The sequence below is a fragment of the Pituophis catenifer genome, unplaced genomic scaffold, assembly GCF_029215685.1.
Source record: "Pituophis catenifer annectens isolate HBS135680 unplaced genomic scaffold, rPitCat1.0.hap2 SCAF_1, whole genome shotgun sequence".
In the NCBI taxonomy this organism is placed as follows: domain Eukaryota; kingdom Metazoa; phylum Chordata; class Lepidosauria; order Squamata; family Colubridae; genus Pituophis; species Pituophis catenifer.
The window spans coordinates 336,213,553-336,321,056 of NW_027256881.1; the positions used below are offsets into that span (position 1 = coordinate 336,213,553).

The 107,504-nt window shown below is 42.6% G+C and overlaps 2 protein-coding genes across 2 annotated transcripts; one reads left to right on the forward strand and one right to left on the reverse strand.

Moving 5' to 3' along the window:
- The first annotated feature begins 4,255 nt into the window (after nt 1-4,255).
- OAZ1 (ornithine decarboxylase antizyme 1) lies at nt 4,256-12,976 on the forward strand. The gene is given in 6 exon segments (XM_070943976.1): nt 4,256-4,531; nt 10,758-10,815; nt 10,817-10,903; nt 11,171-11,343; nt 12,277-12,362; nt 12,506-12,976. Coding segments are annotated over 6 exon segments (657 nt in total). The 5' UTR covers nt 4,256-4,409; the 3' UTR covers nt 12,637-12,976.
- A 4,812-nt stretch (nt 12,977-17,788) lies between these two features.
- On the reverse strand, nt 17,789-100,075 carry MYO1F (myosin IF). Its single transcript, XM_070931806.1, has 28 exons — nt 99,994-100,075; nt 69,630-69,767; nt 68,472-68,561; nt 67,584-67,678; nt 60,832-60,919; nt 57,049-57,138; nt 55,036-55,167; nt 53,354-53,488; nt 52,635-52,767; nt 51,537-51,733; nt 50,608-50,688; nt 49,425-49,511; nt 47,779-47,865; nt 46,619-46,786; nt 44,123-44,208; nt 41,823-41,904; nt 41,182-41,288; nt 40,039-40,137; nt 37,543-37,687; nt 35,587-35,701; nt 33,304-33,473; nt 31,649-31,794; nt 30,992-31,138; nt 27,903-28,051; nt 25,547-25,633; nt 22,605-22,818; nt 20,473-20,642; nt 17,789-18,194 (listed from the first exon to the last, which is right to left on the reverse strand). The coding sequence occupies exons 1-28, from the start codon at nt 99,994-99,996 to the stop codon at nt 18,118-18,120; spliced, it is 3,318 nt and encodes a 1,105-aa protein (XP_070787907.1). The 5' UTR covers nt 99,997-100,075; the 3' UTR covers nt 17,789-18,117.
- Nucleotides 100,076-107,504: the final 7,429 nt, after the last annotated feature.

Consider the following 107,504-nt stretch of genomic DNA (forward strand, 5'->3'; position numbering starts at 1 on the left):
ATAATGTTTTCAAATCTTGTGAAGGAACTTAACATTATATTACATAACATACATGCTTGATTGCTTATCCAGCAATCAAAGTTCTTTTTATACTGTATATTCCTTTGTATGTAAAGGTAAACATTCCCTTCAGTCAAGCGCAACAACTGTATGTCAATTTAATTGTGTTAACACAAGTATAGGAAGTCCCCGACTTACAACCATTCATTTAGTCATCATTCAAATTTACAATGACACTGGAAAAAGAGAAGATTGGTTTTGCACTTGCAACCATCATAACATCCCAATGGTCAAGAGGTCAACATTTGGGTGCTTGGCAACTAGCATATATTTTCATGGTTGCAGCATCCCAGGGTCATGTGATTGCTTTTTGCAAGTTTCCTAGCTGGTTTCCAACAAAGTCAATGGGGGAAGCTGGAATTATTTAATGATGTGATTCACTTAACAAGCATGGCAAAAAAAGGTCATAAAAACAAGCGTAACTTCTCATCAACCACCTTGCTTAACAAGGTTGCAATGGTGGTCATAAGTCGAGGACTACCTGCATGGAAGTGGTTTTCCATTGCCTTGTTCCAAAATCTTTTTTCAATTTTCACTCTGGTGATCTCTATCTTTATTATTTTGTTTGACAATTTGTACCGATGTTTAATACTCCTAGCCTTGGCTGTATTAAGATATGATTAAGATTATGAATATATCATTTTGAGATAGAAACACTAAACTAAATGATCTATTACTTGGATAAGTGATGAGGAAATAATTTGCCTTAGTAAATTTAACAATTAATAATATTGTGTACATATTCCCTCAATGTTTGCTGTTCTTTAAGAAGATAGAACTGAGTTTAAAGTAACTCAGATATAAATACTTAACACCGTTGGGATTTGTTTGTTTTGACAGCCTTTCCTGTTGAAACTGGAATTGCAATAATAGACTAGTATGATGCAATTCTTTCTCCCTAATGTAGATTAATATAACAAAGCTGAAATTATATGAGTATCATATTATGTTGTTAATATAACAAAAACAGAAATGAAATGAGCTTAATATTTATTTTTCCAGGCAAAAGGAATGCTTATCTTAATGTTCACACATGCCACATAACTGCAACCATTTCTATAGAATGGGAACAATTAAGCTTTAGGCACATCAGAACTGGATTAATAAAAGAGATAAATATGATGGAAGCATCCAGAAAAGAAAAAAGGACATTACACAAAACGTCCTTGCGAGAGCATCCTTCTACAGTCAGTGAAACATAATACATAAACTGAGATTTCAGCAGCAGACTTTATTAGATTACAAATAAGGGAAAATGTTTTGACCCAAAATGAAACATGAAAAAAAAAATCATCTATTTACTTTTCATCCCAGTTGTAGGAAGTTAGCACCGACCCCTTTCCTAGAGGAATGAAATATTTTTAGGAAATATTAAAAAAGGCAGAATATTATATTTCCCTGGATGAGAAATGGATAAACATGTTTTGAAGCAGCTCCTATCTTCCTGCCCCAACCCTTTGTCAATGGGCCATTAAGGCCTGGGCCAGTCTATTCTACATAACAAAAGATCTACCTCCTTCAGGCAGAGCCATAGTAGGAATTGCCAAAGATCCAACAAAGATAGGATTAGCCCTCTACATAATAGCAGCAGAAACTCACCACGTGACCTGGGAAGCATGTGACCTGGGAAGCACATGTGACCATCAGCCAGCTAGCTAAGACCCCCACCCCCTAGGAGTCTGACAACCAATCAGGATACTCTTTCTGGGCCCCAGGAAGTTCAAAGCCAGAGAGAGCATAAAAACCCGTGGACTCGCTGTATTCCGCCCTTTTCTGTTCAGGAACTCAAGCCATGTGATCCTGTCCACCATTAAACCATCTTTCCAAGCAGTCTCCATGTTTCCAGTGTCTTTTTCCCCACTTGGAGCAGAACCCAGAGGATATTTCTTCCAACACCAATGATGCTTTTTTTCAACATAAAATGGGATCAGAAGTTCTGTCAATCCACATTTTGTTACTGGACCTAATGAAGCATTACTATATCACCTATACAAAAAGGACTAAATAGAGTATATTTTTTATTATATATATTCTTATTTATAGGCCTACCGAATTCCTAAGGACTTTTGACAATGTACAGATAAGATACATACAATACAATCTACAATGAATAAAAAGTAAATTGTAAGACCTATTGAATAGTTGAAAATGTATAAACTTGAACTACACTTTCTGACACTATGGGATCCCTGTGGACTAGGAACAGAATCTCTTTAGCATCTCAAAAAGATCTTTTCCCCTTTATCGTGCGTGTTCTCTGAAACAATTTTAACTAGGGAATCAATGACTTGTAGGATGTTTTCTGCCACTAAGTCTACATTTTCCTTTTAGGGAACAAAGAATAAAACAATTAGCAAATTGCTTGAGGCTGTTTTAAAGTAGAGTTCTTTACATTTGATAAATTCATGTTTGGATGCTCTATTTCTGCTGATTATTGCATTTGTGCTTTTTACAGTTGCATCACATTGTTTGCTCACATTCAGCTTGTTATTGGCCAAGACTTCTAGATCTTTTTCATATATATTAGTAATGAGTATGGTTTACTCTCCACCCCATACTAATGCATTTGATATTTCTTATTCAGATACAGCCATTGGATGTTAAGCTTTTGGAAATTCATTTTGTTTGACAAAACATCTCTACCGGTATGGGAGCTTTGCAACAATTTCATTTATAAAAAATATAGCCTTTCCCTCTTTCTAAATTATTCATTAATATTAATACTGAATGGAACAGGGATGGCTGGATGGCTTTTTTTCTGATCCAGTTTATTTTCACATTAGAATTATGAATCAAAGGAGAATCTTTGGATTTTCAAAGAAAAACTATGATTTCTTTAAAAAAAATAACTTAAAATATCATTATGATTATCCATTTAGGCTACTGTCATATAATATAATCTACCTATATAATATAATGTATAATATAATGTAAGGAGCGTGCATAAGCGCACCAGCGTGCCTACCATCCCTGTCCTAATGTTTTCTTTTATTCGTATCCTTTTCATGTTATTTATAATTATGTTTACAGTTATATCTGTCATAAAACATATGCTTGACAAACTAAATAAATATAAAATATAAGGTCTTAAGAGAACTGTGTCCTGGGGCCGCTAAAGATTGGAAGGTTAGGGAATTTATACCTAAATTATTCCTTCAGGAGCACAAGGCAGTATCATAGCAGGCTATTGAATGGGTCGGAGGGGGCAAATTGAAGAAAGGGGAGTTTTTATTGCCTTCTGTACTGCAAATATTTTTTCGCTGCCTTTTCTGCCGTGGCGTCTGCTTCCCCTCCCTAAAGTGAGGTCAGCTCTATCTCTTATTTTCCGTAAGTCCCTCAAGGCCTGGCTTTGTCATCAGGCCTGGGAGACTCAGGGACCGGCGAGATGTTGAGGGGGCTCCGTTCATTGATTCTCGTGCGCGCTCTTTTAAAAAAATAATTTTAATATAACTTGTGTAAAACATGTTTATTGCTTTATTATTATTATTATTTTTGCTGTACGCCCTCCAGGGTCACTTTTTGTGAGGTGGACGGTCATATAGATTTGATAAATATTTTTTGCCACTTTTGGGAGAAGGGGCGGTTGATAAGAGAATAAACGGCCCCCTGGGGTTGCCCTATTTTCACTCTTCCGCCATTAAAGCCTTGACCGTGCGCAAGTTCCCTCAGCTATCGTCTGTCCCCGCTTGTCGTCGTTGTCGTCGTCGTCACCTTCCAGAAAGGCACCTTTCACAACCAATGGAATGCTGAAGCCAATGAAACTTTCCACTTGGACCCGCCTATTCTGCCTTAAACGAATCCTGTACTGCGGTGTGCGCACGCGCCACCTTAACCCAATGCTTTCCCCCACCCTTCGTCTCGGCCCGTCAGCCAATCAGAAACGCTTTCTTCCTCATTGGCACCGCCTCAAAGGCGAGGAGGTCGGAAGAGAAAAAATACTGTTTACCTCAGAGAAGAGACCCGCAAGACCGAGCGGTGGTGAAGAAGAAAAGGGAGGGAAGGGGGGGGGAAGGGGGCGTGGCCTTATTTTTTTCACGAAGCATTGGCGAGGGAGCAGATTCGAAGCGGGAGGGGGTGCCGCTCTAAGCCACCGGAAGTAGGCCGGGCTTTCGTTAAATGCAAGTGGGCGCCGCTTGCGCAATCCTACGCCACGGATGGGCGGGGCTATCTCCGCCCACTGCCATATAAAGGCAGTTGGCCGTCCTCCGCCGCCCGCCATTTTGTGCTGCCGAAGAGAGGAGAACGAAGGAAATCCTTGCCAAGAGGTAGCCGAGAAGGAGGGGGCTGGAAGGAGGAGGAGAAAAGGGCAAAGACCCGACCGGGGGTTCGGCGAACAGGGGGCGGCCCGGATGGTGAAATCCTCCCTGCAGCGGATCCTCAACAGTCATTGCTTTGCCCGCGAGAAGGAAGGAAATAAAAAGACCAGTACCGTCACCATGCCCACCCTGCCCACCAACGCCGCTTTGAGGAGGTGAGGAGAGGAGAGAGAGAGAGAGAGAGAAAAAAAACCCAAACGGCCAAAATAACGCCTCGCTTTGCCTCACGCTCCGCGGCCTAGTCCCGCGGCCTCGCCCTTCGAGCCCCGCCCAGGCACGAGGGGAGGGGGCGGAGCCGGCGGGGCCACGCCCCCTTTCTCCTAGCAACGTGTGGGGTGAGGGGGAAGAGCGAGCCTTCGGAAACCGAGGTCGCTCTCCTTTCGGGCCAGATTGTGGCTGCTTCACCAGGACTCGGGTTTTTCCCAAACCTTGCCTCGCGTGGAGGAGGGATGCGCGTCCCCTGCGGTCCTCCTTCCATCGCTTTCCCTTAAAGGGCGGCTATTGGGATTGGCGCCCGGTTGCCTGTGCTCCCTAAACCTTGCTGCCCTCCCCCTTACTCCTCGTTTTGAAGAGCTTCCAGAAACGGCTCGTGGGAACAGGACGGGCCCCGAAACCCCCCCTCCCTCTTTTGCAGCCGAAACTGGCATAAAAAAAGGGGAAGGAAAAAAAAAAGGAGAACTGAGAGTGCGCTTCTTAAAGGCTCTCTATTATATAGGAACTCCATACTTCCTGCTAGCTGTGCGCTTTTATTAGCTACCAAAACAACAGTAGTAAAAGAGAGAATCGATTTAAATAATAATAATAATAATAATAATAATAATAATAATAATACATCAACGGAAGGTGTTTTAACTCTTGTCCCCTAAATAGGGCCTAAACTGGTGGAGGCCTTATTGCTGGATGTGCGCGCCTTCCAGTCTAGTCCCCTGCTGGCAAACTGCCTGTTTCCTTGGCAAGGTTTTTCCAGAAGTGGTTTGCTTATTGCTTCCTTCCTAAGGCTGTGAGAGACTGGCCCAAGATCACCTCGCTGGTTTTGTACTTAAGGTGGGACTAAAACTCGAGTCTCAATTTCCAAACCTGGTTGCTGCTTTACCGGGAATAGTCGATCAAACTGGCTGGCTGCCTAATTACTATTTAGGTTTAAAGGAGAAAAGAAAATGAAACATTCCGATTAGTCCCTTATTGAAGAGAAAGAATTGCTCATTTTTACCCCATTAAAAAGTATGTGTAATTCCATCAATACAGCGAGGATGAAGCAAAATTGTATTGAAGCCATAAAGCCTAATTTTTTGGGGGGGGTCTGGCTTCCTTTTCTTCCAGTTGCATAAAGTAGAGTAATTTTAGTTATATATTTCAGGAGAGAGAATTGGAAGACAGCAGGCCTTTATTGATAAAATTAGTTGCTGTCTACTCCCTTAACAGAAAAGAAAACCTTGTCCTTTATTTCTCAGTTCCTGGGAAAGATCCTCTGTAACCTATTCATATATTATCCATCGCTTAGGAAAAAAAGGTCCTATTTGAGGTGATGTTTGTTATCTGTGTGATCATCCACTTTCCCTGTTGTACATGAAATAAATCTTCATAGAGGGGAAAAATCTTTCTTTTCTCCCAGCTAGTATGTAGCAACAAGATGACACGAAGGTATTCCTAAATATACATATAGACATACAACTCATTTTCATGTGGGTATTTCCTGCTTCGGATCTTGCCTTTCAAAAAATAAAGGTTTTATTAGAAAGGGAGTTATCTTGTTTTATTTCTATATGAAAAGCTGTGCCCTCCCCAAATGTCCTTCTATGCATACATCCAATCTGCCCCCTCCAGTGTAATAATGCCCTCCCCCCATTAGGTGAGTTATGGGCACTGTGATAGAACTGCTGAGAAGTAACAGCAGGATACAGTTGATCTATATTGTAAGACAGAAAACATTTTATTGCAGGCTCTTCTTACTTTCAGATTTTCACATAGCAAATTTATGCTGTTCAATAGAATAAGGACGGGAGAAGTGTATATGTTTTATTGTATGCTTTCCAAATCTGACAGTGCTTCCTTGGTAATAAGAATTGTACATAAACTCATTTAGAGTATCTGTGTAAGAGAAAAGCTTTTTCAATTTATAGCTAGAAGTATCCTGAAATGTTATAGGCAAGCAGTTTGTTTAAATTTGAATTTATCTTTAGCAGATGTGTCTGCTTGCAAAATGGATGGCATTAGGGCGATCAGCTTTGCAGTTAGAAATGGAAACTAACAGTGGCCCCTGAGAGTCATAATAATGCTTATAGGGAAAATGTTTTGGTTCCCCACCATTTTGAAGAAGGAAACAACAAAACTTTGCTGTGATATGGTCTATAGAGTTAAGAAAGAAATTTTTCACTCTCCAGAAAGAGTCAAAGTAATTTCCAGCCATCCCTGTATATATAATATGGCTGCACTTACTTTACAACATTCCCCTATGGAAAAATTATTTGTGTATGGCACAGAATTTTCTTCAGTAATTGATCTGCCTTAAAGTTACTATGAATTAATTCCCCCCAGTTCCAGTTGATATTTTTTTTTAACTTTTCTTAATTTGGATTCACATAGGCTAAGCAATCTTTAGCCACAACTAGAGGGCTTTATTCACTACACTACTGTGTCAAACCAAACTGCATATCATGGCTTGGTACCAGCAGAAGATCACAGTATTTCATTAGTGCTGTGCGGTCAGAAAAAAAGCTGCTTCAGGGAAAACCCAGCGATTTGGAAATGGGGATCCCCTAACCAAGACAAAGGTCGCTTGCAATGTTTCCTCAGCTGAACTAGACCAGCTCTGAGACTATAATTGTTGGTTGAGATAAGCTTAGGTTTTGCTTCACCACACACTTTCTTTTCCTGATATGAGAAGATCTTTATTGTAATAAGGAAGTTCCTTTGATGAGCCAAGGAAGTTTTGCATAAGGTATAAAAAGAGGCTGGCCTCTTGATACAATATCATTCACAGAGTTCCCCATCTTGGCCCCCAGATAATGAATTACGTATAATCCTTCAGCCCTCATGATCAATAATTGTGAATAATGGGATATATAGGCCAACATCCAGAGCTTCCTATGGTTGGGACATTGTTGCATTAAAATAGAGCCCCTTTCAATTTGATGCAGTCCATCTAAGAATTTCCTTTCTCTGTCATTCTCAGTTGTATATGATGGAATAAGGGAAACATTGTGAATGAAAGTTGTTTTCTTCTATGTGAGTTTATATGAGATGCATCTTCCTGACCCAACTTGGGACAACTCTAATGTGAATTGTCTTTAGCAGATAGTTGAATTATGTGCCGTGATAAAAGTAAATAATTGAATTAGCACTCCCAATAGCCAGGTCTGAATCCCCTTTTTAAATCTGATCAGATGCCATTTAGTGTAGTTTCTGCCTGTTAGATTTTCAGTAAATGAATGGTGCTGAGATTTCTCCCAAGAACTAGCTGGGCCTTTATTCTCCAGACCAGGCATTGGCAGTGTTGATTAATGCTACAGCACCTAAAATAATGGTGCCAACAGAACCTTAGACAGGGAGACTGAAATGAATGGCCACTATATTTTGAGATTTCAATGTATGAGATCTTAGGGATATGTTTAGCAAGTTTGGTTTTTTTAAAAAAATACGTGGTTTATGTGCTTCAGCAAAAACTGCCTGCCATTTCTCTACATTCCAGTCTTGGTTAGATTTAAACAAAGAAGGAAAGAACCATTTTAAAAAGTATGCAAAATAGACTGTTTTTACCCATAATCATTTCCCACATAATAGAGAATGGGGCTGGAATACTTCATACCTTAGTTGAATGGTGTTGATGAGCACTCCATTCAGCTTAGTTTTTGTGGAGAATAATGTTGATATCAGATTAAATACCTAACTAAAGCATAATGTATCCCATGAAAAGCTTTGATTCAGAGCTATTGAAATGGCCTCAGGATACACTACAGCTTTTGAGTATGGAAGATAATGATTAGAAAGTAGGGTTGGACTGAAACGATCTTGCATAAGATAGTTTACCTTACCAGAATTTTTTGGTTCACCCATTAGTGAATTCAGGATTTTTGAGAAATTAAGCCCTAATTTAACTGATATATAGCTGACATATTGAACAGAGCAAGGGCCAGCTAGTTCAGTAGTTTTTTAAGGACTCCATTAGCCAGCAGGTAATTGAAGCTACCCATATGACAGTAAAATGCCGTGTCATATTGCAGGAGTAGCAATGTTAAGCTTAATGCCTAATTTTTCTGAAGCTGCTATTCTGGGATTCATTGATTATTTAATTGCTAAATTATGTGCAGTATCCTTCAAAATAAAATCACAATTTAAAATTTAAAAGCAGTCATCAAATACATACAAAGCAGGAAACCTTAAATTATTATGAGTGAACCCTGAAACCGTGTTTTAACATTTACTCAACTGGTACAGGATTAAATTTGCTTCCTTGTGCCACACTATGCACGTTAATCAAGAAAGCTCAGTTGTGTGCAAGGTGCAGGAAAAGGGTTCTTGAATGGAAGGTGGACCTGTTTGAAGAACCAACGTAATAACATTTGTTTTGCATTTTCTTTTTCTTTGGGAAAAAAAGCCTGCCGTATATGGCAGAAAAATAAGTCTGTTAAAGCGTTTATTTTAGGAATGTTAATTTGATGCCTAGTGCTAAAAGATTTCAGGATTTTTAAAGGGTATTCAAAATGGTGGATTTTTCCCCCTTCTGTTTTGCAAATGGCTGCTGGCAGGATGGTTATGAGAATTTCCCCGAGGGGGACCTTGATCTGCTGCATCTGCTGTGGTGACGCAACCCCAGTGAGCTTGCAGAATGAAGGATGGTGCAGAGGGAGGGGCTAGCAGGAACAGCAGTCGCTGTGGTTGGAGTTAGGCAAAATAATTGCTTTCAGTTAAATTGGGTGCTGGTGACACAAAATCACCTCTGCAAACAAACGCTGTACTGTACGGGATTTGTTTCAAGCTGACAAAATGTTGCATAATTGAACTACTGTACAAAATTTTTACAGAATATAATTGGAGCAGACCCACACATTTTTAAAAATACCTTTATATATCCATTTAATTGAAAATGATGGGGGCATTTAATAGGTTTCCAACCTATCAAAGAATGGAAGTTTTGTGTACTATGGTAGCAATTAGGGTCCTAAAAGAAGCATCTGATTTTTCTAACTTCGGAACTTTTCTATAAATTCCTAAGAATGTTTTGCTTCCAAGTGGCAGCGCTTAACCTACAACCTAAGAACAGCAGGCAAAAACTACTAGACTGAAACAACTGGAGGGGCTGTTAATGTATAGTGGAACCATTCAGATGGGACTGTAAGTCTGGAATTATATGTTTGCAGGAAGGTGTTCTTTTTTAATTTGGCATAGTTGGATTGTGATCTGATTTTAATGCAAAATGTATTTACTAACAACTTATATATTGGCCAGCTCAGATCATTTCCGGTTATTTAAAATAATAAAATAGAAAACCAATCCAGCAAGAAAAACTACATAACATTAAAAACCAAAACATAGTCACCTGGTCACTGAGAAATCAGGACACCACCAACCATTTTCTAAAAAGCTTCATTAAATAACCCCTTGTGGCACTGATACTAGGGCATAATGGGACAGCCATAACGGGAGCTATCTTTGGGTTCATGCCCACTTGTTGCAAAATGGAACCCTAAACTCCTCCCTCTAAATGTACACTTAGGTTAGATAGATTCCACTTACATTAACTGGTCTGTGAAGCCACATGGAGTGTTACAGCTCAGACCCAGCACTTTGAATTAGATCCAGGCTTGTCAGCAATCAACTTGAGAATAAATGTTGCGTTGCAATACTATTCCTGCTTGCTAGCGTCCCGGTTGCTACATTTCTACCAGTTGTAGTTTCTACATCATTTTCAAAGGCAGACTATTAGAATGTGTTACTGTAATCTAAATGTAGGTTTACAGTTTTTGTTTTTTTTAACCAGAGTGTCTGAATACAACTGTAATGTAAAGGTTGCATTGCAACACATAAAGGTCCTGTGTTTGCTTATCAGATCTACCAAAACTAAGAAGAGATTTTGCACCAAAGTCTGCCCCACTTGGTATATATCCAGGTGTAATTCTGGGGGCAGCTGTTCAATTCCCAGAAGTTAGATGTTCCATGTAAGTACTAGAAACATAGAGGAGGAATGATAGTGAGTTAATTTCATCTCTCCATTTGCTGATAGGATTATCTAGGCATCTCCAACTTTAGGTTTTCTAAGTGTGCTGGTTTATAACTTCTTGCTGGCTGGGTGTAATGGGTTATTTTTCACCATATTTGATTAATTTAAAATTTTTAGTCTGCCCTTGAATATTGACCTCAATAATGTTTCCATCTTCCTCTCAGTTCCAGGGTGTCTTTCAGTTGCTGTAGTAACCTGGGTCCAGGGCCTCGGTGGTGCTCCTGATGTCCCTCACCCACCCCTGAAGATCCCAGGTGGGCGAGGGAATAGTCGGAGGGATCACAATCTTTCAGCTAACTTATTTTATTCTGTAAGTACGCCGCCTGTTTATAAATGGAGATTGATACAGTTTGAATTGTGAAGTGCTTGAGAAGTGTAAAGGAATTGGAAGCGGGTGGTTTCTGGATTAGCTATTAAGAGCAATTACACTGATTTGTACCTATCTGAATATTGGGCCTGGCAAGTAAGGCAGCACAGGAACGAATCTTGTGCTGTTGGAAAATTTGGAGTACATTGATCAATACGCTTATGGTTCAGGGGATCTACAAATAATCTAAATTCTGCCTTGCTTTCCTAGGATAATCGGCTGAATGTAACAGAGGAAATAACATCAAGTAACAGGACAAGAATCCTGAACATCCAATCCAGGCTGACGGATGCCAAACACATCAGTTGGAGAACTGTGTTGAATAACAGCAATTTGTATATCGAACTTCCCAATGGTTCTTTGCCGGAGGGGAGCAAAGACAGGTAGAGCAAAACAGCTGATTTTGAAATATTCAACATTATGAAATCGAGTTTACTGTTAGGTCAATAGCAAATTTCATAATCTCAAGTAATGTAGTTGTTGATCCACAGCTACAAAATGCTATGTTCTTGGTATTATGCTTGCAGCTACGTTCTTGCCCATGTCAAATGCTGCCTGTTTTCTTCAGTTCATACTTTTCCATGATCACATTTCATGTAGAAGACATTTGTGAAGGAGGTCAAACTCTAGATCTTTATAGATTTGAAAGTTAATTAGTGAAACTCACTGTCGGGTGATACTATTTGTCCTATTTAGCTGAAACAATACTGAGTAATTAGAGAAATATATGGTCAGTGCCCTGTGGTGTTCAGGCGCATGAGAGAATGATGCTTTTTAATTCTCAAAACTATTTTTCGCCAGCTATATTGAAAGTGTGTTTTGCTGTTGGTGTTTGAGCAGGGACTTTTTGGTTTGTAATCGTGTAAAGCTAAAAGCATGAAGCTTAAAATGGCCACAAGATTACAGAGCGAAAAACACATAAACTTACGCAACAACAGATAAGGCAGCCCTCAAAAATTTGAGCAAAATACAATGAAAAATGCATTACCACACAAATAAACTTACCCTCACATTTTAACTACTGTTACAACTATAACTAATAACTATATTATCATTTATACAACTAGCCAATATAAAGGCCATGATCTGAGCTCTGGTTCACAAATGAGCCAATTTTTTTCAGCTGCATTTTGGAGCTTAAAATTCTTGGCTTATCTGTGAGTATGTATGGTAAGTGGTAGATTTCCTAATTTACAGTGTTCTTTTTTTATCTTTCAACCTTTTTCCCTATCACAGATCTTCCACTAGATAAAAACCATAGTTTTGAAATAGCTCTGAGGGGGTGGGAAAGTGTCTCACTCTCTTCCTGTCTTTAGTTTTGCAGTTCTTCTTGAGTTTGCGGAAGAGCAGCTTCAAGTAGAGCATGTGTTCATTTGTTTCCACAAGAACAGAGATGACCGAGGTAAGGAATCTGGGGTGGTGCTAGGGTGAGCAGAGACTGCTTTTCTAAGGGGGTTGTGGAACGGGCGGTGCATTTGCTTGCCTGTTAGCCTTGTGTCCTATATCTCAAGGAATTGGTACTAAATCTCTTGTTTTTCCGTGTAGCTTCGCTGCTCCGTACCTTCAGCTTCTTGGGCTTTGAGATTGTGAGACCAGGTCATCCCCTTGTCCCCAAGAGACCTGACGCTTGCTTTATGGTGTACACCTTTGAACGAGATTCTTCTGAGGAAGATTAGATTGCAGTGTTTGCCTTTTAGAGCTTGTTCCTTGACAAAGATGAATCTGTAGGAATTTTGTCAACATCTTATGCATCAGCATACATGCACACACATAAAATGACTTGCTCTTTGTACGAATTATTGTGACAGCTGCTCTGGTGGTGGGAAAGATGTTGAAAATTTCCAACTTTTGTCATCTTTTCTCTTTTTTTCCCCTGGACTTGTCCGCATGTTGTAATTGTGCAAAAATAAATGCTCACTCCAAATTAGCAGTATATTTCTTGGAAGTTTAATATTGTGTGTTTGTGATACTGAAGTATTCGCTTTAATTCTAAATAAAAGTTTATATTTTACTTTACTGCTGGTTTTACTGTTTCAAAACCTTTTCGTTTTAGAAAGGAATTGGCACAAATTGCTACGTAGAGTTACCCTTGGATTGTTATCTTTCATTTATACTAAAATCTAGTTACTCCTAACTAGCCTGGTCCATAGCTACGCTTAAAATATTTCAGGAACCATAATACCTACATAACCAGCTTGGAGGATGATGCTGTAGAGACAGGAAAGTTAGATGCACAATTTTGGATGCAACAATCCTCCCTCAGTGGTTGAGTTCCTCCTCTGCACGGACTAGTTATTAGAATTACGTTACTATTTTAAAATACATTAAAACATTTATTAATCTACCATCTAAAAAATACAAGGCTTGTGGAAGTGAAAAGTGTATATTTTTTGAGTTCTGATCATAAGAGTTACTTAACCTGGAAGAATTGGACAAAGGGAAAATAATTTTATAAGGAAGTTACGATGGATTCAGAGCCCCTCCTCTCTATTCCTTTATGCTGTCAAGATCGCCCATCTTTCCCCTTTCCTCCCTTCCCATTTGAAAATACGATTGGGGCAATTTCAAATTTTGGCAGTAAATTTGTCACACCATCTGCCTTGATAAATTATCCTGAAACAATGAACAAGTTAATAAACCCTATAGCTACTTTTTTGAATTGCCTCTACCGCATTGCAGAAATAATGTTTCAAAGACTGGATCTTGCCAAGCATTGAATGGATGAGTTTATGAAGGTAACTAGATTTCCACTCATCAGTATTTCAAGCTGGGATGCACAAATAATCCTGTCTCCTTAAACTGGATCTGGTGTTTGGGAAGAAACAAATGAATTACCGGTACTTCCATCTATCTAACTAGACCAGGACTCCTAATGCCTTGTCTCTCCTCTGCTTACTGATTTCTTCATTCTCCATTAGGAAGGAGTGCAGTTATTTGCCTAAAATGTTAATAGAGTCATGTTCTAATAGGATAAATGTAATCAAACACGCACATAACTAAATTTCCAGTGCTTTTCATGAATTTCTCAGACTGTTCTTGACTTCTTACACAACTATACTACGATGACCTGTTTTCATAATCGGTCCATCCTTTGAAGTCAACCGCAGGTTCCATCTGTGGCATAAATTGCCAATATTAGTCTTGTTTAGGGTGGGATTATTGTGGCTCTTGTAGTTCAGGATTATGATCCGGAACTACAGTTCAATGCAGCTGACAACCAACATGGCCCATGGTGAGGGATGCTGGGAACTGCAATTTAACAGCTGAAGGGTGGTAGGACTTCTGCCCTTACCTTGAGGTAAAACAAGAAAGAAAAGATAACCTACAAGTCCATCTCTCTCATGTTTTGCTGATCTCTCCTGGGTTTCTTAACAGATGTGATGGTTCAGTATTGGGACTAAGAAGATTTAAGGCTCTTCAGATCAAAGTCCATAATCTAGAAATTCACAAGATTATTAGTACCAGGTTAGTCACTGTCCCTCAGCCCAAATTACTATACAGGATTAGGGAAAAATGTACATGGCTTTCCATATCTGAAGGAAAAGCAGGATGTAAATTAACCATAACTAATTTATTTTATTTATTTTTTTTATTTTATTTCAAATTTATATACCGCACCTTCTCCCGAGGGACTCAGGGCGGTGTACAGCCAGATAAAAACATACAATACAAACATTAAAAACAATTAAAAGAATATATATTAATTTGGCCCCAGTTTAAAATGACAAACCAATTAAAATATTTAAAAATGTTAAGCCAGCCCGGCTTGCTGGAAAAAGGAAGTTTTAAGGGCACGGCGGAAGGCACCGAGGTCTTGGATTCTCTGGGGGCAGCTGGTTCCAGAGGGTAGGTTCCCCCACAGAGAAGGCCCTCCCCCTGGGGGTCACCAGCCTACATTGTTTGGCTGATGGCACCCCGAGGAGGCCCTCTCTGTGGGAGCGCACGGGTCGATGGGAGCTTGACGGTAGCAGCAGGCGGTCTCGAAGATAACTAGGTCCTATGCCATGGAGCGCTTTAAAGGTGGTAACCAACACCTTGAAGCGCACTTGGAAGACCACTGGGAGCCAGTGCAGCTCGCGCAGGAGCGGTGTTATGTGGGAGCGCCAAGCAGCTCCCGTTATTACCCGCGCGGCCGCATTCTGGACCAGTTGGAGCCTCCGGGTGCTCTTCAAGGGGAGCCCCATGTAGAGAGCGTTGCAGTAGTCCAGGCGAGAGGTGACGAGGGCATGAGTGACTGTGCACATGGAATCCCGATCAAGAAAGGGTCGCAACTGGCGAATCAGGCAAACCGGACAAAAGGTCCCCCTGGCTACAGCTGTCAGATGTTCCTCCAAGGACAGCTGCGTATCCAGGAGGACTCCCAGATTGCGTGCCCTCTCCGAGGGGGCCAAAGACTTGCCCCCAATAGTCAGCGATGGAGTCAGTTGACTATATCGGGATGCCGGGAACCACAGCCACTCAGTCTTGGAAGGGTTGAGCTTGAGCCTGTTCCTCCCCATCCAGATCCGCACAGCCCCCAAGCACTGAGACATCACTTCAAGGGCATCGTTGGGGTGGCCTGGGGTGGAGATGTACAGCTGGGTGTCATCAGCGTACTGGTGGTACTTCACCCCAAAGCCACGGATGATCTCACCCAGCGGCTTCACATAAATGTTGAACAAAAGGGGCGAGAGGACCGACCCCTGAGGCACTCCACAAATGAGAGGCCTCGAGGTCGACCTCTGCCCCCCTACCAACACAAACTGCGACCGGTCAGAGAGAAAGGAGGAGAACCACCGTAACACGGTGCCCCCCATCCCCAACTCTTCCAACCGGTACAGCATGATACCATGGTCGATGGTATCAAAAGCCGCTGAGAGGTGTAACAGGACCAGAACAGAGGAGCAACCCCTGTCCCGAGCCCTCCAGAGATCATCTACCAACGCGACCAATGCCGTTTCCGTGCTGTGCCCAGGCCTGAAACCTGACTGGAACGGATCTAGATAAGTCGTTTCCTCCAGGAATTGTGGAAACTGTTGCGCGACCACACTCTCAACAACCTTCGCCATGAAGCGAAGGTTGGAGACAGGACAGTAGTTGGCCAATACTGCCGGGTCCAGGGAGGGCTTCTTGAGGAGAGGCCTCACCACCGCCTCTTTCAAGGCAGTGGGGAAGTGACCCTCACTCAACGAAGCGTTAATAATTCCCTGGAGCCAGCCTCGTGTAACCTCCCGGGAAGCCAGTACTAACCAGGAGGGACACGGGTCCAGTAAACATGTGGCCGCACTGAGTCTCCCCAAAATCCTGTCCACGTCATCCGGAGTCACAGAGTCAAACTCTTCCCAGATAACATTCTCAAGACTGTTCCTCGTCACCCTGCCCTAATCTACCCAGTCAGAGTCCAAATCCCCCTGGATCTGAGCGATTTTGTCATACAGGTATTGTCCGAAATCCTCAGCCCTGCCTTCCAGGGGGTCCTCCCGCACTCCCGGATGGAGCAGGGAGCGGGTCACCCTGAACCGGGCAGCCGGACGATTCTCTGATGATGCAATAAGAGCAGAAAAGTAATTAAACTTTGCCGCTTTTATCGCCACTAGGTTGGTCTTAATATGCGACTTTACCAGTGTTCGGTCAGATTCAGCGAGACTGACCCTCCAACCGCTCTCCAGGCGTCTTTTCCGGCGCTTCATCTCCCTCAGCTCTTCGGTAAACCAAGGAGCCACAAGGGATCGGCACCGGGTCAGAGGCCGCAGAGGCACGACTCGATCCAAGGCCCCACCAGCCGCCCGATCCCAGGCAGCCACCAGGTCCTCAGCCGAGTCATGTGCCAGATCCTCAAGAAGTGGCCCAAGCTCCATCTGGAACCTATCAGGATCCATCAGGCGCCTGGGGTGGACCCATCTTATTGGCTCCGCCTCCCTGCGGCGGGGTATAGCGGTTCGAAGGTCCAGGCGAAGGAGCGAGTGATCTGACCATGACAAGTGTTCCATGTCTATATCCCCTATAACAAGACCACTCAACCACTGGCCAGGGACAAAAATCAAGTCCAGAGTGTGACCCCCTCTGTGAGTGGGGCCATGAACTAGCTGGGTCAGGTCCGTGGCCGTCATGGAAGCCATGAACTCCCGAGCCATCTCAGACGTTTCACCAATGGACGGCAAGTTGAAATCACCAATGGATGGCAAGTTGAAATCAATTAAAAAGTTTTGATGCATCTCTGAAGTGGAATGAGGTATGACTGGCATTCATAGGGCTATTTTGTATTCCTTCCCAAGTTATTGATTTCAGTAAGTTTTTTTCTTTTTGCAAACAGGTTTCTTTCCTGAGTTAAGTATTGGTTGCCATTAAAATGGGGGTGGGGGGTGGGGGGGGGTGATACTTTTTACTTGGGCCTGGAAGACCTCAAATTCAATATTCTGGGACCGTCCATTCCTTTTAGCTCACTGTGGGACTAAGATTAGGTGAGATGCTTCTGCATGTCTGCCACTTTAAGAAATATGGGCTACAAATCCCTTACATAGCTATACATACCTATTGAATTTATTCTCCCAGGAGGCAACTTTTTTTGGGGGGGGCGGGGGAAAAGTAGGGTATTAAGCTTATGGGATGAAATAATGGAAACGAAGAAAGGCATTTAATAGAATTGCTTCAGTTTAATACCTCTCCTATCAGCAACAGTATGCCAAATTATTCAATTCATCTGGATGCCCCTTCATAAAGCTGACTTTATCAGCCATCGTAATAAGCAAAGCTCTAATGTTTAATAAGTGCCATATTGAGAAACCAAAGAAGACAGGTGGAATCCTTGTGTTTTAAAATTTGGTATTTTAATTATCTGTAATGCCCCCAACAAGATTGCATCAGCTGTCCAGACACAGCAAGCAGTACCTCCCACACGCGTTCCGTTCTCGGTTGGTTATTTAAAATGCTTCTACATCCTCAACGCTTTTCTTAAATAGCATCTGAGCACCTTAAAAGATCATACAAGTGAAGAAAAGTACTAGACCTTCTCTCTTCCCTGAGGTTCTTAAACAACAAGGTTGCTGTTTTGAAAAAAGCCATTGAGAAATAGCCAGGTAAGAGTTTCTTTGTGCTTAGCCAGACCTGCCTCCGTGAAATGGCTAATTTACCCATTCCTATCTTGCCTCTTACTTCCTGTTTCAAATTGTTATTTCTGTTCAGATCTTCTCTACGTAATTCCCAGGGAAAAGTCCTTCTCGGCCATGGAGACGACCCTTCCACCATCCAGAGCGATCTGTAAAATCGACAACAAAAAGCTACATTTAGAGTAGAAGAGCCACAATGGCACAGTGGTTAGAGTGCAGTACTGCAGGCTACTTCTGCTGACTGCTGGCTGCCTGCAGTTTGGCAATTCGAATCTCACCAGGCTCAAGGTTGACTCAGCCTTCCATCCTTCCGAGGTGGCTAAAATGAGGATCCAGATTGTTGGGGGCAAGAGGCTGACTCTGTAAACCGCTTAGAGAGGGCTGTAAAAGCACTGTGAAGCGGTATATAAGTCTATTGTTATTGCTATTTCTTGAAGTTGAGAAACTGTGGAAGACTTGCAATCTTGAAAAGAAATGTCCTGTTCTTTAAAAATCTCTCGAACTATGACTTTCAGAGTTTGGGAGGAAACTTTTATACAGGTAGCCCTCGACTTATAAACGTTCATTTAGTGACTGTTCAAAGTTACAATGGAACTGAAAAAAGTGACTTATATACACTTATACACACTCACAACTAATGGAACAATCCCCAGGGTCACATGCTCAAAATTTGGTGGCTTGGCAACCGGGCATGTTTAGCCGTCCTCGACCTATGACCACAATTGAGCCCAAAATTTATGTTGCCAAGTGAGAAATTTGTTAAGTGAGTTTTTGGCCCATTTTACGGCTTTTCTTGCCGCATTTGTTAAGTGAATCTCTGCAATTGTTAAAGATGGTTGTTAAGTGAATCTGGCTTCCCCACTGACTTTGCTTGTCAGAAGGTTGCAAAAGGGGATCACATGACCCCTGGGACACTGCGATCGTCATAAAATAAGAACCAGTTGTCAAGCATCTGAATGTAAATAATGTGACCATGGGGATGATGCAATGGTGATAAAGTGTGGAAAACGATCGTAAGTCCCTTTTTTCAGTGCTGTTGTTACTTCGAACAGTTACTAAATGAACTGTGGTTAAATCGGGGACTACCTGCATTTACAATAGTTGGAACAGCCTGAAATCATGTGATCACCATCTGCAACCTTCCCAACTTTGCAACAAGCAAAGTCAATGGGGGAAGTTGGATTCGCTTAGCAACTATGGGGTTCGCTTAATAATTGGAGTGATTTTTTTAATATCTGTGGCAATTTTTTTTCATAAAATGGACTACAACTCATTTAACATATATGTGTTGCTTAACAACATAAATTCTGGTCTCAATTGTGATTGTAAATCAAGAACTACCTGTAGTTAAAATGTTTCTATCAAATGTTTGCATGCTTGTGTACATGTGCAGGCAAATTACTGTACATAACCTAGACTCGTGATGGCGAACCTATGGCACGCTTGCCACAGGCGGCACGCAGAGCCATGTCACCTGGCACGCCAGTTCAGCTCCGGTGCGCATACGTCGGAGTCTCTGGAGGCTGGGGACAGCAAAAAACATAACTTCCTGTCCAACCAGAAGTTGGGAAACAGGCCATTTCAGGCCTCTGAGGGGGTGGGGAAGGCTGTTTTCGCCCTCCCCAGATGCATAGAAAGGATCTGGAGAAAGAAAAATGGGCCTACCGGGCCATCGTGTGCTAGGAGCGGGGGGGGGAGGGGGGTTGCATGCGTGGGGCGGGGTGCATAGAATTATGGGTGTGGGCACATGTGCATGCAAACCTCCGCCACCCGCCCCCCCTCTGGCATGCGATGGCAAAAAGGTTAGCCATCACTGACCTAGACAGATAAATCCCACAAAACAATGTGTGCCTCTGCACAATTTTTACCCCTCCACAAATCTATGCAGACATATTCACCCCACTAACTTTGCAAATAAAAAGATAAAAATTCCCCCTGTCCAATTGTGTCTGATTCTAGGGGGCGGTGTTCATCTCTGTTTCTAAGCCAAAGGAGAACCAGTGTTGTACGAAGAAACTTCCATGGTCATGTGGCCAGCATGGCTATAGGCCCATGCGCACAGAGCACTCTGCACTCAAGTGGTACCTATTTATCTACTTGCATTTGCATGCTTTTAAACTGCTAGGTTGGCAGGATCTGAGGCAAGTAATGGGAGCTCACCCCGTCTCGTGGTGCTTGGGTCTTGAACCCAGGCTGTCTGATTTCCAGCTGACAAATTGAGCATCTTTAACCGTTGAGCCATCGTGCCCCAATAACTTTGCAAATACTTGCACCTTAAACCATTCTCATTTTAAGCTTAAAAACATGTTTAGTCCTGGATTCCCACTTATGATATTTCCCAGCCGCAAGTGTGGGGATTTCCATTCCCCTGATCACAAAAAACGATTGGTGAGGTACGGCAACTGGACCAGAGCGAAGTCCCCTTACCTTCCATCAAGAGATCTATGACATCGCCCACATTGAAACTCAGTTCGTCCACATCCTGGCTAAGATACCGGTACAAAGCCCGACAACGTGGTCCCGAAATCTTGGGTTGTGGTTTGGGTCTTCCTGCAGCAGGAGGTGGCCTTTGGCTAATGCTTCTTTTCCTTTGTGTCCTGATACATTGGAGAGAAAAGTGAACAAGTTACCCAACATCTCATCCAAGCTTAGTTGGTGTATTGCTCTGTCTCAGACCAGCAAGGTTGGATCACAAATATTTTGGAGTTCAGATGCAACAACCACACCCGTGTGACTATTTTAAGGTTTTTGGGAGTCCTTGATGCTCTCTGAGCTTGGTTGTTTGCTTGCAAACGTTTCATCACCTGTCTAGCTAACATCATCAGTACACTGATCCTATCATCTAATTGGGTAATGAAACATCTGCAAGCAAATACCCAAGCACAGAGAGCACCAATTATTCCCTAGTTCAACCCTGAGCTACATTCTATTAGTATTTTAAGGGTTTTTTCCCCCAAGGTAGTCCTTGTCTTACAACAGTTCACTTAATGACCATTTGAAGTTACAACCGCACTGAAAAAAGTGACTTATGATAATTTTTCACACTTATGACCTTTAGAGCATCCACATGGTTACATGATTTACATTCGGATGCTTGTCAATTTATGACGGTTGCAGTGTCCCGGAGTCATGGGATCCCCTTTTTTTGACCTTCTGACAAGCAACGTCAATGGGGAAGCCAGATTCACTTAACAACCATGCTACTAATTTAAGAACTGCAGTGATTCACTTAACAAATGTGGTGAGAAAAATCCTAAAACGGGGCAAAACTCACTTAACAAATTTATGTCACAAAACAACATAAATTTTGGGGCTCAATTGTGGTCGTAAGTTGAGGACTACCTGTACGAGAAAACAACATAATAAAACAATGTAAGGCAGCAATATAAGCAGAGGTGGGTGTCACATACTGTAACAAGGAAAATTCTCAGGGACGACTCTCACCCTGGTCATCACTTCTTTACCCTACTACCGTCGGGAAGGAGATATAGAAGTATAGCCAGCCGCACAAACAGGCTGAAGAACAGTTTTTATCCGTGGGCTGTCAGACTGCTGAATGAGAAATAACATCATAACTATGTAGTATGATGGACTGCAGGGCCGGCGCAATGTGTAACATGTTCACACTGGTGCAATAGGACTGGGCGTTTTGTTAATATGATTTATTGGATTAGGGGTTTTCTGTCTTCACTGTGAGTTTTATTGTGTTGGGGGGGGGGTGCACTGAGGGAGCTCAACCAATCTCATTGTACATATATTGTGCACTGACAATAAAGATTTGAATTGAACCGGTTCGCCCAGAACCAAAAATGTGAGTGCGTGTGGCATTGAAAAAACGGTGATTATATAGGACGGGTTAGCGCCAGAACGGGTGGGCAGGCCCAGCCACTGGTTGGAACTAAGGGTTCGCCTGAACTGGTCCGAACTGGCAGCAGCCCACCTCTGAATATAAGGATATTCAAGAATACTGGTAGCACTTCGGTGGGAAGGTAACAGTGTTCTGTGTGTCCCAGCATACAGTCATGCTGGCCACATGACCACGGAAGCATCTTTGGACAATGCTGGCTCTTTTGGCTAGGAAACAGAGGTCTATGACAATTCGCTGCAACCAACTGAACCATGGCCATCTTACCATGGCCAACTTGCAACAGCCAATTTGCTGCAGGACAACTCACCATGGCCAACTCACCATGGCTAACTTGCCACGGCCAATTTGCTGCATGACAACTTGCCATGGCCAACTTGCCGCAGGACAACTCCCTGCGGGACAAGGATTACACTAATATCAAAGAAATAGTGGAATAGAATCATTAAAGAAAGAATGCAAGAGGAGGGGCAGAATGAAATGCGAATGGCAAAAATTAAAATATTTTTTAAAAATTTACTTTAAATAATTGAATACGATTGTTAAATTGTCTCGCAGCAAGCTGTCACACCGTGAGTTGGCCGTGGCGAGTTGTCCCATTCCGAGGAAACGGAGATGAGCAGCCGCCCTTTAGAGTCGGACACCACTGGACAGAGGAAATCTTTAGGTTTTAAAAAAATAAAGTAGTACATACCCAGCCATGCCCTGGTCGGGGACACTGAGGAACTCCATGTTTTGATCTTGGGGTACCCTGGCCTTTGGCCGCCGTACCATATTTTGTTTCGGAAGTGCCGTGGCGGGGGGACCTGATCCAGGCCTTTGGGGAGTGTAGTAGGTGTGCTCCTGTTGCCTGGTGTTGTAAGGAAGTTGAGCGGCTCCATTCCTGCAGATAATTGATTGATTTCCTCCTAGAAGTGGTACAGACAGGAGTCTTATTAAACCATCCACTTTTTACATACTAGTTATTCGGCAGATAAGCTCCCTTGCTCCTCATTTAGACTCTGTAGGAGATCTGGGATTTTTTTTGTGTGTGAAATGTGCTTTTATAGGGGAGTTAATTCTTAAAAGTTTTAGAGGTCTCTCAAATTCTGAGAGAGCCTGAGACCATGCAGGCTTAAAATTTTGAAAATATATAGTTCACCATATCTGGTGAATTTTAGCTGCTAAACTCTCTAAATCAGTGCTTCTCAAAAGTTGGCAACTTTAAGATACGGGGACTTCAATTTCTAGAATTCCCCAGCCAAGAAGAGAATTCTGGGAGTTGAAGTCCATATATCTTTAAAGGTGCTAATTTTAAAAACTGCAAGCTTCTCTGTGATACATATACCGGGGCCAAATCCACCTAGGGTTAGAGTTAGGTCTCCATGAATTTGGAGAGCAAAATGGACATTGCCAATGGATTTGTAGCACTTTATTATGGTTAGGAGGACGTTGACTTTTCGAGCCTGCCTTATCTATGTTTCTTAGTAAAATATATGAGAAAATCCCCTTGGGGAACAAATACACATAGGGATAGGGTTATCTTCAGGTGTGGGCTGCTGGGGGTTCGGGAGAACCTCTAGCTAAGATTCTGTGCAGTTCGGAGAACCCCCAAATCCCACTCCTGGCTGGCCCTGCCCACCCCGCCCCTCCCAGGAGTCCCCATGCGGCCCGTTTTGGATGCAGGTAAGTGCAGGGTGTGCGCGGAGGCTCGGGGAGGGTGAAAAACGGGCCTATCGGAAGTTTGGGAAGGCCTCCAGAGGGCCTCCGGAGCCTGGGGAGACAGTTTTTGCTCTCTCGGAGGCTCGAGGAAAGCCTCTGGAGCCCAGGGAAGGCAAAAACCAAGAGCCTTGGTACTACAGTGGTTTAAAGCACCCTGTTATTAACACAGCTGCCTGCAATTTACTGCTGGTTCGAATCTCTCCAAGGCTCAAGGTTGACTCAGCCTTCCATCCTTTCTAAGGTAGGTTAAATGAGGACCCAGTTTGTGGGGGCAATAAGCTGACTTTGTATAAATATAAAGTATGAAGGCTATTGCTTAACGCACTGTAAGCCGCCCTGAGTCTCCGGAGAAGGGCGGCATATAAATCAAATTAAAAAAAAAAAAAAAAAAAACCACCCCCCACACACACATTGTGGTGCAGGAGGCCTACTAGGCCATGCCCACCATGGCCACCCCCACCCAGCAACCGGGCAGAGAACCCCTTGCTAAAATTTTTGAAGCCCACTCCCGGTTATTTTTCAATGAATTTAGAGAGCAAAATTCGCCAACCAATTTGTAGTGTGTTGGTATGCTTAGAAGGGTGCTGATTTTTCAATCCCACCTTATCTATGTTTCCTGGTAAAACACATGGGAAAAAAAATCCCATTTGGCTGTAAATCCACTTAGAGTTAGCGTTAGGTCTTTATGAATTCAGAGAGAAAAATGGAAATCTCCCAACAGATTTTACCCTTTTTTGTGGTGCTTCTTAAGCAAATCACCATTATAGTGAATGGTTTAGTGAATCTGCAGTCATTAATTTTTTTTTTGCCAAAATGTGGAAGTAAATATGGGTTTTTGGTAAAAACATTGTAAATCACAGTAATATGATTTAATAACCACAGTAATATGATTTAATAATCACAGTAATATGATTTAATACTCACAGTAATATGATTTAATAATCACAGGGCAAACAGGCATAAATACAGGCCAGTGCTTGGCTGGCCAGTTGCCAAGTACCTGAAATGCAGTCATGTGATTGTGAGGGAAACTGTCAGAACATCAGCACCAGGTTGTAAGTATCTTTTGAGGGGGAGTCTATCATAACCTCGGTTGCCAAACAGCTGGTTGTAAATTGTAAATTGAAGACAACTGTATTATCTCTTGATGGTTCTGCTAACATATTTTGTATTCCTTCATCAATACTCTATGCATTCCTCTATGCCCAGCTCTTTGCTAAAGTTTAGGATAAAGGGTGAAACACCCCCTTCCCCAAATAAAGTAAATTCAATTGTGTGTATACCTCCACCACCTTTCCAGTTCTGAGTGGGGCTGAGAGCATAGCCATGACATCACAAGAAGACCAGGGCTGGATGTTTCAGCTTCTATTATTTGTTCTTGGCATAACCCAGTTTGCTTGGTGTGCTTGTTTTCCTACTTTAATAATAGCTGTAGGAGATGACCAGGCTGAGACCGAGGGAGGAGTCAAACATGTCATCGGTCATGAGTCCCTTCATGCCCACAAGAGATCTATAAATCCAGCCCATCTTGAATTCCTTCCACTCTTATCTCCCGCTAATTTCCCTTGGCCGTTAGTAGTTCAGATTCTTGTAGAGAGCTTAAGCTTGCAATAAATATACCCATTTGAACTGTCTGGATCTCCTGATTTTCCTGGCACTTGACAACAGCTTCAGACACCTATTTTTTATTTACTTTCAACAGCAACAAAAAGGAAGCCTACTACCCTAAGTCAGTGATTTGTTTCTGCATATTAGTGAGGTCACGTCGGGTACTCCAGGGGTCACTGCAAAGAGGCTTGTTTGGCTGCAGGTTTTCCATTCCTGGCTAGATCACATTTTCATTCATTCCTCAGCTAGGTTCTTAAATGTTCTCCTTACTTCTCTCCTTTGTAACTCTCTCACAATAGTCTTGGAAGCTGAGCACAGTTTTCCTACCTCTTGGAATTGGCGGAGCAGCTCGGGACATTGGTGGATGTTTGGTAGGACGCCCTCTGCCTTGCTGGATTCCTTTCTTGGTTGGCTCTACAGGATGAGAAAAAACATGAAGGAAGAAAGGGTTGAAGGTGGGCATTCTCTGATGGCATCTTTTACCTGCTGCTAACCTTTGAGTGCCCAAACAAATACCGCCTCTTCAGAAGCACAGCTTTCTCTATGGGCAACCAGTGATTTGAGGCCAACAGTTGAAAAAAAAGTTTTTCAGCTACTTTAGGTATACAGATAGTCCCCAACTTACAGCCACAACTGGCACCAGAATTTCTGTTGCTGAGCAAAGTGGTGGTTAAGTGAGTCACACTTAATTGTGTGATCTTTCCTGCCACAGTTGTTAAGGGAATCCCTGCAAAAGTGGTGGGTTGCTCCCGGTTCTGTAAAACCGGTGGGAGACCCTGCCCACTGCCACGACGTCATCATAGGAGATCTGCGCATGCGCAGAAGCTTCTATACATGCGCAGAAGCGCGGGCACTCCCTTTGAGAACTGGTAGTAAAGGTAAGTAGAACCCACCCCTGCCCTGCAATTGTTAAGTAAATCTGGCAATTCCCCATTGCCTTTGTTTGTTGGAAACTGGATGCCAGGATGGTCACAAGTGTTGATCACATGACCGCAGGGCGCTGCAACGGTAATCAAAACATGTTGTTAGCCAAGTGTACAAATTTTTGACCATGTGATCCTGGGTATGTTGCAGTTGTAAATACAAAAACTGATCATTAAGTCACTTTTTTTTGTAACTGTCACTTTTTTGTAGCTGTCGTAACTTCGAATGGTTGTTAAACGAGTGAACTACCTGTACCTCTAAAGACATACATGACCATAGGGCGCTAGACTATTTATGAGACCATCTATCTGCAATAATTTCTGCTCACAATAGAACTAACAAGGAGAACACACTCCCCTTCATTACACAATTTCAACCTTTCTGGGTTTAGTATACAATAGTTATCTGGATTGTTGGTTTAATTATATTGTTTGAATATTTGTACTCTTCCCCAGAAGCAACTTCCCTCTGAGGTGGGAGCACACCTTTGAAACCTCAGCCTCTCTCACCTCACCTTCTCCTAGGAGAGGGGTGTCAAACTCTCTTTCGTTGAGGGCCGCATCAGGGTTGTGTTTGACTTCGGAGGCCGGGGGGGGGCAGGCGTGGCTGGGTGTGTGTGGCCATGGTGGACGTGGCCATGGTGGGCATGACACGGGACTCATGTCAGGGGCACCTGTGGTGGCCAAGTGCTAAGGCAGGACTTCCCTGAGATCCTCCCTCCCTCTCATTATAATCTCCTTCCTTCCTTCCTTCCTTCCTTCCTTCCTTCCTTCCTTCCTTCCTTCCTTCCTTCCTTCCTTCCTTCCTTCCTTCCTTCCTTCCTTCCTTCCTTCCTTCCTTCTGTCAGGTTTCAGTGTCGTCTCAAAATAAATTGCATTTCCAAACAAATAGTCTTTGATTAAATCTTTCATTTATTAAGCACGACAATCTGTCCCCGATTATATCGTAGCCAACACTGACTTCCTGACCCCAAACCTTCCTTTCTGTTCCCCAATTCTCTGCGTCTCATTGGCCATCTTCCAAATCACTCTCCCCATATCTACTACTTCAGCTCCCAGGAATGTCCCCCCTCCCATCCCATCTCCTAGGGGATATTATCTTCAGGAAAAATAAGTAGGTGAAAAGTCAAGCGTCCTCTTGCCAGCTGCCCCCTCTTCTCCTCATGTCAGCACTGGAACGAATGTAGTTTGGAGTGCTGACACCTTCCTTCCTTCCTTCCTTCCTTCCTTCCTTCCTTCCTTCCTTCCTTCCTTCCTTCCCTCCTTCCTTCCCTTCCTCCCTCCCTCCCTCTTCATTCTCCTTCTTCCTTCCCCTCTTTCCTTCTTTTTCCTTCCTTGCTCTCTTCCCATTTTTCCTTTTTTTTCTTTGTCTTTCCTCTTTCCTTTCTCCTTTCCTGTCCCTTCTTGCATGCTCAAATGCAAAAGGGGAAACATTTCTCCTTTTGTTTTGTTTTGAGTTTGTTTTGCAAGCCTTCTGCCAGCGAAAACGGAGCTTGGGAGGGCTGTGCGCCCCACCCCCCTGCCCGCGGCACTGCAGGCTGGTCCTTTACTATTTCTAGGCTGGCCCTGTGGGCCAGATCTAAGCACCCCACGGGCCAGATCCGGCCCACGAGCCTTAAGTTTGACACCCCCGTCCTAGGAGAAGTCAAACCAAGGCATTATTGATGCTGGAAGAGTGTCAGAAAAGATTCAGCTGACCAGGTTCCTTCAACCTCTGAATTGGCCCCCTCTCAGACAAGACCCATATGTCTGACACTTACTGGAATTTTTAGGCAGCCCACTCCCAATGCTAACACAAAGATTTTTTCCGGATGATTTGAGAAAAGCCACACTGCCTGGACCATTCATAAAAGTCACTGTCCGGGTACCGCCTCCGCCCCAGCCTTCCTTCTTCACACGGAATTGTAGTCTGAAAGGAAGAAAGAAGAAGACAATCCAGATTACAACACTTAAGGTTTGCCGTGGTTTTAACATGGGTTGGGGCAACCTCTAGCCTCAAATTCTAGTTCTAATCCTATATTTGGGCGCTGACTCAGCTGCCTTTGGTGATTTCATCCAGGAGAGCCAAAATGGACCGGAGCACCATTTTGCCCATCGGCAGGATGAGCTTCGAGGACAGCAAAAAAGAATGACTTGATTATGCAAATCAGAATTGAGCCACTGTCACTGAAGATGGCGAGGGCCAAAAAAACAAGCTTTAAAAGGAGATTACACAAATTTATGCATGAGTTAGCCATAAAACCAACTATGGTGGCGCAGTGGTTAGAGTGCAGTACTGCAAGCTACTTTTGCTGTTCACCGGCTGCCAGCAGTTTGGCAGATCGAATCTCACCAGGCTCAAGGTTGACTCAGCCTTCCATCCTTCCGAGGTGGGTAAAATGAGGAGCCAGATTGTTGGGGATAAATATGCTGACTCTGTAAACTGCTTAGAGAGGGCTGTAAAGTGGGGGTGAAATGTAAAATTTATTACTACTGGTTCTGTGGGCATGGCTTGGTGGGGGGGTGTAATGTGACTGGGTGGGCGTGGCCAACTTTTTTTTTTTTCTTTTCAAAGCATTTTTTCTAATACTTTGAAAAGCCCCTTTCCTATCAGGCAACTCAACTGGGATCATCAGAGACTTTTCAAAGCATTTTTTTTACCACCTCTTCAGCCAAGAGGTTGCAGAAAAAAATGCTTTGAAAAGCCTCTGATGATCCCAGCTGAGCCAAATGATCATCAGAGACTTTTTTTTTACTTTTAAAAGTATTTTTTCAGCCAAAGAGGTTGTAGAAAAAATGCTTTAAAAAAAAAAAGCCTCTGATGATCGTGCGGCTCAGCTGGACATGGGGGGGCGCAGGGATTTTTGCTACCAGTTCTCCGAACCACCCACCGCCGTTGCTACCGGATCGGGCGAAATTTCTACTGTTTCAAAATTTCTACTGTTAAACAAGACAGTTGTTAAGTGTGTTTTGCCCCATTTTATGGGGCTGTTAAGTGAATCACTGCAGTTGTCAAATTAGTAACATGGTTGTTAAGTGAATCTGGCTCCCCCATTGACTTTGCTTGTCAGAAATGTCAGAGTATGAATATTCATAGGCTGGAATAGATCAGCCAATGAATAGGCATAGCAACTAAGTCAGCCAATGGGGACTTCGGATAGACATGGTAACAGGTCAGCCAATGGGGACTGTTTAGAAAGAGAAACTGAAGAAGTCTGGGCGTGGCTTAGCCCTGCAGCTTTAAGCTCTGAGCTCTGAAGCTGCAAACAAGTCTGAACTAGTCTAGTCTGCCTCTCTGAACTGATCTGAAACTGAAGAACCACTCTTGGTATTGTATATATTACTTCATGTGTTATTATGTATATAAAGAAGTTAATGAATCCTGCTGAATCAGTTTACCTGTGTGTGCTTTCTGGCTTTGATTTTTGCAACAAACTCTGACCAGAAAGTTGCAAGAGGGGATCCCATGACCCCAGGAGACTGCAACCCTCATAAATACATGCCAGTTGGCAACAATTGGAGGAAATGATATTTGAAATGATGGGGAAAGCAATAATATTGAGACCAGAAACTATATTACTGTTGATAATTAAGGAAATAGAACCAACAAAATATGAGAAAGAATTGATTAGAATTATGATTATAATGGGTAGAATTATAATAGCCAGATATTGGAAATTAGATGTGAATTTTAGAATAGAAGAATGGTATTGTGAAATGTGGAAATTAGCTTTAAACGATAAAATGACATGTAATATTAAAATTAGAAATGGTGACTATAAAGAAGATATTTTCTGGAAAATTTGGAAACCATTCGTGGACTATGCGCTGGGAAAATTGGATGCTTCGGTACCTGTACCCCGAGAACGTGGATTTTGGCGATTATGAGGATATATCCGAAGAACCAAATCTTCCTTTCTTATGTATAGCACAGGGTGAAGTATTGTATATGTTGTTTGTAATGTTAATAATTAAATAAATAAATAAATAAATACATGCCAGTTGCCAAGCCTTCAAATTTTGAATGTATGACCATGGGGTTGTTGCAACAGGCGTAAGTCTGGAAAATGGTCATATATGTCTTTTTTCAGTGCTGTTTCAACTTTGAGTGAACAAATGGTTGTAAATTGATGGTTACCTATCTGTGTGAGAGAAAGAAGGCGCAGACAGCTGCTTCCTAATAAGTCACAGAGTAAATTGTAGAGGCAGATTGTGGAGTCCGCCGTCTGGCAAGACTTTTTCTATAGGTATAAAAATAATAAAGAGCGCGGCTTGGAAGAATAACCACATGCCATTCTTGGTTTTGAGCCTGACACTTACGGGGCTTCTTACTTCCAATCTCAGTTGCTAAGATTATTATAGTTTTCAGCAGAACCTGAAGACCAATGAATCTGTAGCTAAGAGAATGGCAGAAAAAGCAGTGGTGAAATTCAAATTTTTTTACTACCGGTTCTGTGGGCGTGGCTTGGTGGGCGTGGCTTGGTGAGCGCGGCAGGGGAAGGATACTGCAAAATCTCCATTCCCATCCCACTCCAGGGGAAGGATACTGCAAAATCTCCATTCCCACCCCACTCTGGGGCCAGCCAGAGGTGGTATTTGCCGGTTCTCCGAACTACTCAAAATTTCCGCTACCGGTTTTCCAGAATCTGTCAGAACCTGCTGGATTTCCCCCCTTGAGAAAAAAAAAAAAAGGGGGGGGGAACTACCAAGCACACTTCCTGCTCACGGTTGCTGTGGGAAACGGCAATGACTGAGAAGCTGAGGGAGGTTTTAAATTCTTTCGCATTGTCGAGGCAGGGAGTTGCTTTTGCTCTGAGCGGCCCTTGGCTAATAAATGAGGTTTCCAAGCCAACCCTCTTGGTCTGCTCACGTGTCACTGAAATGGAGCTGGAGTTTTCCTCGGGTGGCTTCTTCGTAGCGTTTGCATAGCAGGCTAATGACTTCTGTCTTGAAGATGGATTCCAGGAGCGTATCTGCCTCGGCTTCGTGCAGGATGAAGAAATCATCCTGTTTCGTGCTGGGGAGAAAAGAGTCAGGAGGTGGGTGGTGGAAAAGGAAGGAATGTCAGTTCTCTGGAAAGAAGGACAGATGCCTCGGAGCCCCCGGGAATCCCAAATAACACTCGTGCCAAAGAGGGACATCAGCCAGGGTGGTTTGGCTTGCAAGGACCAGCTGTTATGGCCGGCCAGCAGAACTGATGGCAGTGATGAGGTTGGGGAGGAACATGGGCCAGTCCTGAAGTATGGGGAAGGCTCTGATGAGCGCTCTGCATTGGAGGCAGAGATGGGGCCAGGGCCGTCCGACAGTTATCAGCTGCCTTTGGAGTCGGATATCAGTGCAGCAGAAGAACAGCTGAAGCCTGTTCCCAGTGTGCGCATGCGGAGAGCTGCCAGGAGAAGGGAACAGCTCAGGAACAAGGGCCGACTCAGGAGTAAAAGCACAAGTGGACAGTGAATGGGGTTTCTCTAACAGAAGCCACATGATGTTGTGGCCTTGCTGCCTTTTACAGGATGGGAACGCAGCTCACCTGAGGGACACTCGGTTGACTCTTTGGACCTCCAGTTTCTTCTTCAGCACCTCCCGGATCTGGCCTTTCTCAGGCCCCTTTTTCACCTTCTCTCGGCCAATCAGATACAGGTGTTTGGGTGTTAAGATTAAGTCCCGCTTGATGGACTGTGCAGATGAAAAATGAGAGACAGAAGTCTTACAGCTGGTAATCTGCTCAAAAAAATTCCTTTGTTGGTTGTTTTTTTTCAGAAAAAATATAAAATACCAAATTTCAGAAAAAATATAAAATACAAAGAACCAGAAAAAATGGTTTCAAGGGAAAAAGAGGGAAAGCAAGGAAAAAGCAAAATTAGGAGGTATAGACAAGAAGGAAAAAGGCAAGTACAGGTAGTCCTTGACTTAAAACCATTTGTTTAGTGACACTTTGAAGTCCAGTGGCACTAAAAAAATTGACTTATGATGTCAATTCGCACTTGTGACGGTTGCAGTCATGATCAAAATTTTGGACATTTGGCAACTGGCATGTACTTATGACAGTTGCAGTTGTTCCCGGGGTCATATGATCACCATTTGTAACCTTCCCCTCTGGCTTCCGACAAGCAAAGTCAATGGGGGAAGCCAGGTTCATTTAATGGCTGCATGATTTGCTTAATAACTGTAGTGATTTACTTAACAACTGTGGCAAAAAAGGTCATCAAATGGGGCAGAACTCACTTAACAACTGCCTTGCTTAAATGGAAATTTGAGGCTCAATTGCGCTGATAAGCTGAGAACTACCAGTATAGAAAAAAACCCTTCAGTACTGATAGAATCATAAAATATTCTGTGTTTCCCCTAAAATAAGACCCTGTCTTATATTTTTTTGAACCCCGAATAAGCACTTGGCCTTATTTTCGGGGAGGTCTTATTATTTTGGGGCATGTAGAACAAGATGGGGCTCTTCTTACCATCTTACCTGATTTCCAGCTCTGTGTTTAAATATTTTTTGGGGGGGGGGCTTATTTTCAGGGGGAGGCTTATTTTCGCGCATGCGCTCAAAAGCCCGATTGGGCTTATTATCAGGGGATGTCTTATTTTCAGGGAAATAGGGTAATAACCATTTGAACTCGAGTAAACCATACTGTCAACCTGCCCGTCTTCCCTTCCCTTCAAGCTTGCTGCCAGCAGCCATGGAAACAGGAGGGGGGAACAATGCATATTTGGGAGGGGCAGGAGGTGTGAGATGAATTTCTGAGAAGCGATGGGTTATTTAACATCTTCAAGGCCAACCGTCCTGGGATAGGCATGCACAAAGGAGGATTGGTGCACCTGGACTGGAGATGTTCCCAAAACATCTTCCTGGTAGATGATTGGACTCTGGTTGCCTGGCTACTGGGAGGTGGGCTCTAGGGTTATTTTCAATTTGTCATTTTGCGTGTGTTTACTTCAGATCTTGCCTGGGCTTTTGCTGCGATCAGTTCTTTCCTAGTAAAAGTACTTTTTCTCTGACTCTATGGAGAAGTTTTCTTTCCTAGGGAATTGATCGGGGGCAGCCCTGACACTTACCCATAAAAAATGTTTGTGAAGCTGTTTCAACATTTTGAAACTCTTGACAAAGGCCAAGAATTCTTCCAGGTTTTGGAAAAAGATTTTTTTGGTTCTTCACCTCGTGGTGGAAGATCAACTCCATCTTACCTTAAACCGCCTGTCGTACTTGGTGACTGAATCGGCAAAATCGATTCTCTCTCTTCTGCCCAAAAACTGGCGCAGTTCTGGTTTATCTTCCATGCCCAGATAATCACCCACAAAATTCCGATTGATGCTGTTTCGTCGTCTCTCTTTGAAGTTGTACAGGATATCGGATGCTTCATGAAGAAGGGATAACAGGGGAAGAGCAAATAGTGAAGTGCAGTAGACATGGGTGTTTCTGTAGAGATGGGTACGACTGATAATAATGCTATTGATCATTAACACGAGGGAGATGTGCAATTCAAAGATGTGAAAAGTAAATAAATATTTGTTATACATCAATTTGAATCTCACTTGCAGTTACTACCCAACATAGAAGATAGAATCATAGGGCTAGAAGCAGTGGTGGGTTGCCCCTGGTTTGGACCGGTTCGCAAGAACCGGTAGTAAAACTGGCGGGAGGCTCCGCCCACTGGTCCGGATGTCATCATAAGTGATCTGCGCATGCGAACCGGTAGTAAAGGTAAGTAGAACCCTGGCTGGAAGGGACTTGGAGGTCTTCTAGTCCAGTGGCCCCCAACCTTTGGGGCCTCAGGGACCGGTTTTGTGGAGAGAGGTTTGTCCATGGTGGGGGCGTGGTTTTGTATGCTGCCTGCATCCCATGTTCGCACGGGCCTTGCTTGTTTGCACAGACCGGTTTTGGCTCAGTTTCTGGCATGCCATGGACTGGTATCGGTCCACAGGCTGGGAGTTGGGTACCTCTGTTCTAGTCCAACCCCTTGCTCAAGGCAGGAGACCTTATACCAAGGGTGTCAAACTGAAGCCCCTTGGGCTGCATCAGGCCCACGGGGTGCTTAGATCTGGCCCGTGTGGCCGCCCTGGAAACAGCAGAGGACCGGCCCAGGGTGCCCCTGCCAGTGAAAATGGAATTTAGGAGGGCCGCGTGTGGCCTTCCCGATCTCCATTTTCACTGGCAGAGGGTTGCAGGAGGCCGTCGCAGCCAAAAACGGAGATCGGGAGTCCATTTTTGCTGGCACAGCGCTTGCGCCGCCACAGGCACCCCCGACATGAGTGATGTCAAACTGGTCATGCCCCCCCCCGCCCCCCTGAGGTCAAACACAACTCTGATGCGGCCATCAATGAAATTGAGTTTGACACCCCTCTCTTATACCATCCTTGTCAAATGGGTGTCCAGTCTATTTTTGAAAATCTCCAATGATGGAACTGTCAGCACTCCAAACTACATTCGTTCCAGTGCTGACATAAGGAGGAGAAGAGGGGGCAGCTGGCAAGAGGACGCTTGACTTTTCACCTACTTATTTTCCCTGAAGATAATATCCCCTAGGAGATGGGATGGGAGGGGGGACATTCCTGGGAGCTGAAGTAGTAGATATGGGGAGAGTGATTTGGAAGATGGCCAATGAGATGCAGAGAATTGGGGAATGGAAAGGGAAGGTTTGGGGTCAGGAAGTCAGTGTTGGCTACGACATAATCGGGGACAGATTGTCGTGCTTAATAAATGAAAGATTTCATCAAAGATTATTCGTTTGGAAATGCAATTTATTTGAGACGACATCGAAACCTGACAGGAACACTGTTGAAAATCTCTCCTCACTTCTAGGTTGGATCTCTATTTTTCAAGCTTCCACTCACTTCTTCTTATCCTGCTCTCTGGTGCCTTAGAGAATAAGTCAAACCACTCTTCTCTGTGACAGCCCCTCAACTATTGGAAGACAGTTATCATGTCCCCCTAATCCAGGGGTCTCCAATCTTGGCAACTTTAAGACTTGTAGACTTCAACTCTGCAAAGCTGGCTGAGGAATTCTGGGAGTTGAAATCCACAAGTCTTAAGGTTGCCAAGATTGGAGACCCCTGCCCTAATCCTTCTCTTCCATAGGCTAGCTAGACGTACCTAGCTCCCTCAATTGTTCATCATACTATTTAGCCTCCAGTCCCCCTAATCATCTTTGTTGCTCTTCTCTGCCCCTGGATGGGTTCTACTTACCTTTACTACCAATTTGCAACGGGGCCATGCACATGCGTGCACTTCTATGCATGCGCAGAAGCTTCCTGATGATGTCGGGATCGGTGGGCAGAGCCTCCCGCCAGTTTTACTACCGGTTCTAGCGAACGGGTCCGAACCGGGGGCAAAGCACCACTGCTCTGCACCCTTTCTAGAGATTCAGCATCTTTTTTGTAATATGGTGATCAGAACTGAACGCAGTATTCCAGGTGTGGCCTCAACTAGTGGGGTACCATCATGTCCTGAGAACTAGGACCCCCTCCTACCTTCTTCTCGCATCTGCTCATACTTTCTGATGGCGATGTGACGGCGCCACGCTTTCTGGATGATCCGGGCGTACCCATCAAACTTTCGTTCCCGCATCTCCTCTAGGAGGAAGAGCTGGCAGCAAAAAGAGAGGGGGGAAAAAATCAAAGGAAGGCAGGAGGAAGAGAAGGGGGGAAAAAACTAGCATTTATGCTTTTTAAAAATTCCTATCAGTCCTATCAGGTAAGCTAGACCAAGAACACAACTCCACAGGAAGGCTAAAACTACTTTTATTGAAATAGCTATGATAACAGAATCTTGCAACCTGGATTGTGCTATCCTGTCCCTTCATATCTGAATTAGAGAGGTGACCCTTTCCAAATATTATTTGCCTGTTGTGGACTGAAAATATGAGGGGTCCTTGGTGCTCTCTGAGCTTGGTTGATATGAGCCACGGTGATGCAGTGGTTAGGGTGCAATACTGCAGGCTACTTGGTGGTGGTAGAGCCCTGGTGGCGCAACAGACTAAAGTGCTGTTAAGTAACACCAGCTGCCTGAAATTACTGCAAGTTCAAATCTCACCAGGCTCAAGGTTGACTCAGCCTTCCATCCTTTCGAGGTAGGTAAAATGAGGACCCGGATTGTGGGGGCAATAAGCTGACTTTGTATAAAAAAGAACACCGCTTAGGGGGGGCCGAAAGCCCTACTAAGAAGGTATATATAAAAGTATGAAGGCTATTGCTTAACGCATTGTAAGCCGCCCTGAGTCTCCAGAGAAGGGTGGCATATAAATTGAACCAATAAATAAATAAATAAAATACTTCTGTTGCCTGCCGGCTGCCTGCAAGAGCCTTGGTAGTACAGTGGTCTAAAGCACCCTGTTATTAACACCAGCTGCCTGCAATTACTGCAGGTTCAAATCTCACCAGACTCAAGGTTGACTCAGCCTTCCATCCTTTCTAAGGTAGGTAAATTGAGGACCCAGTTGTGGGGGCAGTAAGCTGACTTTGTATAAATATACAAAAGGATGAAGGCTATTGCTTAGCGCATTGTAAGCCGCCCTAAGTCTCTGGAGAAGGGCGGCATATAAATCAAATAAAAAAATAAAAATAAAAAAATTGGCAGTTCAAATCTCACCAGGCTGAAGGTTGACTCAGCCTTCCATCCTTCCGAGGTGGGTAAAATGAGGACCCACCACGCATATTGACCCCAATTGTTGGGGGCAATATGCTGACTCTGTAAACCACTTAAAGAGGGCTATAAAGCACTGTAAAGCGGTATATAAGTCTAAGTGCTATTGCTATTGTTCTCTTGCATACATTTTATTACCTAAACTAGGTAACATCATCCATGCTGAGCTACAGATGCAGATAGTCCTTGACTTAAAACAGTTCATTTAGTGTCCGTACGAAGTTACAACGTCACTGAAAAAACGACTTATGACCGTTTATCACACTTCTGACTGTTGCAGCATCTCCATGGTCACATGATCAAAATTTAAAATCCTTGGCAGCCGGTTCATATTTATGACGGTTGCAGTGTCCTGGGGTCATGTGACCCCCCCCTTTTGCGTTCTTCTGACAAGCAAAGTCAATGGGGAAGCCAGATTCTCTTAACAGCCGTGTTACTAACGTCATGACTCCAGTGATTCGCTTAACAACTGTGGCAAGAAAGGTCGTAAAATGGGGCAAAATTCATTTAACAACAGTCTCACTTAGCAACAGAAATTTTGGGCTCAATTGTGGTCGTAAGTTGAGGACTACCTGTATTCAACAACCCTGAATACAAATATTCTCCTTTTATCGGTACTTATGCTTTTCCCCTTGTCACTTTAGTAATGAACCTTGCATATCTCCATCAAGGTTTCCTTCCTTACCCTCAACCTTGTAATTCAGTTTATAGATTATATTTTTTACATGATATCAACAATAGAAAAGGACTCCGTTTTTCAAAAGAGCTAAGGTTGCCTCGCTTACCGACTCTGGATTCTTGACGAAAATCTTTGTGCGGCCCATCTGGTACTGATCCACATCCATGTTGACGGACCTCAACAAGTGCTGGACTCCTTGGCGTTCCTCTCCTCGCCACCTTGGCCAAGTTTCTGAGGTCAGGATGGCATACCTTAAGAAAGGAAGCACATGTATATCAGGGGTGAAATGCTCCCGGTTCAGACCGGATCACCCGATCCGGTAGCGATGGCGGCAGGTGGTTCGGAGAACCGGTAGGAAAAATCCCTGCGCCCCCCCCCCCCACCATGCCCAGCTGAGCCGCACGATCATCAGAGGCTTTTTTTTTTTTTTTACTTTTAAAAGCATTTTTTCTACAACCTCTTCCAATGAAAAAATGCTTTTAAAAGTAAAAAAAAAAAAAGCCTCTGATGATCGCGTGGCTCAGCTGGGATCGTCAGAGGCTTTTCAAAGCATTTTTTTCTACAACCTCTTGGCCGAAGAGGTGGTAAAAAAACCACTTTGAAAAGTCTCTGACGATCCCAGCTGAGTTGCATGATCGGCAGAGGCTTTTCAAAGCATTAGAAAAAATGCTTTGAAAAGTTTTTTTTTTTAAAAAAATTGGCCACGCCCACCCAGTCACATTAACCCCCCCCAAGCCATGCCCACAGAACCGGTAGTAACAAATTTTACATTTCACCCCGATGTATATGCTCAGATAATAACCTGAAAGTGATGCTAACATTCAAGGAGTCCATGACTATAAATGTAACCTGTTTTCTTCAGGGTCAGGAGGGTCCATTTAGTGTGTGGGATGAGTGCAGATATGATGCTGGAAAAATGCTGTTCCTTTCTCCCCCCATTCCACTTCCTCTCTTTCAGAAAATAATCTAGTTTTCTTCTCTTGTTTTCCCCCAACTCAAGGATTTAAGAATCTCAGAACTAGTGGAAACCTCAATTCCTGGCCATTGACAAGTCAATGCTCCATCATCCATTCTTGGCCATTGACCAAAGTCAAAGTTCCATAATCCATTCCTGCCATTCACAACAACCATTATCTGGAGGGAAGATGGGAATGGCTTAGTTAAGATCCTGGAGAGTTGAAGAATTTGAATTGATGAATTAGTCCCTTTTTCCTCCCATCTAAACCTGGCCAAAAGGTTTGACTATCCACACATTCTACCCTACAGGGATTAGCTCAATCATAGTAAGACTGAATAACTCTTGGTTTTAGGGCCTCCTGCAGGGGTGAAATCCAGCAGGTTCTAACAGGTTCTGGAGAACCGGTAGCGGAAATTTTGAGTAGTTCGGAGAACCAGCAAATACCACCTCTGGCTGGCCCTGAAGTGGGATGGGAATGGAGATTTTGCAATATCCTTCACCTGGAGTGGGGTGGGCATGCAGATTTTGCAGTATCCTTCCCCTGCCATGCCCACCAAGCCACATCACTCCCACCAAGCCACGCCCACAGAACCGGTAGTAAAAAAAAATTGAATTTCACCACTGGCCTCCTGCATCCAGTTATTTCCCCCCTTTAGTTCTGGATAGGGTTGTGCTATTCCAGACAAAACTGGTGCATAATTTAAGGGTCCTCCTAGACTCACAGCTCCTATTGAAGGAGCAGGTGGCAGCTGTGGGCAGGATCACTTCTGCCCAACTTCATCCTTCTTCATCCCAACTTCATCCTGTGTGCCAGTCACTTCTTAAAGCAGAAGGCACTAATCATGGTCACTCATACTTTGATCACCTCCTAAGTGGATTACTGCAATATGCTGCTTTGGAGAATAAGCTGACCCTGTCTTCTTTGTAGCAGCCCTTTAGTTATTGGAATCTCATCTCTAGCCTACTTAACCTGGCCTATCTATTCATCATATCATTTATTCTCCCTCTCTTTCTCTCCTCTCTTTCTCTCTCCTCTCTCTCTCTCTCTCTCTCTCTCTCTCATCTATCTATCTATTATCTATCTATCTATCTATCTATCTATCTATCTATCTATCATCTACCTACCTACCTACCTATCTATCATCTATCTATCTATCTATCTATCTATCTATCTATCTATCTATCTCTATCTATCTATCTATCTATCTATCTATCTATCTATCTATCTATCATCTATCATCTATCTATCATCTATCTATCTATCAATCATCTATCTATCTATCTAATCTATCATCTATCTATCACTATCTATTATCTATCTATATCTATCTATCTATCTATCTATCTATCTATCTATCTATCTATCTATCATCTACCTATCTATCTATCTATCATCTATCATTTATCATCTATCTATCTATCTATCTATCTATCTATCTATCTATCTATCTATCTATCTATTATCTATCTATCTATCTATCTATCTATCTATCTATCTATCTATCTATCAGTCTGTCTATCTATCTATCTATCATCTATCTATCTATCTATCTATCTATCTATCTATCTATCTATCATATGTCTGTCTGTCTGTCTGTCTGTCTGTCTGTCTGTCTGTCTGATAACAACAATCTAACGTCTTACCTTTGCAGGAATTTATGAAAGATTCTGCGATATGCAAATCCAGCTCGGCGGACTCGGATATTCTCCTTCAGTCCCAGGTATTCCACTTGGTGCTTCACCCTGCAAGATGTATGTGTAACATAGCAGGGGGATGTCAAGGACATTAATTTTATGAAAACTGCTAATGAGGGAAGACGTCTTAGAAATGGGAGAGGCCAGGACAATTAGCAAGTACAGGTAATCTTCAACTTACAACCATTTGTTTAGCAACTGTTCAAAGTTACAATAGCACTGAAAAAAACTGATGAACAATTGATCCTCACCCAGGGGTGAAATGCTCCCGGTTCGGACTGGATCGCCCGATCCGGTAGCGATGGTGGCAGGTGGTTTGGAGAACCGGTAGCAAAAATCCCTGCCCCCCTGCCATGCCCAGCTGAGCCGCGTGATCATCAGAGGCTTTTTTTTTACTTTTAAAAGCATTTTTTCTTCGGCCAAAAAAATGCTTTTAAAACGAAACAAAAGCCTCTGATGATCAGGCAACTCAGCTTGGATCGTCAGAGCCTTTTAAAAGCATTTTTTTTACAACCTCTTCGGCTGAAGAAGTTGTAGAAAAAATGGTTTTAAAAGTTAAAAAAAAAAAAAGTTGGCCACGCCCACTCAGTCACATTACCCTCCCACCAAGCCACGCCCACAGAACCGGTAGTAACAAATTTTACATTTCACCACTGCCCTCACCGTTATGACCATCGCAGTATCCCTATGGTCACGTGATCAAAATTTGGGTGCTGAGCAACGCTAATGAATTTACGAGTGCCGCATCCTGGGGTCATGTGACCGCCATTTGTGACCTGCCCATCTGGTTTCTGACGAGCAAAGTCAATGGGGGAAGACCGATTCGCTTAAGGAACGACTGCACGATTTACTTGACAACTGTAGTGTTTTGCTTAACACCTGTGGCAAAAAAAGTTGTGCAAAATCAGGTGTGGTTCACTTAACGATGTTTCTCAGCATCAGAAATGCTGGTCTCAGTTGTGGTCATAAGTCAAGGACTACCTGTCACGGGATCGATTAATATCTTAAATGCATTTTAAGATTAAGTTTTGCTTTTGGTTTGTGGTTTTGATATGGAGATTTGCGCACCATTAGTAACTCCTTCGCTCTTACCTACTCTCTTCCCAGTCTCGTGACCTCTTCGTCTCGTTGGGCTTAATGCAACGGATGTAATGAGGTGTACACTTCATCAGTGTTTTCACAAGATCATTGGCTTGTTTCTGGGGAGAGTCAAGATCTTTGGTGTTACCCAATCTGTTCCACCACATTTTGTTTCAGATCACCAAAAATAAAGTACTTTCCAAAGAACAAAGGGCCTTCCAGAATTCTCCTTGTCAAATCTTCTCACTGAAGTTTGAAATTTTCTTGAGAACTGCTATTGCCTTGAGATGTAATGGTTGTATTAGGATTCCTGTCTATTACTTTATTTATTTACATACTTGTTTTTATCCTGCCTTTTTGTTTTTATCAATTACCAAGGCAGCTAACATACTCCTAATTTCCCCACAACAACAACTCTGCAAAGTAGATTAAATTAAGGAGGAGTGATTGGCCCAAAGTCACCCAACTGGCTTTCATGTCTAAGGCAGGACTAGACCTCACAGTCTTCCAGTTCCTAGCCTAATGCTTTAACCACTAGACCTGTTCATTGACAAGCTACAGAGATTGCTTTTATTGCCCTTAATTGCTTCCTAGCATCAGTTGATGGGGAACAAGTTTTTTTAAAAAATAGCTCTAATCCAATGGAAATGTACCTTAATTTTGGATCCAGCTGTAGTGGGACGTCCTTTTTTGTCTGCATCAAGTTTTTCTGGGAAAAGCATCCGGATGAAAGCACTAAGAAAGGGGAAAGAAAGTAAGAAAGAACTAGAATTTTGGAAATAGACATGTAAAAATAAACCACTGATGCAGACTGTGATTGTATTTGAGGTGGTATTCCCCTGTATCTAAAGGGCACAAAGAGATAAATTCTTCCCTGCATTATATGCGGGACTGACTCTGAATAAGTTAGTCTACTATGGATAGAATGGAATGGAATGGAATGGAATGGAATGGAATGGAATAGAATAGAATAGAATAGAATAGAATAGAATACCGAATTTTTTATTGGCCAAGTGTGATTAGACACACAAGGAATTTGTTTCCAGTGCATAAGCTCTCAATGTACATACAACAATAGTGATAAGCAACAAAGTTACCATATTTTTCAGAGTATAAGACGCACCGGACTATAAGACGCACCTACCTTTTTTGGTGAGGAAAAGAAGAAAAAGAAATCTCCCTCTGTCTCTGCGCAATTTTGCCTCGTTGCAGCAAACAGCAAACAGCCTGCTTTACTTTCATTTTCGTTTTCAGCATAGCTTGATTAGCACAAGGAAAAAAAAATCTACTCCAGCAATTTATCTCTTTGCAGCAAGCAGCAGAGCCCTGCGCAAAATAGCTGAGAGCAAATCTGCTGAGAGTTGGGAGGCCAATCCAATCAACTTGTGCTGATTAGGTTGTGCTGAAGCTGAAAGGAGCTGTTTTTTCTTGCTATTTGCTTGCAAGGAGGTAACTGCTGCAAGGCAGAGGCCAAAGGGTGGGGGCCTGTGAGGGCTACATTTGGTGTATAAGACACACCTAAATTTTCACCCCCTTTTAGGGGGGGAAAAGGTGCGTCTTATACTCCGAAAAATACGGTATAATCATAAGAAGATAACAGGGAAGATGAGAATAATGATGGTAATACTGCCTTTTTAGATAGTTTGACAGCGTTGTGGAAATTAGTTGTTTAGCAAAGTGATGGCATGGGGGAAAAACTGTCCTTGTGTCTAGTTGTTCTGATGTGCAGTGCCCTATAGCGTATAAATATAGCCATATATTTATTGAAGGTCCTCTTAATAAGAGCAAGAGAGGTCTTGTTGCCTCTTGTTGCTTTCTGAGGGATGAAAGAACATTGTACCCCATCACTTTAGCGTTATAGGTGTGACTTTGCTTATGGTACATATTAGTACATGCACAGAAAAAGAGGCGGATATTGTAAGATTTATGCTTTTCAACGCTGGTTGTATTTTATTCTGTTTCCATTTGTTTTTGATTGTTAGCTGCCCAGGGTCATGTATATGAGATGGGCAGCCATATACATTTACTGAATAAATAAATAAATTGGGATACCCTAATAGACTGCTTTTGCCAATCTAACCAACACCTCCTCTTCCCAGAAATACTACTAGTTATGTGTATGTATGTATGTACTGTGTTTCCCCTAAAATAAGACCCTATCTTATATTTTTTTGAACCCCAAAATAAGTGCTTGGTCTTATTTTCAGGGATGTCTTATTATTTTGGGGCGCATGGAGCAAGATGGGGCTCCTCTTGCCATTTTACCTTATTTCCAGCTCTGCGTTTAAATATTTTCGGGGAGGGCTTATTTTCGGAGGGAGGCTTATTTTAGTGCATGCGCTCAAAAGCCCGATTGGGTTTATTATCAGGGGATGTCTTATTTTCAGGAAAACAGGGTATGTATGTATGTATGTATGTATGTATGTATGTATGTATGTATTTAGTCATGTTCATGTAGTATATATTGGAGATGGTGGCCCTTTGAGAGCTGCTATGCAACGAAATTTCATTTTAATGTATGCCAATTATTGTACATTCAAAGTGACAATAAAGTTATTCTAATTCTAAGTTAGTTGTTTATCTAGCCCAGATCTGGGGATTTTTTGCCTCTTTAAATCAGGATTCCCAATTTGATTTGTGTCAGAACTACAATTCCCAGAATTCCAAGGTAACATGTCCTATCCTGAGTTTCAACACATCTCATAGCACCAGTTGAAGCAAGTCTGTTTTGAAAGTTGTTGGAATAAAATTCCCATTCCTGACTCTTGGCCGTGTTGTCTGATGGGAGTTGTAGTCCAAGTACACTCTGAGCCTTTCTGTTTTCCTTCATTATGTGCTTTTGATTTGGGGGTAACACGACGATGCTTCCGAGAAGCGTATAACCAAGTATTTTAAAAAATGAAATATACAACCAAGTGAGGTTTGGGGAGGAAAGCACAGGAAACGGACTCACAATTCACTGCTCTGCATTAATTCTATCAGGTCGGTGAAAAGCACATCCCGATTTCGTTCACAAAAGCCGTTCACGTCATAGGAGACCTGTGGTTAGGTTAGGGCAACGGTTAGCATTTTTGCCATCTGTAAATCCTTTTAGGCATCTGTGCTCTCTCACTGCTTTCTCCAGATAAATCTATCCACTCCCAATCTAGCACCTTCTCCACCATACAGGTAGTCTTTGTCTTACAACCATTCATTCAGCGACCATTTGAAGTTACAACAGCACTTTAGAAAGTGACTTATGACTGGTTCTCATACATATGGAGCCGTGGTCAGAATGCAGTACTGCAGGCTACTTCTGCTGACTGCCGACTGACTGCAATTTGGCAGTTTGATTCTCACCAGGCTCAAGATTGACTCAGCCTTCCATCCTTCTGAGGTAAAATGAAGACTCAGATTGTTGGAGGCAATATGCTGACTCTGTAAACCACTTAGAGAGGGCTGTAAAAGCATTGTGAAGCGGTATATAAGTCTAAGTACTATTGCTATATGACCGTTGCAGCCACTCTGAGGTCATGTGATCAAAATTCGGTCTCATGGCAACCGGCATCTATTAAAAACAGTTGCAGTGTCACAAAGTCCTATGATCACCACAAGCAAAGTCAATGAGGGAAGCGGGATTCACTTCACCATTGCATGATTCGCTTAACAATCGCAGCGACTCACTGAAGAACTGTGGCAAAAAAAGGTCACAAAATCAGGTGTGACTCACTTAACAACCTCCTTGCTTAGCAATGGAAATTCTCGACCCAATTATGATCGTATGTCAAGGAGTTCTGCCTTTGTTCTTCTAGTGTGAGTCTGCATATACACACACAGATAACCCTCACTTAAAGACCACCCGTTCAATGACTGTTCAAAGTCACAATGACTCTGAAAGAGGAGAATTCTGACTGTTGGAACCATTGCAACATCCCATGGTCGTGTGATCACAATTTCGTTGCTTGGCAACTGGCTCATAATTTAAGTGATTGCAGCATCCCATAATCACGTGATCACTATTTGTGACTTTCACTGCCAGCTTCTGCCCTCCCTGCCATTTTTCCCTTTCTCTGCATCTGCCTCCCCTTAACCTGATTTCAGATTGGCTAGAGATTCATCCATCCGGAAGAGCGACTTTGCAAAATGTGCCTTCCTGCTTCGGACCATTAAAGCAGCTACCTCCTTAGGAAGTCTCAGCATGGCAGAACAAGTTCCTGTCTGTGTGTAGGTCTGTGCATTTGCATGTTCTGGCACATGCACTGCATTTGCTGGGACTCTCAACACACATTTAGGTCATTGAAATCAAGAGATTCCCAAGGATGTTGCTGCTTTAATGAGTCCAAGAAGCCATAGGTTCACCATCATGGCCCTATATCATTTCAGACAAGGGGTTGTCCAATCTCTTCTTAAAAACCTCCAATGAGGGAGCACCCACAACTTCTGGAGGCAAATTGTCCCATTGATTAATTGTTCTCACTTCACTTATTTCTAAATTGGTTCTCTCCTTGATTAGTTTCCATCCATTGCTTCTTGTTCTGCCTTCTAGTACTTTGGAGAATAGATTGAGATATCGGAACACTGCCATCACATTATTATTATTATTATTATTATTATTATTATTATTATTAATTTAATTTGTATACCGCCCTTCTCCCAAAAGGGACTCAGGGCGGTGAACAGCCAAAATTAAAATACATACAATACAAAAGTTAAGATAATTAAAAGAAATTAAATCAATTGGCCTCCCAATTTAAAACCCCAAGTCTATAAAATTTAAAAATCCCATTAAAAACCATTTAGGCTAGGCCGGCTTGCTGGAATAAATAAATCTTCAGGGCCTTACGGAAGGTCCGGAGGTCCAGGATCAGTCGTATCCCAGGAAGTAGCTCATTCCACAGGGTGGGTGCCCCCACAGAGAAAGCTCTCCCCCTGGGGGCCGCCAGCCGACATTGCTTGACCGACGGCACCCTGAGGAGGCCCTCTCTGTGAGAGCGTATTGGCCGGTAGGAAGATATCTCCCCTAGTCCTTCTTTTCGCTACACTAGATAACCCAATTCCTGCAACTGTTCTTCAAATGTTTTAGCCTCCAGTCCCCTAATCATCCTTGTTGCTCTTCTCTGCTCTTCTCTGCACTCTTTCTGGAGTCTTGACATCTTTTTTATATTGTGGCGACCAAAACTAGAGGCAATACAAGTATGTGCAACCCAGTAGTGAGTTTCAAATCCTGTTACTACTGGTTCGCTTGTGGGCACGCGACGCTTCTGCACAGAGACGTCTGGGTGGGTGGGCGGAGCCTCCCGCCACGGCCGCTACCAGTTTGCCTGATTCGGGGCAAACTGGTAGCAACCTACCACTGGTGCAACTCACAGCACAACAGAGTTGGCAATTTTCAGCCCAGAAACCAGAGAAGCCAAACTGAAAGGAATAAGGAAGGGGGGGACAAGAAAGGAAAGTGGGGAACTCGGGAGACCTTGCCAGCATAGTGGTGGATGATGAATCCTGAACTGGAGCCGTTGAAATGCTCGTGGGTCCCCACTCCAGACTGGAGCTTCTGCAACAGGGTCTGGTCGGCCCCCTCGCCCTTCGCATACACAGTAGCACAAACGTCATCTAAGATGCTCATAATTCCAGGAGGATTCTGGAAGAGGGAGACAAAGAGGGAGTGAAAATCTGGCCTCTCTGTCCCATTTTTTCAAGAAGCAATTGGGGCTTTCTTTGTTTTTCCTTGAAGACATTTCGCTTCTCATCCACAAAGCTTCTTCAGTTCTCTTCAGAAGTGAAGAAGCTTCTTGGATGAGAAGTGAAATGTCTTCAAGGAAAAACAAAGAAAGTTCAGTTGTCTCTTAAATAAAAAGCACTTATGGGACAACCATGACCTGAATGACTGAGAATCTCCATAGATATTGGGCCTCTCCATCTTGTTCAAGAGGGCAGGGTTGCTGAAGTCCATACATGGCAAATTCAAATTACTTTTAAATTGGTTGTAAAATGTATAATTAAGAAATGGGTGAAATGGGTTTTCTGTGTTATAACTCCACTTGTATGCATTTGTTGTTCATTTTCAGATAGAGATGGTTTTATTTTCCCCAGCTGGTAGGAAAAATCTTTAAAGACTTCTCTCAGCAATTGTAATTTATCTATCTTTTGTATCATTTAAAATAAATTCTGGCAGTCAAAGTCCAGACATCTTAAAGTTACTGAGGTTGAGAAACACTGTTCTAAAGCATTAAAAATGTGTTTATTTATAAAATTTATAGGCCGACCATTTTACCTCAAGGCTGAGGTAAGAAACAATAATCCCAGTCAGAAAACAAAGCTAAATTTATGCTAAGCCCACCCAGAGTCGCTTTGAATAGTGAGATGGGTGGCATATAAATTAAATAAATATATATAAATAAATGTGGGAGTCTCCAAGGTTTCTTTTTTAGAGAGTAATGGCTGCCATAGAATGCTCCAGAACAACATAGCAAAGTTTTAAATGAATTTTAGGGGAGAAAAAGGCATGGATGTTTCATTATTTTATGGAAAAAAACAAGGCCTTTTAAGAATTTAATTCAACTGGAATAAAATAATAACACCACCCCCAGCTCAACCCTCACACCACAATCTCCTCCTCAGTCCTCCCCTTACCACTTTGTTTTCAATGAGATCGCACACAACTTTGTTGTTGAAATATTCAATTGGGGTCCACTTGATGCCTTCCTGCACATACTCTTCCTAAGGCAAGAGGAGAGATTGCTTTTAAAGAAGCAATTAATGCACGTTTAAAGAATCGTAAGAAACGAGGATCTAGTCAAGAATACCATTCTGTACCTGTCTAGCTAAGAATACCTGTCTGATCTGATAATCTGCAGCTCACAGATCAGAATAGAATAGCAGAGTTGGAAAGCACCTTGGAAGTCTTCTAACTCAACCCCTTGCTCAAGCCTATGCCTGTGATGGTGAGCCTATGGTACCTGTGCCGGAAGTGGCATGCAAAGCCATCTCTCCGGGCACGCCAACCGTCGCCCATTGCTCTTCCGGGTTCTGGCGCACACATGAGTGTGACCAACTGGTCTTCACATACACATGTGCACCAGAAACTGGAATACCAGGTGACTGGCACGCATGCGCATGCCGGAAACCAGAAACTCAACTTCCTGGTGCACACATGTGCACTAGCAAGCTGCTCTTCCAGTTTCTATTGCTCCCATGCGCGTGGGCGCATGCTCCTGTTTCAGCACTCGGTGCCGAAAAGGTTCGCCAACATTGCCCTATGCCATTTCAGACAAATGGTTGCCCAATCGATTCTTAAAACCTCCAGTGATAGAGCACCCAAAACTTCTGGAAGCAAGTCGTCCCACTAAATAAATAAATAACTTTATTGTCATTGTATGTGTATACACAGTATAGCCATACAACAAAATTCAGCCAACAACCAGGTCCAACACACATAATAATCCCCAAACACACTCCCACCCACCATAATTCCCCACCCCTAAACCACCCAAACATCCACACAACAGACCAAGTAATACTGTCCAACAGCTCACTGATGGTGGCCCTTTAGTTCATTGTTGAGTGCAATTATAGCTCTGGGATAAAAACTATTCAGAAAACATGTGGTCCGAGTTTTAATTGTTCTGTATCTTCTGCCAGAAGGCAACAGTCCAAAAAGATTGTAAGCAGGATGGGAAGAGTCTCTGAGAATGTTATGCCACTTCCTCAAATAGCGAGATTCGAAGATGTCGTCCAGGGTTGGTAGCTGGAGCTCGATGATATTCTGGGCAGTTTTAATGATTCTCTGTAGAGCATTTTTGTCTGCTACAGAGCTGCTCCCATACCATGCAAGAATGCTGTATGTCAGGACACTCTCAATGGTGCTGCGATAGTAGGACAGAAGTAGATGCTGAGATAGATTTATCTTCCTGAGCATTCTCAGGAAGTACCGCCTCTTCTGGGTCTTCTTCACAAGCATGTTAGCATTCATAGTCCACTAATTGTTCTAACTACCAGGAAATTTCTCTCTAGTTCTAGGTTGCTTCTCTCCTTGGTAAATTTCCATCCATGACTTCTTATCCTGCCTTCAGGTTATTTGAAGAATTGGTCAACTCCCTCTTGTTTGTGGCGGCCCCTCAAATATTGTAACACTGCTATCATGTCACTCCTAGTCCTTCTCTTCTTTAGACAAGACGTACCCAATTCCTGCACTGTTCTTCATATGTTTTAGCCTCCAATTCCTAATCATCTCTGTTGCTCTTTTCTGCTCATTTGTACCTTCTCCCACACCAACTCACCTGCTCTGCTTTAAGTGTCAATTCGATGAAGATCTGTTGAAGTTTTTCATTCACAAAGTTAATGCAGAATTGTTCAAAGCCATTTCTCTGAAGATCAGGGGAATATGAGGCAAGGAAAAGAGAACAGGTTTGAAAAGGCGGAGGTTAGATGATATTCCATCAAGTTCCAGATTTGGATAAAAGAATATCCAGATAAAAGAAATGGGAAACTGTGTGGATCACAGATTCCAAATCAGGCTGACTCAAGCCAGCAAAAGTACAAGGGAAGCTTCCCATTGCTAAGAAATTATTCTTTAATGGTTTAGTGGTTAAGGCACCAGGCTAGCAAGCAGGAGACTGCGAGTTCAAGTCAAGCCTTAGCCATGAAAGCTAGCTGGGTCACTGGCCAGTTGTTTGGCCCAACCCACCTCACAATGTTGTTGTGGAGAAAATAGGAGGAAAAAGGTGTGTTGGATATGTTTGCCACCTTTGGTTGTTTCTAAAAACAATAAAGTTGGGATACAAATAAATAAGTAAAAAAATAAATGATCAACCATTAAGAATAACCGACAATTAAAATTAGAGTGGTCCCAACATTTTCAGAGCTTTTCTTTGTTTCTGCTTAAACATAACAAACAATTCATATTCTGTCAGCACCTCCTAATTGAGAGATGTGTAAAATATTATACTGATTAGGTGAAATTGAAATTTGATTGGGCCTGTGTCATGCTGAACAAAATGGGTCAAAATTTACCAATTCTGTCCTTGACAGAATTGCAACGGACAGGGAATGCTGCTTATTGTATGTACATGACTTGAGACTAATAATGCCACCCAAACCTTTTTACTTTACTAAAAAGTATTACTTGTAGTCCTCACTTAACAACCTTTCATTTAGTGACTGTTCAAAGTTATGACGGGGCTGGAAAAAGTGACTTATCACCGTCCTCGCACTTATGACTATCACAGCACTGTCTTGGTCACACGATTGTAATTCAGGCACTTGGAAGCTGACCCAATATCCTGCTGTCATTTATTTATGGCTCCTTAGATATTAAAATTAACAATGAATATTTTGTCTTTTAGTTTTGTTTACTAAACTAAGTTAAATAATATGGCCAACTGGACAATGGGGATCTTTGGAGTACAGAAACATTTTTGAGTTCAGACTTTTGTCACTGGTTTCTCAGTGATACAGACCTACCTTGAATATTTCAAAACCGTAAATGTCTAGGACACCAATGCTATATTCTTCTTTTGGTTTCTGTATGGCTCTGTTGATGGACTGGAAATGAAGAGAAAGCAATTACTAGCTGCAAAAAATATAGACTTTTATTACCAGAGGCCACATCACTTCAGTGTTGATATTGAGTGATAAAAAATACTACCATCTGGTAGAAAAGAACCCAAATTCCCATATAAGATATAGAGGTGAAATCCAGCAGGTTCTGACAGGTTCTGGAGAACCGGTAGAGGAAATTTTGAGTAGTTTGGAGAACCGGCAAATACCACCTCTGTCTGGCCCCAGAGTGGGGTGGGAATGGAGATCTTACAATATTCTTCCCCCAGGAGTGGGGAGGGAATGGGAATTTTGCAGCATCCTTCTCCTGCCACACCCACCAAGCCACACCACGCCCACCACGCCACGCCCACAGAACCGGTAGTAAAAAAAATTGGATTTCACCACTGATAAGAGACCTCTTTTTCAAACAAAACAAAGCAAAAAGGCATATTTCCCTCTATTTTTAGCATTCAAAGAAATTTGGGGTGTTGAACAGACCACTGTTTTTCTGATAAAATTTTAGTCCTCCTCCATCTGAGAACCTTAGTCCTTCTCATGTTGGGTACCATTGTAATATGCCCATCTTTCTGATTTGGTGTTCAAAAAAACCATAGAGTTGGAAGTGACAAACCGGACACCATTGTATTCAACATTTTCCAGTTCCGTCTTATGGCTGAAAACACTATAGAGTTGGAAGTGATAAACCGGACACCATTCTCGTTCAACCCACTGCAGAAAGTCCACCCTTCACAGTTGTTAAAGACAGAAATGGAATGAGCCCAACCAGTCATCAATTTGTTCCACACTCCATCCCAAAGGTCCTCCCCCCAGCACAGAACAAGGTTGCATACCTCAACGAGGAAGTCAAAGACCCGGGAATAAAGGCCTTTGGCCAGGGCATCACGCGTGTAGGATGCTTGTTCTACATTGAGGGTTACGTTAATGGACTCTGACCGGCCACCCCATTTGCTGTCCATTTTCCGACTGGTGAGCTTCTCATCGAGGCGATCCTTGTCAATTCCCAAAAGATAGGCAGGAAAAGCTAGCACTGGAGTGGGGAAATGGAAAAAGACTCCTTTGGCATCTCTGGAGAACAGGATATGCCATCATATATATAACATTTGCTCATGTTCCAATACCTTAAATTAGGGACATGTGTAGGGAGTAAAGAAAATGACCTTGATGGAGATATATAGGATCTATTGAAAGTCCAGAAGAGATAATATTTGGAAGTAGTTCAGAGAGGTGGCTCAGTGGCTAAGACACTGAGCTTGATCAGAAAGGTCGGCAGTTCGGTGGTTCAAATCCATAGTATAGGTCTCCTGCATGAGCAGGGGATTGGACTAGATGGCCTCCAAGATCCCTTCCATCTCTGTTACTGTTACAGTTACATTGTTACAGATTCCTCTCTAATTCACTGGAGTGCAGGTAGTCCTTGACTTATAACCATACACTTAGTTAAGGCACAGCCTTTGATTTTTCCCCCCTAACGTTTTCTTCATTTATTTATTTATTTATTTATTTATTTATTTATTTATTTATTTATTTATTTATTTATTGGTTTGATTTATATGCCGCCCTTCTCCGGAGACTCAGGGCGGCGTACAATGCGTTAAGCAATAGCCTTCATACTTTTGTATAAACCTGCTTAGTAGGGCTTTTGGCCCCCGCTAAGCGGTGTTCTTTTTTATACAAAGTCAGCTTATTGCCCCCACAATCCGGGTCCTCATTTTACCTACCTTGGAAGGATGGAAGGTTGAGTCAACCTTGAGCCTGGTGAGATTCGAACTTGCAGTAATTTTCCTGGTCTTAAAACATGTTTTTGTAACCATCAGCACATATTTTTTTTCCAAGCTCATCTTTACGGTTCTTCACATTACCATCGACCATGTCAGAATTAATATTCACAGATTAATGAATCTATCCCCATTAATGGATAGCTTACTCACAGTCTGAATTCTCCACTTGAGCGTAGTTCCCTTTCTCCTCAAAACTGATATTCCCTAGATGGAGAATACCAGCTACAATCTGTAGGACAAGTTGCTTGTCTTGGCCTTTGATGCCAATCACATCCATGGCATTCTGGAGAGAGAGAGAGAGGAGAGAAAGAGAGGGAGAGGGGGGAGAGAGAGAGGGGGTGGAAAGGGATGTAGAGAAGAAAGAGGAAAAAGAGGAAAAAGGGAAGGGGAAGGAAGGAAGCGAGGGAGGAAGGAAGGGAGGAAGGAAAAGAAAAGCAAGGGACAGAGGAAAGGGAAGAGAGAGGAAAAAAGAAAGGAAGGAAGGAAGGAGAGGGAGAGAGGGAGGGAAGGAGGAAGGAAGGAAAAGAAAAGCAAGGGACAGAGGAAAGGGAAGAGGAAAAAAGAAAGGAAGGAAGGAAGGAGAGGGAGGGAGGGAGGGAAGGAGGAAGGAAGGAAGGAAGGAAGGAAGGAAGGAACAAAGAAAAAGAAAGAAAGAAAGAGAGAAAGAAAGAAGAAAGAAAGAAAGAAAGAAAGAAAGAAAGAAAGAAAGAAAGAAAGAAAGAAAGAAAGAAAGAAAGAAAGATTATTTATGGGTTTCAGGTACAATGTTTAACACAGCTGAAAATATTAAATTTATTGGTTAATAGACTCTGGGCAGCATTCAATAAAAAAACCCTAATGATGAGTCTTGTAAAATAATGGTCCCTTACCATGGTTTCATGGAATTCACTCCGATCATCTGTGTCATCCACTTTGTAGGTTTCTGACTGGCTTAAATAATAATAATAATCCGGGCTCATAATGCCCAGGTTGTGTTTCTGATCTTGGGAAGCACCCTCAATAAGCTAGAGAAAGAAGTAGATAAAGACATGAGACTGAGAGATCACCATGTTAAATTCTTTAGGGTTGGGTCAGCAACATTTCTTAAAGACTGCAGTCTCTCCAAGGTCATTTCATGGGATCCAAATTGTAGAGAGGCAATTACTGGATTCAGAAACCAACATGAATGGGATCCTTATTCTACCTAGCCTGTCTTTTCCTTCCTTCCTTCCTTCCTTCCTTCCTTCCTTCCTTCCTTCCTTCCTTCCTTCCTTCCTTCCTTCCTCCCTCTCTCTCTCTCCATCCCTCTCTCCAGGAATGCACAAATACTTCTCATTGGAAGTTCAAACTCAACTCATGCAGAACATTTTGGAAACGGAGCAGAGGGTCATCTCAAACAATCTAAAAAAATTGCATAGTGTGTATTGACCCACAACCAGGGGTGGGATTCAGCCGGTTTGGACTGGTTCGGGTGAATCAGATGCTAATTTTACATCTGGTTTGCCGAACTGGTAGTTGCACGGACTGGCTGGCCCCGCCCCTCCCCTCCCACTCCGCCCCTCCCAGGAGTCTCTACGCGGCCCATTTTGGATGCCAGGTAAGTGCAGAGTCTGCACAGAGGCTCTGGGAGGGCGAAAAATGGGCCTCCCGGAAGTTCTGGAAGTCTGGAAACAGGCCCGTTTCTGACTTCTGGAGGGCCTCCGGAGCCCAGGGGAGGCTGTTTTCGCCTTCCCGGAGGCTCAAGGAAAGCCTCTGGAGCCTGGGGAGGGTGAAAACGCCCCCCTGCCGTGGTGCAGGAAGCCGAGTAGACCACACCCACCATGACCACGGGCAGAGAACCGGTTGGTAAAATTTTTGAATCCCACCCCTGCCCACAGCCCTGTTTCAGCAATTCAAGGGATGCTATTCAGGCCACCTTTTTAATCTCCTGGTAGACCTCAATTTACGACCAACCCTGGTTGTGTTTTTTCTCTGGAAGAAGGGCTAACACATCAGTCAGAAGCCCAACATCATTTTTTTCTCCAAAATTTTACTTTACAATTTATAAGGAAAAAAAAAAAAACCGGACAAAGCAATGAAATATGAAAATATACAGTATGGTATAAAGTATATGAAAATATACCACGAACAATCTTTAAAATAAATAAATAAACCATCCTCAAATTTACTGCTGGTTGTAAATCCGTAGTAGCAGCATAGATCACACCCCAATGTACAGGTGGGTTAGCACAAGCATTTCTTGCCAATGGCCATATTGCTCTGTGATTTTTCCAATTACCTCAGAGGTGGGTTTCAGCAGGTTCTGACCAGTTCTGGAGAACTGTTAGCGGAAATTTTTGAGTAGTTCGGAGAACCGGTAGTAAAAATTCTGACTGGCCCTGCCCCCATCTATTCTCTGCCTCCCGAGTCCCAGCTGATCGGGAGGAAATGGGGATTTTGCAGTATCCTTCCCCTGGAGTGGGTGGGAATGGAGATTTTACAGTAACCTTCCCCTGTCACACCCACCAAGCCACGCCCAAGCCACACCCACAGAATTGGTAGTAAAAAAAATTGAAACCCACCACTGAATTACCTGGTAATAGATGTGGAAATTCCTTTCGCTCTCGTTTTGGCTCACCACCCGGGATTTTTCCAGCAAGAAATTGGAGATCTTTCCTCCGTCGGGCTCACCCCCGCGACTGAACTGGATTTCAAAGTATTTCCCCTGGTATGAGACAGTAGAAGTTGCAAATCCAATGGTGCAGGTGCTTCAGCATCTCATGACCTACTGACCACAAGGGGGCAGCAGGATGTAGGTTCAAAGTTTAAGGTTTCCTTGCTTTACCTGCTCTTTGTCTAAAACAGTGTTTCTTAACCTTGGCAACATGCTGGCTGGGGAATTCTGGGAGTTGAAGTCCAGACATCTTAAAGTTGTCATGGCTGAAAAACACTGATCTAACAGATTGCAAATCTGAAACCATTTCCTTCTGCTTATCTTCCCCGGGCACAGAGCATATCAGGTTGCTACACTTGGCCTATCCATATTATGTATTTCCTGTAAATTAAAGGTCTACTAGAGCTTACTACTAGAGTTTTACAACTTGTTTCACTAATCTTTGCTTAGGTCCGATTCCCGTTCTCAAGAGTGCATATGTACACACAGAAAACATTTCAACCTCCAATGTAAGAGAAGGCATATTGGACAAATCTGAAATGGGAGGTTCTAGAAATAGACACTCCAAGATTTTTTTAACAGAATAACAAAGTTGGAAGGGACCTTGGAGGTCCTCTAGTCCAACCCCCTGCTCAGATAGGAAACCCTATATTTATATATTTGTGAATGAGATGGTGAGGTGACGTATTTCTAGTTCCCCATTGTTGTATCTAAAGTTTTATGATGAATAATATATTTTTACAATGACTATGATAATGATCTATCACTATTGTTGAATGTAATAACTCATGACAGTTATAAAGTGGGCCTAATGGAAGTTCAGGAAGGCCAGAACTCATTTCTGGCCTCCAGAGGGCCTCCGGAGCCTGGGGAGAGTGTTTTTGCCCTCCCAGAGGCTCGAGGAAAGCCTCCAGAGCCCGGGGAGGGCAAAAACGCCCCCCGCCCCATTGTGGTGCAGAAGGCTGACTAGGCCACACCCATCATGGCCACACCCACCCAGCAACCGGACAGAGAACCCCTTGCTAACATTTTTGAAGCCCACCCCTGGAAGTGTGGTCTGGTCATGTAACCATAGAGGGAGGTTGACCATCAAAATCTGAATCTGGGTTGTAAGTACTCCTGAGATAGGTCTGTCAAAACTTCAACAGTTGTAAGTTGAAGCCTACTTGTAGATGAGAGACAGATGCATCATTATCTTAAATGTTATCTTAAAGTTGCCAAGGTTGAGAAACACTGCTATAATTGTTCTGCCCCAGCTACGGACCCCAAAGAATGCAGCACACACAAACTCTATACAAAGCTTATTTTACTCAAATAATTCAGTCTTTATCAACCAAAGGCTGTTAATAAACTATCTTAACAGCCTACAAGAATTCTGAGATAAGGTAATCACAGCCTTACTAGAGTTGGCAGAAAGCCCAGAAGCAATTTTGCAGAGAATCCAGACATGAAGGAGTGTGAACTAAAGTTGTTCCCTACAGCTTGCTGCAAGCGGCGTTCCTCCTTAAATAGGCTAAGGGAGTGGCCAATTAGCCCCAAGCCTTACTCTCGAGGAGACCTCCTCCTGAGGAACCACTCCTGCCTTTTGGCAGTTCTGCGCGCCCGTGCATTGAGAAGAGGCTCCTCCACTTCGTCCTCTTCACTTAAAGGAGCTTCTGGAGATTCTGAAGGCCCTGGCTGAATCCCTGCCTCTGGCACCACATCTTCTCCAGCCTCCTCACTGTCCGACTCGAGTGCCAGCTGCACAGGCTGCTGGCGCAGCACCACACCAGCCTCCTCGCTGTCAGAATCAGCTACAATCCGCACAGGCCGCTGACGGGCCACAACAATAATGCATTTTTCCCCGCACCAGCAGCCCACATTTCTCCCCATACAACAACCAGCTGTTTCTTATATTGATAGTAGGAACGTCTCTTCTACCCAAAGACTTACGAATCGACTGGAATTATTATTTCTCACGGTCTTGGCATTGCCAAAGGCTTCAAGTAATGGATTGGACTGGAGAATGATGTCTTTGACATGCTAAAAAAAAAAAAAAAAGGAAAGAAAGGTTAGTAACAGTAACAGAGTTGGAAGGGACCTTGGAGGACATCTAGTCCAACCCCCTGCTCACGCAGGAGACCTATACTAGGGATTCGAACCGCCGAACTGCTGACCTTTCTGATCGACAAGCTCAGTGTCTTAGCCACTGAGCCACCACAGAGCCAGCTGGAATAGAATCATAGTTAGGTAAAAGGGTTTGGCCTCAGTGGTTGGTGCTACAATAGCGATAGCAATAGCATTTAGACTTATATACTGCTTCACAGTGCTTTACAGCCCTCTCTAAGCGGTATATAGTGTCAGCATATTGTCCCCAACAATCTGGGTCCTCATTTTACCAATTTAGAAGGATGGAAGGCTGAGTCAACCTTGTAACTGTAATGGTACAACTGAAACTCTGCCTGTTTTTTTATGTGTAACAATCAGGAGTGAAATGCTCCCGGTTCGGACCGGATCGCCCGATCCGGTAGCGGTAGAGGTGGGTGGTTCGGAGAACCGGTAGCAAAAATCCCTCCCCCTCCCCATTGCCCAGCTGAGCCGCGTAATCATCAGAGGCTTTGTTTTTATTTTTAAAAGCATTTTTTCTACAACCTCTTCAGCCGAAGAGGTTATAAAAAAAATGCTTTTAAAAGTTTTTTTAAAAAAAAGTTGGCCACGCCCACTCAGTCATATTACACCCCCCACACCAAGCCACGCCCATAGAACCGGTAGTAACAAAATTTACATTTCACCACTGGTAACAATCTATGCTTTGACTGCATTGTTATGGTTGCTGTCTTTTTAATGGTACAGCTGGTCCTCGACTTATATGACCACTTGCTTAATGACCATTCAAAATGACAACATATTCGAAAAAAGTAACTTACGATCTGTCCTTGAAGTTATGATTGCCACACCATCCCCCACTGCTAAATGTCTATGGAGATTCTCAGTCATCCAGCTCATGGTCGTGCCAAAGGTGCTTTTTCAGGAGGCAACTGGATTTTCTGGTTTTTCTTTGAAGATGTTTCGCTTCTCATCCTAGAAGCTTCTTCAGCTCTGACTGGATGGTGGGGAATGGAAGGAATGTCTGCAAGGAATATAAATCCTTCCATTCCCCAACATCCAACCAGAGCTGAAGAAGCTTCTAGGAGGAGAAGCAAAATGTCTTCAACCAAAAACAAGAAAGTCCAGTTGCCTCTTGAAAAAGAAAGCATCTTTGGGACATTGCTCCCCACCCCCCACCCCCCCCAGTTGTAGGATTGCATCTGGGGCATTTGGTAATTGGGGAGCATTTACGAACCATTGCAGCACCCTGTAGTCATGTGATCACGCTTTGCAAAAAAACCCACTATCGGATAAGTGTTGGATTTGGATTTATGGCAACATGATTTGCTTCACGATTGTTATAAAACAGTAATGAAATGGACTCCAGTCACATGATGACTTGAATTATGAGCAAAATTCCGGGTTCATATTGTGGTTATAAGTCAAGGACTACCTGTATTTTGTGGACAGCCCAGGCTGAAAAATACTACTGCAAAACTTTATGTATTAAAGAAATGTATACCCCGAATAATAATACTAATAAAAGAGCCAGTTTGGTGTAGTGGTTAAGATAATATGCTAGAAAGTGGGAGATCATGTGTTCAAGTCCTGATTTTAGCTATGAAAGCCGGCTGGGAGAATAGAATAGAATAGAATAGAATAGAATGGAATAGAATAGAATAGAATAGAATAGAATAGAATAGAATAGAATAGAATAGAATAGAATAGAATAGAATAGAATGGAATGGAATGGAATTAGAAAGGAATGGAATTGGAAAGGACCTTAGAGGTCTTCTAGTCCAACCCCTTGCTCAGGCAAAAAAGAGGAAATCCTATACCATTTCAGACAAATGTTTGTCCAATCTCAAGTTTTTAAGAAAACTTCCAGTCTCGAAGCACCCACAACTCCTGGAAGCAAATCATTTCACAGATTATCAGATTAACTGTCAGGAAATTTCTCCTTAGTTCTAATTACTTCTCTCCTTGATTAGTTTCCATCCATTGCTTCTTGTCCTGCCCTCAGGTGCTTTGGAGAATAGTTTGACTCCCTCTTCTTTGTGACAATCCCTGAGATATTGGAACACTGCTATCATGTCTCCCCTAGTCCTTCTTTTCATTAAACTAGACATACAAACTTTGTATGTCTAGTTTAATGACTTGTGACTTTGGACCAGTCATTCTCTCTCAGCCCAACCCACCTCATGGAGTTGATGTTGTGGGGAAAATAGGAGTAAGAAGGTATGCTGGATATGTTCGCCACCTTGGGTTGTTTGTAAAAATAATGAAGGGTGGATATAAATAAATACAATAAAATTTTTTAAAAATAAAACATTTTAAAACTAACATAAACTTGCAGGATTATAGGAAATTAATGTCTATCAACTGCACACTAGTATCTGAATCTACAAGAGGGTGGGCATGGCATCTGAAGGGACACAGTTTCAATTATGATACCACACCTCCATCTTGCAGATTTTCACCCTCCCCCCACCCCCACACAGGTGGTCCTGCAAAGATGGAGGGACTCATTATCTAAGATGTTTGTCCAGGTCACCCTTCAGTCTTCTAGTCTTTTTGTCTTCAATTCTCACATTTCTAGGATTAGAGTTATAAATATCCAATGGCCCTATATCAGCCTGATGTCTTTCCAATATGTTGGGATGATGACTGGCTAGACTAGGAATTCTGGGAATCACTGTTCCAACACACCTGAGAGGTAGGAACACAAGTAAGGTTCTACATTTAGGCAAGAAAAATAAAATGCACAGGTACAGTATATATGTGGTACCTTGCTCAATAGTAATAACTATGAGAGGGATCTTGGAGTCCTAGTGGACAACCATTTAAATATAAGACAGCAGTGTGCTGCAGCTGCCAAAAAAACCAATACAGTTCTAGGCTGCATAAACAGAGGGATAGAATCAAGATCACGTGAAGTGTTAATACCACTTTATAATGCCTTGGTAAGGCCACACTTGGAATACTGCATTCAGTTTTGGTCGCCATGATGTAAAAAAGATGTTGAGATTCTGGAAAGAGTGCAGAGAAGAGCAACAAAGATGATTAGGGGATTGGAGGCTAAAACATATGAAGAACGGTTGCAGGAACTGGGTATGTCTAGTTTAATGAAAAGAAGGACTAGGGGTGACATGATAACAGTCTTCCAATATCTCAAGGGTTGCCACAAAGAAGAGGGAGCCAAACTATTCTCCAAAGCCCCTGAGGGCAGGACAAGAAGCAATGGGTGGAAACTAATCAAGGAGAGAAGCAACTTAGAACTAAGAAGAAATTTCCTGACAGTTAGAACAATTAATCAGTGGAACAACTTGCCTCCAGAAGTTGTGAATGCTCCAACACTGGAAGTTTTTAAGAAGATGTTGGAAAACCATTTGTCTGAAGTGGTGTAGGGTTTCCTGCCTAAGCAGGGGGTTGGACTAGAAGACCTCCAAGGTCCCTTCCAACTCTGTTATTCTGTTCTATTAACTTGTAAAACCTGTTGTACATGCATGACTTCTGAAATAAAAGAATCGGATTTTGTTCTGCCTGCACAATGAAGTGAAAGAGAAAAGTAAAAAAACAAAACAAAACAAAACCAGAATTGGAAGAAGGAAGAGAAGAGAATGCAAGCCCATTGCTCTTCACACTTACCTGAACCTTTTCACCTCCTCCCGACACCTTGGAAATGTATCCCATGATGTATTTTGCAGCCACTGTTTTCCCAGCGCCACTTTCACCACTAAAAATACACAGACATGCTGTAAAATGGGCGAAATAGGATGAATTTAGAAAGCAGAGAGGACAGGAGTGTAAATGCTCCATTAGATCTGATAGAGAAGGCATGCTACGGGTCCCATCAGCTAGGGAGCTTCCTTTGGTGCGTTCCACGAGACCGTGCCTTCTCTGCTGTGGCTCCCATTTTATGGAACATCCTTCCCCCTCAAACTAGATTATCTCCACCCCTTTTAATATCCTGATAGTCCTCAAGACTCTGTTGCTCCCAAGAACCTCTTTAGATCTTGCTGCTAAATTCCAAATAGCTCCTGTGACCTTTCCCAGTTTTTTGAATTAAAAGAACCAGAACAAAGAATAAATAAATAAATAAATAAAAATAAAGAGACCTGGGAACTATCTTGTTGTATTTGAAAATGACAGTCTCTTAATGCAACTATTTAATGTAAAGAAGATATATATTTGTAGATACATTTTTGTGTCTTGACTGATTTTGCACCTTGTGTGTATTTCTGATCTTTTGGAGGTCTACATTTAGCTCCCTGCAATTAAGCTTGGTATAAGTTAGTATGATTTCTTTGGGCCAAGCAAAGTTGCATTTGCTTATTTCAGGTCTAGAATAGTTCCATGAACTTTGGATGGAACCTTGTAGGGTGCTTCTATTTTGCACTTGATAATTTAAATAAAGTGTAACCATTTGTTATTTTGTAATATTTTTTTGAAAAAGTATAATAAAGTGTATTTTCTTAAAAAAAAAAGAGCCAGGACAAAATATACAAAATATTTGTATACAAAATGAATGAAACACTCAAAATTGCATCATCAGGCATACCCCTGTGGCTTTGTAGACGGATGGAGAGAAGGAAGGAAGGGAGGGAGGGAGGGAGGGAGGGAGGGAGGGAGGGAGGGTGGATAGGCAGACAGGCAGGCTGCTTAACAGCAAGAAGAAATAATGTAGTACAGGTAGTCCTCACCTTCCGACTACTTGTTTAACAACAGTTCAAAGTTACAGCACTCCTGAAAAAAATGACTTACAACCAGTCCTCAAAGTTATGACCATTGCGCTCCCTGCTTAGTCACATGACCATGGTTTGGGCACTTGGCAGCTACCTTGTATTTGCAACAGTTGCCGTGTCCTGTGGTCACACATGATTGCGATTTGTGACCTTCCCAATTGTTTCGGCCAAGTCAAGTCAAAGGGAAAAACCAGATTCGCGTAATGATTGCGTCACTCATTTAATGATCACATGATTTGATTAACAACTGATCATAAAATCAGACCCGGTCACTTGACGACTTCCTTTACAACTGCATCATTTAATGACCAAAATTCCTGTCCCAATCATGGTCGTAAATCGAGGCCTACCTATATTCGGATAAATTTATTTAAGAAAATTTAAATAGTCTGTACAGATTCTCAGTCATCCAGGTCATGGTTGTCCCAAAGGTGCTTTTTCAGGAGGCAACTGGACTTTCTTGCTTTTATTCTGAAGATGTTTCGCTTCTCATCCCAGAAGCTTCTTCCAGGCGAAACATCTTCAAAGAAAAACCAGAAACTCCAGCTGCCTCCTGAAAAAGCACCTTTGGGAGAACGGTGATCTGGATGACTGAGAATCTCTACGGATGTTTAGCTATACAATTTGGATGAACACCCTTTGAATGGTGTGGGAGTAGGAATGGATTTCCAGAGGGAAAAAAAAATTGTAGACTACAGGAACCAGGAGTACCACTCAGGTGACCCTGAGGACACAGATAAACCTCCAAGGGCTTCAAGGACCCTCTAAAAGGATGCAAATGACCAGCTGTCTGTAAGGAATATAAATCCTTCCATTCCCCACTGTCCTGTCAGAGCTGAAGAAGCTTCTTGAATGAAAAGCGAAACGTCTTCAAAGAAAAACCAGAAAGTCGAGTTGCCTCCTGAAAAAGCAGCTTTGGGTTAAATTTAAACAGTTCCTGATGCCTTAAGCATTGATTCAGATTTATCAAGAAGCAGAACAAAACAGCTACTTTAGGCAATGGGCCAGAGGTGGGTTCTACTTTATTATTAGTTATATTTCTATGCCGCCCACTCTCTGAGGACTCTGGGCGGCTTACACCAAAGACAGTATACTAAATAGCATATTGCCCCCAACAATCTGGGTCCTCATTCTACCCACCTCGGAAGGATGGAAGGCTGAGTCAACCTTGAGCCGGTGAGATTTGATCTGCTGATCTGCTGAACTAGCAGTCAGCTGAAGTAGCTGCTGTACTGCACTCTAACCACTGTGCCACCTCGGCTCTAGTACTTACCTTTAGTACCAGTTTTCAACGGGACCGCCTGCACGCGCTTTGCTCACGCACACTTGCGCACTTCTGCACATGTGCAGAAGCTTCTGTGCATGCACAGAAACTTCCTGATGACGTCGGGGTCAGTGGGTGGAGCCTCCCGCCGGTTTTACTACGGGTTTTTGCGAACCGACCCGAACCAGGGGCAACCCACCACTGCAATGGACTCCCTGCAACCCTAACCCCACTGCTTGTCAAGTTTTCCTTGCTGACCATCTGGAATCCGTTTTACCCGGAGGGCACCAGGGGTGATGTATTGAAAAAGCAGTGGAGGCCAGCTGGTTGGCTAAATGGAAAGAGAAGGATGAGGCTGATGGATGTGTAGGAAGTTAGCACCCACCCCTCTCCTAGAAAATGAAATATTTTAGGAAATATTAAAAGGGAAATATTAAAATAATTAAAATATTAAATATTAAAATATATTTAAATATTAAATTTTAGGAAATATTTAAATATTTAAAATATTTAAAATATTAAAATATTAAAAGAATATTTCCCCTAAAAGGGAGGCACAAACTCAGCCCCCCCCCACCTTTGTCAATGGTCCATTAAGGTCAGTCTATTCTACATAACAAAGATCTACCTCCTTCAAGCAGAACCATTTAATTGCCCTTCGTTGCATCACCCAGCAAGATTCAACCAAGCTTAACCCACAGACAACCTAAAAAGCTAGCCATGATCTCTGACAGCAACCAATCAGGATACTCTTCCTGTGCCCCAGGAAGTTCAAAGCCAGAGAGGGTATAAAACCCAGGGACTCTCAGCATCTTTTCCCTTTTTTTTCCACCCAAGATCTCCAAGCCAAGTGATCCTGTTCATCAATAAACCTTCTTTCCAAGCAACTTCCATGAATCCAGTGTCTTTTTCCCCACTTGGAACTGAACCCAGAAGGATATTTCTTCCAACAGATGCAGATGGGTGCAGGAAAAGTTTGCATTGAAGATGCCAGTAGAGAGAATATACTTTGCTCTTGAATTTCAGAGAACTGCTTCCCTTTTGGCCTCTTACTAAAAACAATGTAGGGCTTATTTACAGAATTTTGCAGCCTGCACAGAGGGGAGAATTGCCTCATATCCTGCAATCCATCTTTTGAAATGATCGCATCATGATTGCAGTGGAGAAGATTAACTAAAAGAAGGAGACGAGAGTTTGCACCCAGTGCTAAGGACAGCTTTTCTTTCCCTGCCAAAGGTCCGAAGCTTTAGAAAGTTTATTTATTTAACCAGTTAATTAGATCATTTTTATTGGTGAAAAGGTTCAGTGTGTTCTCTTTTTGCATTTCATTTACATGAAAAAGGTCATTTCGCATGTAACGAAACTACAGAATTTTGAATAGAGGGGGGAAAACCCATATCAGTGACATTTATGCTACTTCCACTTGGTATTTTAATTTAATCTTTTAATAGTCACCATGGTTTTTTAATTATATATATTTATAACCGAGAGAAGTCTCACAAAATTACAAGATATCTCTGCAATATTCTTCATGAAAAAAGAAGGGAAAACGCTGCTTGCTTTCTACTGTATAAAGTAAGTTAATTTCACAAAAAGGCACAAATTCCTGCAGGATTTTATTTTTTTATTTTTTCCTATTCTGAAGGATGTTCTACTGATTTTTTTTTTCAATGTTGAGCACTTTTGCTGCTACTAATAAACTTCAGCTGGAGATCCTTGGGGCAGCAACTCTTGTAGACAGAGGATGGGGGAGCTGACTTGCAAGTAGAGCCTGGTGGTGCAGCAGACTAATAGCCTGTTATTAACATTCAGCTGCCTGAAATTACTGCAAGTTCGAATCTCGCCAAGGCTCAAGGTTGACTCAGCCTTCCATCCTTTCTAAGGTAGGTAAAATGAGGACCCAGTTTGTGGGGGAAATAAGCTGACTTTGTATAAATATACAAAAGGATGAAGGCTATTGCTTAACGCATTGTAAGCCGCCCTGAGTCTCCGGAGAAGGGCGGCATATAAATCAAATTAAAAAAAAAAAAAGTAGCAGAAAGCAAACACTGAATTCTGCTAGTTCTTGTCTGGAGATTCTCAGTCATCCAGGTCATGGTTGTCCCAAAGGTGCTTTTTCAAGAGGCGACTGGACTTTCTGGTTTTTCCTTGAAGATGTTTTGCTTCTCATCCAGGAAGCTTCTTCAGTTCTGACTGGATGGTGGGGAATGGAAGGATTTATACTCCTTGCAGACAGCTGGTCATTTGCATCCTTTTTAGAGAGTCGTTGAGGCCACCTGCAGGTTTATCTGTGTCTTCAGGGTCAGTTGAGCAGGGGTGGGTTCTAATTTTTTTTACTACCGGTTCTGTGGGCGTGGCTTATTTTGTGGGTGTGGCTTGGAGGTCATGTGACTAGGTGGGCGTGGCTAGCTGGTCAGAGTCATTTCTGGAAGGTCCTCGCACTTACGACCCGACTCATTTGTTTGCTTTTAACACTGATCAGCTGTAGGACGGCCCTTTGAAGCTCTGCAGCAAGAGTTTAAACAGTTTTTTCCCCTCTAGTCATCAGCTGGGACTCAGGAAGCAGCAATAGATTGGGGGTGGGGCCAAATAAAAGGTAAGAATAACGTGGGTGGGAGGGTGGGGGGGGGAGATCCAGTTCGGTGATGTCATATCGTCACCGCTACCGGCTCGGCCGAACCAGACCGAACCGGGAGGAACCCACCACTGCAGCTGAGTAGTGCAAATTGGGTGTGGAGCCTTCTTGGAACTGTTGAAAGGACTGTTTTGTAAACTGGAGATAGATGATGTGGTATCTCTCCCCCGCTATTGAGAGAGGGCTGTTCAATTGTGACACAGATGGCCTCTTTGTCAAAAGATGTCGAAGTTGAGCAGCCCTCTTTCAACAGAGGGGGAGGGATACCACATCATCTATCTCCAGCCTACAACACAGTCCTTTCGGCAGTTCCAAGAAGGCTCCACACCCATTTGCGCTACTCAGCTGACCCTGATGACACAGATAAACCTTCAGGTGACCTTAATGACCTGCAAATGACCAGCTGTCTGCAAGGAGTATAAATCCTTCCATTCCCCACCATCCGGTCAGAGCTGAAGAAGCTTCTTGGATGAGAAGCGAAACATCTTCAAAGAAAAACCAGAAAGTCCAGTTGCTTCTTGAAAAAGCACCTTTGGGACTCCTAGTTCTTTTTCCATTTTTATATGGTGAAATAAGATTGAGGGGGAAGGGTGGAAAGCTCAAAGATTTGATCTGTTTTTGATCAAAAAGCATTGCCAAACACTGTACTTACAACCACAATTAAAATTACTGCAGTTGTTCCTCCATTGACTGGTTGTTGGAAGCTGACTGGGAAGGTGTCAAATGGAGATCACATGATCCCAGGACAGTGCAACCATCATAAATACATGCCAGTTACCAAATGTCCAAATTCTGATCATGTGATCCTGGGGTAGCTGCGACGGTCATAAGTTCAAGGACTGCTCATAAGTGACTTTTTCAGTGCCGTTGTAACTTTGAACCGTTGCTAAACAAATAGTTGTAAGTTGAGGACTACCTATACTCCTCCCAGTGTCACTTCTGGTGAGATGGATAGTTGTATAAATTTAATAAATTAACAAAAAGGGGTTCCTTTGGCATCCTGAGCTGCTAGTCAAGCAGACTGAGGTTCTTGCTTATAGATTTACAAGGTTCAGCATCTTCCTACTTTTAAGTGCAAAGATGGGATAGTTCAGGAGCATCTGCAGAGTCGAGTTCAAAAAGAGCCACCATAGGGGCTTCAATTGCACAATTCTGACTGCCATCTTGACTTTTTTGATCCTTCTGCCACAGATGCACCTGTTCCCCAGTTCAGGTCTTCCTGGACACAGCATCCCTCATCCTAGTTACTGGTCCCTGCAATCTGAAGTTTGTCGGGACCTTGGTGCTCTCTGAGGAGTAGTAGAGATTGTTTATATCTCTATTTATAGAGATAAACACCATCTACCTACCACTCAAAAGAGACAATCCAAATGTCCAAAAGGAAACAAAGAGATCAAAACACCTCCTCACCCAGCAATCAACACCCACATGAGCAGAGGTTAACATCAAGATTAAGACGAGACCAACAATCAAGAAGAAACAATATCCCAATCAAGGAACTACCAGTGCAGATAAACAAACAGTAATTAACAATCTAATCAAGGAACCACCAAGAACACTCCCACCAACACTGACAGGACGAGCCACCAGTGTATAAAAATAAGAGCAAACCCTACTGCCTTCTAGCACTGATGATATTACCTAGTTTGGTAATGAAATGTCTGCAAGAAAACCATCAAGCTCAGAGAGCGCTAAAAACCCCACATGAGTTCAACTATGAGCTACAAATATTCTCTTCTATCAATACAAAATTTACCTGATGATGACACATTGGTTCTCTCCATCAATGAGCATATTGCGATACATGTTGTCTGTGAGCGCATAGATGTGAGGTGGATTCTCGTACTGAGCCTAGAATATAAATTGGAGGTCTACGGTCAGGATGTAACATTTGCATTTATGGTCTTAGTTTTACTTTCCTGCTTCTGATCTATATAAAGGGGGTTAGGATTAGGGTTAGGAATCCCTAACAGCGGAACAGTGTTTACAGTGGAATCCATGATTTTTAGTTTTTGACTCCTTCAAATCGTCTAATAACAAACAAGGGAGAAAATTCCCAGCAGTGGGTGGGTTGCCTCTGGTTCAGACCAGTTCGCAAGAACCGGTAGTAAAACCGGTGGGAGGCCCCGCCCACTGCCCCGGATGTCATCATCAGCGATCTGCGCATGTCATATGAACAAGGGATTTAATTAAACATATTACATTGTAATAAATAAACAGAATACATACATGGATTTGTACTGGTCTATGATTTCAATAAGCTGAAATGATTGATTGATTAATACATGAATTTATCTGAGCTCATGGATGTAAAGAGACATAAAATTGAAATAAAACTAGCATTTCTGGTGATCATATCAAAAAATCAATTGAATATATCATTTTAATTTGCTGGATACTGCCTGCAGCCTGATATAATGCAATAGTTGTTCTACATTTTTTGCTTCAGTTTGCAAAATTGTAGATCAAATCAATATTTTAACCAGCCTTCCTCAAAGGTTTTGGTAGAAAGAGTGATATCTTTATACAAACCATTTTACTGGGTGGATTAAAAATGTAACTGGATAACAAAATAGATTGTAAGAAATTCAAGGAATGGGATCGTTCAGATTTCAGATTCATTTTTCTCATTGAATTGACTCACCGCTCCTTGATAGAGTTCAATTTCTCGATCTGTAAAGTAGGGCATCTGCTTAAAGGGGTTGACAGATATAAGGACTGGTCCAATATAGGTCTGAGCATTCCTTATTAAGGTCCAGAAAGAGAAAACAAAAATGGCCTGTGATTTCTTTAATAATGTTTGGGCTCAAAAACCCAGAGATTTGCAACCACTGTGGCTGACATCTTGTAAACCAGACAATCTGAACTTAAAAAGTGGGAATCTTGAGATATCAAAGCTACATCTGCAAGATATCCACAGACTCTTTCCTAAGTGGAGATCCTTTGCATTCATGCCTGAATATAGACTTATATGTGTGGATATAGATATATGTATACATATAGCAATAGCATAGACTTATATAGTGCTTCACAGTGTTTTACAGCCCTCTCTAAACAGTTTGCAGAGTCAGCATGTTGCCCCCAACAATCTGGGACCTCATATATCTATATAGGTCCTCATAAGTTAAGAACCGCCATATAGGTAGTCCTTGACTTATGACCAGTTGCTTAGTGACTGTTTGAAGTTATGACCCCCCCCCCAAATAGCAGTAGCACTTAGACTTATATACCGCTTCACAGTGCTTTACAGCCCTCTCTAAGCAATTTACAGAGTCAGCCTCTTGCCCCCAACAATCTGGGTCCTCATTTTACCCACCTCGGAAGGATGGAAGGCTGAGTCAACCTTGAGCCGGTGAGACTTGAACTGCAGGCAGCCAGCAATCAACAGAAGTAGCCTGCAGTACTGCATTCTAACCACTGCGCCACCACGGCTTTAAGTACTTATAACCCAGTTCTGATGTTCCAATGGCTGCGATTCCTGTGATCACATGACTGCATTTCAGATGCCTGGCAACCAGCCTGCATTTATGGCGGTTTGCAGCATCCTGCAGTCATGTGCCCATAATTTATGAGATTTTTGCTGAAAACTGGTATTTACTTCCAGTTTTTGGCAAAAACGCCCCGCTTGCGAACAATGGATTCACTTAACAACAGCCACAAAAGTGGGTAAGCTCCATTACAGTTGTAAAAATGGTTGAACAAACAAAAGGCTTTTTCTGATCAAACGTACTCAGTTGATCCTGTCAATATCCCCCCTCATCATTTTCCCCTCCCTTTTTTTAAAATAAGGACAAAAGGATACGAAAATATAATCATCCATGTAACGTTTCTTCAGATTTTCAACGATGGCATCTTCATTAATTTTGGAGAGCAAGACCATGTCATCCACCCCGCTCTGTTTGACATTGTGGCTTTGCCAATGAAAGCGTTCCTTGCTGCCCTTTAAGAGAGAAGAAAAAAAAAAGAGATTTTATCCATGAGAAAGTAACTCCGGATTACGTTAGTGATCAATCAATTTTTCTTTGCTCAGGCTGGAGTGGATGGAGTTATAGCCAACACACCTGGAAGATACCTGGTTGAAGAAGTATGAGATACAGGTAGTCCTCGACTTACAACCATTTGTTTAATCACCATCTTCTAACAACCCCCATAATTGCTTGCGGGGTGGAGTCTGGGCAACTGAATGGAGCTAGCAGAGTGTTTTAATGGCCGGATGCCCTTCCTGTTGCCAGTGCAGAGTTTTGTTCAGCCGATATATTCTCAGTGTGCCCAGAGAGAGAAATATCTGCCTCTACCTAGGATCAAACTCACAGCCTCCTGATTGTGAGGCGAGAGCTCCACCTCTAGGCCAACGCACCATTCCATACAACCATTCGTTTAATGGTTTAGGTTTAGGTTTAGGTTTATTAAATTTGTATACCGCCCTTCTCCTGAAGGACTCAGGGCGGTGAACAGCCAAAATTAAAATACATACAGTATAAAAATTAAAATAAATTAAAACAGAATTAGATCAGTTTGGCTTCCCTAAATTTTAAAACCCTTTACCCATAAAATAGCCCATTAAAATTTTAAGCCAGCCCGGCTTGCTGAAATAAGAAGGTCTTCAACGCTCGGAGGAAAGTACGGAGGTCCGGGATCAGTCGTATTCCTGGGGGTAGCTCGTTCCAGAGGGCGGGTACCCCCACAGAGAAGGCTCTCCCCCTGGGAGAGCCTTTGAATGTTGAATGAACATTCAAATTACAACAGCACTAAAAAAGTGACGTATGACCAGTTCTCACACTTACGACTGTTGCAACATTCCCCAGTCATGTGATCAAATTTCAGGTGCTTGGCAAATGGCATGTTTTTACGATGGTTGCAGCATCCTGTGGTGCTGGGATTGTCACCTGAAACCTTTCTAGAGAGCTTCTGACAAGTAAAGTCAATGGCGGAAGCCAGATTCACTTAATGATCGCATAATTCACTTAACAACAGCAGAGATTCACTTAACAACAATGCCAAAAAAGTCATAAAACATGGGCATGACTCGCTTAACAACTGCCTTGTTTATAGCAATAGAAATCTTGGACTCAATTGTGGTCATAAATTGAGGATTACCTCTAACTTTAATCCCTTGCAGATTTTTTTTTTTTACCAAAATTGCATTCGTAGTAGAAAAAATTCCCCTCTTTTAACCACCAGCTGAAAACCTTTGCAAATCTTCAGGTTTTGGAAATAGAGCTTTTATTCAGCACATCTGATTTTAATCTGTTTTTCATGTTGAGATTGCTATAGGTTTTTGTGTCTTATTCTGAATTGCTTTGATTTTTATACATTGGCGAGTTGAATGAGTGAATAGTGAGACCTCCCAGGAGTTTGCCTCTAGAATTCAGTAAAAGAGAATAAGTAGAAATACCTGTTTGTTTTGAAGGATTATATCCTGAAATGGGAGAGGTGAAACACCACTAATAGAATAGAATTGAATAAAGTGGAGTGGAGTGGAGTGGAGTGGAGTGGAGTGGAGTGGAGTGGAGTGGAGTAGAGTAGAGTAGAATGGAATAGAATGGAGTAGAGTGGAGTAGAATTGAATTGAATTGAATCGAGTAGAATAGAATAGAATAGAATAGAATAGAATAGAATAGAATAGAATAGAATAGAATAGAATAGAATAGAATAGAATAACACAGTTGGAAGGGACCTTGGAGGTCTTCTAGTCCAACCCCCTGCTTAGGCAGGAAACCCTACACCATTTCAGACAAATGGATATCCAACATCTTCTTAAAAACTTCCAGTGTTGGAGCATTCACAACTTCTGGAGGCAAGTTGTTCCACTGATTAATTGTTCTGTCAAGAAATTTCTCCTTAGTTCTGCTTCTCTCCTTGATTAGTTTTCATCCACTGCTTCTTGTCCTGTCTTCAGGTGCTTTGGAGAATAGTTTGACTCCCTCTTCTTTGTGGCAGCCCCTGAGATATTGGAAGACTACTATCATGTCTCCCCTAGTCCTTCTTTTCATTAAACTAGACATACCCAGTTCCTGCAACCGTTCTTCATATGTTTTAGCCTCCAGTCCCCTAATCATCTTTGTTGCTCTTCTCTGCACTCTTTCTAGAGTCTCCACATCTTTTTTACATTGTGGTGACCAAAACTGAATGCAGCATTCCAAGTGTGGCCTTACCAAGGCATTATAAAGTGGTATTAACATTTCACGGGATCAATAGCAATAGACGGTGTCCTGAAGGCTGTGGTTGGATGTTAGCTATCTGCTTAGTAAGCAGTAGCTGTACAGGTAGTCCTTGACTTATAACTACAACTGGGACCAGAACATCTATCATTAAGTGAGGTGGGTATTAAATAGATTACATACATTTTTTTTTTTTTTTTTTTGCTGCATGGAATCTGACTTTCTCTATTGACTTTGCTTGTTGGAAGCCAGCTGGGAAGGTTGCAAAAGGTGATTTACCTGACCACTGGATGCTGCAACTGTCATTAATACAGGCCATTTGCCAACCATCTGAATTTTGGTCACGTAACCATGGGGATGCTATGATGGTTATAAGTGTGAGGACCAGTTGCAAATCACATTTTTCAGTGCCATTGTAACTTCAAAGAGACACTAAACAAACTGAGGATGAGGTAGTCATAAATTGAGGATTACCTGTATTATTACTGCTAAGGAATGTCTTAACTCTGTCCATAGTTAGATTAGAGTTGCCTTGCGGTGAGATGGGTGGCAAATAAATTTAATACAGGTAGTCCTCGACTTACAACCACAATGGAGCCCAACATTGCTGCTGTTAAGTGAGACATTTGTTAAGTGAATTTTGCCCCATTTTATGACCATTCTTGCCACAGTTGTTAAGTGAAACTTTGCAGTTGAGTAAACTAGTTGAAACTTTTCAGTTGAATTTAGTAGCCTGGTTACTAAGTGAATCTGGCTTCCCCATTGATTTTGCTTGTCAGAAGGTCTCAAAAGGGGATCACATGACCTGGGGGACACAGCAATTGGCCATTACAATTTAGGTTGTAACTTTGAAAAACAGTCATAAGTCACATTATTCAGTGCCGTTTTTAAGTTTGAATGTTCACTAAATGAACGGTTGTAAGTGGAGGACTACCTGTAAATAAAAATAAAATTTAAGTTTGAGAGGGCCAAATTTAAAGGGAAATCTCCTACTTTTTCTTTTCCATTCAGAGTCAGAAGTTTCTACTTATCTAAGATGAGAACCTGAGATAGAGAACAAGCCATCAAAAAGATAAGGTTTCTGTTGATTATGTTTGAAGAAGAAAGACGGGAAAATGTAGGGACAAGAATCTGAAACTGTGAGCCACATTGCTGGTGGGATGTGTGAGTTCCTCCTGAACTTATAACATACCCAAGCTTGTTACAGTACTTGAAGAAAAATCAAAAGCTCTAGAGCAGCTGGTGACCATACTTCAGATGATGAAAAAGGCTAAGGATTTATCCAGTCTAACAAAGGAAATTTTACAACTGAAACAACAGAACTATTGTTCATCTTCCTAGTGGTTGGTATCCCTTTCTTATTACCTTTATTTCTTTATATGAGAAATCCCATTATTTTTATTTATCATAATTGTATAGCTGTCCATCTCATAAGAAAATGACTCTGGGTGGCATACAATATTGGGAAATCTTTACTAATTCTCTTCATCTTGCTCTCATAAAAAAAAAATATAAATCCTTTTCTGGTTATGAGACGCTTTTCTTTTATTTCCTTTTGTTTATATGTCTTTGAGATATCACGACCAGATCAGTAATGGGATTCAATTTTTTTTTACTACCGGTTCTGTGGACGTGGCATGGCTTGGTAGGCGTGGTGTGGCTTGGTGGACGTGGCATGGCTTGGTGGGCGTGGCATGGCTTGGTGGGCATGGCTTGGTGGCATGGCTTGGTGGGCATGGCAGGGGAAGGATACTGTAAAATCTCCATTCCCTCCCCGCTGCAGGGGAAGGTTACTGCAAAATCCCCATTTCCTCCCAATCAGCTGGGACTCGGGAGGCAGAGAATAGATGGGGGCGGGGCCAGTCAGAGGTGGTATGTACCGGTTCTCCGAACTACTCAAAATTTCCGCTACCGGTTCTCCAGAACTGGTCAGAACCTGCTAAATACCACCTCTGGACCAGGTGGAATGTAGGGGAGATAAAAGGCAGTAATTGGTTATGTATTTATGGGACCACCCAATCAACAACATCACTCTGAGCGGAGTATAAAAATTAACAAGAGACACAGAGGAAAGCAATACCTAGCATGAAAACTAATAATAAATAAAATGGTAGCAAGCCTTAACATTAATTAAGAAACTAACTAAAATTAATTAATGAATTAAGGAGAAATTTCCTAACAGTGAAAACAATTACCAGTGGAATGGCTTGACTTCAGAAGTTTTGGGTACTCAAACACTGGAGGTGTTTAAGAAGAGACTGAACAGGCACTTGTTTGAAATGGTAGAGTCTCCTGCTTGATCAGGGGGTTGGACTAGAAGACCTCCAGGGTCCCTTCCAGCTCTATTCTGATTGATTGATTGATTGATTGATTAAAAATATACTATAACTCAACCAATTGGACCTCTACTCATCTTGGCCCAAAAGCTTGGAGGAAAGTTTTGAGTCAACCATGTATTGAGGGAACATTGTTCCAGAAGGCAGGGGCCACCACTGAGAAGGCAATTGGTTAACTTTGAAATGAAATGAATGGAATTGTATTAAATAACTTTAAATGATTTATAAATGGGTTCACTTGATTCTACAGTGTACTTATAACCAGTCAATACTTACCTACCTGGGCACAAAATATAATTCTAACCCTATCCTGATAGATGGAGGTTTGCTTAGCTAGGACTCCAAGTCTCTCTTAGACACATCCGACCATCCTTACCAGGAGTGTCAAATTGGATTTCTTTGAGGGCCAGATCAGCATTGTAGTTCTCCTCTGTGGGCCAGCTGGGGGGGGGGAGGGGAGAGACAGAATGGACGCCTCCTGCAGCATTCGGCCGGCCAAAACACGGCACGGCGCAGTCGCATGTGGCCCCCCTCCCCCGGTGCCCCCATTTTGGCTGGCAGAGTGCTGCAGGAGGCCATCCAGACCGAAAACAGGTGCAGGCCTTGAGTTTGGCACCCCTGATCTATACCTTCATCCTTCTCAGTTCTCAGTGAAGATGTGGGAGTTAAAGTCCACACTTCTTAAAGTTACTGAAGTTGAGAAATTTACAGAATACTGTCTTTCCCTGAAAATAAGACCCTGTCTTATATTTTTTTGAACTCTGAAATAAGCGCTTGGCCTTTTTGCCATGCACTCAAAAGCCTGATTGGGCATATTATCAGGAGACATCTTATTTTGGGGGAAACAGGGTAGAAACTGGTGAGGGATGCCCTGCATTGCCATGCTATGAATAGCAACCTTATGAGGAACAGCCCTCCAGAATGAAAACAGAGAAACAACAGAGCAAACTGCCAAAAAAGCCAATGCAATCCTAGGCTGCTCAACAGAGAGGTTGTGTGAAGTGTTAGTACGGCTTTGGTTAAGATCATGCTTGGAATATTGCATCCAGTTTTGGTCACCACGATACAAAAAAGATGTTGAGACTCAGAGTGCAGAGAAATATGATTAGGGGGCTGGAGGCTAAAACACATAAAGAACAATTGCTGGATATGTCTAGTCTAACAAAAAGAAGGAATAGGGGTGACATTTTTTTTAAAAATTGATTTATATGCTGCCCTTCTCCGGAGACTCAGGGCGGCTTACAATGCGTTAAGCAATAGCCTTCATTCTTTTGTATATTTATACAAAGTCAGCTTATTGCCCCCACAAACTGGGTCCTCATTTAACCTACCTTAGAAAGGATGGAAGGCTGAGTCAACTTTGAGCCTTGGCGAGATTCGAACCTGCAGTAATTGCAGGCAGCTGGTCTTAATAACCAGCTTAATAACAGGGTGCCTTAGACCACTGTACTACCAAGACATGATAACAGTGTTCCAATATCTCGGGGATTTCCACAAAGACGAGGGGATCAACCTATTGTCCAAAGCACCTGAGGGCAGGACAAGAAGCAATGGATGGAAATGTGTCAAGAATAGATCCAACCTACAGCTAAGGAGAAAACTCCTGGCAATGAGAACCATTAATCGGTGGAACAGCTTTCCTCTTGAAAATTGTGGGTCCTACATCGTTGGAGCTTTTTAAGAAGAGATTGGACAGTCATTTGTCAGGAATGGGATAGGAACGTGATGGCGAACCTATGGCACATGTGCCAAAGGTGGCACACGGAGCTATTTCTGAAGGCACGCTAACTGCTGCCATAGATCAGCTCCGCTATGCATGCACACGCGCCTCCTGCCGGCCAGGTAAGTACAGGACTCGCAAGGAGACCCTGGGAGGGCGAAAAACGGGCCTACCGGAAGTCCAGAAACAGGCTGTTTCCGGCCTCCGGAGGGCTGGGGGAGGCTGTTTTTGCCCTCCTGGAGGCTCCAGGAAAGCCTCTGGACCAGTGGTGGGATTCAGCCGGTTCGTACCACTTCGGGAGAACCGGTTAACTTTCTGAGCAGTTTGGCACACTGGTTGTTAGAAGAAATCATTAGGGCAGAGAACCAATTGTTAAATTACTTGAATCCCACCACTGGTCTAGACCCTCCAGAGGGTGAAAAACGGGCCTACCGGAAGTCTGGAAACATGCTGTTTCCAGTCTCCAGAGGTTTCAGGGAGGCCTGCTAGGCCCAAACGGGGTGCGGGGGGTGGGGGAGCACGAGGGGTCACATGTGCCTGTGCAGGGGGGGTGGGGCAGTGTGCGGGGGATTGTGCATGCATGTGCAGGGGGGCAGGCCGTGCATGGGGAGTATTGTATTATGGGTGTGGGCATGCATGTGTGCGCTATTGCACGTTTGCGCACGCTTTTGGCACCCGAGGAAAAAAAGATTAGACATCACTGGAATAGGGTCTTGAGGACGGGGTTGGACTAGAAGACTTCCAAGGTTCCTTCCAACTCTGTAGTCTGTAAACTCAATAGATGGAAGTAGCCATCCGAAGGAGACCGAGAAGATACTATGCTTTGTCAGAACTCAGAGTCCTGCAGATGAAACAGGACCTGAGTATTTAGAGGAAACAGACAGGGCGGATGGGAGGGTGTCATTAGCCATAAAAGGCAAAGAGGATGCAACTGGGCCCAATCAGAAGAAAAAGAAAAGAGTCATGGTATTTGGTGACTCTGCTCTACGAAGAACTGAAACACACATATGTCAGCCAAGCCCATCAGCCTGTGAAGTCTGTCGTCTTTCAGGAAATTCCTGACGTCTCTTGCTTTTTATTTTGATTGTTCTTTGATTTAACAGCAAGACACAGAGCACTCACAAAAACAAAAGAAGGTCGGATTTGATTACACAGTGAAAATAGTGCCATATTTTTCAGACTATAAGACACCGGAGTATAAGATGCACCAAGATTTCAAAGTGGAAAACAAGAAAAAAAAAAGGTTTTGGCCTCTGCGCGTCCGATTTTTGCCCTCCCCAACCCCCAGGGGCACTCTGCAGGCCTCCCAAACCCTCTGTGCGTCCCGTTTTTGTGAAAAACAGGCTTGTTTTTGGCGAAAACCGGATCCGTGGGGTGGGGTGTTTCGGGAGGCCAAAAATGGCCGTATTTGGTCTATAAGACGCACCGACATTTCCACCCTCTTTTGGGGTGAGGGGGGAAATGTGTCTTATACGCCGAAATGTATTATGGTGATTAAAACAAACCAAATGTGATCGATAAGAAAAAGAAAACTGATTGATAAAAGAAAGAGAATGATCTATAGACTAAAGACAGTGATTTAAAACACATTCAATCTGTAAGCTTGCAAAGGTAGTCCTTGATTTATGACCCCAACTGAGCCCAAAATTTCTGTGGCTAAGCAAGACAGTTGTGAAGTGAGTTTTGCTCCATTTTACAACTTTTCTTGCCACAGTTGTTAAGGGAGTCACTACAGTGGTTAAATGTATCGTTCAGTGATTAAGCGAATCTGGCTTCCCCCATTGACTTTGTTTGACGGATGTCAGCTGGGAAGGTTATAAAATGGGGATCACATGACCCCCGGATTCTGCAACTATCATAAATACCAGCCAGTTGCCGAGTGTCTGAATTTTGATCACATGGGAATGCTGCTACGGTAATTGTGAAAAATGATCAAAAGTCACTTTTTTCAGTGCCATTGTAACTTCAAATGGTTACTAAACAAATGGTTGTAAATTGAGGACTACCTGTAATTAAATCTTGACTGTATAGAAACATATCTTCAGAACCGTGGTGGCGCAGTGGCTAGAATGCAGTATTGCAGACAAACTCTGCCAACTGTCAGGAGTTCGATTCTCACTGGCTCAAGGTTGACTCAGGCTTCCATCCTTCCGAGGTTCGTAAAATGAGGAGCCAGATTATTTGGGGGCAATATGTCAACTCTGTAAACCGCTTAAAGAGCTTTGTAAAGCACAGTGAAGCAGTATGTAAATCTAAGTGCTGTTGCTATTACTCTCTTCTCATTTTTAGAACACAGACTTCTCAAAAATAGGTGATAGACTTATATCCTGGATCAGTTCCTTAAAATTAGAAGGGTGTTTCCCTCCCTTGTCTTGACAACTTTTTTTCTTTCTGAGGATAGAAAAAGGCACAAGAAGGTCAGCATGTCAGGGTTTCAAGTAACACCCCCAACAAATGAAAACTCCGAGGCTTGGATTTCCTCAAAGTTCCATTTTATTAGAGATCCCAAGGTGCTTTTTCAAGAGGCACTTTGTTTTTCTTTGAAGACGTTTCTCTTCTCATTCAAGAAGTTTCTTCAGCTTTTCAGAGAAGCTTCTTGGATGAGAAGCGAAATGTCTTCAAAGAAAAACCAGAGAGTCCAGCTGCCTCTTGGAAAAGCACTTTTGGGACAACCATGACCTGGATGACTGAGAATCTCCATAGACATCAAGAACCCCCTGTACTCCTGTAAATTGATGCCGGCTTTCCCAGCTAGTGTCAATCCAATGGGGATGGCTTCTAGGCTAATAAACCATAGCCTAAGAATTTGGTATCCTGATATTTCATCGGCATCTGTGACTAGCAGATGGGACCAGTGGTGGGATTCAAATAATTGAACAACCGGTTCTCTGCCCTAATGACTTCTTCCAACAACCAGTTCACCAAACTGCTCAGAAAGGTAACAACCGGTTCGTCCGAAGTGGTGCGAACTGGCTGAATCTCACCCCTGGATGTGACTAGCAGTAATTGGCTAAGCTCCTGTACAGTGTTTTTCACACAACTATTTTCTCATTGGATAATATTAACAGAATTCTGGAAAGCCCGTTTCTGATTGGTTCTCTGTCCAGATGAATTTGCAATTGTTCTGTCCAGGTTAATTTGTAGTCACTCTCAAAATGCCAAGACATTAGAAAATTACACCAGAACTTATTAGTCCAGAAACCTATCACCAATTAGCTTCTATTCTGACAGCATCTGAGGCAGCCTCAAGATGCATAAAATCTGTTAGGCATTCCTTCCCTATTCAGTAGGTTGTCCTTGAATTACAACCTTTCATTTAGTGCCCATTTTAAGTTATGTCAATGCTGGAAAAAATGACTTATGATCGGTCAAAAATATGACTGTCCCTGCAATCACATGATTAAAATTTAGGCCCTTTTGGCAACAGGGCCATTTAATCACCATTTACAACCTTCCCAGCTGGTCTCAGACAAGGAAAGTCAAGGGGAGCTGGATTTTTCTAATGTCTGTATGCTTCACTTAACATCCACAGTGATTCATTTAAGAACCACAGCAAAATGTCTTAAAATTGGGCGTGACCAGGGGTGAAATGCTACTGGTTTAGTATTTAGTGATAAAAGCTACCGGTTTGGGCGAAACGGTATTAAGAAAAAGCTACCGATTCATCCGAACCGGTATTTCCAATGATCAGCTGTGCCACACGATTTATATTCTCTAGAAAGCAGGAAATCCCCCTCCCCTCGCTGTTCTACTTATCTTCTTAAGCTTCCTTTTTCCGCACAAAGTGTGCGTTTGGTGCGCAATGTGCATGTGTGTGCAGCATGCATTTCAGAGGTGGGTTTCAGCAGGTTCTGACCAGTTCTTGAGAACTGGTAGTGGAAGTTTTGAGTAGTTCAGAGAACCGATAGTAAAAATTCTGACTGGCCCCGCCCCCATCTATTCTCTGCCTCCCAAGTCTCAGCTGATCGGGAGGAAATGGGGATTGTGCAGTAACCTTCCCCTGGAGTGGGGAGGGAATGGAGATTTTGCAGTATCCTTCCCCTACCATGCCAGCCAAGCCACGCCCATCAAGCCACGCCCACAGAACCGGTAGTAATCATGAATCACATGATTGATGTTATGAATTTTTTGGGGGGGGGTGTTTGTTAAGCAAACTAATGATTCATCAGGGGAGCAGTTTTGCCAAATAACCTGAAGTCAGTGCTGGTTTGGGGCAAAACCACATGCAATGTGATCATGCAACCATAGAGCACTGCAAACAGCTATAAACATGGGTAGTTGCTGAGCATTTGAAGTGTAGAGGGGTGGGCTGCTGGGGGTTCACAGGGGTTCGGGAGAATCTCTAGCTAAGACTCTGTGCAGTTCGGAGAACCCCCAAATCCCACTCTTGGCTGGCAAATGCGTGGGCAGTGAACGGGTGGCAAACTGTGGAGGATTTCACCATTGGGCGTGGTTGTACGTCGAGAAGTATCTGTATTACTTTGGAAAGAAGTCATGTAATGACAGCGACTTGAAACAAAGCAAATATCAATGAGACAGGGACTTGCAAGGGGGACGCTGAAATTATAATTATTTACCAACAAGGATGTATAGAAAAGATTTCAGCTTGGCATCTCTACAAGGATCTCTCATCAGGGCCGTAAACACCATCCTCAGCCATGTTTCTTAGCGTCCGATTTAACATGCAAGATAAATTTAAATCAAACACTTCCTCTTTGCAGCCCTTACTCTGAATTTAGTTTGTTCAGGCTAATGCTTGTCCTTTGCAGCTGACATATTCAAAAGCCTGAGTTCCTTCACTGTTGCTGCAAGCAACACAACCTGAAGAGTTTATGCAGGGTACTGAAAATAAAGATACCACATCCCGTGTTGACCACTCAGTTCACAGAGAAAAATGCTTGTTGGATTCTCTCAGAAGGGAGCCAAGAAGATAGTTTTTTTAAAAAACAAACTTGCTAAATTTTTCAAATCACTGCCCAGAATACCTTTATTCTGCACAGGCTTGAGCCTTATGAGGGATTAGATGCCAGCCAGGATCAAGATTAAGGAAAGTCGATATCTGGTTTTTTAAAAAAATCTTCGTTCAGGATGCAGCATAAAAACATAGCCACTGGGGAAGCTGGTGATATGTCTGGTGATAAAGGTAAAGGTAAAAGTTCCCCTTGCACATATGTGCTAGTCGTTCCCGACTCTAGGGGTCAGTGCTCATCTCTGTTTCAAAGCTGAAGAGCCATCACTGTCCGAAGACATCTCTGTGGTCATGTGGCCGGCATGACTAAACGGCAAAGGCGCACGGAACGCTGTTACCTTCCTACCAAAGGTGGTTCCTATTTTTCTACTTGCATTTTTTACGTGCTTTCGAACTGCTAGGTTGGCAGAAGCTGGGACAAGTAACGGGAGCTCACCCCGTTATGCAGCGCTAGGGATTCGAACCGCTGAACTGCCAACCTTTCGATCGACAAGCTCAGTGTCTTAGCCACTGAACCACCGCGTCCCTTTTTGTCTGATGAGATGTGGTGACATATAAGATATGTCTGGTGATATGTGGTGACATATAAGACTAGACATATCATTGGTGATATGTCTATTCTTATGAAAAGAAGGACTAGAGGTGACATGATAGCAGTGTTCCAATATCTCAGGGGTTGCCACAAAGAAAAGGGAGTCAAGCTATTCTCCAAAGCACCTGAGGGCAGAAGAAGCAATGGGTGGAAACTAATCAAGGAGAGAAGCAACTTAGAACTAAGGAGAAATTTCCTGACAGTTAGAATAATGAATCAGTGGAACAACTTGCCTCCAGAAGTTGTGAATGCTCCAACACTGGAAGTTTTTAAGAAGATGTTGGATAACCATTTGTCTGAAGTGGTGTAGGGTTTCCTGCCTAAGCAGGGGGTTGGACTAGAAGACCTCCAAGGTCCCTTCCAACCTTGTTAAATTATTATTATTTCAAGCGGGCACAGCAGCGCCTGTATTTTCTGCATCGCATGAGAAAAGTACATCTTCCTCCCCCTGTCCTTACCACTTTCTATAGAGGGATGATCGAGAGCATCCTGTCATATTGCATTACAGTCTGGTTTGGAAGCATTACTGCAGGGGTGAAATCCAGCAGGTTCTGACAGGTTCTGGAGAACCGGTAGTGGAAATTTTGAGTAGTTCAGAGAACTGGCACATACCACCTCTGGCTGGTCCCAGAGTAGGGTGAGAATGGAGATTTTGCAATATTTTTTCCCCAGGAGTGGGGTGGGAATGGAGATTTTGCAGTATCATTCCCCTGCCATGCCCACCAAACCACGCCCACAGAACCGGTAATAAAAAAAATTGGATTTCACCACTGCATTACTGCCTTGGACAGGATGGCGGTGCAGAGAGTGGTGAGGACGGCAGAAAAGATTATTGGCAGTTCACTCCCTTCTATCCAGGACATGGCATATGAGCAATGCTTGGGCAGGGTCCGCAGGATTGTCTGGGATGCTTACACATCCTCTTCATGACCTGTTTTCCTTGTTACCTTCTGGGAGGGGGCTTCGTGGTATCCGAAGCAGAATATCTAGATTCAGTTATAGTTTTTGTTCCATAAAGCATCAACCTTGTGAACTCTCAAGTTTCCTCTTTCCACTAAGTATTCAAAATGGACAGTGATTATAAATAATATACATATGTGTGTGTGTGTGCTTGTAGGTATGTGTAAGTATGTATGTATGTAGAATGTGTATATGAGTCTTACGTATGTCTATGGGTAGATATATACTTTCTTATGAGAGCAGGCAATATAATTTCATTTTTAATGTGTGCCAGTGTGCTCACAGTAAAAAATAACAATAAAGATTATTCTCCCTTCCCTTTCCTTCCCCTCTCAACCAATAAGGCGAAAACAGTTCCTAGAGAGAATGCACTACAGGGAGTCACTCATCTTTTTACCCTCATAAAAATAACAACCTAGCGAGGTAGATTATTCTGAGATACAGTAATTGACTCGAAATTATGAGTTCTGAAAGGAAATGGGAACTTGATTTATAGTTTTGATGATTAGACAGAATAGTTTATAGCAACCACAGAGTAAGAAAGAAAGTTATAGTTATACTTATAACTGCTGCAAAGGAGATTGAAAGTTACTTCTTTGTATTTTTTCTATTTTTCTTTTACTGGGTCCCCTGTCCCCCACCCTTTTCCTGAACTTTTAGCTCTTTCTTTGATTTGTTTTTTCTTCTCCCTCCCCCCCCCCCATAACGGTCTGTATTAGTTTTTGTCTTCCTTCTTAAAATCTTTAATACAATTATATATATACATGAAGGGGGCGTGGTGGCTCAGTGGCTAAGACACTGAGCTTGTCGATCGAAAGGTCGGTAGTTCAGCGGTTCGAATCCCTAGTGCCGCGTAACAGGGTGAGCTCCCATTACTTGTCCCAGCTTCTGCCAACCTAGCAGTTCAAAAGCACGTAAAAAATGCAAGTAGAAAAATAGGGACCACTTTGGTGGGAAGGTAACAGCGTTCCGTGCGCCTTTGGCGTTTAGTCATGCCGGCCACATGACCACAGAGAGGTCAGTCCTGACCGTCTGTCAGACTTCGATGCTATCTCAAAATAAATGAATTTCCAAACTGCCAATCTTTAAGGAAATTTTCTCTTTATTCGAGTACAGCAAACGGATCATGGCTCGTGCAGTCAGGATTGACCTTTGCCCCCCAATCCCTCCCTTTCCGATCCCCAATTCTCTGCTTCTCATTGGCTATCTTCCAAGTCACTCTCCTGACTTCTTCTCTCGTCAGTTCACAGGAATGTTTCCCCCCCCCGCTTCATTTCCAAGGAGACCGAGCTTCAAAGGGATTTAGCAGGCAAAAGTTCAGGCTTATCTCCCTCTTCTATGTCAGCGCTGAGACGCTGACAGACGTCTTCAGACAGCACTGGGTCTTCGCCTTTGAAATGGAGATGAGCACTGCCCCCTAGAGTCGGGAATGACTAGCACATATGTGTGAGGGGAACCTTTACTTTTACCTTTATACATATAGATATAGATATAGATATAGATATAGATATAGATATAGATATAGATATAGATATACATATACACATACACATACACATACACATACACATACACATACACATACACATACACATACACATACACATACACATACACATACACATACATATATAAGGAACTTGAACTTGGCTTTTTTTATTTCAGTTTCATCACTATTCTCTGTGACATCAGTATCATTTCCAAAGAGAAGAAGGAAGAACTGTCAATTTGCATAAAATCTGCAGGTGTTTCAGAGAGAGAGAGATGCTAATGTGGAAATTATCAGTAAAGTCTAAAGAGAATTCAGATTCAGATTGTCATGTCATATTGAGGAAGGAATTGCCTTGCTAAGATGCACACTGGCTTACCTTGGACAATTCTAAGGTCTTTCATTTTTATGGGTCTCAGTCACTTCAAATACAGAATGTAAAAGTAGAACGCATGGCTACAGATAGTCCTCAATTTATGACTGTTCGTTTACCGACCGTTCAAAGTTACAACCTACCTTTAAAAAGGGAGTTACAACCCAGTTCTTAAGCTCCAATGGTTATTCCCCACTCTGCAGTCACATGACTGGACTTTTGGCACTCGGCGACACTGACACATTTACAATCGTTTGCAACATCCTGTGGTCATGTGGCTGCATTTAATGACGGTTTGCCGAAAACTGGAAGTTGCTTCTGGCTTTTAGCAAAACTGCACCACAGCAGACAGTGGCTTCGCTTAATGATTGCGCTGTTCATTTTTTATGACTGCTTCAAAAAAAAAAAAAAATGGCATAAAATCAGGTTGGTTATGTAACCAGCCTGTTTTATGACCATCTTGGTATATGACTGTACGGGTAGTCCTCGACTTACAATGACTCATTTAGTGACCAAAATTATAACAGCCTGAAAAAAGTGACTTATGACTGTTTTTCATACTTACAAGTATTGCAGCATGCCCATAGTCACATGATCAAAATTTGGATGCTTGGCAACTGACTCATACAGTATTTATGATGGTTATAAAATCCTGGGGTCATGTGATCCCCGTTTGCGGCTTTCTGACAAGCAAAGTCCATAGGGAAGCCAGATTCACTTAACAACCGTGTTACTAACTTAACAACTGTAGGGATTCACTTAACAACTGTGGCAAGAAAGGTCGTAAAACAGAGCAAAACTAACTTAACGAATGTCTCGCGACAGACGTTTTGGGCTCAATTATGGTCATAAATCGAGAACTACCTGTAACGGGCAGGCTCCATTACAATTGTATATCAAGGACTACCTATAGCCTTCACTTGCTTTTTCTACAATCGGATATATGCCCTCATCTGCCAGCAATGCCCTTCTAGATTTTGTGCAGGAGAAACAGAGACCAAACTTTTCACAAAAGAATAGTTGGCCACAAGCGTGAGATTAGGACTCAAAAGAAGGACACAGTAATACCAAAGTGTTGTTGTTAGTTGTGAAGTCGTGTCTGACTCATTGCGACCCCATGGACAACGTTCCTCCAGGCCTTCCTGTCCTCTACCATCCTCTGGAGTCCATTTAAGTTCACGCCGACTGCTTTAGTGACTCCATCCAGCCACCTCGTTCTCTGCTGTCCCCTTCTTCTTTTGCCCTCCATCGTTCCCAGCATTAGGCTCTTCTCCAGTGTGTCCTTCCTTCTCAGTAGGTGGCCAAAGTATTTGAGTTTCATCTTCAGGATCTGGCCTTCTAAAGAGCAGTCCAGGTTGATCTCCTCTAAGACTGACAGTTTTGATTGTCTTGCAGACCAAGGGTCTCGCAGGAGTCTTCTCCAGCACCAGAGTTTAAAGGCCTCAATTCTTTGGCGCTCAGCCTTCCTTATGGTCCAACTGTGGACTTCAACTTAAGGGCCTGGTGGCTCAGCAGACTGATAGCATTGTGATTAACACCAGCTGTCTGCAATTACTGCAAGTTCGAATCTCACCAGGCTCAAGGTTGACTCAGCCTTCCATCCTTTCTAAGGTAGGTAAATTGAGGACCCAGATTGTGGGGGCAATAAGCTGACTTTGTATAAATATACAAAAGTATGAAGGCTATTGCTTAACGCATTGTAAGCCGCCCTGAGTCTCCGGAGAAGGGCGGCATATAAATCAAATTAAAAAAAACAACAACTCCCAGAATTCCTTGAGCCAGCGTGGATTCTGGAAATTGAAGTCCACAGATCACAAATGGGCCATACTTCCTCACCCCTGCCATAGATCATAGCATGCCAGGCTCCCATCCTTCACCCTCTTCTGGAGTTTGCCCAAATTCATGTTAATACTTTGGTATTAACAAAAGTGTGTAGAGTCAAGGCTATGGTTTTCCCAGTTGCAATGTATGGCTGTCAAAGTTGGACCATAAGAAAGGCTGAGCACCAAAGAGTTGAGGCCTTTGAACTCTGGTGCTGGAGAAGACTCCTGCGAGTCCCTTGGACTGCAAGGCGATCAAACCGGTCAGTCCTAGAGCAGATCAACCTTGACTGCTCTTTAGAAGGCCAGATCCTGAAGATGACACTCAATTATTCATACCTTTTTCAGTTGGCCTTTGGGGTTGGGAAGAGTCAGACACAACTTAGCAACTGAACAACAACAATACCAAAGCGTTCAACCTCAAAGGACACCTACTGGCAGATCTCAAAGTAACTATTTGGGACAAAAAAGAGAGAAACTTAAATGTTGCTCAACTCCTACACATCAAAAGATTTCAGGCCATCTGAAAAAGGTCTGAATAAACACAATGAGCTTTTAACACATTGCATTAAGCAATCAATAAGGTACTTGTAATCTGTCTTCCGCTCTCTTTCCTCCCCCTTCCCCCTCCTTATCTTAATTTAAATCCTATATCAGTTTAGCCAGTCCAAGCGTCTTCTGGTGAGCTGTAGCTCAGGAAAGCTTATGAAATCTGTAAATTCAAAAGGCTAATTAATAAGTTAGTTAAAAGGTTAGGTAACAAGGTGCTTCTAGGTCCTGAGTTGTGATTACCCTTACAATAATCCTTGAGTTATGACTGTAAAGGAACCTACCCATCATAGTCGTAGCGCTTGTCTTGAGGCTTATAAATCAGATCACCCATGATGTGATCAATCTGATTTTACTATCTTTTTTGCAGGCCTCTTTAAGTGAATCAGTGGTTTGCTATGGCCGTGGTTTTGCCAAAAATCAGGAGTAAATGATGGTTTTTGGCAAACTTGTCAATAGCATAGCATAGCATACCGTGCTTCCCTGAAAATAAGACCGGGTCTTATATTATTTTTTTGCTCCAAAAGATGCATTAGGGCTTATTTTCTGGTTAAGTCTTATTTTGTGGAAAATACGGTACTAATCGCGTCTGTCTGGCTGATGATCTTAACTGGGGCTTATTTTCGGGGGTAGGGCTTATATTACAAGTATCTTGAAAAATCATGCTAGGGCTTATTTTCCAGTTGGGTCTTATTTTCGGCCTGGTGGCTCAGCAGACTAAAAGCATTGTGATTAACACCAGCTGTCTGCAATCACTGTAAGTTCGAATCTCACCAGGCTCAAGGTTGACTCAGCCTTCCATCCTTTCTAAGGTAGGTAAATTGAGGACCCAGTTTGTGGGGGCAATAAGCTGACTTTGTATAAATATACAAAAGTATGAAGGCTATTGCTTAGCGCATTGTAAGCCGCCCTGAGTCTCCGGAGAAGGGCGGCATATAAATCAAATTAAAAAATATAAAATAAAAAAAAAACAGGGTTGCATAGCATAGCATAAAAATACTTTATTTGGCCAAGTCTGATTAGGCACACAAGGAATTTGTCTCCAGTGCAGAAACTCGCAGTGTACACGCAGAGCAACAGTGTAATAATAATTATAGTAATTATACCAATAAGAGGGGATAGTAAAGAAGATGAAAAGGATAATAGTAATACTACAGGCAGGCATACACCATGGATAAATATACTTAGACGTCAGATAATACTGTAAGGTTTATGTGTTTAGCAGAATGATGGCATGAGGGGAAAAAATTGTCTTTGTGTCTAGTTTTTTTGCCATGCGATGCCCTGTAGCGGCCTTCCATGGGGAGGAGTTGAAACAGTTTATGCCCAGGATATGAGGGTGGGGGGGTCTGCAGATATTTTCTTAGCCCTCCTTCTGACCCAGGCAGGTCTTCCATGGAAGGCAGGCCAATTGCAATGGCTTTTTCGGCAGTCATAACTATTTGTTGGAGTCTGTATTTGTCCTGTTTGGTCCTGTCCTTTCCTCTCTCTCTCTCTCTCTCTCTCTCTCTCTCTCTCTCTCTCTCTGTGTGTGTGTGTGTGTGTGTGTGTGTGTGTGTGTGTGTGTGTGTGTGGTGCATGCAAAGCAGGATTACTGTAAGAACTTGCTCTCATTCTGCCTAGACAAACCAGCAGTTGTGGGAACAAGTTGAAAGAGGGCTCCAGTATGGGGTAAACATCAGAGGTGGGTTTCAGCAGGTTCTGACCAGTTCTGGAGAACCGGTAGCGGAAATTTTGAGTAGTTCAGAGAACCGGTAGTAAAAATTCTGACTGGCCCCGCCCCCATCTATTCTCTGCCTCCCAAGTCCCAGCTGATTGGGAGGAAATGGGGATTTTGCAGTAACCTTCCCCTGGAGTGGGGAGGGAATGGAGATTTTGCAGTACCCCCCCTGCCACGCCCACCAAGCCATGCCACGCCCACTAAGCCACGCCCACATAACCAGTAGTAAAAAAAATTTGAATCCCACCATCCCTGAAGCTGAAGGGTTGTCACCTTGTTTGGTTTGGACAAAATTTAGGATCTGATACATTTGCTGCTCTAAAGAACTATCGATTCAAAATAAACGCAAGAGAGCATGGATTCTGGGAATTAAGCAAGAATAAACAAGTACGTCCTTGCCATTAAAATATGGGTTTTAAATGTGAGTGTTTAGCTGCATATTTCTGATGAGAATATTTCTTTTATAAAGTTCCAAAGCTCCATCTTTGTTTTATTTTTGAGCTCCTGGCTTAAGTGCATTCATAGAATTAACGTTGTTATGAAGTACAGATTACCCTGCCGTTAATTCATTGAAAAACAATGTCGCCTGGTTCTCATCACATCACACAGAACCATGATACAATTTGTTTGGTTTTTATTTAATGGGATCTGTACATCCCAATCCTGCGATTTGTAAACCAGAGTTGATGGCCAAATTTATCTTGTCTGAAGGCCATGCTAGGTTTCTAAATGGTGATTTGGGGTGGGGGGGGTACAAGCTAAAAACGTTTGGTGGGGCCAGGACAATAATTAAGAGACTTCATTTCATTTTCAAACTTTTTGCAAACTTTGGCATCTTTCAGATGGGTGAACTTCAACTCGCAGAATTCCTCAGCCAGCAAAGCTAGCTGGAGAATTCTCGGAATTGAAGTCCATCCATCTTAAAGCTGCCAAGAAGCTTTATGAAACACTACATTACACTGTAATGTGGATTAAATGTAGTTAATGTGATTACTCTCCAGTTATCTATTTAACATTTTCCCTCTTTTATCACATTAAAAAGGTGCCTGTGGATGACACTTAAAGGAGTTAATAATCTCATATGCCTCACATGATCTATCTGTCCTATATTTTATATGTGTGTGTATATGTGTGTGTGTGTGAGAGAGAGAGAGAGAGAAAGAGAGAGAGAGAATATAAATCAGGCTACTATAATTTGTTTTACAACAATGGTTAACCCAAGCAGCTATGTGTAATGTGTGAGCTCATTCTTAATGTTATGCAAAGGTTATGCAGCGAGCGAAATGAATTTGTTAAATGGGTTTTCACATATTTCTATTCATGTTCTGAAGATGACAATGTTTTCAACCATTTATAAAATGTCTCATAAAACTAAAATTTTGTGGTTTCATGGCTGGGGGAGAGAACCCAGTTAAATAGTTGAGATCCATGTTTGTGTCACCAGTCTGCTAAGATCTGACACGGAGGAAAGATGATAGAAAAAGCAGCTGAGGAATATGGAGGGAAACACCAGAGCTATTGTAGATCAACTGCAAATTTGAAAGACAGAAGCAGAGAGACAGAAACAGCTAAGAAACTGATGTCACAGTTTAAGTCAAGAAACAATATGGTTTGGGGACCAATGATGTCCTTCCAAAGTGAGCTTTGTTTCCTCTAGAACAGGGTCTCCAACCTTTAAGCCTGGAAGACTTCAACTTCCAGCTGGCTGGGGAATTCTGGGAGTTGAAGCCCTCCAGGCTTAAAGTTGCCAAGGTTGGAGACCTCTGCTCTAGAAGCAAACCAGATGCCTTGGAGGTGGTTATAGTCAGGAGATGGAAAGCAACCTCTCTCCTCAGCAAGTGGAATTTAGAATCATGGTGGTCCAATTCTAGAGGTAATATGAAAGACTAATAGACTTTTGTAGACACTTGTCCCATAGCATTGCCAAAAGTCGAACATGACTGAGTGGATATCATCATCATACAATTCACTCTACATTTATTCCATCCTTTTTTAAAACCACGCAAGCTAGTGGTCCTCACCATATTTAACAGCAATGACTTCCATACCATACTCTAGTCTAGTGCTTTGTTGTTTTCTTGAAGATGTTTCATTATCCAACTAGGTACATAGCATCATCAATGCTAGAAAGGAGTGAGGATTGCTTTCTGTTTATACACAATGGATTGCCTGGTCAAAGTTGGTGGGGAATGTTTTCTTCTTGATCTTTGATTAATCTGCTGTTTACTTTTTGATTGTCTGAGTTGGTAGTTCCTTGATTGGGGTGTTGCTTACCGGTTAATTGTTGGTCTGGTATTAATCTTGGTGTTAATCCCTGCTTATCTGAATAATGATTGCTGGTGAGGTGTTCTGGTCTTTTTGTTTCCTTTTTAGCTTTTTGATTGTCTCTTTTGAATGGCATGTATATGTTGTTTATCTCTATGTGCCGGTCGATGGCTAGCAGAGCACACCCAAAAACACCAACCAGCAGTCAGAAGACATAATGAAAACTCCTTAATGGCACAATGCACGGACATATTTAACCATAGTTTCAACTATGAAATTATGAATATCCTAGACCAAATTAAATCCAAAAGCACTAGAGAATTCCTGGAAACTTGTCACCCGGACAAACCAGCCATCAACAGACACATAGAGATAAAGAACGTTTACACACCATTCAAAAGAAACAATCAAAAAGCTTGGACTGAAGCTCTCATTATCCTCCAGACAACAGGAGAACTGTGACAATGGTTTTCTCCCTAGTTTTCACAAGAGATCTAGAGATGTCTGATATGTGGGTTTGTGTTGGAGGTATGAGTCTGGAAACAGGAAGAGTTGGCATCCTTTATGCTCATATTTTAATTCCTTTATGACTTTTTCTCCAAGATTGAAATGTCAACCTTGACCTTAATGACTTCTTGGATAATAGGGAGGAGTCTCAGATTGAACTGTCCTCTCCAAGGGCACGTCCTCCCCAACCAACAACAATGTTATTCTGGCATGATTGCACTTGACTAGTGGGAAAATATAGCCTTGGATCCATCTCTCTAGGAGGTTCCTTTTGATTTTGAGAAGAAATCTGAATCAAGTGTGCCATTAGCAATAGCAATAGCACCTAGATTTATATACCGCTTCATAGTGCTTTTACAGCCCTCTCTAAGTGGTTTACAGAGTCAGCTTATTGCCCCCAACAATCTGGGTCCTCATTTTACCCACCTTGGAAGGATGGAAGGCTGAGTCATCCTTGAGCCTGGTGAGATTAGAACTGCCAAATTGCAGGCAGCTAGCAGTCAGCAGAAGTAGCCTGCAGTACTGCATTCTAACCACTGTGCCACCACGCCATTGCTAGAGGATGCATGCTTACTTAGCCTACAAGTAAGCATGCATTGAAGAAATAAAAAATTGCCTCCTTGTAAAATACGTTTAGGGCCAAGTTCTTAGTCACAACTAGGAATTTTGCAAAGGACTCTCAAGTTTTAAAGTCACTATTGGCTTCTAATTTTGCTAGGTTTCTGGGTTGCCTTCTAACTCTTTGATATGTCTTGATCTCTGTCTGTCAGCCCTGCGAGGTAGTCCAGATAACCAATACCATGAGTTCCATGAATACTAATGCTATCTTTTATTGTAAGATTATAGTAATACAATCTTGCAAGTTTCAAATACATTCTCCCCCCTTGCTTTACAAGTAGTTCTTGACTTACGAGGACTGGTTTTTTGAAAAACTGCACCCATAGTGAACCATTGGTTCGCTCAATGACCACAAAATTTACTTAACAACAGCAGATTTTCTTAATGACCACTGCAAAAAAAAAAGTGATGAATTACAACCATGATGGGCAGGCTCCATTAAGGTCATAACTTGAAGAACACTTCTACTTTCCAGGAAAAACTGGGGAGATCCCTTCTGGGATGCTTTTCACATCCCCATTCTTTCGGTTGGCTGAGATGTGTCTTATTTGACTCTTGGCCTGTCTGTGGCTCTTCCTTGTCATTTCTCTCAAGGATTTTCCCATTGATCGGAGGCCGTTGCAGGCTGAAAACGGAGCTCGGGAGCCCGTTTTCGCTGGCAGAGCACTCAGGCGCCCCCAACACAAGTGACATCAAGATGGCCATGCCCACCCTGGCCACGCCCACTCCAGCCCCCCCAATGCGGCCCTCAATGAAATTGAGCTTGACATCTCTGCAGCCCTCTGCCAGTGAAAATGGAGCCGGGGGGGGCCACATGCGGCCCCGTCTGAGCTCCATTTTCGCTGGCAGAGGGCAGCAGGAGGCCGTCACAGGCAAAAACTGAGCCTGGGAGGGCCGCACACAGCCCTCCCTAGCTCCCTTTTCGCTTGCAGAGGCATCACGGTCCTTCATTGTTTCCAGGGTGGCCCCACAGGCCAGATCTAAGCACCCCACAGGCCGGATAAGGCCCACAGGCCTTGAGTTTGACACTCCTGTCTTTGGACTTTGCCATCACAGTAAATATGATTTGTGGAATAAGCCATTTTCTAAACATGTTGAACCAAAACATGGACTATGAACCAAAATAGCAGAGCACAGAAGACACTAAATCAAAAATAGCCACTAAAGCTTAGTATAGGCAAGCCATGACTCCTCGCTCATCATTTCAAAGAGCTTTCCTTATCTAAACAAAAATAGAATAACCAAGGACAAAAAAGCAGTGGGAGTAGGAACAAACTGTGACTTCCTTCTGACTTCCCCATTGACTTTACTTGTGGGAAGCTGCCAGGAAGCACCAGAAATCATGTGACTGTGGTGATGTGGAGATGCTTCAGCGCCTACAATTTAGCCAATATAGCTGATCTGGAGATCTTTGAAATTTCAATCTCATGGGTTCCAGATTTTGGATAGATTATGTCAGTGGTGGGCTGAAACTGGTTTAACAACCGGTTCTGTGAGCGGGCGTTTGCGCGTAGACGTAGGCTTTGCGCATAGACGTAGGCTTTGCGCGCACATGTGGGCTTTGCACGCAGATGCAGGCTTTGCACGCGCATGTGCCTAACACACTTGGCGCAACGTTCAAAATACAGCAATTTGAAGCTCAGCTGCTTACCTTCTAAGGTAGCCCTGATAAGTAGAACAGCGAAGGCGGGGAAATCAGCTGTGCCACATGAATCAGCTGAGCCAGAAAGGAGGAAATATAGGACAGATAGGGCAGGGATGGGGGGTGGAGCCAGCTGATCGTCGGAACTACCGGTTTACCCGAATCGGTCCAAACCGGCAGCAGCCACCACTTCATTCTTTAACTTAGCCCACTTGAGATATCTTGATTCAAAAACTGTCGCCCTATGATACAATGCTTTGCCCAATTGTTTTCCCCAAATTTCCCCAACCCCCCAAAACTTTAACCTCAAACTGTCTACTGTTGACCTCACCCCATTTCTAAGAGGTCTGGAAGGGGCGTGCATAAGCGTACCAGCGTGCCTACCATCCCTGTCCTAATGTTCCTTTTTACTCTTACTCTTTTCATGTATTCAAATTATGTTTATACTTTTACCTGTTATCTTATATATGCTTGACAAAATAAAAAAAAAAAAAAGATGGCTATAAACAGACAGACAGGAGAGTTTTAGTAGTATATAGATGAGCCAAACTGATTTAGCTTGAGATCTCTTTACTGAACATCATGTGTGAGCCTTGGCTTGCTATGAGCATAACGTTTGGCTTTCAGCAGCCTAGCAATATGGAATTAGAGCAGGGGTGAAATGCTCCCGGTTTGGACCAGATCGCCCGATCCGGTAGTGATGGCGGCAGGTGGTTCGGAGAACTGGTAGCAAAAATCCTTGTGCCCCTCCCCCATGCCCAGCTGAGCCGCAGGATCATCAGAGGCTTTTTTTTTTTTTACTTTTAAAAGCATTTTTTCTATAACCTCTTCTGACGAAAAAATGCTTTTAAAAGTAAAAAAAAAAAAGCCTCTGATGATCGCGTGGCTCAACTGGGATAGTCAGAGGCTTTTCAAAGCATTTTTTTCTGCAACCTCTTAGCTGAAGAGGTGGTAAAAAAAATGCTTTGAAAAGTCTCTGATGATCCCAGCTGAGTTTCCTGATCTGCAGAGAGGTGTTTTTAAAAAAGCCTCTTTGACGATCCCAGCTGAGTTTCCTGATCGGCAGAGGCTTTTCAAAGCATTAGAAAAAATGCTTTGAAAAGTTAAAAAAAAAAAAGCCTCTGATGATCGTGTGGCTCAACTGGGATAGTCAGAGGCTTTTCAAAGCATTTTTTCTGCAACCTCTTAGCTGAAGAGGTGGTAAAAAAGTGCTTTGAAAAGTCTCTGACGATCCCAGCTGAGTTTCCTGATCTGCAGAGAGATATTTTTAAAAAAGCCTCTTTGACGATCCCAGCTGAGTTTCCTGATCGGCAGAGGCTTTTCAAAGCATTAGAAAAAATGCTTTGAAAAGTTAAAAAAAAAAAAAGCCTCTGATGATCGTGTGGCTCAACTGGGATAGTCAGAGGCTTTTCAAAGCATTTTTTCTGCAACCTCTTAGCTGAAGAGGTGATAAAAAAATGCTTTGAAAAGTCTCTGACGATCCCAGCTGAGTTTCCTGATCTGCAGAGAGATATTTTTAAAAAAGCCTCTTTGACGATCCCAGCTGAGTTTCCTGATCGGCAGAGGCTTTTCAAAGCATTAGAAAAAATGCTTTGAAAAGTTAAAAAAAAAAAAAAGTTAGCCACGCCCACCCAGTCACATTACCCCCCCCCACCAAGCCACGCCCACAGAACCGGTAGTAACAAATTTTACATTTCACCCCAGAATTAGAGGTAGGATGTATTCTGTAATCACCATGTCATTTTGGTATTATTGGATATACTTCAATGGGTACAGTTTTGCCTGCCATGGTAGGCCTCTGAAATGTAGGATGTCAGCACTCCAAACTACATTCGTTCCAGTGCTGACATAAGGAGGAGGAGAGGGGGCAGCTGGCAAGAAGACGCTTGACTTTTCACCTACTTATTTTCCCTGTAGATAATATCCCCTAGGAGATGGGAGGGGAGGGGAGACATTCCTGGGAGCTGAAGTAGTAGATATGGGGAGAGTGATTTGGAAGATGGCCAATGAAACGCAGAGAATTGGGGAACGGAAAGGGAAGGTTTGGGGTCAGGAAGTCAGTGTTGGCTACGACGAGTCGGGGACAGATTGTCGTGCTTAATAAATGAAAGATTTCATCAAAGACTATTTGTTTGGAAATGCAATTTATTTGAGACGACACCAAAACCTGACATAGACGTTGTGGTCCTAGGAAATTAAAGCTAAGTCCCCAATGTGTCCGAAGGCATATCCTCTCCTCAAGTTTTAATTGTTCAGGTTTTATTCAATGAAAATCCCCTTTAGTGATCCAGTGCCCCAACTTTAAACCTCTGCAAAGAGTAAGATCCTTTTTTGCTCGTTAAATTTGCCCAAACCAGCTCTCAAATTTTCCCCTAGTTCACTCCAGTGAAAGAGTGGTAACACATCCAGTTTTGGTTGCAACCAGTGATGGGTTTCAATTTTTTTTTACTACTGGTTCTGTGGGTGTGGCTTGGTGGGCGGGGCGTGGCTTGGTGGGCATGGCTTGGTGGGTGTGGCAAGGGAAGGATACTGTAAAATCTCCATTCCCACCCCACTCCAAGGGAAGGTTACTGCAAAATCCCCATTTCCTCCCGATCAGCTGGGACTCGGGAGGCAGAGAATAGATGGGGGTGGGGCCAGTCAAAATTTCTGCTACCGGTTCTCCAGAACTGGTCAGAACCTGCTGAAACCCACTCTGGTTGCAACGATGTAAAAAAGATGTTGAGACTCTAGAAAGAGTGAAGAGCAACAAAGATGATTAGATGACTGGAGGCTAAAACATATGAAGATCGGTTGCAGGAACTGGGTACGTCTAGGTTAACGAAAAGAAGGAATGGGAGTGATACAACAGCAGTGTTCCAGTATCTAAGGGATTGCCGCAAAGAAGCCACAACCTATTTTCCAAAGCAACTGAAGGCAGAACAAGAAGTTGTGGGTGGAAACTAATCAAGGAGAGAATTTAGGGGAACTTTCTGGACAGTTAGAACAATTAATCAGTGGAATGGTTTGCCCAGATGTCATGGGTGCTCCATCACTGGAGATTTTTAAGAAAAGACTAGACAACCATTTGTCTGATATAGTATAGGGCAGGGATGGCTAACCTTTTTTGCCGTCGTGTACCAAAAGCGTGGGGAGCGTGGGGAGGTTGCCCACGTGTGTGCCCACACCCATAATTCAATGCGTGGCGCCCCTGCGCATGCACCCCCCCTGCTTTTAGTACGTGATGGCACGGTGGGCCTGGTAGGCCCGTTTTTCACCCTCCCCAGGCTCCAGAGGCTTTCTAGGAGTCTGGGGAGGGCGAAAACGGCCTCCCCCCCACCGGAGGCCCTCTGGAGGCCGGAAACAGCCCATTTCCCAACTTCTGATGGGACCGAAAGGCCCAAAAATCAGCTACGGCAACGCTCGCGTGCCCACTGATAAGGTTCCGTGTGCCATCTGTGGCACCCGTGCCATAGGTTCGCCATCATGGGTAAAGGGTTTCCTGCTTGAGCAGGGACTTGGATTAGAAGACCTCCAAGGTCTCTTCCAACTGTTATTCTGTTACGTCAACCGGGACAGCCAACCTTAAAATTGTTGAATTGCTCCTCTGGGTCAAATTTGGATAATAACATAGCATAGACACAAACAGGCCGAAAGCAGAAAGGACCTTCCCGAATACACTGGGACACTGAGAATGTTAGGCCTGCAGCCTGCAAAGCCTCGTTTATCACCTTCTTCTGAGTTTTGACACTGTGGTTTGAAGATCTTCAGTAAAGGGAAGGGGAAAAGGAGAACTGTTGGTAGGGGGAGGATGGAGATTGCGAAAGACGTGCTCTGCCATTTCCCAGGTCAGTTTCGAAAAGACTAAAAGCCAGCAAGGAACCAGCCTCAAGCAATGACATTTCTAAACTAGCTGTGTTGTGTAAGGCATTAAAACATCAAAAAGGCACACCCGGCCTGCTCCAAGAAACTAGCTTGCAGAGCTGGCCTTAAAATGCAGCTGTGTATGAACAGAGGCTCCAAACTTTACTTCTGTTGATTTAAAAAAAAAAAATCTCACTTACTCACTTGTGGGATGTTTTTGACTTTGCATGTAAGCTTCGGACGTCATGTGTGGCGTTTCATATGATTTTGTTACTCAGTTGATTAGGGGTCTAGTTTTCACCAACATGAAAAACCTGGGGTTGTGCATTATTATTATTATTATTATTATTATTATTATTATTATTATTATTATTATTATCTGAATTTATATACCACCCTTCTCCCCGAAGGGACTCAGGGCGGTGAACAGCCGAAAATTAAAATAACATACAATATAAAAGTTAAGATAACTAAAAATAAATTAAATTAATCGGCCTCCCAATTTAAAACCCCAACCTATACAATTAAAAAACTAACCCATAAAACCTTTTTTACAAAGGGGAAGTGACTGAATCTACTGCCACATAACATTCCTGACTTAACAATTAATAAGAAAAACAAAAAAAGTCTGGATAGTGGATGTGGCAGTGCTTGGAGGCAGAATAGAAAAAAGAGGAAGAAAAAAAAAACCTGGAGAAAATCACAAATCATAGGGACCTGCAAATAGAAATAGAACAATTGTGGCAAAAGAAAGCAAAGGCCCACAAGGTACAACCTCAAAACATCTGGAACACTACTTAAACACCATTGGCATTGACAAAGTCACCATCAGTCAATTGCAAAAGGCAGCTTTATTTGGAACAGCTGACATCCTGTGACAATACCTTTAATGCCATCAAACAACAACATCCGCCTAACTCAGAGCTTTGGAAGAACTAAATAGATGGATAAAAATGCCAAATCCAGGCTAAGCATATCTAGCTAAACCTGCCATCCAATCATAATAATAATCAAAGAATTTTTTTCCCGAGGACAGAATACAAAAGATGCACATGAAGGAGAAAGATGACAGAATTATCTTAGTCTTAGCAGTTTGTTTTCTTGGGATTTTTTTTAAAAAATAAAAGCTTTCTTTTGTTAATGAAGGAACATTCTTGGATCATCTTGTAAGCTCTTCCCTCAGTCCAAATTCTCATGACCCAAATATATAGTAGGTCAGCTACTCAGTAAAGATTGGATTCACAGGAGAATGCTTGGAAACAATGGAATTTATCCTCCTTGAGTCTCTTCTTAAAATGGTGATGTTCTTAGCAGGTATATTCTACCAGTGGCTGCTGTTAAATTTTGCAAAATAAAATTGGCAAAAAAAAATTATTGGTGCTCTTGATGTTGTATAGTTTCCTCAATGAGCTTTAGAATGTTAGTCTAGACTGTTGAGCACGATCAACACCTAACATGGTGGAAAATTCAAAAAGTGAATTCTGGGAAAAGCTTTATTAGACCAAAGAACATAAGAATGTATGGTTGTTTATAGTCCTGCTGATTTAGAATTCCAGCAGTGGCAACATCAGCCTCCTTCACTCTGATGTCCTCCAGATGTATTGGACTTTTAACATCTTAATTTCCAGTTGATTGGCTGGAAGAATTTGAGACTCAAATGAAAGGAGATTTCTAGCTGAAATCTAGAAATTCCTGACTGACATTATTAGACACTGTAGGAAGCATCAGGTATACCTTGGATGGCCATCTCTTGAGTCTTAAGAATGGTACAACAGAAATCAGAAACAGCATGATGCCTATACTTTTAAGACCATCCACAGAACACACCCACCTACCCCTTATTAAATAATTTATTTCATTTCTAAAGGCTGAAATCTTATGAGATTGATCTCAGGAAATTTCAGAGTTTTTGGGCTAGATTATGCAGGATTCTAATTTTTGGGTCTGAACATCCTATAATAAGAGTCTCCGAAGTCACATAATATTTAATCATCTTGTAAGAATTGGTGTAACTGAAAAAAAACAAACATCAGGGGATCCATCTCTGAACAGGAATATTCTATTTATTTTATCCGCTAAAATGTATCACAGAATTGAAAATCACATGATCTAAACTGAACAAAATTCTACCCAGGATAATAAGAATGATTGTCACCAGGGAAAAGAAATCAAAAAGTATTTCAAGGCAAGGAAGAGGAAATTTCACCCACTACCTCAAATTTATGAAAGCAAATATAATGTTCTAGTTCACTCTAATCATTCTCATCCAAAATGAATGTTCTATTGATTTGGGTGGGTTTTTCAACCAGGCCCTTCAAATCTTAGCCTGACATAACTTCCAACTAGTGTTCAGTAGTTGTGTAGATGTGAACACTTATTTCAAAATGTTTACAAGGGTCCGTCAATATTAAATCTCAATGCATGTGTGTTTGGGGGTCATTTTTGCAGGAAACATACCCTCTTATTCTCCTCTTTTAATATCCAGGTGTCATGGGTCATTAATCCCATTTTTAAGTGGTCCAAAATAGGATCTCAACATTTCAACAACGCATTCCTCACCCTCCTGCTCTGTACCCAGGTTTTTGGGTCCGATGGGACTTACCATGGCCGCCTTCCTGTCTGCTCTCCAGCTTGGTGGCCAAGATTAACCTGCCACCAAGATGGGCCAATTACCGTCTTGATTCACCACGTTTTCCCAGAGGACATGGCAGAGTTGCTAACAAGCGAGCTTTGAGTCCTTCAACAACTCTTTATGCAACAGAAAGAGAACGAACGAAATGGAACCACAGTTGCTTCCTCTATTCCCCCCACCCCCCACCCTTTGCTTAATTCCCCTTCATTTCCGTATTTTGGGTAAGTCAAAAAAAAAAAAAAGAGGTTTGTCCTCACTTGAGATGAAGAGGAACACCTCTGCTAGAATCAATCCGGATGTATGAAAAAAACCAACACCCTTGTTGTTTTAAAGGTACCATCTTCAGAGAAATGACTCATCAGACATGAAACATCAGCTATGAGGATGTGCTAAATATCCAGCCCCTTAAAAAGGAGTTATGCTCTGAGAAATGAAGATGGCTTTACTTAAATCCACCCATTTAATTAAATAAATATTTTCCAAATATTTTGGAAAATCAGCAATTTTTAGTGACAGCACAGGTGGTGGCGGCGGCTAAAAGCAGTGCATTAAAGTAGGGGTCTCTAAATGGCAAAACTGGTTGGGGAATTCTGGGAATTGAAGTCCTCCAGGCTTAAAGTTGCCAAGGTTGGAGACTAGTAGTGGGTTTCAATCAGTGGTGGGTTTCAAAATTTTTACTGCCGGTTCTGTGGGTGTGGCTTGGTGGGTGTGGCATGGCTTGGTGGGCGTGGCAGGGGAAAGATACTGTAAAATCTCCATTCCCTCCCCAATCCAGGGGAAGGATATTGTAAAATCTCCATTCCCTCCCCAAACCAGGGGAAAGTTACTGCAAAATCCCCATTTCCTCCCAATCAGCTGGGACTCGGGAGGCAGGGAATAAATGGGGGCGGGGCCAGTCAGAATTTTTACTACCGGTTCTCCGAACTACTCAAAATTTCCACTACCGGTTCTCCAGAACTGGTCAGAACCTGCTGAAACCCACCTCTGGTTTCTATTTTGGTTGCTAGCGGTTCGCTCGTGGGTGCGCACATGCTCATGCACGCGGGTGACGCTTCTGCGCATGCACAGAGATGTCCAGGCGGGTGGGCGAGGCCTCCGACTGGATGGTGTCAGAACTGAAGGAGCTTCTTGGATGAGAAGAGAAACGTCTTCAAAGAAAAACCAGAAAGTCCAGTTGCCTCTTGAAAAAGGCACCTTTGGGACATCTGTTGTCTCAAGAAAAAGAAAACATATTGTACCAAGATGTTGTACCAGCGGTCCCCAATTGTTCTGCCCCAGCTACGGATCCCAAAGAATGTAGCACACACAAACTCAGTTTACTTCAAAACACAGTCTTTTTGCAAATGCAGGCTGTTAATAAAACGTTCTTAACTGCCAGAAATTCCACAGATAAGATAGAGTCTTACAAGAGTTGGCAGAAAGCTCAGAAGCCAGGTTTGCAGAGAAAATCCAAACTCAATGATCAGCGAATGAACACGTCGTTTCCTGCAGCCTCCTCGTCGTCGGGATCAGCAACAATCCGCGCAGGCCGCTGACGGGCCACAACACCAATCTTTATGCCTTGGCAGCCCACGGGGGAGGTTAGAGGGGAACCAGCCCTGGCGCTTGTGCAAATCAAGTTGCACGCACACACATGTGCTGGCCCACTGCTCACGCAGCCTAGTTCTGAACGGGCCACAGCCTTGTAGTGGGCTGTGGCCCAGGGGTTGGGGACCTCTGGGTTAACCAACCTTCAATTAACTATCATAACCTTTTTATATCTTTTCTCTAGGCTAGTTATTTTCAGTTTTTCAAATTAATAATCTTAGCTTAATTCTAGACTTCTCTACATAATACCGTGTTTCCTGTCCAGACCTGTCTTATATTTTTTTGAACCCTGAAATAAGTGCTTGGCCTTATTTTCGGGGAGGTCTTATTATTTTGGGGCATGGAGCAAGACGGGGGTCCTCTTGCTGTCTTACCTGATTTCCAGCTCTGTCTCCCTAACACATGCATTTAAATATTTTTGGGTAGGGCTTATTTTCCGGGGGGGGTTATTTTAGCGCATGCGCTCAAAAACCCGATTGGGCTTATTATCAGGGGATGTCTTATTTTAGGGGAAACAGGGTAATGATCCCTTACTGGATGTGTTCCAGAGCGGGACACTATTTAATTATCATCCAGGTAGGGGAATGTCAGAATCTACAAGAGGGTGGGCAATCAAACTCCTCTTTCCAAATTAGCAAATATTTACAGGAAGTCTTTGACTTACGACCACAATTGAGCCCAATATTTATGTTGCTAAGCAAGACAGTTGTTAAGTGAATTTTATGACCTTTCTTGCCAGAGCTGTTAAGTGAATCACTGCATTCTTCATTGATTTTGCTTAGCAGAAAGTTGCAAAAAGTGATCACATTGTCAGACCTGGAAGCCATCTTTTACATTTGGACCTTCAGGCCTGCCACATTTTCTACTGTGGGAAAATGGGAGGAGGGATTGCATAGAGTATGGGTGATATGTAGTCAAAATAACATTCCTTTCTCAGAGAGTCAAGGTCGCCTTGCCCTGGCACCTGGAGTCAGATGACTGGGAGGTATCTCCAATTTGGATGGTGGATGATAGGACCATGTGATAGACTTGTGGGTGCTGGGCAGGGACTTGAACTTTCATTTGGGTGGGGAAAACCTGGAAACTTTCAGATTAGGGTTTTCCCAGATGTGCCAATATGACATTTCTAATAAAATGAAACTTTGAGGAAACTCAAGCCTCGGAATCTTCTTTCGTTGGGGGTGTTACTTGCAATCCTGACACACATGACCCCAGGACACAGTCATAAATATGAGCTGGTTGCCAAGCATCCGAATTTTGATCATGTGACCTTGGGGATATTGCAACAGTCATAAGTGTGAAAAATGGTTGTCACTTTTTTCATTGTTGTAATTTTGAGCAGTCATTAAACAAATGGGTTTAAGTCGAGGACTACCCGTACACTGTATAACTGTCATCAAACTCCGAAGGGCACTAACATTAGCATGCTGCAACGCACTTCCAAAAAGCAGTTTTGAAGGGCCGATATAAAAAAAAATCTGTATGAGCGGGGACTGTACATCTGTAGATACTGGGTTATCGAAACTGCAGCTCATGTCATACTATACGGGTAGTCCTCGACTTACAACAGTTCATTTAGTGACAATTCAAAGTTACAATGATGCTGAAAAAAGTGACTTATGAGTTTTTCACACTTATGACCGTTGCAGCATCCCCGTGGTCACATGATTTACATGTGATACACGGTCATGGGATCAAAATCCAGCCGCTTGGCAACTGACTCATATTTACGATGGTTTGCGGTGTCCCTAGGTCATGTGATCACCTTCTGTGACCTTCTGACAAACAAAGTCAATGGGGAAGCCAGACTCACTTAAGAATTGTATTACAGGTAGCCCTTGAACAATTGAGCGCAAAATTTCTGTTGGTAAGTGAGACATTTGTAAACTGAATTTTGCCCCATTTAACGACTTTTCTTGCCTCAGTTGTTAAGTGAATCACTGCAGTTGGTAAGTTAGTAACCCGGCTGTTAAGTGAATCTGGCTTCCCCACTGACTTTGCTTGACAGAAGGTCACAAAAGAGGGTCACATGATCTTGCAATACAGCAATGGCCGTATGAACCAGTTGCCAAGCATCTGAATTTTGATCACATGATCATGGGGGGCTGCTGCAAAGGTCGTAACTGTGAAAAACGGTCATAAGTCACTTTTTTCAGTGCCGTTGCAACTTTGAATGGTCACTAAATGAACTGAATGGTCACTAAATGAACTGTTGTAAGTCAAGTACTAACTAAGTTAGTACTAACTGTACTAACTTAACAACTGCAGTGATTCGCTTAACAAAATGTGGCAAGGAAGATTGTAAAATGGGGCAAGACTCACTTAACAAAGGTCTCACTTAGCAACAAAAATTTTGCACTCAATTGTAAGTCGAGGCTTACCTGTATGTACTTTCTATAAGGACTCACGGACCCATTTCATAAGACCTCACCTGATAAAATATCTTGGAAACACCGATCTTCTCTACGTACAATTGCTGTTATCAGATCAGTATCATCATTTCTTTGAATGTAGCTAAATTTTGGTATACTGCCTACGAAATTAGGCAATTTGACTGTCCAATCACAATCCATCTCTAATCATAATATATTTATCTTGTCTTTTAAATTTTTTAAAAAATGTTTCTCATTTTTAAAAAATGAGCCATGATGGTACAGTGGTTAGAGTGCAGTACTGCAGGCTACTTTTACTGACTGCTGGCTGCCTGCAATTTGGCAGTTTGAATCTCACCAGGATCAAGGTTGACTCAGCCTTCCATCCTTCCGAGGTCGGTAAATGAGGACCCAGATTGTTGGGGGCAATAGGCTGACTCTGTAAATTGCTTAGAGAGGGCTGAAAAGCACTGTGAAGCGGTATATAAGTCTAAGTGCTATTGTACTTATGCTTATGTGTAATGCTAATCTGTGACTATAATAAAAAATATTATTATTATTATAAGTGGGTGGGAACAGCACTGTAATTCAAATCCCGCCCCATTTTGTACATGTACGTGATGTCAAAACATGTATAAAAGAGGTGGAGCTTGGATCATCATGTCTTGCCCGCCATGTTGTAGATTTTTACCTCTGTCTGAATGCCATTATGTTTAATGCTATATTTTCTTTACTGAAATTCATTTGTTAGTTGTTTTGACCCTTTAACCTTAACCCTACATCTTAATAATTATTTTAATCCTACATTTTAGTATCAAGTGAAGTTTTACAAATCTGTTCTTTTCTGTTCTGGAAATTGTAGCGTTTGTGTTTTCCACAGCTGAATGAAGGTACTGATTCATAAGAATCACTAAGAATGGACAGTTCTAGAGATCAGGATTCAAAAGAAGTAAATAAATTCAAACTTGGGCTGGTAGGTAGTCCTTTATTATAAAACTCATGCTGTAATTTCTCCCTCTGTCTTTCAAATGCTTTCAGCTTGGAAATAAGATTTTAAACAATTTCTATAATAATTATAATAATACATCTGTGTATATTTATGTATGAAATTATATATATATAAAATCTTAAGTTGCAAGCATCAGAACAGAATTCCCTATCTGAGCAGAAGTAAAAATCACATACATCATTTAAAACATCTTTTGCGAGGCAATCAGAATGATTACAAGTAATCCTCACTTAGTGACTATAACTGGGAATGGCAACAACATTGCTAAGTGCTGGGGTGACTAAGGGAAATGTCACGTGACTGTGCCAGAGTTATGTTATTTTTGTTCCCAAGCGAATCACCATGGTTGTTAAGCGAGACATCATGTGAATATGACCTGAAATTTCACTTCCATGCTTCCATTAATTTTTGTCTGAAGTCAGTTGTGAAGCTCGCAAATGGTGATCACATAATCGGGGGAGCTTCAATGACTATAAATGTGAGGATTAGGGCCAAGCTGTTTTTTCCAGTGGTTGTAACTTCAAACAGTTACTAAACAAGGGAGCCAGTAAGCAAAGACTACTTGTATATTGGGAGAAGGATCTTTGCTTGTACAGGAATGACCTCAGAATAGGAAGTTACCTCATATTTTCTTATTGCACTATAGTCCAAAGCTGAACATTTAAGGATTTGTCCTCAGGCGAGTTACCAAGTACTGAAAAGTCAAAGATTTTTTTAAAAAAATAACACTTGAAAATATTTTCATGTATATGAATATCAGTGGAATCAGTGCAATGCTCCAAAACTGGAAATTTTTAAGATGTTGGATAACCACTTGTCTGAAGTAGTGTAGGGTTTCCTGCTTAAGCAGGGGGTTGGACTAGAAGACCTCCAAGGTCCCTTCCGACCAGGGGTGAAATCCAGCAGGTTCTGACAGATTCTGGAGAACCGTAGCAGAAATTTTGAGTAGTTTGGAGAACCAGCAAATACCACCTCTGGCTGGCCCCCGAGTGGGATGGGAATGGAGATTTTGCAGTATCCTTCCCTGCCATGCCCGCCAAGCCACACCACACCCACCAAGCCACGCCCACAGAACCGGTAGTAAAAACATCTGGATTTCACCACTGCTTCCGACTCTGTTATTCTATTCTATTCTGTTCTTATTCTAAATATGTCATTTTCCTATTTCTAGTCAAATGCTGGTTATCATCGATCTAACATTTGAACTGTATCCAGATTTTTTGTTTTGTTTTAACTCAGGTGAAATGTCAAGGGGAGACAAAAATAAATAGCACAAAATGAGTGAAATTCCACATAATCCTTGCACAATAAACCACTTTCTCAACGTATCTGGGAGGGACCAAATCAGGGCCATCCGTTATGCTAATTCTTAGGGTTAGGGGAGTTTGATTTCAACACAGACACAAGAGACCCATTAAGGCAGGGGTGTCAAACTCGCGTTGACACGTGATATATCGCAACTTTTTCCTCCTTTGCTAAACAGGGCATGGGTGTGGCCAGCGTGTGACACACCTGGCCCGCAGGCCATGAGTTCGACACCTCTGCATTAAGGGTTGTCCTCATTAGATTATAAAAAGGGTAATACTAAAGACCTCCATGGAGCCCTTTCCATGGATGATATAGGTAGGGACAAGCAAACCACCTTTGTTGTGCTTTGATCTGAATCCTTCTCTTTAATTTTAGCTCACCTGGAAGCATTGCTAAAACAGTAGAGAAGTGGATAAAGCAGCTTTCTGTTTTTGTATTTTTCCTCCTAGAATACGGGTAGTCCTTGATTTATGACCACAGTTAGGACAACTGATAAGTGATGCAGTTGCTAAGCGAGTTGTGTCCAATTTTACAACATTTTTCGTTAAATGAATCTGGTTTTCCCCATTGCTTATTGGAATCTGGCTGGGAAAGTTTGCAAACAGTGATCAAATGACCCTGGGAGTGGGGTACCGCAACCATCATAAATACATGCTGGTTGCCAAGAGATCAAAGTTTGATCCTGTGACTGTGATGACACTGCAATGGTCATAAGGGTGAGGACCTACCTGTACATGAAGCAAGCAGGATAGAATTCCCCTCAGCAGAATCAATACTATAGGTCTGGCTTACCATCTTTAAAATATGTAATCTAATAAATACTCATTATTATCCAAAGAGTTTTGCCCCTAAGACCATTCAATACAAAGCCAACAGATGTATGCATTGATCAAACATTGTGTGTACACACACAAACACATTTGCACACACGTAGCCCCAGTCATGATTAGAGATGGAAAAGAAATTCAAGAAATAAATCCCAGTTGTGAAAATTGTATTTTTCTGAGCCATGAAGCTTGTGGATCATAGAAAATACTGGAAAATATTTCATTCAAAACGCCTCTCTGGAAAGTAATATAGAAAAATGCAATATGGGGAAATGGCTTGCAAAACTATATACTTTATACATTTGCAAACAAATGTGGATGTTCAAAAAAATTTAACAAATGTTAGTGTATTTTTTAAAAAAAAAACAAAACCTCAAA

Bases quoted from the DNA above. Each gene is read 5' to 3' on its own strand.
- MYO1F (XM_070931806.1), bottom strand. The intron at 41,905-44,122 runs GTGAGTCCGTTT...CCCCTTTCTTAG, and splicing joins TTAATGCAGAGCAGTGAATT to TGCTTTCATCCGGATGCTTT. The intron at 35,702-37,542 runs GTAAGCGAGGCA...TTTTGCTGCCAG, and splicing joins TCGTCAAGAATCCAGAGTCG to CTCTTCCTCCTAGAGGAGAT.